This window comes from Pollachius pollachius (assembly GCF_949987615.1).
Source record: "Pollachius pollachius genome assembly, chromosome: 10".
In the NCBI taxonomy this organism is placed as follows: Eukaryota; Metazoa; Chordata; class Actinopteri; order Gadiformes; family Gadidae; genus Pollachius; species Pollachius pollachius.
This window is the reverse complement of record NC_136943.1, coordinates 10037711-10179761: the sequence shown is the minus strand read 5'-3', so window position 1 is coordinate 10179761 and position 142051 is coordinate 10037711. Positions and strand designations below refer to the sequence as shown.

The 142051-nt window shown below is 44.6% G+C and overlaps 11 protein-coding genes across 14 annotated transcripts in view; 9 read left to right on the top strand and 2 right to left on the bottom strand.

The window, feature by feature from the left end:
* Nucleotides 1-5812: 5812 nt before the first annotated feature.
* On the top strand, nt 5813-37522 carry gpc4 (glypican 4). Its single transcript, XM_079744932.1, has 9 exons — nt 5813-6506; nt 24670-24828; nt 31040-31437; nt 32241-32406; nt 33267-33397; nt 33511-33657; nt 33798-33922; nt 34043-34215; nt 34466-37522. Exons 1-9 carry the CDS (start codon nt 6350-6352, stop codon nt 34690-34692), a joined length of 1683 nt encoding a protein of 560 aa, XP_079601058.1. The 5' UTR covers nt 5813-6349; the 3' UTR covers nt 34693-37522.
* A 1070-nt stretch (nt 37523-38592) lies between these two features.
* Nucleotides 38593-41253, top strand: hs6st2 (heparan sulfate 6-O-sulfotransferase 2). The gene is made up of 2 exons (XM_079744501.1): nt 38593-39511; nt 39665-41253. Exons 1-2 carry the CDS (start codon nt 38937-38939, stop codon nt 40503-40505), a joined length of 1416 nt encoding a protein of 471 aa, XP_079600627.1. The 5' UTR covers nt 38593-38936; the 3' UTR covers nt 40506-41253.
* A 585-nt stretch (nt 41254-41838) lies between these two features.
* mbnl3 (muscleblind-like splicing regulator 3) lies at nt 41839-63688 on the top strand. 3 transcript variants are annotated; one of them, XM_079745161.1, is made up of 10 exons: nt 41839-42072; nt 48259-49623; nt 54246-54410; nt 54695-54898; nt 55320-55562; nt 58383-58533; nt 59868-59903; nt 60585-60695; nt 62460-62551; nt 63519-63688. In XM_079745161.1, the coding sequence occupies exons 2-10, from the start codon at nt 49450-49452 to the stop codon at nt 63519-63521; spliced, it is 1179 nt and encodes a 392-aa protein (XP_079601287.1). In that variant the 5' UTR covers nt 41839-42072; nt 48259-49449; the 3' UTR covers nt 63522-63688. The 3 variants fall into 3 exon arrangements, with proteins under 3 accessions (XP_079601287.1, XP_079601288.1, XP_079601289.1); XM_079745162.1 differs by lacking the exon at nt 59868-59903; XM_079745163.1 differs by lacking the exons at nt 59868-59903; nt 60585-60695.
* A 6243-nt stretch (nt 63689-69931) lies between these two features.
* Nucleotides 69932-73333, top strand: rap2c (RAP2C, member of RAS oncogene family). Its single transcript, XM_079745117.1, has 3 exons — nt 69932-70692; nt 70963-71250; nt 72012-73333. Exons 1-2 carry the CDS (start codon nt 70420-70422, stop codon nt 71239-71241), a joined length of 552 nt encoding a protein of 183 aa, XP_079601243.1. The 5' UTR covers nt 69932-70419; the 3' UTR covers nt 71242-71250; nt 72012-73333.
* A 412-nt stretch (nt 73334-73745) lies between these two features.
* On the top strand, nt 73746-75907 carry LOC307081788 (UDP-N-acetylglucosamine transferase subunit ALG13). Its single transcript, XM_079745120.1, has 4 exons — nt 73746-73942; nt 74434-74596; nt 74770-74908; nt 75051-75907. The coding sequence occupies exons 1-4, from the start codon at nt 73862-73864 to the stop codon at nt 75160-75162; spliced, it is 495 nt and encodes a 164-aa protein (XP_079601246.1). The 5' UTR covers nt 73746-73861; the 3' UTR covers nt 75163-75907.
* Nucleotides 75908-77070: 1163 nt separating this feature from the next.
* On the top strand, nt 77071-92429 carry sesn4 (sestrin 4). Of its 2 annotated transcripts, XM_079745107.1 has the most exons (10): nt 77071-77176; nt 77503-77622; nt 86391-86588; nt 87098-87280; nt 87594-87821; nt 88319-88433; nt 88886-89013; nt 89439-89605; nt 90091-90235; nt 90592-92429. In XM_079745107.1, exons 2-10 carry the CDS (start codon nt 77584-77586, stop codon nt 90679-90681), a joined length of 1293 nt encoding a protein of 430 aa, XP_079601233.1. In that variant the 5' UTR covers nt 77071-77176; nt 77503-77583; the 3' UTR covers nt 90682-92429. The 2 variants fall into 2 exon arrangements, with proteins under 2 accessions (XP_079601233.1, XP_079601232.1); XM_079745106.1 differs by lacking the exons at nt 77071-77176; nt 77503-77622 and adding an exon at nt 80429-80580.
* Nucleotides 92430-92568: 139 nt separating this feature from the next.
* foxo4 (forkhead box O4) lies at nt 92569-100269 on the bottom strand. The gene is made up of 3 exons (XM_079745103.1): nt 98296-100269; nt 96411-98013; nt 92569-96306 (listed from the first exon to the last, which is right to left on the bottom strand). Exons 1-2 carry the CDS (start codon nt 98725-98727, stop codon nt 96436-96438), a joined length of 2010 nt encoding a protein of 669 aa, XP_079601229.1. The 5' UTR covers nt 98728-100269; the 3' UTR covers nt 92569-96306; nt 96411-96435.
* Nucleotides 100270-102231: 1962 nt separating this feature from the next.
* Nucleotides 102232-106449, top strand: slc7a3b (solute carrier family 7 member 3b; the record flags this gene model as incomplete). Its single annotated transcript, XM_079745104.1, has 11 exons — nt 102232-102601; nt 102902-103063; nt 103473-103644; nt 103747-103865; nt 103950-104172; nt 104612-104751; nt 104895-104997; nt 105204-105406; nt 105708-105874; nt 106061-106169; nt 106310-106449. 11 exons carry the CDS (start codon nt 102232-102234, stop codon nt 106447-106449), a joined length of 1908 nt encoding a protein of 635 aa, XP_079601230.1.
* Nucleotides 106450-106933: 484 nt separating this feature from the next.
* On the top strand, nt 106934-115166 carry ubl3b (ubiquitin-like 3b). The gene is made up of 6 exons (XM_079745121.1): nt 106934-107168; nt 107527-107706; nt 109912-110020; nt 111805-111891; nt 112218-112295; nt 112491-115166. The coding sequence occupies exons 2-6, from the start codon at nt 107680-107682 to the stop codon at nt 112541-112543; spliced, it is 354 nt and encodes a 117-aa protein (XP_079601247.1). The 5' UTR covers nt 106934-107168; nt 107527-107679; the 3' UTR covers nt 112544-115166.
* A 17757-nt stretch (nt 115167-132923) lies between these two features.
* On the top strand, nt 132924-136539 carry prss23 (serine protease 23). The gene is made up of 2 exons (XM_079745110.1): nt 132924-133207; nt 134838-136539. Exon 2 carries the CDS (start codon nt 134852-134854, stop codon nt 136046-136048), a length of 1197 nt encoding a protein of 398 aa, XP_079601236.1. The 5' UTR covers nt 132924-133207; nt 134838-134851; the 3' UTR covers nt 136049-136539.
* Nucleotides 136540-136809: 270 nt separating this feature from the next.
* cfl1 (cofilin 1) overlaps nt 136810-142051 on the bottom strand; it is a 6587-nt gene continuing 1345 nt past the window's right edge. Inside the window, exons 2-4 of the mRNA XM_079745118.1 lie at nt 139582-139892; nt 139398-139474; nt 136810-137692 (exon numbers count right to left, since the gene is read on the bottom strand). Coding sequence (XP_079601244.1) covers nt 137580-137692; nt 139398-139474; nt 139582-139892 — 501 coding nt within the window. The 3' untranslated portion in view covers nt 136810-137579. The remainder of the gene's footprint in view (nt 137693-139397; nt 139475-139581; nt 139893-142051) is intronic.

Genomic DNA, 142051 nt, shown 5'->3' with positions numbered 1-142051 from the left:
TGCTGTTTGGGCTGGTCTTAATGTTTGGGGGGAAGATGGCTGGATTGTATTGGAATAAGGCTTGGCTGTGGCATCTAAACACTCACTGATTCTGAAAATGTTTGTTTTTAGAAGAACCCCATTGCAGAATGACCGTTGTACACAGCCAACAGTGAGCACACGCGGAGACAAAAGAGTTTGTGAGAATTCAACTGAAGTAAAGGTTTTAAACGTTTTCATGTTGAATATTATTGGCTGGCTTTCGAAATGTGTTTCTGATAAACATTGAGGCTAGGTATGATGATCCAGCTATTTCAACTTGCTTGAGTGTTGAAGCAGCCGTATTTACAAACATTGCCCAGACTGACATATTGTGACAGGCTTATTGACGATAAAGCTAACAAAGCTATTAAGCTAATTAGCCATTATCTATAATGCTATAGCTGTGCTATAGAAGTGTTTCCCTTCTCTTTGTTACATGTTTACAAATTATATCCCTTAAAAGGTATTAAACTATTTTCCTTGAAAATGTCAAGGTAGGAACAATACTTTTCAATTTCAAGGTTATTCTTTGCAATGTGCAGCAGAATATGAGTGTTCTTGTAAATATGTGTGAAGTTGTAATAGATTTTAATAGTGCTCAAGCCTTCTTAATGTCAGGTGTTCATTATGTAATTGTTCATTGTATGACTCATTAAAAACCTGGAGTCAGAGTTTGTGCTTGGTGAATCAGCTATGTGTCTTTCTTTTTTTAATAAATAATTAAGGCCAAAAAAATGAAATAAAGATATCTTGCACATACGCTGAACTCCCATATGTTTTCAATGATCCATGTTGGAAAAACCTATTTTGTGAAGACCTAATTCTTTAACTTATTTCTTGAGTGATTGTTTAAAGGAGACATACCACCAGGTGTGAGTGTGATTAGCCTTACAAGCCTTTTCGAAAATCTGCCCCATATGACATCACTAGTGGACGTGTCATCATTAAATCTAATTGAGGAACAGTAGGTGTTGGCTGACTATGCTAAGCGCTGACAAACAATCAGCCACACTCAGACATATGTATATTTTAATCAAATGTTGATTGGAAACTGTATTATTCAAAAGAATTGACACAATGTTTGATTATAGGGCTTGAGCTCTATTTAAAAGATGTGCTTCTTTGTATAAAAATAGTTTTTCTACAAAATAAGTTCCAGAATATTATACTGAAAATCATATCAAAGAATTTATTTTAGTCACAGCCCCATTTTATTTCTGTTGTTTGTTACATTTACATTTAGGGCATTTAGCAGACGCTTTTATCCAAAGCGACTTACAATAAGTGCATTTGTTACAATAAGTAGCATCCACAGAAACCTCTGAATCTTAAGAGGGGTCACATTCTATAGGGCAGTGGTTCCTAACCTATTTTGGTCTGTGACCCTACTTCTGGCTCTGAAAATGTTAGCTAGCCCAACTTACACTGTGCATCTGCTTCCGTACAAATTATTAATTAATAATTAACCCATTCAACATCTGCCGGTAATATCAGGTGCCAGTGAACGCAATCATATCGTTCTCCTCCAAACTCAGCTTTGAGTAGTAGTTTGCTCATGGCTGTAATTTGTGCAGCATGTTTGTATATACAGGAGGTTTATAAGGCCTTTTAAAACAAATAATAAAAGGTTTGCTAAAAAGACTTCAATATCGATAGCTTATTTAATTTTCTCCTGCTATATGCATATCAGGGGACCCCAAGTGGGGTCCCGACCCACAGGTTTGGAACCCCTGCTATAGGGTGTTGGTCTTTGGGGCCACTGCTGACTGAAGTACGTGTGTGTGTGTATGTGTGTGTGTGTGTGTGTGTGTGTGTGTGTGTGTGTGTGTGTGTGTGTGTGTGTGTGTGTGTGTGTGTGTGTGTGTGTGTGTGTGTGTGTGTGTTCGGGTGCGGTTGCGGGTGGGTGTTCTCATACATTGAGAATAACTCATTTCTGGTTAATGTTAGTTCCTTAAACTCAGAAACCCAGTATCATATTTTTTGGACATACTAGCATGCATTCACACAGCATACAACACAAACAATTCACAGCATTCAATAAAAAGAGGAAAAGAAAATCATTACTTGATTTAAGATGGTTATTCTGATCAACTCATATTCTGAGATCCCTTATTTCTTTGCAAGGCATCAGATAAGGCAACAAAAAAAACGGTTGCATCTGACAGATCTAAATTTGAATTTGAAAGGCTGTTTTACCATGGTAACTGTGCACAGTAGCACGATGAAAGTCAGAGAAACTTAACTCTTTTTGTGTGTTTTTTTTATGTTTGAAGTAGATTCCTACCTGACAAAGCTATTCTGTTCTGCTATGAAGTCGGTTGTGAATCCTCCTCTTGACATGGCTTGCTTTCTGTCTCTTCTGTCTCTTCAGGTTCTTTCAGCCTCCAAACCCAGAGCCTATATGTGAAATAGAGGAGAGTATTTTGGTGTATTGGTTTGACCTTGAATTGTGCTCTAGCATTTCTAATTACCATAAAGGTAGCCATACCACTATACAGGGATGAGCTTTCCAAAGCACTTCCCTGCTGCTTAATGGAGTTAACATTCAAACCCAGGTGATTTTGCACCTCCATTCACATGAACCAGGTGACAGACATGTCCTCCACAGCCCACAGCATTAATGAGATTCATTAGTGCTAATTGCATATTTTGAAACCCTGTGTGAAGTTGTTGTTTTTTTTTTATCAGGGCTTTGACCCCCATCTAACAAAAAGCAATCAATCAAAGCATGTCTGTCCCCGAAAGAAACTCCAAACCCAAACTTCTTCTTCGGCCATATCTTCTGCTGTAACTTTTCACACCAACCCAAGCAGACAACTGATAAGATGCCATCCAACCGAGCCTTTCTATCCGGCACTGAATTGCACCTTTTAAGATGGTAAAGAATGAGATGAGCAAACAGTGAGTATGGAGAAGCTAGGCAGCTGAGACAGAGCTATGGGTAATACTCTGCATGCTAATGCCATGCAGGAGAAAGGGCAAACAGGCCCATTGAGATGCAGAGCTCTTGTGTTTTCTTAGGGTAATATTGGGGCAACGTTGAAACAGCACACATTATGGGAGTAAAAGGTCAATTTGATGTTAGTCAGCAGGAACAGTGGGGGTAATTGACTTTCTGGAATGGGCCAGTCTCCCTGGGTGGCTGACGATGAATATTTTTTCTGGTCCTCAGGGACTCACGCCCAGGGATGGGTGAGGTTACCACATAAACCAATCATAAACCATCAAAATTCCAACGCAATTCATAACACGGAAAAACGTTTTAAAAGCAAACCCTTCTTTTCATCGCAAAGTTGGATGCTGAAAGTCCCTCATCAGAAAAAAACGAAGAAAGGAAAAGCCTTGAAACTTGTCATGTTGTCCAGCGCTCAATCACGTTTAATTACCATGGCAGTGGACCGTTTTCATACCTTTTGTTGGCCCATTGAGAAGAGAACCAGGCCCACGCTCTCCCATGCTCATAGCCCAGGCCTCCTCCTCTCCCCCCCCCCACCCCAACACACCCAACCACAGCAACCCCTGCAGCCGCCACAGTCACAGGGACTGAATGGAGCAGCCTTTGGAATGTGGACACAATGGATGGAATGTCATTTTGCTGAGTGCTACCCCCCCCCCCCCCCCCCCCCCCCCCCCCCCTAGCCCCCCCACAACCAAAGCAATGCACACATGCACTGGCAGACACACAGAGATATACAAGCGCATGCGTGGGCACATCGCACAGAGACATGCGCATGCGCAAACATGTGGCAGTGCGTACTAATGAGCGTCACCGCACGTGCACCAACGAGACACCCAGACATACATAATTGTGAGCGTGCACAAGCCCACGTGCACATGCCCATGCCCACTGCCTCACAACAAGCCCAGACATGTTTCACTGCACAGGGATCATGTCAAGACTGTTTTTCATCAATGGTCTTGATTTGGTTGAGTTTATGAACGAGATTATATATTAAATACAGATAAAAGTGCAATGTATCAAACCAATGGGATAAGGTGTAATGTTGTGGTTCATGTCTCTCATGGATCCCTCTGGTAAGGCCACCTTCACAGCTCGGGTTTACCCAGTCCTGTACCCTTAGGTTCCTGGGATGGCCCACCGGCACTTAGGATACTGATATTTACTTGGTACAGCCTGATCTTATCATCGGCCCCACTCCGACGGCTTTAAAGTATGTATATTACCCCCTTTGACACTTGCCTGGTTAAAACCTTATTCAGGCAAAAACAAACGTGAACTCCATGTAGGGTTAATCAGTTAAATTCATTATTATACCACAGGATATAAATAATAAGCAGGTAAACATAACACTGCAAGCGGATAAGCAATTTTTAATGATGAGTACTTAACAGATTATAATGTTGGTCAACAAGGCAAAGCGTATATAGAGTAGAAATCCAGCAAGCGGATAAAAAGCAATTTGTCCTTTATATATTTTAAGAAAACAGTATTCTTGACTAAAGGCCTGAAAGAATATTTATATTTTTATGTCTCTATTCCATGCAATGTATTCATTTCTGTCAAGGATGTGGCCTTTGTCGTGTTCTCTATGTCCCTGTGACATCTTGGTATGAGGAAGAATCCCATCAGTCAACGCATCAGGTTTTATAGAAGAGATATACTTTGTAAAAAATACTAATAAATGCCCATAAAACTGATGGGTTCATTAGGCTTATTTTGTAGGGTCATCCTTTTTCTAAAATAAACCTAATGAATCCCAATTAAACCGATCTGTCCATTAGGTAGACTTATTTACCCTTGTATGTTTAATCCTTTGAAATGTGAACTTCCCAGATAATTTGTTCATACCGTAATGTCATTAAAGAGTTACCTTCTTAATGAACCCTGAATGAATCCCCGTGGAACGGATGTGATCATAAGTTAAGTCATATTTTCCCCTTGCATAGTCCATATTACTTATAAGACCCAAGTTACTGTATGAAAGTTAACTTGGCCCCTCATTAAGATGGTTTTCTTATTACCTCCTTGTGATTCTTTCAGAGACAGGGTATTTATTCTTTATCTGGTATGGGGAAGTACAGCCCATACATGGGCTTTGTACATAACTTCTATCAAATATTTGATCAAAAACATCCCACCGAAACGGCAGACAATGAAAGGGAAACATCTTGCATGCTTAACGTTCATATGGGATACATTCTTGAACTGATACTGACGAGGTGTCTACCCTTCCGCAGGTCGTGGTGGATGGCCAATGAGAGGGGGACGGCCTCCAGTTCCTTTAATGTAGATGGGCCTGGTTGCACCAGGGCCAAGGGCTAACATGTCTGACTAAAGTGAATATATAAAAAGTTATGAATTCTCTCTCCCTCGCTTTCTTTATTTATAGATATTTATAGATATACAACAGTACATCATCTAGAATCTTTTTTAAACTTTTTGTGAACTTTATGTATTAATTCTTCTTTCATCCTGGTCCAACCGCTACTTAAATGACACAAAACATAAACATTAACTCCCTTGAAAAGAGTGAGGGTATAACATAGCCTTTGATTTTGAGTGTTTTAGAAATTCCCTAAATGGCTTCAATGAAAGATATATGATCCATTGATAATAAATAAAATACATGTTGGAAAATAGTTCCATGAAGTGTAACACAATTCCCCTTTTAAATCCAGTCCTGATTTTACAGCACCCATGCACTTGCATTAGAAAGACAGAGACCTGTCGAGGTCCAAATTTGAGCCGCCTGCTCCATGCTCCACCCCTGGAATTTTAAGTTGCCAAGTCTTTGTCCCCGGAACTCTCAGTGCTGGATATCCACCGGGATTTTGCTACACTCGCATCTGGATTTCAGTACGCAGGGAATACAGTTCAGTGTGCCGTCTGAAAAGAAAACGTGAAAACCGAAGATTTAAGAAAAGAAAAAAAAAACTTTTAAAGCAACTTTTTATCGGTACTGCTTCGGGGGTTCATCAAGATCCACAACCGTACGAGCGTAGTACTTTCAACTTGTCTGTATATCATTTTGTTCCCCAACTAATGTTGTGTTTCCCTTTTTTATCGTAACGAGTCTGGAACTCTTTACCAACTTTCGTTCAAGGATAACCTTTTTATAAACGAACAACTCTCCAAACGTGCGTATGTTTCTCCTCGACCTCTTGCAGCGCTTCCAAAGTGACCCGAGAAGAACCGTGTCCATGAAGTATCCCCGCTAACTCCGAGCCACTGCAGGGAATGATCGCGTTTGCGTGAGGAAACTCAACAACGTGGGAGTTTGTTGAAACGCCGTGCTAGTGAATAAGCGACGCGAAGCATAGCTGTTTTATTTGTTCCTCTCCTTCTACCCTGCTCGTTCCCCCCACCATGAAGAAGATGTTGGTGTTCTCCGCGTCGTACGCGTTAGTCGTGCTTTTTGTTTCCATCGCTGCGGAGCCAAAGACGAAAAACTGCAATGAAGTCCGGGCTGCTTACAGCTCCAAGGGCTTCAACGTCAACGATGTTCCCAACAAAGGGGTGCAAGGTGAGTGTGTGGACGATCACCAGCTACCCTGCTCAATTGCACTTACCTTGACGTTTCTTTCCCCCCATTCACTTATTGCCACTGTCAATTTGGCTAAAGTATTATTGGTGTTTCTGTGAGGGGCCTTGTGGTTAAGTTAAACATAGAACATGATTCTATATTTATTTTTCCTCGTTTTAGCTGCTGATGTTGGACTATCGCCCGGGTCGATTTGCAGTGATTGTTCAGTTTGAATGTCAAACCAAAAGGACTTATTGTAGGAAGTCTTCAGACAATTAAAAACAACACGAGCTAGTATAAATATACAAAGTATCTCCCTCACACAATTCACCTCGGCAATGTTTAGATCCCCATTTCCGCACTGGTTGATTTTGCACATGAAGTATCGGCTACCTGCAGTGATTTTGTAAACATTCCTGTGTAAACAAGAAACACACGCACAATAGTGTGTTTTCGGTCTGTTCAACGTCTGCTCAGGGCCCTGCTTTCTGTGGCCAACTCTAGAGAACATGATGCTGGGTGTTTAGCCATAAATGGTCTACCACACATTTCTGAACTATCGAGGCTATTTGTTTAATGTGATAGCGTGGACGAGAGATAAGAAGGCAAATCCATTTAGTTGATAATCAGTTAAACTCAGTAATGGAAACTTGGAAGGGGGGCTTTTTCAGTGAAGCCAAGGGGGAGGAGAAGGGGGATGGGGTTTGAAATTTCACTGTGCAATGCATGCTTTACATCTCCCCTTCTTGCCTTTCCTTTTTCATTTTGTTGTGTCAGTTTAAAATAATTTAATACTTAGATAAGATAATGCCTACTAAATACCAGTCTGCTTATTTTACGAACGTGGTTCAGTGTTATCTGATTTCGAGATGCATACTTCTGCAGTCAAATCATTTTTAATAAGATAAGGGCTCACCCATCTCAGATTATGCTGTCGTTTTTTGTTTAGACTTACTCACTTGCATTAGATTTGAAATGTCATTTTAGCTGTTTATCATTTCTATTGGTTTCAAAATATTATAAAATGGGCCACATAAGGCCTTAAAGTCATGATACAAGATGTTTTGGTATAAATCATCTTTAACAAAAATAATTGTTCAGGCTTAGTTACTGTAGTAGTGTTTTAAGAGTGATGTAAGTCACACCAACAGCCCCTCTAAAGCTGTGTGAATGTCTAAATGTTTAATCCACTTTAAAAGCATGAACATTCAGAGTTATTTTTTTAGTTTGCTATGCATAGTACATTTGTAAAGTCTTTTCCTCGGTTGTGCCACATAGGCTCATTAAAATGTAAGTCGGGAGGTAACTGTCAGAATGGCTGAGGACTTATTCCTGCATTTCACACAAGCCTATCACTTCTTTGTCTCCTGTCTGTATTGTCATTGTGATGCTAAGCGTTGTTGAGAGCACCCCAACATGTTGTATTTAATTGTGGCACATTTCTGGGGGTCTGAATAAGATCCCTGAATGAGGCCAGGTTTGTTGTGTGTGGGGTTTGTGTTGCTGTGCACACACGTGTGTCAGTCCCCGCTATGGATTGCTGGTGTATTCTTCTCCTTGGACCGGGTCGACCTCAAGCAGCAGCTCTCTGTCAATAGAGACTGAGATAATAGATCCATAGAGGGCCAGACAAGGTCTGCCGTTATCAAAGGCAAAACGAGACAAGCAAGAGATGGAAAGGCCTTTCACTGTGGGGAAACAATATTTCATGTTAGTCGGGGGAGAATCTTTGCTCTACTTCTTTGCTCTTTGGCATAGTTTGGCTCTTTTTTTCCCACCAGATTATCTGGTGACAGTTTTATTTGTATTGGAATTTTGGGATGTTACAGCGCATATCTGCACCCAGTGTTTCATATCCACATTATCTGTCAAAAAATGTGTTCATTTTCTTTGCAACCCCTCTTAACACGTTTCTTGTTTTCCGCTGGGACCATAAATCAGAAGGGTGGATTATTCGCAAGGCAGCGATCCAAACAGGCATCTCATCCCACAAACATCTTTTTATTATGATTGGCTGCGTGGAGTTAAATGTTACCATTTAGAATCAGATTAAAGCAAACCCATTTTAATGCAATCAAATTGTAATGGAAAACTTCAGTCCCGCAGCACAGCCGATATTAAGTTCTGTGAAAGAACAACAGAGACATTTGCGATCCTATGGTCCCAATCTGTTGCCTCATCGGTTCAAAACCTACTTTTAAATATTTCAGTCGGACGAGAATTTTCTCTTGGGTCTATGGTTGATCACATAGCCTTCATATTAACAGATGGATATTGTTACAATATATCAATCATAATCTCAATTCTACACAGCTACGTAAGCAGGTGCCAGATCTTTTTTTTATTTGGTATATCGGTCTCCGGCTTTGATGTGATGCCGCGGTACAGTAATCAACCAGTTCAATAAGTTGGTGCAGAGTGGTGAAGCGGGACAAGTGCTCTTCAAAAGAACCAGGGAACAGCAGTTAACACTGACCAGATTTATATCAGACATGTCAACAGCTCCTCATTCCAGGGCCTGTCCCTGCAGTGCATGCGCTACTCTTCTCGAAACTCATCAAGCACAAGATGTTTTAGTTATACCCCGGCCCGTCTAGATTGATGTCATGCCGCAGGTATGGGACAATGGCAAAAATCAAAGTAACAAAAAAAAGGAAGGCGGTTCCGATTTTTTTCGCCCGCTCTCTCCAGCTTGAGAAACAACCTTTTTATAATCAGTTCACTGCGTTATGGCTGAAACTCAAAGCATCCATGACCTCAGTATTTTGGCCTCCCTGTAAGCTCTGAACATCTCCCAGTACAGAACTTGGCTCTCCCTGAGCCCTGCAGCTGTGTGGGCCTTGCATATTTAAAGTTTGCTAAATGATGGGTTACGCTATTGCAGTGACACTCAGCCGATAAGATAAGCTGAGGGGACACTGGAGCAGAGGCAATCAGGCCAAGCTGGAAGGACAATATTTGAGTGCACTCCTCAGGTCCACTTCATACAGGACCACGGTGTTATCAGCTGTAATTATTAACTAATAAACCATTGGCCAGTTTATTAACTTTCCTTTCAAGGTCAGTGTCGTAAACCCTTGAAGAGCGTTCACTGTTGGATGTGTACTACTTATCGCAAACTCTGCAGGTTTTATCTGGTTGGCTAACGTTTATCACAGTTGTCACACTATCTTTTTTATTCATAGTAGCTACTAAAGATATGTGAATGTTAAATGCCAATTTCTACTTATTTTTTGTCTAATGCTCCTAAATCCCTCCTAAAGTAACATGTGTTTTTCACTAAAATAAGTTGGAACTTACTGTATTTGCTGCTGCTGTTTTTCTTCAGTTGATTGGCCATGGTCAGTCGCATGGCCACCATGACTGACTGTTACTAAATACAATAAGGTGGTAACAAATGTGTTATGCACAACTGTTATACTGTTACCACAATTCTCTACTACTCTGCTACTACAGTGCAAGGCTCACCATATGGCTGCCTTCACCTGTTGGCACTAGCCTAAACAACTTTCAGGGGGTAAAGCAGATAAAGCCTACAAATAGGCCACATGTAATTCATCTGCATAAGTTAAAGGCCCATACCACCAAGGTTCATAAGTTACTATTCTAACATGCCACTATAATCTTTAACAAAGCCAACTCTGCACCCTTGTACGGCTTGTCCATTTCAGTAGCAGCTGCAATCTTACCTTAAGAATCTCTCCTACAAACACCTCACCACTAATTCGGGAGCTATGTAATCCACCAGTGTTTATGCCACGTACAGTATTTAATGTCTGTCCATGATCCTCTGTATGCTGTTATAACGACATTGCTTGAGCAGCGCATGGCGCCCTTTGTTTCAACTGCAGTCAGGGCTCAAGGCTAATTGAGTGGAGCTATCATGAGGCTAAGGTCTTGTGAATCCAGGGGGATGCTAGCAGCTAGCTGTGGCTTAGGGCCGCTGGCGACTAGTGTCCGTCCCACGCGGTGGGGGGAGAGAGCAAGCGAGCGAGCGCACGTGCCTGCCATTGCTTGTGTTTGCTCCACCGCCTTATCAGCTCTTCCTGTAAGATGCAGGGCGGCCGTTTCAGCGTGCAGGGGTCCCGGTCGGCATCCTGTGGGTGAGGAACAGCTGCCCTATCACCCCCACCAGCCCCCTGTGTTAAAACAAATAGCCTTATCAGAGCCTTCATGGGAAAACGAGCAATGTGAGTGTAGTGCAGCACTGGGACCCGGCACTACATTCACATTCCTACTTTACCTTTGGACTTAGGGTAGACTTCATTCAAACTCTTTTCCAGTTTTGCTAGATCTATTGTTGCATGTTAAGCAGGCATACAATGTTACATTTAGGCTTGGAATGTGTCTTTGCTCCCATATACTTGAAAGCATTTGGTGTGTGTGTGTGTGCGCGCGTGCGTTTGTGTGTGTGTCTGCAAGGCCATGTGACTGCATCTTTTGCGCCGTAGACCCCCCCCCCCCCCCCCCCCCCCCCCATGGCTGAGTGAGCGACAGATCAGTGGGGGGTGGATGTTGTGTGTGGGAACAATTGAGCACCCCCCCTTGAGGCCAGTCTGCCCCCCCCTCCCCTCCTCATGACATTCCACACCGGACCACCTAGACCCACACACAGGGAGCCCTGTAGCTGGGAACACAGGGCAACAAAGAGCGGGATGGAGCGGCCCACAGCGGCCTATGGAGAATAAGAAGGGGATTTGACGGCTGGCAGAAAAAAGAAGAGCAAAGGGGTTTCTCAGAGGGGACAACCCACCCCACCCTCCCCTCCTCATCCCCTTACCCCCCAACCCCTTACATGGCAGGAGAAATGATTTGTCTTTTGAGTTTGTGTTGAGTGTGTGTGTGTGTGTGTGTGTGTGTGTGTGGAGGTTCCCTCAGTGCTTGGGGCTAGACACATGGCATGGTGACATGTCTGGAGTCAGTGTCACGCCCGCGTGCCCATAGCTCCTCTCGCTCACGCCTTGCTCCTAGCCAACACTAAATGTCGGCCTATTATAGTTTACCTTACGTCATGTTTCACCAACACACATATGCGCACGCGCACACACACCATTTCTACCCACAGTAGCATTTAGCGTGTACATTTTTAGCACTGGGGCGGCTACTAGCCTGGCTGTTTGTGTCAGCGTGTGTGCCTGTGTTGTGAATATCTGTTCGCCGCTGCATGCGTCTGCCCCTGGATAACTGTGACAGTTCTGGGTTTGTGGTTCTCTGCATGTCGAGAGGAGGGCTGGGGGGAATGAGGTTCTTGTTAACACGTCCTGTTTGCATGCTGTGAAGTCCGTGGCCTGTATCTCCCTCACCGGCTGACAAATCAGTTCCCCTCCCCTCGGCCTGTCCCGCTCTGACACAAGTCTGCTGGGCGGTTTGGGTTCACTCTTCATCTTTCCTTCCTTCCTTCTGCTTCCCATGATAACCCCCCCCCTTCTCTCTCTCTCTCTCTCCATAGTGGTTTACCCTCCAACCGCATGTACCCTACTTCTGTTGGTCAGCATCTTTTTTGTCTCTTTATCTCCGGGTCCTCCCCTCCCCTCCCTCTCTTTCCGTCAGGTCCCCCCCCCCCCCCCATCTGGCGAGGCTTCCAGATGATTGTCCTGTCAGGCCAGATAGCGCTCAGTCATCTTGCAAACGCTGCTCCCTGGGACTTTTCTGTCCACCCTCCATCTACCGATGAGTTGTTGTTGAACATGTCGCAGATCACACCACTCGCTCTGCCAAGGCCTCTCATCATCTCCCATTCTGCCCACAGCCACCTCTACTCCCCCACACTGTACACCACCCTCCCAGAGCTGGGCTTCTCTGGTGGCTGACACACTACTCCTTCCCTGTGGGAAGATCGGGGCCTGGTGTTGTTGGTGTGTGTGTATTTCTCTCCCCCCCCCCCCTCTGTGATATTTGAGCCGCTGTATGACTCCTTTTTGTGTGGGATCACATCGGGGCTTGTGTCACTCAGCCAGCTGTGAGCAGTGTGGCGGAGGCCTGCCTCCTATGATACCAAATGGGGAGGGGGGGGGGAGCCAGACACCCCAACCCTCCCCCACTGCCTGGCGCAACTTGGTTTTCACACTCTCTGAGGTGCTCGCACGGCATGTTGGCCAGCTAGTGGTTATGGTTGTGATGCAGGTGTGATCCAGCAAAGATGTTGGCTTTTTAGGCCAAGAGTTATGAAATAAGTGCGTAGGAGGTGTGAGACCTGCAGGCATGTCAATGGTCCGTGTTGCTGAGCTAGAGCCTAAAGGAGGCTGGCTTTGTTTAGATGTCCTGAGGGCCTGAAATCCAGCGACAAGCCTGGAAGTTTGGGCTGGATCCTTGATGTCTGAGCTGTAAAATCTGCTAATTACTCCCAGGGCCTCCATCAGGGCTTTTTCAATCGCTTTTTCCAAAGCGTTGAAAGTCTGATAGTGCTCCAGTTTCATTGGTAATATTTCCCTCAATTTCTTCAGTTTTAAAGACCTAATTTAAACCATTGTCTTAGACGAAAAAGCCGCCAGTTACGGTGCACACTCCCCGCCAAAGGGCTGAACGCGGCGCGATTGACGCACGTCTGTCTGGCTGGTTCGCGTTGGGTGTAGGAATTTGTCTCATGCGGCGGGGCCATGCTGTAAGACTGCATCATTAAAAAAGCGATATAATAAAACCCAGGGGACCCGACATGGCCTAGATCCTCCTGGCTCAGGGTCAACTAGGGGGAGAAAAAGAAGAAACACTCGGAAAGATCAAATACTGTCCCAAAGAAGGCTCCCCAAAGCTGCAAATCATTTGGCCGGGGCTCCGTCAGGGTGGTTCCAGCTAGGAGAAGAAGAAAAACGAGGCCTCAAGCGGGGAATGTGAGGGGACCCTGCTAGGAGATGAAATATTGGACATGGCCAGAACGGCAAGCGCGATAACATGACATAAGAACTCTGATTTATTGACGCGCTTCCCTGAGAATCGCCGCCAAACACGCCGGGACTTCAATGGGCGACGTCCCATCAAAGCGGTTTTGTGCCGTCATGTTTAGACGTTCCCAGCCCTTTGACGCGTAGGGCTGTGACTGTCTCTCCCCACCGCCCACGCTGGTGTCCCCTTACTACAAGGCTCTACAGGTATATCACAGTCATTGTTGCCCTTTTTTGTAGCTTTGAGGTCCCAGAAACCTGATCTTGTACCTGACCTCATTCCGCCTTGGGGTCTCTGCCGGGCCCCATCCTGCCCCAACATCTGGTTGGCTTCAGCTGCTTTCTGCATGTCTGTTGTAAACATTGTCAAAGAGCTCCCTGTCCCTAGGAGAGGCTGGCTGGCTTCTACTGGCAATGATGAAATGTATTGTTTGTGTGTTAAATCTTTTAAAAGCTCTCGTTTGTTTCAACACGGTTGGATTCTTTTTTTTCTTTTCTTTTCCCAGCGAGGGGGCAGACTTATGTTTTAAGTCCACGAGAGGAAGTGACACAGAAGAAGGTTTTAATGTACAATGACTTTTGAGGGGGCTCTTGTCCAGGGGCATTTTTGCACGGCATGAAACGTATCTGGGAGAGCCCTAATTTGTAGGCTTAAGAGAAGTCCATTTCAGGGCCAACACACAATGCTGTTTGCATTGGTTCCCTTAGTAAAGCACTCGGCTCTAAGTAACAAGTGTGTTTCTACAACTCTTTTCTAAAAGTCTGTTTTCATTTGTCGGCCATGAGTCAGTGGAAGCGAAGGATGACTGCTGGAGAGGAACAAGCCGGAAGAGGGGCCTTTTGTGCCGCCCTCTTCTCCTCCCCGCTTCCCCTGTGATAATCACACTGTGCTTTGACTTATCTCCTTCATTTGTCAGCTAAACCGTAGCCTGTCATTGCACATCATGCAGATAATATGCGCCCCCCCCACCCCTCTCTCTAGCTCTTTCCCTTTTTCCTCTTTACTATCTGTCTGTCTGTGTCGCTCTCCAACTATGTTGCGCTCCCTCTCTCTCACTCACTCACTCTCTCACTAGCTTAACAAGCTCTCTCTCCCTCACCTGCTTGCGGTACACATGCACCCTGCCAGACGTTCACGGTTCGGTTCCACGACAAAGGGCTCCAGATCAAACGCTGGATGGCGGTGCCCAATAAACGGTGCATACCTGAGATAAAGTTACGGTTGGGGGCTAGGGGAGGGAGGTTCGATCGATTGTTAATGTGAGCCACCACCTCCAAACTCCAGACAGATGGAGCAGATGTTTTGAGAAAGTGTTGTGCTTGCGTGCCCCTGCCCCCCCTGCAAAATAGCGGTGAGGCCCTTGGAAACTAAAATACTATGCTTGGTTCAAATGTTAATGACCTGCTCTTTCTCCCTATAAAGAATGGCCTGGAGAATGTGTGTGACATGAGTGTTTCTAGTCTACTGGTAACAGGTCCTGGCTTTAACAATAGACCTCCCAGCTGAATGAATGAATGATTGAGATACATTTGAATGGCAGTCGTTAAATGGCCAATCACTAATAATAGCGGCTGTTTGAGAATGCTGGGCACGCCACAAAGGTATCTCACAATGAATTGAATACAAAGACAACAACACAACCAGCTTAATGGGAGTGGTTGAATGATGTCAGCACACACACACACACACACAGGACACACACACACCAACCTCAGCACAAATGTTCCCCTTACTACGGCTTGCATGATTCACACACCACAACTCCCTAACACTTCTAGAAGCGATATGGGACTTGGAACCCATTGTTATTATGATCTCATCTCATGGCCGCTGTGTTTGTGTATTTCTGACCCCTGGCAGACCTCGGGAGTCTGCTTGGGACAGATATCTTCAGCTGTCCGGTGCCGTCTGCTGGTTGTGTGGATGTCTTTTGTGGCCCACCAGGGAAACGACTGCCCACTCTTCCTCAGTGACAAATGAACTGGGCAGCCAAACTGGCTTAACTCGTCTGGGATGCTGACCTTAGAGTTCCTGTGCCCTTTCCTACTTCTTCTTTTTCCCTCACTCTCGCACACACACACACCTTCCTCTCTCTTTGTCCTTATCTCTTGATTCAGTTGTTTTTCTCTCAATTCCTTTTATTTTCTTAAATCTCCGGTCTAGACTCTTAACTCTCTCTTAACTCTCTTCCTCTTGCTCTCTCTTACGCCCGCTCTCTGATTCTCTCCGGGTTTGTTTGTCGTGTGCTTTTACTTTCATTACCTAATTGTTGAGGTTTGGTAACCAAGGCTTTAAGTGAAACCACCTGAGCGCTGTGCGGGCCTGCTTCCAACACCCTGCAAATGCTCTTGTTGACGTCTGTAGGCTCTTAATTAGCTACCAAAAGACCTCACTAAAAAGGCTATCCCGCCCGCAGGTACGACACACAGACGATGAAGCTATCTGCACCTCACACTAGTACAGATCCCCCACATTCAATCTCCAACCCTACCTCTAAATCTTCCTAACGGGAATCACTGAAAGACATTCAGTGGTATTCCAAGGGTAGACTCCTGAAGTACTTAAGCCCCCATGGTGGGTGTTTGCTGCTGACTTTCTCAATGTAGTCGGGGAGCAGGAGCAAGTAAGACCATTGAGAAAGCAGTGACCTGGGAAGTGATGTAGGCAGGGAGCTTTTGTACTGGGAGACAAAGACTGAGACGCAGGGATGGGGAGAGAGAGAGGGAAACGGAGAGCGAGCGAGAGGCCAGGGCCATGTTGTGGAATCTCCCAGGGGCTTCTGGGTAAATGTTCATGGATGACAGCATTTTGGAATGTTCACAAATGGCGAATTTTAATTGGCCTCAGGCCCTCGACTTGTTTAACAGTTTTGAGCCGGACGGTGGTGACGGAAAGGCTGGATTAATGAGTCTGTGTCTATACGTGTGTTTAGGGTAATAATTAACCCCTTGCCATGCAGCGTTTCGTAAATGTTTAGGTGTTTGCCCCGAGAACTATTTTTCTTATCTGGCTGACCCCGCATACAGACCTATGGCTCTGGCCTCCAGTGCTAATGGAAGTAGCAGAGCAGACGTCAAGGGGGCCTGCCGTTCCTAATGAGACCCAGGGCGCCTGGGTCTGCCTCCCAACAGCGGGCCTGCCTTCCTTCGTCTTCGCTGTCTTGCCATCTTTAACGGCACATTTTGGGCAGTCGGGTGTTTAAACAGCTGTGTTTTGGAAGGGAGTTGAACCTCCCGATGTATTTAAGGAAACATCTTTTCAGAACTGTAGACAATCTTCCAAGGGTTTGCGGCTGTCTGTGTTGGTGTTAAATATTAACTCCTAAGGAAATTCTCCTTAAGACCCAAACCGCTGCTTCATCTTGGGGGCCGTGTTGAGCGCGAGTGTGTTCTCCAGATGAATGACTTGTTGTGTGTAGGTTATCCGTGCTTATGTTCGGCCAAGCTTTCTACCAGTCCTTGACTGCATTGTATTTAGGGCTGGCTGTAGTCAACCAAAGATAATCTTTCGGTCAGCTGAAATTTGATCTGAGGCTCAACCAATTGATGCGTTTGGGGGTAAGAAATCTGCAAGTATCTCTAGATTAAATAATCTGCCCCAGTAGACAGAGTGCACTCTACCTGGTATCTTAAATATCACTTAATGCTGTCTGAAGAAAGTGCGTGGGTTACACATCCACTCTTGTTCTGAGTACGACGTAAGTTTGTTAACTTCCTTTGACCCACCAAACGGGGCAGCCCTCTTTGTGATACAAGGGGTGGTGATATTAATTAACCATTTTTATGGTTGTCTAGGGTATGGCTTTTTCTTTATTTAACAATTCCTTTAAATTCTGGTGAGTCATCAGGCAAAGGCGGTGATGGCATGGCTCATTATGTTAGGCTTGTTAGGCGACTCCATGGTTATGTTCACTGTAGCTTTCCTGGTAAATTGGTATTATTGAAGGCAGAAGTAATTATGTTTGATAGTAACTACCAACTAGTGATTTCTTTCGCTTGCGTCATTTTTTTTTCTGCTGTTTTGATGCTACAGTCCACGAAGTATATTTCAATTGTGACACAATGTTTTTGGTTACTGTGTTAAATCACTAATTTCTATATGCCCAGGTGTTTTCATGCTTATTTCGCACTGGCACAAACGGCATTCCACACCCACACCATTCACAGCCTAGAACAATTACTGTAACACATTTTTACAACTGTCTAGCATTGAAATCCATTGCCTGTTCACAGGTCACAGCCTTTATAGCAGGTCACAGAAACAGAATAGTGTAGTCATAAGTTGGCCGGAGCACTCGTGTGCTGAAAACCATTTCCTGGTTGCTTGTGGAGGTCAGAATATCTGTGCAGCGATGGATATCCTGCTCGTTAGCACTAGCTCGTTAACAACCACCTGCCCACCCTTTCCCACAGGGATATTGGTGGAATTAGCCCCTTACCCCAACGCTGGCCCTGTTAATCTCTCGCCACTAACTGTACATATACGGTAATTGTAGCGTTTCTTTCATACAAAGAAAACGAAAAACATGTTTTTACCATCACAATGTTTTTCAGCCGCTTAGTGATGAAATACTGGCATGCACCGTGTAGACCGAAACATCACAGCAGCATAGTAAGGTCTTACTGGTAAAGGCACCAGGACAAAAAAACCTCATTGCCTACCATTTTGTTTAAATAACCTTGTGTGATTCAGAGCTCCAATGCAATTCTATCCAGGCTCTCCCTTCTTTCTGCATTGTAAACTTGTCATTACTTTACTTTTGCAAAGTGGAAAAGCGCAGTGAGTGAGTAGGTGCAAGTTTGTCCCTGGCCTGATTATCTCCATATGAGCAGATCACTCTCTAATAATGGTTTCTGATTACAGTATAATGCTGTTGAAGATTTCCCTGCTTGCGGTGATGGTAGCCTAGCCGCGTGTGCGTGTGCGTGTGCGTGTGTGTGTGTGTGTGTGTGTGACCCAAAACCGCTGTCGATCTGATCCACAAAACGGCTTAGTATTAATAAACTCTGTAAATAGGCCAGGATAAACGTAACGCTCCACACACGAGCACGCACGTGTGTGGTTCCTCGACATGCTAACCAGAGCTAGAATCCACATTTTGGGGAGGGAGAGGAATAAGTGAATGCAACGATTGATTTCCACACTTCTGTGAATTACTTTATCTCTCACTTTTTTACCAACTGTTGTTTTTCGCAGTTCTTGCCATCTGACTCAGCCGCTCTACTTGACCGCTTCTTTGCAACTCATTTAGGATTTAACTGGTGTCACTTATGAGTTCAAGCACCTACGTCCTCCTACCTTGGGTTCTTCATGTATTTTAGATTAAGCATTTATGCTACTGTTCTTCATTTCTGCCATGAAAACTACTAGAGAGCCGGTAAATATGATGGTTTCCCATGTTGAATCTATTCTGTATTTTATTCGTGTTTTCAATGGGACATCAATAAGTCAATGCGAGCCCGTTGAACATGTTGATATTTTTGGACACTGTAAATGCAGCTCATGAATATAAAAAGAAAAGTCCTTGTCAAGATTATTTTTACCACGTATCAGGATTGCTTTTCAACAGCGCCGTCGCTCTACGCCCTTCCAGGCAAGCTAGGGGGGGAAAGGCATGGCCAGGCAAAATGAACAAGACACACTACACACTTATCCCACCCTGAACTGCTGGCATGGTGCCCTCGAGCCAGAGACTGTGGTTGCAACGAGCGCTGCCCTCCTGACGTGTATGAGTGTGATGTTGTTCTCTCATGCGCGCTGCGACGCTTCCCGTAGGTTGTAAATAAGAATGAGCTCTTAGTCAGCGGGCCTCATCTGAGGAATTTTTCATGCTGCGTGAGGGGGGAAAAGTATCATATTATGCTACAGTAATTCCCCGTACCCGTTCCCTATGTTTAACATGGCCGCCAGAAACCTCAAAGGACATCCACCCTCTGTTTAATCGGTTGCTAGGCTGGGACTTGAGTACACGGCTAGGGGGGGGGGCCCGCGGTTCATCTGCCTGTATATTAGCTCAGTCGTTGACTTCTGTGCATATTTGTGTGTTTTTCCCCCTTATTTTGGGGTTATGGGGTCTCTTATGGGAGAGTCCCTTCGCTGTAGCCTGCAGATTTAGTGAGAACCACGTCTGTCTCCACTTTTACTTGAAACCTAAATGAATGCGATGACCAACGGAAAAAAACAACCGTACTTGTGTACATGAACACTTCTGCCGACTTGCAACAGTTGATTCAACTGACGAAACAGATCTTCTTAATTTGCTGATTCCTGCGCTCTGTGACCTTTTCGCCGTCATTTTCCCTTTTGTTGAAAGTGGCAATTGCTTCAGAGGGAACAAAATCCCAGAGTTGGCCATGATCTAAACATTCATAACTCAAACATTCAAAAGTGACGGCTGGAATAAAAGGCTCCCACATTTGGGAATGAAAATATGCGAGGCTCTACATGGATTGATTGCAAATGTGATGGATGTGAAAAAGGAAATCCTTTCCATCCCTCCAAATGAAGACCAACACTAACACTGTTGGCAGACGGCGGACTACACAGAGCGAGGGGGAAAAAACAAAACAGGAAACGGGGACTGGGAGCAGAGGCAGACGTGCCACGACTTGACACACTGAGAAGTGGAAGGAAAAGTAATTGCTATCATCTGAGAATTGAAATAACAAGCAGTTTGCCTCTTTACTTTTGCATCTCGTCTTTCAATTGGGGCGTCAATTTATGCCACGGTAATTCATCTCCTCGAGACAGTTGACAAAACATTAAATTGTTACGCCGGACGAAATTTCTAGTGAAATCACACACCGGAAAGCATTGACCGGACCTCCACGGCAGAACTTTTGGCCTAGTGGCATCATGTATGTCTGGGGATGACATGGTTTAGGACAAGACAGGTTCTGAGGGCTGGAAGTCTGCCCGCGCATCGCCCCCCAACCTAACAACAAACCCATATCCCTCCGCCTCCACCCCTGCCCTGAGGGGCAGACACACCACTGACTGAGCTGGGGCCGAGGGTTGTATCCTGGGCTTATCCTCCCAAGTTTATGTGGCTGCTGTCTGAGCCTCTGGGTGGGACTCAAAGGAGTAGACTCTTGATGGAGAGACGATTGCCTCATTGCAGTTGCCTCTCTTAATAAAGTTAATGATGTTATGTGTATGCCGTATGGTAGTTTCAGTAAAGTCAAGTGTATGTTTATAGCACCTTTCATTGATGACGAGTTATTATTTCAATTTATCGCAAATCAAGTATAACCAAAAACATCATACTGACGGGAGTTTACATTTGCGTAAACAGCCACATGAGCTTGCCATTATCAAATCATTATGTTTTATATCCTTGTTTTAAAAAATGGCTGGTTTATCCAAACCACTAGAACTTCTTTTGTTTTTTTTGATTCAAAGTAAATGTTCCAAGAAATGCTACCACGGCTCCAAAATCTCTGGTGCGGATTTTAAACATCTGCAACTTTGACTAGATTGAATACCTAACCGGTGTCGTTAATAAATACTCTCATCAATGTTTTCATTCCAAGGGTAGCAGTTAAATTCAACTTAGAAATAGGGAAATCATGTGATATACATACTTAGGTAATTCCATCCTTGGTTCTTAGGGAATAAAATATTCCCTTTCAATACAGTGAGTTAGTATCTGCTAATAAAAACTAATTATTTTCAATCTTGACAGCTAAATTCACTTGGCCTGCAGCCCAATCAATCAGTGGAGACATATTACTTACCACTTCCACAGGGTTTATATTCACTTCATTCCCAGTAGTGTTAGCGCTGTGCCTATCCATAACCTGTCCTCTCAACTACTTGAAGAGCTTATTTTAGTTTTCTAAATGCAAATTGCCTTGTGATTGGTTTGGGGAAGTGGTTCAATCAAAGACCACCAGGCCTTGTAGCTGCCTTCAATTATCGACTGGAGGAGGGAGCTGGCTGGGAGGCCCAGTCCGACCCCAAAGCTGCCTCCACAGCCCGCTCTCTGCACTTTTGGTGGTGACTTAACTTCCGCGGGCTACAGAAATACTTCTTCTGGGGTTTTTATGACGTGGTATTGGAGCGAGTTGGCTGTTAAAGTTTCTATTTAAGCGTGCTGTGTGTGTCCCCACATTTTTAGGGGCTCTTAATTGCCTCAGTGTGGTTTTTTTCTTTCAGGTGTGTGTGTGTGTGTGTGTGTGTGTGTGTGTGTGTGTGTGTGTGTGTGTGTGTGTGTGTGTGTGTGTGTGTGTGTGTGTGTGTGTGTGTGTGTGTGTGTGTGTGTGTGTGTGTTGGCATTGGGGTGGTTGAGGGCTGGGTCAGAGGACAGGACCTCGCTCAGAGTAGTGGCTGTTAACCTTTGACCCTGCTGGTTAAGCCTACAGGGTGTCTGTGGTGGAGGGGTGGCCCCAGCCCGGCCTGGTTCATGGGCACATGATGGCGGAGGGTGCGGCAAGGTTTTTGTCTGAGGCGTTTCCACCTCCCCCCCATCCTTCCTCTGGGAGTGAGGTTTGAGAGGCAAGCCAAGGCCAAAAGGGAAGTGACTTATTTTATGAGCCCTTTTAAAAGGGGCTGCTCGGTGTCCCACAAAGGAAAGCCAGAGAATCAGCAAACTGGCGATGAATGCCGTGACACACTGTCACATGTTTGTTAACAAGCTGTCGCTCCCTTGTCTTCACCGCCATAAAATAGCAGGGGCTTTTTCTCCTCTCTTGAGTGGACACTCCAACATCTCTGGTGCTCTGTAGGCCTATTAGGTCTTACAGTTATTGGGAAGCCTGGGCGCAAAGAGGCCAGTAAACAATTAAGAGCGGTTTCGACTCTCGCAACCAGCGCGCCAAGACTGTTTGTGCCAGCACAAGAAAGTGACGAGACTGCTAACACTTGAGACGAGATGCAGTAAGGACTTGTTGAGTAGCAATCCAATCTGCATACCCGTTCTGGGTCACTCCTAGCCCTGTCGTAGCTTACTCATAGCCCTGTTGTAGCTCACTCGTAGCCATGTTGTACCTCACTCCTAGCCCTGTCCTGTCTCTTCATAGGGCTGAACTTGTTCTTTCATAGCCCTGTTCTGGCTCACTCGTAGCCCTGTTCTACCGCCGTCTGTGCCATTTCATACTAGGAAGGGGGGGGGGGGGTTGAAGAAGAATTGGCTGCCAAGATGTTTTCATAAAGTGTGCATTAGCTAAGAATCCTGCGTTTTCGGGGAGCTAATCCCTGCGCGCTAACAACGTGACATTTGTGCAGACGCCGCTGTGAAATATTGACCATCTCACTTTTATTTGTGTACGTTGGTAGGAGGTGCCGCTGGTTTCCACGTGGACATAATCCACAGTACTGTGAGCCCTCACTGTGGGCCATGCATGGGGCGTGTGTGTGTGTGTTTCTGTGTGTGCATGTGCGTGTATTCGTGTTCACACTAGACTGCCTTAAGGTTATCCCCTCCCTCCAATTAGGCTGACACAAAGAGTTGTGTGTTGAGCGGCGATGCGATGTGTGAACGCATTTGAGCTGGTTCTGCCAAGTGTGTGTGCGCGGAAGTGAATGCACATCAGGCTATTTCAGTGTGTGCTTGAATATATACATGTACGTGTGTGTGTGTGTGTGTGTGTGTGTGTGTGTGTGTGTGTGTGTGTGTGTGTGTGGCGGGGGGTGTGTGTATATGTTGAGGGGAGGGAAGTTGAGGGAGACAGAGTGCAAGAGAGAGATGGATGGATCTGGGTGGGAAAGGTTGAGTGAAGAAAGAGGGACTTGAGCCTTATTTGGAATGCATCCCAGACCAAGGAGTCCAAGTTTGGCTGACGAGGGTTGGTCCTGGATCTGCTGCTTTGTAGCCCTGTTTAGGCAGTCCTGTCATACCACACTTGTAACTATAATGTCCCAGCGTCGCCCCAGGTCTGTCTACGTGCTGCAGCAGTTGTTTCGAAATTCCTTGTGTCTTTTTATATATATGGCGGTTATTGGTATTCGACGAGTAGTTCTAACATGAACTATGTGGTCAAACCTCCCTTTTTCCCAATGATAGTTATGTTTTATGCATCAGAAACCAACTCAATCAATCCACATTATTTGTGGTCTTTGAATTGAAGTCGGTTGGACTGAAACGAAAGGGCCCGTTAGGAGGCAGCATTCATAGGCGCAGGAGCCTTGTAAGAAGCCAGGGACCACCTCTGTCTGACTGGGGAGGTACAGGAGGCCCCAAACTGCCTCTCTCCGACTAGCGGGGGGAAAACCAAACAGGCAGTTGGTGCCTGGATGCAGTGAAAGGACCGCTATGTTCTGCCCAAATTCCTACAGACACATTCAAAACAAAACATTATTGCAGCTGCAACTTAGCATTTTGTCCGGCGCTGAATACTTCTCGACCTATCCCTCCTGTTAATTGGATGGTAATCTCACTTCTTTTTTTTTCTCTTCTCTATTTTGACCAAGCGGCACAGTAGTTTTGGGCCCTGAAGGCTTTGTGTTGTTTTTTTAATGATGCTTCGGATTCAAGCACCCCAATGGAAAGTTAAGATACGTTGTCTGTTGTTAGAAAAAGGTTTTATTTTATCTTTTGGCAAAGGCGTCCCATTCTTATCATCTGGAGTACAACTAGCCTATTATTCTTATTTTATGGACACTATAAACATTTATCTCTCATTGTCAATTTACATTTTTTTGTTTTGTTTTTTATTATTATTTGTTTGTGGTTTCTGGGATACAATCGATGCACATGCCACTCAACACTGATGTAGAGAAGGAAAATCCGGTTCTGCGTTCTTACGTTTCCTTTCATCAGTACTGCCAGGGAGACATACGTGTGGTGAGAGATGGCGGGAGCCAAATGCTTGTCTTGGCTGAAACTGTAAACTGCACTGAAGTAAACCCTTTGGATTCAGACTTTGGAGTTTGGACATGTTTGTACTTATAATCAGGATCATAGTGTCGGTCTGGCAAGATGGGCTGCAGCAGGAAATGGGATGTATTGACTGGATAGAAATTTAAAACAGGTAGCGTTTAAAGCCTTGTCAAACAATATCAGTGATTTCTGGTATGTGGCGCAACCTGTCTTCTTCACACATAAGCTCCTCAATTTATTCCCATTGTAAGCGGAGGAGAAAGTAGGGGCGCTCCACACTCCTATCAACATCGTTTATCTCAATTTGAAATGTTGTACATTGTAGTGTTTAAAGACATCATGATTTAAATCTGTTCGAGAATCGGCTGTTAAAATGGAAACGTGTTCCAAACTGAAAACGAGGAGTGCATTTATGGGAGGTCTGTCTCTATAACGTTGCCCCCCCTGTCCTTCTCCCGCTCCCAGGCGCCCCGCTGAAGGTGTGTCCCCAGGGCTTCTCCTGCTGCACCGTGGAGATGGAGGAGAAGCTCAGCCAGCAGAGCCACTCGGACCTGAAGGCCCCCATCTCCCAGCTCAGCACCAACCTGCAGAGCACCTTCAAGCAGAGGCACCAGCACTTTGACCGTACGTAGAGAGAGAGACAAACACACACACACACGCACACGCACACGCACGCCAGAGTCCATAATGAGAATCACACACATGCTTACCAACACGTACACGCGTACGCGCATGGTGATGGAAACTCATGAAGTGGCCCACGGCCCAATGCCGTGGCACACAGCAGACGGCCCCTCTGCTATGCTGCTCTGTCCCATGCGCTGCATGCAGTGTCAACCCCAACCCCCCCTCCAACACAACTTTTGCCTCAATTGGCGTTTTGACGGACACCCCCACCTGCCAGTTCGCTGGCTGCGGCGCAGACACTCAGTCTGTGTCTGTTGGCTCGTCCACCTGTCTCTCAGCGTCTCCCCCTCTCCTCGCCCCGCCCCCTCCTCCATCCGGCCTCAGAGTCACGTGCACGCGCCCAGATGGACCACACACATGACCTGTTGGTCCCAGCTTCCCCGCACTTCCTATTGGTGTGTGTGTGTGTGTGTATGTGCGACGAGGATCAGATTCCCTGTGCTGTGGGTGGGGGGTGGGAGGAGGGTGCATATGGGTGCTGCTGAGTCACCAGGGTCGCAGGACAGCCTGGAATACCAGCCGCCACCAGGGCCTGTCAAAGCTGTTCCCCCCCCCGCCTTGGTGGCACAGTTAGCTGGGTCGGGACAGCACCTTACCGCCCACTGTCTCCGGGTCCGTCCCCCGAAGCACGGACAATGTCCTCATTATTTAGTTTTATGGTGATTTGTTCCATTTTTTTTTTCGGTGAACGCATAGTCGTGGGGTCACAAGGGGGAAAAGTTATTTTGAGATGCCCGGAGATGTGGTTATGTGTGTGGGTGTAGTCGTGTTTGCTTGTTTGTATGTGTGCATGTGCTTGCCGAGAGAGAGAGAGAGAGAGAGAGAGAGAGAGAGAGAGAGAGAGAGAGAGAGAGAGAGAGAGAGAGAGAGAGAGAGAGAGAGAGAGAGAGAGAGAGAGAGAGAGAGAGAGAGAGAGAGAGAGAGAGAGAGAGAGAGAGAGAGAGAGAGAGAGAGAGAGAGAGAGAGAGAGAGAGAGAGAGAGAGAGAGAGAGAGAGAGAGAGAATTGCAGCCAGATGGAACAGGAATGTGACGTGTCGGAATGCGGTGGTTTCTTGAGCCTTTGCTCGCCCGTCTCACTCGCTCTCTCTCTTTCTTTCTCTGCTCACTTCTTTGTCCCCATCTCAGGCGTACCTCCTCCTCCCCTCCCCCCCCCCCCCCCCCCCCCCCCCCCCCCCCCCCCCCCCAAAGAAAATCCCCTTTCCTCCTCAATTCATCCCTTTTTTTAAACCGTTTATTATCGCGCTCTGTGCCCTGGACTACCCGGTATGTTGTATGTTGTCTTCCCCATATCCTCTTCCTTATCTACGACGGTCTTCACTCTGAAGCTTCTTACTTTCAGGATTGATCCTTTTCGTCTACCTTGCCATCACTCCCATACAATCAGCCAATCGGGCTACAGATTAAGGTTGGCGATGTTCACCGACTGAACCCAATCCACAAACGGACCGCAGGACACTGGAACCCGTTCTCTCACAGCGCACCGATCGCTCACCTCATCAACCAGAAGACGACGGAGAGATCAGCCCTCCGTCTCGGAAAACCGTTGGCTTCGCTTTCACTTAATCTCCTCTTCATTGTACCCCTCCCCCCCCCTAGCCCCCTCACATCTATCCCCCGTCCCACTACATACGGTGGTTTCTCTAACTCCTGAACCGTTAGAACCCAGGTACACACAGAGGCCTGCTGTACTCCCTCTTTCACCTGGGCCATTAAAGCAGACTCTCTTATTGAATAAGGTGACATGGCGGGGTGCTCATGTTGCCATTCTCCTGTGACTTCCTCCCTCTCGTCTCCCGGTGTCCAGACTCTCTGCCGTCCGGGACACGTCCGGGGTTGAGAGACAGGGCCGGGGAGAGAGCGTGGCCAAAAAGAGTCACCGTCAAAAACACTGCTGCGGTATATCGTTAAAAAAAAAGATAAGACGATAACAGCCAATGTTGATGAGTGGCGAAGAGTGTGAGTGTGTGTGTGTGTGTGTGTGTGTGCGTGTGGGTGGTTTAATCCTTATTTGTGACGTAAAGGCTGCCTATACATGCCGTTCTTAGAAGACCAACACGCATACATGCCCGATAACACTCCTGAGAAGATCTGTGGCTCGCCGTTACGCATGCTCTTGTCATGTGCCTGGAGGGGTCGAGAGTCACGGCCAATTAAGAGCAGGGGGCCAAGAATAGTCCATCATCCCCCCCCCCCCGCTTTCATCACTGCCCCCAGTGTTTATCCTGGCCCTGGGGTCCTTCTTTCTGTCCCTCTGTCCGTCCGTCTGTCTGTCCGTCTGTCCGTCTGTCCGTCTGTCTGTCTGTGTGAGTCTCAGTCTGTCTTGTTGCGCTGACTTCCAACAGAGCAGGGCTGTGTCTGGGATTTAAGCACGGAAGATTAAAGCACCTATTGCCTTCCTATATAAGAGGCCGCGCACACACACACACACACACACACACACACACACACACACACACACACACACACACACACACACACACACACACACACACACCCCCTTCCTTAGCTATGCAGGCTAGCAGCAGGGGGGTTGGAATCCCATAAGGGAAGGTAGAAGCACAGAGACTAATTGGCACAAATAGGATGCAATTACCGCCTGAAGTGGGAGGGGCAGCGGGTCTGGGGCCAAGGGTGGGGGGGGTGGGGGGGGGGGGGGGGGAGGAGGAGGAGGAGGAGGAGGAGGAGTCGGAGTCAGCCCCTCTCTCCAGCGCGGTACCAGGACTAGGGTGTATAGAGAGAGAGACTCTGAAGAGAGTTCAGTTTTTCGGGGGAACATTACTTTACATTTGTAACGAGTCGTGCCTTCTCCTGCGTAACCTTTCACCGACATTCGCACAGAGCGGTTGGCTAGTCGGCCAGGGACAGTTGTGTTTTCTTTCTTTTTTTATGGAAAAGTCTGGAGGCAGCTCTGGGCTCTGTGGCCGTTTGGCGGGCGGCAGTGTGTCATAAACGTTTTTTAATGACAATGCAAGATGCCTAATGCATAATGCTTCACATGCTTCAGCAGCAAATGTATGGGCCAGAGACCCCCCCCCCCCCCCCCACACACACACACACACACACACACACACACACACACACACACACACACACACACACACACACACACACACACACACACACACACACACACACACACACACACACCAGTCTAATTCTGTGAACCCAGAGAGGGTTTGGGAGTCTTTTTGGGGTTTATGTTTCCAACTAGTGGGTGTAATATAAAAAGGAAATGGAGGAAGTGTAGCCTTGTTCTGCCCTCTTCCCCTCCGCCTCACTCCCTTGTCTCCTTTCTTCGACCTTAAACTTGTGGCTACTGTGCGGGGTGGGGGTCCTTTGTTTTAATCTCTGTCAATGTGGTGTCAAACTTCGCTGTGTGTGTCGGGGGGGGCGGTTTAATGAAGGGGGGAGGGGAAGGTGAGTCCTGCAGTGTTTCCGGTATCCTTGGCGACACAGAAGGGATTTTGAGGAAGAAAAAAAAAATAAGCGCCACCAAGCGACTCCCGCCCATCCATCCCTTCCCTCATTTTCTCCCCCCCTCCTCTTCTCTTTGGTTTGTCAGTCTGAAGTGTAACTGACAGCGGCACTCTATACGTGTGTGTGTGTGTGTGTGTGTGTGTGTGTGTGTGTGTGTGTGTGTGTGTGTGTGTGTGTGTGCGTGAGCGCGTATGTGTGTGTGCGCATTCGTCCATCCTGGTGGCAGATTCAGAGTGGAAAGTACTGATCCACCCCCCAACTCTCCCTCCCTCTCCAAAGGGAGCATGGGAACTTAACATGTCAAAAGCAAGCAGAGGGCAGCTCCAGTGTGATGGGGGGGGGATCTCAGGGCCGCAGTGTGTTGGTGGGGACAGGAGGGGAGGTGCAATGAAAGGGCTGGTGGAACACCGGCATGTCGGCAGATTCTTTTTTTTTTGGAAGACTTTGGAATTCTGGAACTCTCATTTTGTTCAGATTAAGAAGGTGGAGGGAGGGGGGGGCAGCTAGTGGTGGTGGCTCATGGAAGAAGGGGCTGGATTATTGGGGGTATAGGAGATGGGTGGAGGTGGAAGGCGGGGGGGGCCGGAGGGTTGATGGGCATTCCTTAGGATGAAGTAGGTCATTGTTCCCTGCCTTCAGTGAAGAGAACCCTCTGAAGTGAGAGAGAGAGAGAGAGAGGGTGAGGGATGTGGGGCTAGCTGCTGTTGTGTTGCTGGTCTGGGACAGGTCCCTATTGGGGCAGGGTGCTTCATTATGCAGTAATCCTATTGAGAGAGCCTCTGAAGGACAGTCCAAGAGACGGCCGGGGAGAAAGGAAACGGAATGGAATGTGACAACAGAGAAATGCCATTGATGGCGGTCGACGGTCAGTGTTCGGTGGGCTGACACAGGCAGACACTTTCTGTTTGAAACAACGAGTGTGCGGGCGGGACGGAACGCCACTCTCCTCTAATGCCTCTCCGCCAGCGCTGCTCCTCTGTTTGATGGAGTTGCCCAGCTCCTCCTCCTCCTCCTCCTCTTCCTCTTCCTCTTCCTCTTCCTCCTCCTCCCCTCCTCACCCACTCTCCCCCCCAAACCACTTGTTATATCCTCTAGTCTAGTTGGCCCTGGCTGTCTCTCCCGTCCCAAAATAATTTCCTGGCCACATGTCCTTTTCCTTCCAAAGTGATTATCGTTATGGCTCTGACTGTATTTGCCCCGGCTGACTGGAGAAGTTGTCAAAATGTTGGCACGGGGGTCGCATGGAAAAGTCCTCAATCTGATTCAAAGCATGGCCTTTTAAAGCACGGCTGCAGATGCTTCTGTTGATCTGATCATGGAGCTCAAACCCATCCTTCCGCCGCTCCTTGATAGGATGCAGTTTAATACGGCCTGTGTTGGTCCTTATTTAGGTCTAGATCTAATGTTATTCAATTGTTGTATTATCATTAACATTATCATTATTATAGTATATTAACAAGAGTCAGTGTTGGGGTAGTTACTCAAAAAAAGTAATTAGTTACTTTACTAGTTACTGCATTTGAAAAGTAACTTCACTACTTATTACTTTACTTTCCTGTTTCTTACTTTACTGTAGATACATGGACAAACATTATAGCCCTATCATCACTTAGTGTTTATTGTATAAATCTATATATAAACCATATGAAAGAACAATATCCCTGTCTGCACAAAGAAATGCCTCACTGTAAAATCCACAAACAACCGGATAAAGTAGGCTATTCTGAGGTCAATCAGAACAAACAAGAACAAAACACGAGAACAAAAATTTTGTGGTCAATGAAAAATATTAAAAGGTCACTTTATCCCATACAATTAAAACAGAAATGCACTTAAGCGGCGGTGACACATTATTTTACTTTATGTGGTCCAAAGGCTAAATAAACCTCATCTATTTCGCAAGCTATCACATCGTAAGTGTGTCTTCCTTCCACCCTCTTGCAGGCAAGAGCAGCCTTCTCAAGTTTTAAAGTAATGCTGTCTATCCAGTGGATGACGGTGCACTGGATAGACCGCATTAAAAAAAAAAGAAAAGTTACTTAGGAATCCTTAGTAACTTTTGTTGTTGGCGGACACATGATCCAGGGAGGACTCGAAAACTATTTTGAGCTTCGATTCCATGTTGTCAGTATAACACTTGTTCAGGTTATGGGAAAATGTTTTCCCTTCGGATGTTGGCTTGCGAGTCACGGTTATTTTAACTAGTATTTTTCTAAATCTGGGCGATTCAATAGTCAACAGGGGAAGCATGTCTTCTACAATGAATGCTGCAACCAGCCTGTCTTTCTGTGTCAACTGACTTGAACACTCCTCCGCACAAGCAGCTACGTCACTCAAATCGATCGCTTTGGCAACGTGCCGAGGCAAGCAGGCGCTGCAGACACACAGGCAGCACGCATGCACGCACCACAACAGATCCGGACTTTACCCGCAGGCAAACACGGCTTGGATAACGCAGGAAAGCGCGTTACAATAGTCTAGTGAAGTAGTGTAGTTACCGATATTTTAAATGTAATGCGTTACTTTACTTTGTTACCCAAAAAAGTAATATTGTTACACCCAACACTGACAAGAGTAACTACATGCCATTCTGATAGTTATGGCTCCCTCACTCAAACTAATCATCCTCTCCTCCTCCTCCTCCTCTCCCCCCTTCTATCATCTCTCCAGAGTTCTTCCGTGAGCTGCTGGAGAACGCCGAGCGCTCGCTCAACAGCATGTTCGTGCGCACGTACGGCATGATGTACGTGCAGAACGCCGAGCTCTTCAAGAACTTCTTCACCTCGCTCAGGCGCTACTACCTGTCGGGCAGCGCCGCCGTCAACCTGGACGCCATGCTGTCGGAATTCTGGGCCGACCTGCTGGAGCGCATGCTGCGGCTGGTCAACGTGCAGTACGACTTCACGAGCTCCTACATGGAGTGCGTCAGCCGGCACACCGACCAGCTGCAGCCCTTCGGCGACGTGCCGCGCAAGCTCCGCCTCCAGCTGACGCGGGCCTTCGTGGCAGCACGCACCTTCACCCGCGGCCTGGAGCTCATGCCCGAGGTGGTCAACCGAGTGTCCACGGTAAGTGAGGAGGGAGTGGGTTGGGGGGGGGGGGGGGGGGGAAGTCTCTCTCTGTCTCTGTCTCTCTGTCTCTGTGTCTGTGTCTCTCTCTCTGTCTCTCTCTGTGTTTTCTCTCTGTGTCTGACTCTCTCTATCTCCCCCGTTGGCCTCCATTCAATGTTTGATCAAGGGGACGTCTGCCTTAAGAGTTATGGTACACCCCTGGCCTTGTCCTGTGCTCACTGTATGTAATGAGGGGTTGATCGCGAATTAGTGCAAGATAAAACCGTCGCCCTAGGCTGAATGTAGAATGCAAGGCTTTTGTCATACCCTGATTCGTCATCTCCGAGCGCAGGGATTTTTTTTGTGTGTTTGATGAGTTGAGAAGAACCAGTTTGACCGTGTGTCGGGGTATCATATGGCAACGTAGGAGGCAGAGGTGTGGGCTTTTCTGCTCCAGGTCTCGATTGAAATTCAATATCAATGTGTGCATGTGTGTGACACTGTATGTGTGTGCATGTACACATCAGCGTATATTTCTCTGATTACGTAAACTCCTTAGATGTGCAATTCAACACTAGCTCATGTTTAGTTTCACCATAACAGCAGTGGCTCATTCACTGGTTAGAGTTTCGGAGTTTCGGAACATGATAAAACAAATTCAGTCGTTTTTACTGTACCCCTCTTTTAATTAAAACAAAGTTGAGTCAAACGGCCCACAAGAGAGCCAGTGCATTCAGGGTCCAGATGTGACGCCCGGTGTGTCCAGTCCGGATGTGTTGTGTCAAGTGCTAACCGGGACACACCTCTGTCTCCCCCTCAAGGTCACAGCATCTCCCAGCTGCGTGCGGGCCTCCATGAAGATGCTGTACTGTCCCTACTGCTCGGGCCAGGTGGCCCTGAAGCCCTGCCAGAACTACTGCCTAAACGTGATGCGGGGCTGCCTGGCCAACCAGGCCGACCTGGACACCGAGTGGAACAACTTTGTCGGTGAGTCCCAACTCAACAAACGGTATTTAGTATCCGCCTATTAGTCAATTCTCCAACCACAAAGGTACCAGAGAAGAACCTTATGGTTCTTATGGTTCTTCTTCAGATGTGGTTCTTCTGGTTCTTCTTCTTCTACTAGTCAATTCTCCAACCAAAGGTACCAGAGAAGAACCAAAAGGTTATTTGGTTGGAGAATTGACTAGCATGCGGATGGGTTGGTTGACCAATAAGGGAATTGTTTGTGGAATTAAGTTCTTCTTTATTTCGTCGTAAGAGTGATATATTTGTTCTGACCGTTCATACATTTGGATGGAAGAAAGGAGAAGTTTAAGTCCAATATCCATTCACTTTCTGGCATCTACCTCAAATCTTTGCCCATGTAATGTTTATGGCTTCAGTACTTAACAGTATCATACATTATAGTACCGAATTATTCCCATGTATTCCGAAAATGTTTATGATTATCATCAAGTTTACTAAGATAAGATACTTGAAAACCGTATGATAATTCAGGCTCTTCAAGCGGCAAGATGTTTTTAGAGACGGAGAGTGGAACAAGGTGTTCAACCAGACGGTTATGTTCAGTTGGTGTGCTGACAGCAGGGCAGCCTGTGTGGCAGGCGGCCTCAGGTTTGTTCTGTGTGGCAGCTTCCCTGCGCCTGAAACAGAGCTCTGCATTCCTATCCCAGCTGCCCCACAGGCTCCATCTCAAGTCTGCTGTCTCTAGCACACAGCATAGTGCCTCCACCTAGTGTTTGTTACATGTAAGGGCAATCAAAAGCATTCTTCTTGAATGCAATTGCATCTATCTGCATGAATTAAATGTATTTTTGTTGTTGCTTTTTTGTGTTATTGTTCAGATGCCATGCTTAGTCTGGCGGACCGGCTAGAGGGGCCCTTCAACTTTGAGTCCGTCATGGACCCCATCGACGTGAAGATCTCCGATGCCATCATGAACATGCAGGAGAACAGCATGCAAGTGTCGCAGAAGGTCAGTTTTTCTTTCCTTCTGAAGAGGATAACATAAATAAATATACATAGCTCCATGTCGACACACACGCACCACCGGACGCCGCTGACCTATTCTCCGGTTGCCTTCTGCAGATCTTCCAGGGATGCGGTCAGCCCCGGCCATTGAAGGGCTTCCGGTCCAAGCGCTCTGCGAAAGAGACGGGTTTCACCGGTCGCTTCCGCCCCTACAGCCCTGACGCCAGGCCCACCACAGCGGCCGGAACCAGCCTGGACCGACTGGTACGCTCCCACCACAACACCGGCATAGCGATAAAGCAGTTTTACAGTGTGTATCTGTGGGACTTTCGGGTTTCGTTGTGTGCGATGTTTGCCTCACTATTTATGCTTATTTTATTTTATTTTTGTTACCTTTTCTTAAGACGGCCGATGTAAAAAAGAAGCTGAAGTTCGCCAAGAAGTTCTGGTCCACTCTGCCAGACACGGTGTGCGACGGGGAGAGAATAGCACCCGGTGATGAGTGCTGGAACGGAACCGCAAAAAGCAGGTATGGACACCGCCACGCCCACAAACCACAGTCCGTAGAAGTCGTTGCGCGGCGTGTCGGTTGTACACCCATGCCATGGCTCCGCTCTACATCTCACACCCTCCCCCCTTGTGCTTTTAGATATGACGCCGTCGTCATCGGCAATGGCCTAGCCAATCAGGTGTCGAACCCAGACGTGGAGGTGGACATCACGAGGCCAGATGTGGTCATTCGCAGTCAAATAGCCGTCCTGAAGGAAATGACCAGCTGGCTGAAGGCAGCACACAGCGGAAATGACATCTCCTTCGATACCGGTGAGGACCAAAAGACCGCACTATGTGCCTCCTGCCTTTGAAGTGATGATAATGAACTACATTTTATATATATTCATATTGTGCTTTTCTAAATACTCAAAGACATGCATAAGAATAAAATACACAAGTAAAAAGAAACAAGTAATAAGTACAAGTTTCTTCTGACCAATGCACTTATTGTAAGTGTAAATGTAATATAGAACAACGCCTTTTTAATTCTCAAACCTCGCGGTCCTCGTGATCCCTGCAGAGGAAGAGGCCAGCGGCACGGGGGAGAGCGGCAGCGGCTGCGACTTGCCGACCTGCGAGACGGACCGGGACATCTACTTCTCCACCCCGGCCAACCCGGTCGTGCCCAGCGTCAAAGAGGTGGTGGTGCAGATGGACACGTCCACGGCCCACCGCGCCACGCTGGGCAGCCGGGCGCTAGCGGCCTGCGGGCTGGCCCTGGCCCTGCTCGCTCCCCACTGGAGATAGAAGCAGACGGGAGGCCCAGAGGGAAACGAGAGCGCCAGGAAGAAGAAGAAGAAAACATACGGAACGAAGGGGACATCTGTCAGTGAACTTTTGAGAAAGAAAAGACTGCCTTCAGGACCTTGGTCTGTCCGCCCTTTGGTGTGTGGGGGGGGGGGGGGAAGACTCTTATTAATATTACAATATTACAATAACTTCAGTTTTAATTATTTGTTTATATATTTTTTGAGGACATCGATGTACAGCGATATGATTTCCAAAAAGAAAAAAAAGTAGTGTTTTCCAAGAACGCTTCGATGCTCGCAGCCCTTGAGAGCTCTGAACACGCGACGATTGGACATGGTATAGGATTGTTTCAATTAGCATTTTAATCTAAAATGATCATTTATCTGAACCTAAACCATTGTGGCCTGAGCAATCTAAATAGGAAGCAACTGAACAACTGCTCGGTTCTTTTTTTGAAACAATGGAATTGTGTGGTATTTCCCAAATATCAAACACAAACAGCCCCTCTATCTACGTTTAGCAGGTATAATTCTGTGTGCCTATGAAATGGAAAACTATTGCTTCCAATTCAGATATCAGCCAGTCGGTACTTGTAGGCTAGTTTTGTTGTAAGAGTATTTAAAAATACGGAAAAAAGACCACCGTATCAGGTTTTTACTGTTGCTTTTGAGAGCTGCTTACTGCCTCTTCCAGAGCTACAGAAAGCAACATTACCAAACAAGCCTCCAACGGTTTTACCTAGAGATGCAATCATTCTTTGGGAAGGCATTCATGTGCCTTAATATGTATACAGTAGTTTCTAATACCAAGTTATTTCAACCTTAATGCCAGCTTTTATCTATCAACCTCTTTTTTAAGTAAATAGAAACCATTCTGGTAATTTAAAAATAATACCTCACCATCATTAAGCATCCATCAATGATCATGTTTTAGATGAAACAGCAAGCTTGGTGTTGGTGTTAGTGGCGTGCGTGTGAATTGCTTAGGAGGACTGGCCCTCCCAAGGCATTACCCTCCCTAAGGAGACTGAGTTCACTACACAGTTGCTGACTGCCCTTCGGTACCGTTGTATCAGTTGTACACTGACCTGATGCAATTTTGCGTGTCAAGAGAGACAAGAAAGAGGACATGAGTGGCATGTCCAATGATATCTGGGGTGGGGGTGGGGGAGGAACAACAGTTCATATGGCTCTGGAGGTTTTCATCAAAGTACAACAAAATGACTGTTTTTAATGCAGGGTTTGATGTGGAGAAAGTGTTGTAATTTCTAGATCTGTTTTGGAATGAAGATATATATTAGGTACTACAGTGACTTTTTAATGTTGGCTTTCTTTTTAGGAGCTGGTGGGACTGATTGTGCACAGATTTGGGGGCTCTTCTGCTTTGAAGGCGGTGTACACCGATTTTGCCTCTGCCCCCCTTTCCCATCCCCCGTATACACAAGTGTACCTCTGTACGTGATTTCAGTGTAAATTGACTCCTTTCTGAAAGCCTTTGGTGCTCACGTCATGCCATTCCAAATGAACATGTGGAACCGGTTGACGTTTAATCATGACTTCCACCAGAGCGGGTCCGATACAGGTGTCGGTGAGGTTGAAAAACCTTGGTACGTTGTCAACTAATTCTTAAAGGCTAAACAAACAAACAAAAAAAGAATGTAGGTTTTAATGACTAGTCAATGCAGTCTCTTGTATTTGTTATCTGCTTGATCACGCTTCAAGGTGTTTTTGTACTAGGTTGCACTTGTAGCCAAGTAGCAATGTAAGGTTTTTCTTTTAAATTGATATCCTGTCAGTTTCATTGCCCGGGTCTTTTCACCTCTCACATTACGTGGTGCCGAAAATAGCTTTTTGTGTACAGTAAGTTATGCATGTTTTGTTAAGCGATGCCTTTGCAAAAGTGCTTCCAGAAGGGACAATATTAGCTACAAATTACAGTATTCCACGTGCATACACCATTTAGATAAAAATTATATATGAAGATTGAAAAGTGCTGGCATAAGACATTTTGTTGGACATTTTAAATCAACACATTTTATTTAATGCAGGTCAAAATAATAGAGAAAATCTGTTTAGACTCTTAACGGTTTTATTCCATTGATCCCAACGGAAAGGGAGAGAATGTGAATGAAACCAGTTAAGGACAGGACCATCCAGCTGGGAGGGCTGGGAGAATTTAAAACAACCAAGCAGCAGAAACACCTATGCAACCCATCACAGAATGTCTTGATTTGACAGGTTGGTTTGGTGGTGGGCCCTCTCATTAGAACGTTTCAGTGCCTATGTTCCCATGACCCACCAACATTTCTGCAAGGGCATGTGCATATTGTAGTTGTTTGTGAGGGGGAGTCGGATCTGTAAGTAATGAAGCATGAATCTCTCCCAAAAGCGGCGAGGGGATGTTTTGGGTAGCGATAGTTAAATGTCTGTGCTTGCGGGCCAGGGCAGTCACATTTCCCCCAATGGATGTAAGTTAAGGTTTGACTTGTTCATGTGATCCAGCGGAGAGCTCCTGGGCTCTGGTCTGGCTGGGGGAAGCCTTCCGCCTGCCTGTGGCCCTCAAGGACAGAAAGTTGTACTTGTACACTGAGGAGCGGAGAGAATGGAGTGACTGAACAAGAGTTAAAGGAAAAAAAAACAATGTAAATATTGAGCAACCTTTTTAGAGGTCTCTTAAAGAGGCTATAACAGTTCATGAGATTTTTACTTGTCGGAGTACTTCCTAAATGTTGTGGGAAACAAGATGAGGTAGATGTTAAATTGTAAGAGAAAAGGTATATTAAGCATCATTTCCTAGTCTTGTTGAAATAAAGACTGTCAATATTTAAGCAACTGCCTTTTCATTTAATGACTTGCATGAATAATGTAAACTCAAGATTTGTTCCTTTTCTGTATATGTATTTGTGCCTCACGCCTAAAAGCTAAACTTCACATTCAAGACATTTGGGTTGAATGTGGATGGTTAGGTGATGATGTTTATTTTCGTGTCATGCAACACAAGTGACACAAGCCCATCCCACACAGGATAACAAGACACTGATATAACTAAACAAATTGTAGTACACAATCACAATATACCATACAATACTTCCGGAGTATGATGATCTAGGAGTGCAAACTAAATATAGCCTTTTCAAACTACTAGCTCAAATAAACAGCAATCAAAGTCAGCATCTTCCATAATTTGGTGATATGTTTCTGTCAACAAAACCCATATGATGGTGGGAGGTTGTATTCAAATAATATATACATGGCATTAGGCCGGAGGAGACAGACGTAATATAATTCATATAGTCATAATTTACTCTTAGATCACCATATTTTAATATATATATATGTGTGTGTGTATATAATCTTATTTTGTGTATAAATGCCGATGACATAATCTAGCTGGTCAAATTGTAATTATGTTTCCAGTACTTTACCCCACATTCCGGGTGTTCTTGATTATGTGTGCTGATATCAGACTGCTTGAACGGTTTTAGATTACCTTTTCCGTTTGAAGTTAGGCAGATTCTAAAATGGCACCTTTTTGTACAAGTGATGCTGGGAGCAGCCCGGCATTTAATCAAAGTTGAAGTATCTACAAAAGGTTCTGCCGAAACCCGGGATCGAACCAGGGACATTTAGATCTTCAGTCTAACGCTCTCCCAACTGAGCTATTTCGGCGCCTGCAAAATACGTAACCCCTTGGCAAAATACCAAATACATTCGCAGACGGCGATAACCGATGCAATTTGATTATAATTAAAATAATTGTTGTGTCTTTATTTTATAGATCATAAAAGTAACCGGAGTTTTCAATTATGGTAATAAAACACATTAACTCGTGACGTTGAGATTTCATGACGTAATTTCTACTCCCACTTTTAGCGCAGTGACTGCTGGGAAAGAAAGGTCAAGGATCGGGATCGGTAGCGGTGGGACACTGGGATACTTCCCAACAAATATTTTTTACGTGTTGCGTCAAGAAATAACACAGCGGTGTTTTAATTGTATTAAATTACAATCGTAACTGGAGATAATCGTACTTTAAACGTTTTCTTTGCTACTGCGCTTTCACTTTATGTTCTGGTTAGCAAATGGTAGTGAATTGTGTTAGCGATCTTATTGTTGTTGTTTTGGTGGCGACCATTGTAGCTAGCTGGAAGGGTCGCTAGCAAAACAAACTACATTTAGTTTCCCCAGCTCGGGCAGGGGATCTGACCGCTTGAGTAATGATTATCTGTTTTTCGCGAGAAGATGGATGAAAAGTCCAGCCACAGTCACCGCCTCTTGATCGTCTTGCTCATGTTAATGCTCTTCGGCGTCATAGTTCTTCAGTATGTTTGTCCGGGTACCTCTGATTGCCAGTTATTGCGCATTGGGTCAATTTTCAAGTCCAACAGTGCTAGTGATGCCATAACACACAGAAATGGTGACGGTAAAGACGGACCCCCAAAGGACCCGTATATCTCCGAGGACAATGCCCTGGTTCGCTTTGTCCCTCGCTTTAACTTTACAAAAGCCGACCTAAGTCGTGCTGTAGATTTCAACATTAAGGGGGACGACGTAATCGTTTTTCTGCACATCCAAAAAACTGGAGGAACCACGTTTGGGCGCCATTTGGTGCGAAACATCCAACTGGAGAGGCCATGCGAGTGTCACGCAGGTCAAAAGAAATGCACGTGCCTTCGGCCAGGTAAAAAGGAGACATGGCTCTTCTCCCGATTTTCCACCGGCTGGAGCTGCGGGCTCCATGCGGACTGGACCGAGCTCACTAACTGCGTTCCCACTCGGATGGATACACACGAGGCCCCCGAAACACCAATTCCAAGGTAAGATGTAAACAATATTTGAGTGATGATCCTAAATAGGAACTTCTGAAAAGTACTTTTGACTCTTTAATTGTTTTATGTACAGTTTGCTATGTTTTGCAAAAAATTGCCATACGAAACCGGACGCAAACATGTTGAATTGAAATATTCCAGGAGGAACTACTATTACATCACCATCTTGCGGGACCCGGTGTGGCGCTACCTCAGCGAGTGGCGCCACGTGCAGCGCGGAGCCACCTGGAAGGCCTCCCTGCATGTATGCGACGGCCACTCGCCCACCCTGTCGGAGCTGCCCAGCTGCTACCTGGGAGACGACTGGTCCGGCTGCACCCTGCAGGAGTTCATGGACTGCCCCTACAACCTGGCCAACAACCGGCAGACCCGCATGCTGGCCGACCTCAGCCTGGTGGGCTGCTATAACGTGTCGGCCATGAGCGACGAGGACCGCTCGGCCGTTCTCCTGGAGAGCGCCAAGCGTAACCTGCGGGGCATGGCCTTCTTCGGCCTCACCGAGTACCAGCGCAAGACCCAGTACCTGTTCGAGCGCACCTTCCACCTGGCCTTCATCGCTCCGTTCACACAGCTCAACGGAACCCGCGCCGCCAGCGTGGAGGTGGCCCTCGACACCCAGCGGCGCATCCGCCAGCTGAACCGCTGGGACGTGGAGCTGTACGAGTACGCCCGCGACCTCTTCCTGCAGCGCTTCCAGCGGGCCAGGCAGCTGGAGAGGAGGCAGGCACGGGAGAGGAGGCAGCAGGAGAGGAGGCGGCTCCGCGGCAAGCTCTCCGCCAGGCCGGGAAGGCCTCTGAGGCCCACCGAGGAAATCCCACCGCACCGGGTGGACATCCGCCCCGTCACCCAGAGCCAGCCGACCCAGGAGATGGTGGTGGGCGGCGGGGAGACCCTTGAGGCTGAGGGGCTGCTGCCCGACTGGTGGGACCTGGAGGAGAACGGCACCCTGGAGGACTACACGGACAATGTGGAGCAGTGGTAGTGGAGGAGTCGCTAGAGGCGTGGCGACATGAGGCATTATGTGTACGGCAAATTTAGGACTGTATTTAAAGATGGGTATGTTTTAGGTTAACCATGGTTGCAATGGTTTCAGTAAGAGGAGGTGGTTGTGTTTAGGTAAGGAGCTAGACTAGAGAAGCTAATCATGGAAAAGGCCTTTCGGGAAGGTTCAATGGAATGTTACTAAGTAGGATGTCTTAATCTTTATTTTTGTTAATTATTTTGCCATGTTTGCCTCATTAACCCCAGTGGTCACAAGTCTAAATGTAAGTTTATTTTTCTGTCTCAAAATAGTCAGTCCTTAATGATAACGCACATTTATTTATTGATCCAGATTGTATTTTTTTCTGTATTGTATTTTTTTCAAATAATTTTGCTAATCTTTGGAGGATTTGAAGGTATAATAAGGTTAACAATTACCCCAATTTAGACCTTTTTTAAGCCTTGCCTGAAGTTTATTGGCAATCATTGACCCGAATCATTTTAAGTAGCCAAATGGTACGCTAAAGAATGAAATGGTTACTTTCTTTTCAAAACGATAAATTGTATAATTGTTTTTTTACTGCATGTGTTGTAGGCTAAACTGACTTATCAATCATCCATGTGACCAATGACAAAAGCAGTTTTGCTTTTTTTTATACTTACCTCAATGCATAACATAACTATCGATGTTATGTGCATATTTAATGATTGTGTCCTAATATTATTTTATAAAAAAAATGGAAACAAAAGACTACTTACGCTGTGCTCATTCTGTTCCATATTCCAGCATGTGTAATACTTTATTGTACCAGCAGGGGCCGGTATATTACATTTTAAATCTATATAAATGACCCCAGCAGGTAAAGGAAGTTTGGTTAAAATAAAACCTCAGAAATATAACGATATCCATCCAAGGCATACGGTAATACTTGTTTCCAACCTAAATGTAAGAACAAATCGTGATCTCGTGCGTTTTCTTCCTCAAGCGTTATAAAACATTCCCACAGAAAAATGTTTTAATTGATCGACTAGGTAAAACCTGGTTGGAGTTACGGCTGCAGAAGGGTAAGTGAAGCATATAGATTGAAGCGTCTATCGTGAACTATATATTTGGAAATCAATTCAAAGACAACGGTACTGGTACTCGAAGGATCCACCTGGCTCCCCTTCCCACGTCCTTGCGACATGACAGACTCTAAACGGTGCGTCTTGCTCATACTACTGCTCTATCCTTGTCCAATTTTTTTCTCTCGAACTCCTCCCTCTCCATTTTGCCCTCCCTTAAATTTTGATTCTGTGTTGAATCTGTGACTACCGAGCAATCGGGGAACGGATCTCCCCCAGGCTCGCTCTCCGACTTTGATCTACGAGCGACTCCGTCGTGAGCCACGCGTCGATCTTGTTTTGATTATTTTTAAATATTAAATTTCACCGCAGAAAACGTCTAGCTGGTGGAATCGGTGTTGACGGAAATTACGATTTGACACAGCAGGCTAGTCAGTTATTAGACAGCCGCACACGAACGAGGAGACGTTGAAATTTGAATGTGATTTGTGTGACATGCCCAGGTAAGAACATGTCTGGCGCAGTTGACTTTTTTCAGCGAGCCTGGCGCACTTGCTTGCATGCGATGTTGTACTGTGGTATGCGTGACAACTCCTATCTATTTGTTACAAATGCAATTATTTTGTGATGTAATTTTTGGTATACAAGTGTTATAGTGCGCGGATATACAAAGATGCATAATTGTGTAGCCTGTTCAGAGAGCATTGCTATGCTGGTGTCATTAACGTTTCACGGGGGTTATCGAGGAGCGAGAGGCTAACATGGTCAATTGTTGCGCACTGAACTGATTCAGCAGCCAAGGGTGGATGTGCAGTGAGTGAGCTGTCTTTCATTTTTGCATGTGAATCATGCTTATGTTGGCCTGGCGTTTATAACTTTACGTGTACGAATAAATGGGTGCAAGCCCATAAGAGAAGTTGGAAGGCCAAACACAAAGCTAAAAAATAAGCAAATCATGGAGACGTCTTATATCGATTGATAACGCCGCACTATTGGGGTTTACTTCCTGTTTATCTATGATCTGGTCAAAGGAAAGGTCTATAAATATACAATTGCATTGCGACTGCCGCTAAGATCTTGATCAACAACAACACGGTGACAAACGGGTTAAGGGTCAGACGCCGTGATCAGTCCATTCAGGCTATATTGTCCTACCTCGTTTAACAGTAAACGTGTCTAGACTCGCTCATAAGCCCTTCAGGCTTTGGACCCTGCGGCAGTCTAGCTCGTTTTCTGTTACTAAATTAGAGCTGAATAACCAGCAATCCATAGGCGTGCACTGCGTGTCCACGTCGCCCCTCTCTCAGACAGTTTAATGGTCCTTGCTAATATAACTATATTGATATCGTTATGGGCCACAGCACAATAATTTGTGCACGGCTAATATATATTTTTTTTTGCACCCACACCCTATTATTTCTTTTCCTCTATTTGTTATATCTGTATGTTTAACCAAATAGGCTAGACAGGTGTCAACAGTGTTTTAGGGTGTTGCGCTACTTTAATGAGCTGATATGATAAACATAGCCTATACAGATTGACTTAACCTACTTACTTTACCCATCCATCCAGCCTGGGTTTGGCTTTGGTTTGGTTTCTATTCTGATCCGAATTTGATGGATTCCCCCTTCTACCATAAGACCTGTTGGTAATCCTGTTGCGTTTACCTCCCGTGTTTTTGTTTTATCGGGAGTATCAGCTATCGTAGTAAGCCAAATGCATACACTTTTCTACCGAAACTGCTCTCAAAAGGATTCACATTATAATACATTTGAAGCATTAGTCTTCAAGCAGACAGAAATGACCTAATCTTAAAATGACTAGGTCAAATAAAAAGCAATAATAAAAAAAAAGAATGCCCTGCCTGTTATAATTAGTACTTATGTTATTTATTTATTATACCACACAATGTGTTTTTTGCTCCATTTCAATACATATTTCTAAAATAATCCAATTGCCATCGGATTTATCTGAGCCTGTATCCATGTGATACATTGTTGGCTTCTGAGATTTTGCCAATAACAGGAATAAAGTAATAACGTGCATTACATCTTTTACTATCATTCCCTGCAAATGGAAGGTGTTTTGCCTTGTAAAACTACAGCCTAGGAATCAGCAGGTTAAGACAACCAAGAAAGCGACATAGTACAATGGATTTAAACTACAAACAAATGTAAAAATCCATCAAGGATGCTAAGTAGATCGCTAATGCGGCTTAATATGCACTTCTCACATAAAGCAATGTAAACACTAATAGGAGCTTTAGTTGTAGCCTATTGTGGAAATAGCAGTAAGGCATAGCTTTGTGCCATTAAGAAATATCCTTACCAGTACATATCTATAAATAATAGCTTTTAATTGTTTTGTAATATTTTTCCCCCACAAATGTTTAACATATTGTCATAATAGCCTAGCCGTTAATTCGTCAGAATACAAGTACAGCAACAAAGGGCTACCCTACCAATGATGGCACAGCGTGGGCTGTGGTCGGGATGTCTGCTCTGTCCTGTGTTTTACCATAGTGCGGACATCAGCCCTCCACTCCACTTGAAGGTTATACTGCTGGAGCCCAGAAGGGCTTGCTTACTATTGGCTGAGGGTCGCCGTGCGCCCTCATCAACGGCCACCGGGCCTCCATGTTCTGTCCTACATTCCCTCCGACCTCTACTGACCAGTGGGCTTTTAGCTCTTTGTCATAGCCAAATATTACCATTCTTTCATGATGATGAAATTAGTATGGAATGCCTAGCACAGTTACTCACCGCTAAGCAGACTGCATCCTTGGAGGATAACAGACAGTCAGTGCAAGTTGATGAGACACGTAGATACTGTATTTAGTTGGATGATGATATAACGAATGCATTCAAAGTTGTAGGAACAAATGTTCCTTAATGGCATGGCTATGGACAGCTTATTAGGCCATGATATTGCTCTACTGAACAACACTGTGTGTGTGTGTGTGTGTGTGTACACACACACACTTTCCCAGTTTTCAATGTAATAACCAAGGTGGCCTCGATAGTAATATCTCATTCCGTTTGTAATATCCCTTTTGAACCCTATCCTGACCTTGTGTTTGTGTTTCTTACACCTGCTCTCGTCCTCATGCTCTCGTTCATTGCGGAGCAACATTATGTTAAGCCAGGGTTACAACCCTGCCTGCAATAGTCCCCTTCCACTATAAGAACATGCCAAATGCATTTCCTTATGTCAAATATATAGCATTATAGCCCGGCACTAAGCACAATCAAACCCAAACATTAGCTAAAACATGTCTGTATCAAGAGACAATGCTACACGCCACCTAGAAGGCTTTTGTGGGCTCCTCCAGACACTGGACACAGGCTGGTGATGTTGGAAGCCGGTTTATTGTAGAGTTTGGAAGATAATGATTCATTGAGATGGTAATCCGTGCTTCCAGCCAGGAGAGCTTCCAGAGTGTGTGTGTGTGGTGGTGATAACCTGTGCACATTGATTGCTCAATGCACGACAGGTGTGCAGCCTCACTCAGCCCCAGAGTCCAATCAGTGTGACGCGGATCAGGTGAGGCTTCTTCAGCCAGCCAACCTCCACACGCACTCTGCATTGTCCATCCAGAACTATGGATGGATTTGAATTAGTGTTAACATGTTGTAAGGCAACATGTTACCCTATTCGAAAGAGAACAGTGTTTTACATGGCAATCAAATCTTCATAATTAGCCTTCTATGTTTATGTTTCAATAATGAAATAACTTATTTGTCTCGTCAGTTGTCCAACACTCTTACCCTTTACATTACTGCTTCTCCCTGCTGGAGCTGAATAATTCACAGAGAGAGCTAATTAATCTCATGGTGAGCCTCAATGGGGTAAAAAAAAAAACAGTCTTATCTGTAAATAATGTATTAGAAATAACGTAAAAAATAGATGTATGGCTAATAAGATAATTTACACCTTAGTGTTGTAAGTGAGTATTTTCTGCTAAGCCTGTTTGATTTGATTGAGTCGTTGCGTAGTTATATTTGGAGTAGCTTTCTCTCTTCTTCTATAACGACACAATCCCGAGGTTGTCTTGGAAAACATAAAAAACAAAGTGTAGAACAGAGTCCTTACTGAAACAATACGAAGTTCTTTCAATTCACAAAGAACTTACATTTGGTGAGTTGGAAGCATTATGCACTGTCAACCACACCTGGAGCTGCAGAAAACCTTCATTAGAAATGGAATAATTGCTATTATAATGATTATAATAATAAAACAATTTGATAATTCATCCACATGTGTGTTTCTGCTTCGATAGGCCAGCATAGATATTTAAGTGCAATTTAAGTAAAAACAAATATTACTTTAGTTCAGTAGAGGGTATCTATCGAAGAATTAACAGTAGAGTAGCGAGGCAGAGTAGAGAACATTAGAGAGATCAGTTGAAGGGTCATGGAGTGCCGTCTCTGTACTCTGAGCCAGTTGTAGAGTGCAAGAGTACACCCACCCACTGTATCTCCACACATTCTGGAGGAGGGCTGTCCCACCCTCCTGCTCCCTGGTTACATTCTAGGGAACGCGTCTCCTGGAACAATTGCACTAGCAAGCACAATGCTTACAAGCATTACGCTTGTAATGCTTACAAGCGCAGTGCAAGCGTAATTAAAGTGTAAAAGGAATTGCGCTACTGGCAAGCCCTGTGCTAGCATGCCCTGAGCTAGCAAGCATGGTTCTGCGGTGCCTGCAGTGTGTCTTGCAGCTCCCTCACTGGGCCTTTTGAAAGTGTGCGTACGCAAGGGCGTTGGGTGCCGTTGTGTGGATCTGAATACAGGATGGCTAGAGCCCCCCCCCCCCCCCCCCCTTCCCCCACACACACACATCACACACAACTGGAGGATGAGGGAGGGGGGGCAGGTGGGCTGGGGGGTTGCTTTTATATCGATCTATGGGCAGGATGGAAGGAGGGAGCATTAAGGAGTAAAAGATGAAGCATGGCAATCTCTCTCTCTCTGTCTCTTTGTCTTGGTGTGTGTGTGTGTGTGTGTCTGTGTGTGTGTGTTGTTTGTGGTTTTGCAAATGGCTGTATCAGTTTAATTCCACCCCCCTCTACTCACAATCTCTCTCTCCCTCCCTATGCTGCAGTGTTCTCCTTTGGGTTGTGCACATTAGCACACACACACTTGTTCCCTTGCCCCCCACTGCCTCCTCCGTCTGTGTCTGTCGCCACGAGACACAGGGGCCGATAGAATCTGCTCCAACCCATTCTCCCCTCCTCCTTGCAGTCCTCCTCTTCCTTTCGCACTGTCTGTCCTGCCGTTTGCTCTTTGTCTGTTTGTTTACCCTGTGTGTGAACACGTGAAACGTGGGTCGGTTGTCTCGTGTGGCAGGTCCTTCTCCTCTGTTGGAATATGTTGATATGTTGCAGTGCAGCCATAATTCCTGGGGCTTCTCTGCTTCCTGTGTGAACGCATTCCATGAACGGTTGTATTGTGCCGTCAGTCTCCCAGCGAGGGGTGTGTTCAACACACAATTAATCACATGAATCTGGTCCGCTGTTCTAAGGCCGCATGGAAAATTAACCTTTTTCATATATATATATATATATATGTGTGTGTGTGTGTGTGTGTGTGTGTATATATATATATATATATATATATATATATATATATATATATATATATATATATGTATGTATGTGTGTATATATATATATATATATATATATATATATATATATATATATATATATATATGTATGTATGTGTGTATATATATATATATATATATATGTATATAAATTGTTGCATATGTTGTGGTCGGTGAGCTACGTGGCTTGGGTCTGGGCATGGGACTCCATGGCACGGTTGTGCTACAGATAAGAGGCAGTGCAAACACAAGGTTTGCCCAGTGCAAGGGGAGCAGCCGTTGCGGTACCTCTCCCGTCATTGGTCGGTGACGTAGTTGCCTGCCTTTCAATGCTGCGTCTGATTGGCCGCAGCCTTGCCAGCAGCATAGCAGCTGCAGTTTTGAAGCAAGAGCTCCATTGCTCATCCTCATCCCGCCCCTCACTTCCTCTTTTTATTTTTTTCCATATTGTTAACTATTCGCTGTAGTTACGGATGAACGTGCCACATGTGCTGGGCCGAGCTTGTTCAAGGACACGGCAATCTGGAGCCCGCTCGCAATATGGTTCATGTCAAGTTTTTCAATTACTTCATGGTCTGCAGTGCAGGGGGAAGTAAAACCTACTCCTTTCTTATTGCCTGTGCTCCCCTCCCGCATCCTCTCTCTCTCCTGCTCTCTCTCTTTCTCTCATGCTCTCTCTCCCTTTTGTGCTTGCTCTCTCTCCTGCTCTCTTTTTCCTGCTCTCTCTCTCCAGCTATCTCTCTCTCTCTGTCTCTCTGTCCCGCTCTCTCCTGTATCACTTAATCAAGACATAGCTTGCCCTTTCCTGTTCATTGCAGCCTCCCTCGCTCCTTCCCGTATGCTCCTCTCCCCTATTTGTTTCTCATTTCGCTCTCTCTCTCTCTCCCTCTCTTCCCCTCTCCCTCCCTCTCTTATTCTTCTTCTCTCTTTCTGCCGCGTGGCTCTCTTCGCCCTCTCCAAAGCCATGACATTAGTTCTGAAACAAGGACCTGGATCTATCGCGTCATTGTTGTTTTTTTGGTTCCTCCTGTTGGTTTGACTTGTTTAACCTAATTTTGTATCCTATGTTTTTTTCCATGCAGCGTTGGCAATCCCATAACCCAGAGCGTGCGGTGTATTACCCCGCGAGGAGGATGAGGACAAGAGGATAACCGAGTCACCCTGACAGAGAACTACGGGAAGAGAGTAGGGATCAGGGAAAAGGGACGGAACAGAAACAGCAAAGCAAAAGGAGGAAGTGGGACGTCTCCGAGTGCCTCGCTGCTGCTGCAAGTTTTGCCCGAGAGCTCCCCCGCACCGCGTGGCTCTCATCGTACTGCGTTGCCGCCGCCACCATCCACACTCTGCGTCGCGCCCCCCCACCCCCCTCTCCCCCAGAAACGGTCCCCGGGGCTGGATGAGACCGAGGCGCTACACCTTGCAAGTTTGGCCTTGAATGGGGCTGTTTTTTTATTCCCACTGACAGCCGGAGAGAGATCGTTCCTCCCTCACTCATTCCCCTCCCGTACCCCCCCGGCCCCAGACCCCGCCTCCCTCCCACGACCTGGCCGCTGAGCTCGTCTCTGCCCCCCCCCCCCGGACACGCTGGCTCCCGGCGCAACAATACAAGGACGCCGCCGCTGCCTCCTCCTCCTGCTCCTGCCCTCCCAAGGTTTCCACGCCTGCTGATATTTATCTCCCCTAGACGTAACCAGCGCCAGCCGGGGCTATCACACGCACGCGGCCATGTTGTCATGAGCGGGGGTTCACGCCTTACTGTGTGTGTACAGGGATAGGTGGGGGGATCCTGAAGGGGGGAGCTCGGGGCTACTAGACAGACCAGACCAGTCATCCCAGTGCCTGCGTCACCAGGACAGTGCGGTGTCCTGATCCAGACACTACCTTTCCTAGCATGCCAGCGTGTCACCCCAGCGTTTGTTTTTACCTCCTATGAGTCAGAGCTGGCCTCGGTTCATAGCCAAGCCCCTGCCATCTAACTCAGCCCCACACGTCCGGTTCTTTAACCCCTGTGGAATCACCCAGGTCCCAGCATAGCCAATCCCCTCCCCTCGCCCCCCCCCCAAACATCCTAAAACCCAATTGACCCGCCTCCGTTTCGGTAAACAGAAGCCGTCCCTGTGTTGAAGTTTGCCGCTGCTGTTTATGTGGGATTAATATCACTTTTGAAATCACACGTAGCAAACGACCTTTTGCTGATTTCCCGAACCGCCACCGCCACCGCCACTGCCACCAGCGATCTTTGAACACCGCCAACTCCGGCTTTGCGGCTCGCCATGGCGGTCAACATGAGCATGGGCCGGGACACCAAGTGGCTGACCCTGGAGGTGTGCCGGGAGTTCCAGCGGGGCACCTGCTCGCGCTCGGACGCCGAGTGCAAGTTCGCCCACCCGGCGCGCAGCTGTCACGTGGAGAACGGCAGAGTCATCGCCTGCTTCGACTCGCTCAAGGTAAACGCACCGCCGTGGCGGACAACACGTCGCACACCACGACACAACGCAGCACGTCAGCCGGACAATACAGTGTTTACATTTGGTGGAGAGTTTCTGTATTAGAAGTTGTGACCACTGAAGGCTTTTAAACATGCTATAGAGTTGTACTGTTGGGGTTGATTTGCATGAGCTCTGTAAGCTCAATCGCTGACTTTCTGTCCCTCTAATGTGGCGGCCATGACGGTTGGAGTCCTGTGAACATATGCAGCTACTTCCTGTGCCTCTTCCCATTGTAGAGCCAGTGCACTACTGCTGCAGATGCTCACAGCCGAAGGTCCAATGCTCTCTGCAAGGAGTATTATGGCTTACACAGTTGAGCAAATGCAATGTCTGAAGCTAAACATGATTTACTTCTCTCAAATTAAGAATGGGCCATTACTTTTCAGTGTGTGTGTGTGTGTGTGTGTGTGTGTGTGTGTGTGTGTCAGTACATGTACCGGTATGGGTGTGTGTATGTGTACGTGCATGCTTCCCTGCAGCAAAAATGAGACCTCCAGACAAGGGACTCACTGTCTAGCTGCAGCTGCTGTCTCCCCGTTTATCGAGTTAGAATTTATTATTCGGCCATTTTTCTGGGTCCAAAGCAGCAGGGAGATAGGGAGGCTGAGAGTGCGTGAGACACCGGGGAAGAGAGAGAGGGAAAGAGAGAGATAGGGAGGGGGAGGGCCTAGCAACAGAACATGAGCACGTACCGATTGGCTAGCTTGATCTTCCTGAGTGGCATGGCTGTTTTTAGCACACAGCAACAGCCCAGCTCTGCGTTGGCTGAGTTGATAGGGGGGGACAGACGCAAGCTGCCTTTTTATCGACAGGGAACGGCCGAGCATTAAAGGCCATGTTTGGCCTTCCCGGAGCCTCAGGGTCACACATTTGCGCTGAGAACGTACCGACGTGAGGGAGCGCTGAAGGTCAATGGCGCGACTCTCTTTATCAGGAGCGACATTCTGGCGTCACACACACACACACACACACACACACACACACACACACACACACACACACACACACACACACACACACACACACACACACACACACACACCCAGGATGGACAGATATGCGCTCAGATGCAGCAGAGAGCCCCCACACCGCACATGCTGTGTCGATAACCCGCCACCGTACAACATGATTTGCAGGCGTGCCGTTCAGGCTGTGCTCGGGGCCATTACTCAACGGACAACATTTATTATTGCGGGGCTGACTGACACACCGAGTCACACACTCCGTCCTCCTGTATGGTCAACCTGCTCTACCGCGCTTCTCCCTCCCCTATCAGCCTCTTCTCTCGTCTTCTTCTCCCTCTCTCTCTCATGCCTCCTCTCTCCTCCTCTTTGCCCCATCTCCTTCCCAGTTTTATGGATTCATCTCATGCTAACAGCCCCTGTCTGTAGCGTCCTTCGGTCCCATAGATGTATAAGACTTCTTGTTCAGCTGCCCTTTACCTCTGCATGCTCGTAATGGGTCTGTAGGGGGAGGAGGAGGAAATGGACAAGAGATGAGGCACTCCACCTCCTTCTCTTCCTCCATCTCCTCCATCTCCTCCTCCTCTCCTTCTTCCTTCTCTATCTTGTTAGCCAGAGTGCGACTGTCATGTAAAGTGATGAATGTGGCAACTACATCTGCCTGCCTGCGTTCCCACATTGTTGAGCACCAAAAAGTCTGGGAACGTTTGACTTGGTGGCACCAGTCTCGACGGTGTGGACGAGGACAGAATGCATGATTTTTTCAAAGAAAGGGACGGTCTACTATCTATTAGGGGCGTTTTGTTTTAACAATGGCGGTGTGAGGTTAAGGATTTAGATGGTGCTTTGATTCCTGCAACCGCCCTGTGCCACTGCTTACTGCCAGGGTCAAGCACAATCGGATTCCTGACTCGAGGTTCTCTGGTCTGGTCAATAGAGATTGGGCCTTTTGTGAGCTGGCTCCTTCCGAGTTTAAACTGGTTTACTAGGCTGGGCCTGGGACAGGCACTCCTCATGATCCAAGACCTAGCCTCATACGCATCGCGCTAATGAAAAGCTCACTCCAAACTCCAGTGTTACGGGCTTAATAATAATAATAATAATTCATTTAATTTATAAGCGCCCAAGGTCACCTTACAGCACAGAGTTCAAAAGAAAAAAAGACTTGAAAAGGGGTCAAAATGACGGATGTCTTGTGGTAGGGCGTTCCAAAGGTGGTTTCCGGATGGCCTTACGTTTACGCCTTTTTCTGGCTGCCTCGTGTTTCCCCCGCGCACATTTTTCATTTTGCATCGGAGGTCACCTGACTCTCTCTCTCTCTCTCGCTCTCTCTCTGTCCTGGGGCCCTGCTGGCGATACACACTGCGGCTCTATCTCTTTTTCTACCTTCATCCAGTACCTCTTCTGCTTCCAGCGCTCTGCACGTCCACAGAGACAACCTCCCGGTGCCCTCGGCGTCCCCTGACTCCATCCATCACCGTCCATCGCCAGCGTCAGCGCACTGGTGCCCGGTGACATCACCAGCACCGATCCCATCTCACCTGCATGTCTTCGCTAACTTTAAAGCGTTGCAATTTTTTTAAAATATAAATCTGAATATAGCATCGGAATCTTTTGGCATGGCAATGTGCTAAGATGCTTTCAAGGACCCGTTTACCTTCCCGTCTTTGGCGCATCTGCTCTCGTCCGTCCAGAGAGATTGACCCCTGGTCAGCAGGGAGGTGTGGCCGCACCGATGAGCGCCTTTGACTGTGGGAGGGGGTGGTGGGGAGGTTAACCACCCATCTGCAGACGAAGGGGACCCAGCTGCCGTCACCCCAGGTGTTTAATGGCAGACTGCGGTTCCTCGAGAGGTCCCCGTGTGTTCATCTCTCCCCAGAGGAGCGAGAGCAGAGCCCTGGAGGAGGAGGAAGGTCACTGCTGATTGAGGCGGAGGGGTGGGGCGGGGGTGGGAATGAAACGCTTTAAGACAAATGGTTAGGAGGGGAGAAGGTAGGAGCAAAAGTGGTTTGTGAGTAGGCCCTGAAAAGAGCTTTCTTTTGAATTAACCGTTTAAAAAGGGTCCCTACACCAAGGGCTTTGGGTGGTAGACATAAACGCTAGGATGTAGACAGGTTGAACTTGTCAAAGTTCAGAGCAGATTGGATCACGCTAGGTTTAGCTTGGCGTTGTGCTATATGGTTTCCATTTGCTAGTAATTGATATTGCCATCTTATGCCAATAAGAGCTCATACTATTACGCACCGCATAACAAAAAAAGACAATTAGAATTATAAGCCAAGGGTGGAGATGATTGAACAAAGCTAATATATAACAAGTTTTCCCACAAAGGCTAAATGCAAACTGCAAACTCACATTTTATGTGGCAACGTCTTATCTCTGTTGTCGCTTTTGTTCCTACCTACCTAGACCAAAACAGTACATTCAGATCTCTGCATGTGTATGTAGGGTCAAGGAGACTATTTCTTAACCAAATTTGTCAGATATGAAATACCGTCCTGTTTTAAGTTTCTTTGTGGCGAATTCTCCAGAGATAAAACCCACATATCCATAAACAGTATGCCCTTATTAAAGTCACAAACACCTCAAGCCCTCCTTCTCTCTCCTCTCTGCCTCCCTGTCGGCCATGTTTGCTATCATCAGACCATGTGGCACTGTCACATACTCTGCTGAATCTGTTATTCCCGTTCCTGGGGGCTGGTGGTGTTTGTTGGACAACTGTCAAGGTGGTGATATAGAAGGGAGATATAGATTGATGGTGAGAACATAACACCTGTATCTCGGACCAGCTCCAGCTCTATCTTTGGCCTGGTTCAGCTATTAACCAACAACTTTGCAGTGTGTGGATGTCACGACTGCCTGACTCTATGGCGCCACCTGTGAACCGCAATGGGTGACTTCTGATTCTCTGAAGTGTTTACTATCCTACGCTTAATACATGACAAATATGAGGAAAACGCTCTGGTGGTACTTCATTTATTTTACATTCACTTTTTTAAATGTGATCCTCTTGAAGCAAATCATCATGTACTAAGTGCTGCTTTGAAGGAACGGTTGATGTTATTTTCCTGTTTCACTGTCCTTGATAATAGGACACGGCTCCCCAATTCAGCACATTTTAATGATTTAGACATCAGTACATGGCTGCAGATTCCTTCATGAATTATCCAGCGCACCATCTCCTGAGACGCCATTAATGGACCCATTCAATTAAAGCAGTAATTATCTATTTCTTAGATTAGCCGGGGAAAATTGGTTGGAATCTTTGGATATTTAGTCTGGCAGACGGCGAAGGCCTATTGTGTTGTTAAGCCGCTTCTTTTCTACTGAGGCGGCGAGCAGCAGATCAAGTGGTCCAATTAAATGGAAAAGCTTTTCATATTAAGTGATGAAGGGCTGCGCTGTTGTCTTTGGGGTTCTTTGTAAAGACTTGCCCCCCCTGATTTAATTATCCTTGAACACGTGTGGGTCTCCACGCTGCTGTTGGCACAGGGCCTTCCTCTCCCTGGGATCTAACCACTCAGAGCTGCTCTCAGAGAGCCTCTCAACCCCGCCCCCCGCCTGCCACAAGCCTCCACTTCTGACTGCGGCTGCCCCATGTTTGTTCTACTTTCAAAGGGGCGTTGCACCCGCGAAAACTGCAAGTACCTGCACCCCCCGCCACACCTGAAGACCCAGCTGGAGATCAACGGCAGGAACAACCTGATCCAGCAGAAGACGGCGGCGGCCATGTTGGCTCAACAGATGCAGTTCATGCTGCCGGGAGCCCAGTTGCAGCCCATAGTGAGTGTTTAACAAAACTGGACATCCGGCAACGCCAGCCTGATGCGCACGCACACACGCACCTGCACGAACGCACGCACACACATGCAAACAGTTCAAATGTATATGTTGTGTCGTTATTTCTCACATAGTAGATGCCTTTATCCAAAGCTAATTCCTAGTTAGGCTTATAACCATCAATACGGAGCAACCACACATTGAATTGCAGTAAGCCTATAACAAAAGCTCCTAATATCTGCCGTGACGTTTTATGTGATGTCCCGCCCTCTCTTCCCCCCTCTCAGACCACGTTCCCCGTCACGCCCTCCATGGCCACCAGTCCCAGCATGGCGTTCAGTCCTTACCTGAGCCACATGGCTCCAGGGATGGGCCTGATGCCCGAGCTGATGCCCAGCGCTCCGCTGCTGGTCCCCGGGAGCCCCACCAGCCTGACCGCCATGGGCAACGGCACCTCCACGCATAAATCCATCCGCACCGACAAGCTAGAGGTAGGCCTGCACCAGCGCTGGGCCGCACTGTCTCCGTTCAACTGTTCCATTACCATTATTGTTCATTCATTTATAGTTTTATTAAGCATTATTTTACAGTTTCAAAAAGGTAAAAAATAAAATAGATTTTTCTTTAGCATTTTTCTTCTTGATTTCCTAATGTTAAGTCGTTTTTCCTAAATGCCGTTACTGTAATGCAGAGAGGGTATCAACATTACCGCTCCGCCTCCATTAAATCGCCAACTGAATCACGCCCACATGATATCGAGCGTTGTGTCACGACATCCATACTGTACAGCTAGAGACACACAGCTCCATAGCACCCACACCACTCATTCTATCCGGTGTCACGTGTTGCCTCGCTGACCCCCCCCGCCCCCAAACCCTCCCCCACGACCTCTGACCTCTGACCTCCGAGCAGGTGTGCCGGGAGTTCCAGCGGGGCAACTGCACGCGCGGGGAGAACGACTGCCGCTACGCCCACCCGCTGGAGGCGGGCATGGTGGACTGCAGCGAGAACTCGGTCATCGTGTGCATGGACTACATCAAGGGCCGCTGCAGCCGGGACAAGTGCAAGTACTTCCACCCGCCGGCGCACCTGCAGGCCCGCATCAAGGCCGCGCAGCACCAGGCCGGCCAGAACGCCGCCTCCTCTGCATCCATGGTGAGCCCAGTCACCCTGCCGCTACCGCCACCGCATCCCCCTCCATCCCCCTCCGTCCATTCATCCACCCAACCCTCCTCCTCCTCCTCCTCCTCCTCCTCCTCCTCCTCCTCCATCCCCCGCCATCCTTTCATCCTCCTCCTCCTCCTCCTCCTCCTCCTCCTCCTCCTCCTCCATCCCCCTCCGTCCATTCATCCACCCAACCCTCCTCCTCCTCCTCCTCCTCCTCCTCCTCCTCCTCCTCCTCCTCCTCCATCCCCCGCCATCCTTTCATCCTCCTCCTCCTCCTCCTCCTCCTCCTCCTCCTCCTCCTCCATCCCCCTCCGTCCATTCATCCACCCAACCCTCCTCCTCCTCCTCCTCCTCCTCCTCCTCCTCCTCCTCCTCCATCCCCCGCCATCCTTTCATCCTCCTCCTCCTCCTCCTCCTCCTCCTCCTCCTCCTCCTCTTCCAGGCTTTCGGCCGGTAATCAGAACAAGTAGACACTCGCTTGCGGTGACTCATTCTGACACGGTTCAGTTTATGTATAGCATGGATGAGTTTATATAGAACGTGGTTGTAACATCATTGTTGTGTTTATAATTAACATGGTTGAATTTATATATATATATAGATAACGATCTGATACAAATCAGACCGTTGCTGAAAGACACTGAAATTGCTTTTGTATAAATGAACAGTTTGAGAGCAATAAGGGGTATATCTAACATACAGGCATGTAACCATATTCTAGTAATACCCCCAAATGCAATTGTGAAACCTAAAAAAGCCTGATATGGGATCTTTATGAATTGTTTTTATCATTCCCCTACAATGAGCCCTTAATGTCTTCATAGGGAGAGGGTCCTCTTTCACAGTGCCTTGTTGCACCACCATGTTTCTACAGTAGCCCAGAACGGACAATCAGTAGAGAGAAAAAAAAAAAAGAAGGCTTTTGGGGTCAGAGTTCTAGGAAGGATGTGTTATCCCCATGGCTACGACCTATTTGTGAAATTTTATACAGTCAGTAATTGTGCAGGAGCTTTAAGGTGAACGATGTTGTATATGAAATGCACCACACACCATGGTCTTATATTATTTGTACAAGAAGCTTAACCCTCTCTCGGACCGGGTCATCAAAGTCTACCGCTAGACCGAGCTCTACACACCCACACTAGCTTGGCGTTATACTATAGTGTTGAAGAAGCTTCACCCTCTTGGACACGCCTATTATAACCAGTGATGACGAGCATGCTCCATCATTACACCAGAATTTCCAATGTAGTTAGAGCCAGGATTAAATTATAATGGAGTTTCACTTTTTAATCCACGTGTAAAATAGTGTAGCGAATGGAAGTTCGCAAATGAAGGGATTATAAGTGGGTGTTCATTCTTTAATTCACTTACTCTGTGGAGAAGTTTTTGGGGCTGTTTCCATGTTCGTTAACTAAACTCTTTTGGAGAGAGTTGGTATCCAAAAGGAAGCAGTGCAATTACAACTGCATACGGTTATATTATCAAAATCCATCAGTGCCAGAAAACAATGGCTTGTAGCGCTTACTGCTATCGAGATTAATAATCGTTGCATCTCACGGATCATTTTAGGTCTATGAATGTAGTTTACGACTATAGATGCGATAGGAGGACTGTATGTGGAGAACCGTCAACAGGCTGTGACCTCTGCCCTGTCCCCCAATAAATAAAGGCCATTGACAAAGACACCGGATGGAGGACTGTGATTGGTTAGAGTTGGCTGCAATCTGCAACTCCACCGCTAGATGCTACTATTTTCTACACACTGGACCTTTTAATGTGTGTAAATGTAAATGGTAGCATATTTAGATGAAAAAAAATATATAAGACAGCTAATCACAGATTTTTCTTTTGTTTCATGTATGTATCCATAAATACATTAAGGCACATAAGATTGCCTATCATATAAGAACTGTATATCAAAATGGACAGGCTACCAGGGCTTGCGTTAAGAGTCCCTGTATGCTAAGCGCTACGCTGATCTGCAATGCAGATGTTGAAGCAACAAGAGAGAAGAGAGACGCTGGTTCTGGGAGAGGGAAGAGGCAGCGAGACCCACCGACACAAGGGCACCGTTTCCTTTTCATTCTGTTTAGTTCTGCTGTTGTTTACCCAAACCCCCGTGTTATGTCATCCTGGTTGCCGTGACTACTGTTGTTATAGCACAATGCTTCATGTTGTTATCAGTTTGTCCGTCCCTGCCTCTATGCTTTCTCTTTGGTGTAGGTATTGCAGCCATTTTCACTATCAAAGCAATACTATTATTTCCGTGTTCTTTAAGGAATTCCTTGTTTACTGCGTAATTTAACCAAGCTGGTCGATTCACAGTAAACACCCAGGTAGAGAACACACGGTTGGTAACCAACAGTGTCTGCGGGCACGGCTACCTTGTTAGAAAAGGACTCGTCACTGGCCCACTTTGCTCATGTCCTGACCTCTGGGCTGGCCTACATCTCAGTAGTGCTCACTACACGCCACAGTGCCCTCTTGTGGCGGTGCACCAAACTCCACTCCGTCTACAATGACGTTCAGGCTCAGACACTGCAGAGCTGGTTAGGATAACCTTCAACTATAAAATAATAATAAGCAGGGACAATACTGAAAAGATACTCTTGAACTGTTCAAGGGTAAGCTGCTTCAGTTATTTTGTCTGTTTGTTTCTTACCTTTTTCCTTCCTTCTTGATTTATTTGTCTTTCTTTCTTTCCGTTCTCTTCCTCCCACCTTCCCTCTTTTTCCCTTACTCCCTCTCTCACTCCCCTCCATCTTGACTCCCTCTCTGCCTCCCTCCCTCCCCTCCACCACCCAGCCGGTTCCCCAGGGAGCCATGCACCAACTACCAAAGAGGTCCCCCATGGAGAAGAGCAACGGAGCCCCCGCCACTGTCTTCAGCCCCAGCATGTTCCACTACCAGCAGGCCCTGGCCAACATGCAGCTGCAGCAGACCTTCATCCCCACCGGTCAGTCCCACATGCGCTCACCGGGTCCCCTCTGTGTTGAACACCACAAGGCCCTCTTGACGTATGAGGGGCAGACGTGAGGCAGGATAGGGTCGTGACTATAGGGTGTCGGACGACAGGTAGAGTCATGGTTCCACGTTGACGCAACGCAATGACCACGCAGTCGCTTTGACTCAGTCGTGAAGCTGTTTTGGTTCTGCGTAGGATTTACGTTGGGTTGACGTTAACGGACCAATCACAGCCCTTGATGCTGCGTCGCCTCGACGCAAGGTTACAAATCTTTTGAGGCACACGTCAGGCCCTTGAACGCAAAGAGGGTCCGCAAGGATGTAATGGGTCTGTCCCCTTGCGTTGCGTCGACATCCAACCATAACTTAGCCTAAAGAACTGAGTTTGATTCCCCCCTTCGTTAAAAACCAAAGAGGTATTGTATTAGTATGGAGGTCTAGTGTCGTGACTATGGTGTGGACTAAGTACTGGGTAACTGAACAAGATGCAGAACCCCTCCCTGCCCCTTATTGACTTCATTTCAGCTTCGGGGAAAATTGTCTGCTGAATGACAGAAATAATAAATATTACACAATCCAGTATTTTAAGACCCAGTGACTCGTATTGATAACGCAACAAATGGATTGTTGTTTTTTAATTGATTATTGGTTGAGTCGATGGTCTTGAGAGCTGTGGTGCAGTTCATGTGTGTGTTCTCTACATGCAGGGATTCCTTGTGCTTGTGAATGTTCCCTCCCTCGTTACACTCTGTGTTAGTGCCTCCCTCTCCTGTGTGACGGGTCGTCTGATGGCTTCATGTGCTTTATGTGTTCAATGTTCATTGCAAGCCCAGGAGCATATGGCAGCAGACATGACCTTGATTGAAGAAATGTGAACACACAGACTATAAATCAGCCTAAAGGGAAATTTGCGAGTGAATTGATCAGTAGAGCTGTCCAGTAGTGGAGTTGGAAGATGATAATGTCAAAGAGGATGCAGTTAATTTAAAAATTGTTATGTATGTAGAATATTTATATGGGGTCAAAGGTTACGCACCTGTGATGCCAGTTGCGTGCACATAATTGTTCTGTTTATTAAACAACACTTTTTTTTTTGGCCCCACCTTCTTCTGTCCATTTTCCCTCCTTTCTTTCTTTCTGTTCATCTTTATTCCCACTGCTCTATTCATCATTGTGTGTGTGTGTGTGTGTGTGTGTGTGTGTGTGTGTGTGTGCGTGCATGCGCTGTGTGTTTGTGTGTGTGTGTGCCTGCATTTGTGTGTGTGTGTGTGTGTGTGTGTGTGTGTGTGTGTGTGTGTGTGTGTGTGTGTGAATGGACGATATCAGGCTCCATCTTGTACATGGCCCCCTCAGGAGCCATAGGTAGGGCCGTTCTCTTAACTCCTGCGGAAGTGACATAGCTGTAGGCTGTTCACACATTAAGCTCCTCTTGCTATCGGAGGGAACGCTCCAGTTCCCCTCCTTATCTCTTCGTGGTCTCTTAATCTGCTCACGCCAATCTCTTAGCCTCCTCCACAACTCATGTGTTGCGTCTGAAGATTTTTGTACATTCCTGTACATGCCCTCGGTGTGTGTGTGTGTGTGTGTGGGATTATTTTTGTGTGTCTGTGTGTGCGTGCGTGTGTGAATATGTGCATGTGTGTGCTTGTCCACCTGTGTGTGTGTGTGTGTGTGTGTGTGTGTGTGTGTGTGTGGTTGTCTGCCTGTGTGTGTGTGTGTGGTTGTCTGCCTGTGTGTGTGTGTTTGTGTGTCTTCGTGTGTTTGTGTGTGTGTGCTTGTCCGCCTGTGTGTGTGTGTGTGTGTGTGTGTGTCTTCATGTGTGTGTGTGTGTGTGTGTTCATGGGGGTTTATGTGTGTGTGTGTGTATTTGTGTGTGTCTTCATGTGTGTCTGTGTGTGTCTGTGTGTGTGTGCTCGTGGGTGTTTCTGTGTGTGTTGGCGGGTATGCCGGCCCTCAGGTAGCCCCCTTAGCTCCCCACCAGAGGGTGTGTGAGCAGGCCTTGCTGGGGGTCCCCCAGTAAGCCTTCCTCCCTGTCTCCCGTAGGACTAATGAAAGCCGCGGCCCCGCTGGCAGCGGAGGGCCGCTGGGAGAGGCGGGACTGGAGCGGCTGCCGGCAGGGCCCTGGCCGCCTCCTGTCTATACCTGGATTCACTGGTGAGGGCTCCCCCGCTCTCCCCACCTCCTAGGGCCTTCCGTCCCCAGACCCCCGCTGTGGCAGCCCTCTGCCCCCTCGGCACCTCTAGCCTCCCGGCCACGGCTGTGCCGCGGGGGGCCGGGTAGTAGACGACAGTGGGGCGTCGGTCGCCGATGTTGGCGATGTTGTTGTAGTGCTAAACATTAATTCAAGTTGCCAATATAACTAGTGATGATATCTGGGCTGCAGTGCGATGATTGTTGAGGAAAGTGAGCAATGTAACACAACCTATAGCCCCGATGTTGCTTAATGCTGACCGAATCCTGAACACCTAGTTGCCGCTGAAACAGAGCTTTTTAAATACAATACATTGTTCATAGTATGCTATAATTTATTTGAGATGCAATAAGATATACGTATTAATATTATTTATACAATATTATGAAGGGAGAAACGTACGCTTAAGACTGAGACAGTATAAAGGCCAAAAGAATGTGTGTCGCATTTCAAACACAGTCATGCTTTCAAAATATAATCACTTTTATTGCAAAAGCATTTACAAGTGAGGAGTTACTGGATGGTTACGTCTTGTTAGGAACAGGCATGATGAATGAGAGCCAGTTTGCGCTGCCAGTGTGTGGGAATACAGATTATTTGGAACGAAAACGAAATTGTTTTTGCATAAAGTATGCAGAGAGAATGTTGTTGTGGCTTTGAGAACAGTTGAGGTAAAAAAACAAAACATTTCTGTTTTTTTATTTTAACCACCCGACTAGATTGTGGTAACATTAATTGTACCCGCCCTGTTGAGACAACCCATCTGAAATGAGTAACAACAAAACCCCATGAAACTCTGTCGATAAATATTTATATCTGAAGCTCATGTGTTGAATATACACACGGAAATTGAACTTTTCAGGATTTAATTGTGTGTGTATATGTTTGTGTGTGTGCGTGTGCGTGTGTGTGTGTGTGTGTGTGTGTGTGAGTGTTGACTTATTCATTTTTATCATTCATTGTTTTTAATTTATTCTGTTTTAGTTGCTTTGTTTATTTTTCGGTTTTCCGACACCTGTATTAAGATGCCAATTCCCCTGCCATATATATTTCTGTGAAATGATTGCATCTGACAGTGATTTACGTTTTTTTCAAAAGGTTAAGGTAAATCTGCTCAGTCTTTTATTTAAGTTGAGTTTGACGGCTCAATTTTACAACAACAGCTGACTCATCGTCATTTTTACCATTTCAATAATAGAATAGCTGTCTCATACTATTTCCAGTATGTTTCTATTCACATCACACAGAACCGTCCAAGAAGAAATATTGTTCCTAGAGTTGTACTTCTGTAACCTTCTTAAAATAAGCTTAATGTTTACATCTAACTGTATTCAACTGTTGCCCTTATTCACAGGTTTGACCTAACGCAATTATCTATGGTCAATGGTCTCAACAGATTGTACGACTTCATAGCCATGCTCTCCTGGGTGGGCCACCACTTGTGAACAATATTGAAACATGTATTCTTGTTTTGTAACTGGTCGGATCTCCAATTTAATCCATTTCAGTTTGTTTTTCATTTCTCCTATTTCATCTGCATGTTTCTCTTGATCCCCCTTCAAAATCCCATCCTAGCAATGTCCCTTGACTTGTTGCCATGAAGTTTGCGCCGCTACATTTCGCCATGGTAACCATATCATTCCTATTCCCTCCTCCTCCTACCCCCCCCCCCCCGCCCATTTCCTCGTCCCCTGTGTGTCTCGTCTGGCTCTCGCCTGAATAAAAAGTTCCCATGATGCACGGTGCCTCCTCCACTGTCTCTTCGGCCTCAACCCACGTCACCAATGTTCCTTTCGCTGAATCCGCCGCGTCCAATCAGGTTTGCTCTTTCATTTTGTGTTCATCTTTGTGTTTTTTTTAAGCCGTGGCTGATTGGCTCTTGTTTTAGCGAAAGGGACATGAGCCTCCATTACATTTTTCTCATGGAGATCCCATTGGTTACATTCCATCCTTGTTTGGTTTTTGGTTGTGCTTTTGTTTTTTGGTGTGACATGAACTGACACATTGTACAAATGTTATTTGAGACGAGCTTTGTGGTCCATGTGATCGACCACCATGTGATCTTTCACTAAAATATCCTCAGTTATACACATTTTAATTTATCATGGTAGGGCCTTAATTATTTAACTTTCAAATTCAGCAACAATATTTTGAGTTTTCCTCAAAACCCCCAACGAGTACTTTGAAATCAAGTGATTTTGAGAAGTGTTCCTTTGTCCCAGTGAACTTCAGGAGTCTGCATATGTTTAGCTGAGGTCTGATAAGCCTCTTGATCAAGGATCCAACCTTCATTAATAGTGCTCAGATGCCTAATACTAATGAAGTCTTACTCTATTATTAGACACATTTGCTATTTGTTCAAGGATGAAGAATTCTCACATTTTCATTATTGTTCAGAGCATCATGTTGATTTTTGATTGTACAAATGTACACCGTATTTTTAAGTTTAATTTGTGTTTTTTTCTTGCACATTGGCTGTATAACCGAAATTTAATCAGGATTATGGTTTGAATAAATGAGCAGTTCATTGTGGTGCGGCCCACTAGCTCACATGGGTAGCAGTCTGCATCAAATGTATTCATTAAATTACACATACATATATTATATATATTTTATGTACCTTAACCTCTGATTAAATTAACTCAACCAACCTGTTTAGCAACATGCTTATGTATTTTATGTTATGGCAAATAACATTTCCCCACTTTCCGGTTCTCTATATCTCTTTATTTCTCTTTTCAATCTCTCTCTCTCTCTCTCTCTCGCTCTCTCTCTCTCTCTCTCAGTAGACCCATCGGAGGTCATGAACGGTGACACAGTGGAGCTCCATTGCATCCCCATGGAGACCCACTTCTGTCCCGTCCCCAAGCTGCTGATGGCCGCTCCGGTGGGCCTCAACTCAGTGAGCCTGGCCCGCCACCCCAGTTAAGAAACCCCGCCCCCTCACCCTATCCACTCTACCACACCCATCCACCCACCCATCCCTTAAAGAGTAACTCGACTCTCAGAATGCAACAAAAATGTGCCTAATCCAAATGTGCACACTTACTGAGTGGCAGTGTGAACCTGAAGGTGGAGATGTTCTAGTGTGTAAAGGAAAGGCCCAAAATACCGGAGCTGGGCCGAGTGCCGCACTCTTTGGAGGGGGAGCCTCTTGAGCATTGGGGGAAGAACAGCCGCCATGATATGTATTGACTCTAGGCGGTGGCCCGACACTCCCATGCTCCCACAGCCATACATGCCCAGTGCCACACCTTCAAGAAATACACTCACTAAAACACGCAAACACACACACACAAACACACACATAAACAAGTTTTCGACAGCGAAAACCCTCATGGGTTCCAAGCCATCGTCTTGTACTGAAGAGCAAACGACATGACTGGGCGAATGCACCAAAGTATAAGAAAATATCAATAATACGGCAGAAATGCTAATTAAGGAATTCCACTCCAATAACTAACATGAATGCCAATGGTCACCATTATGTTTGGCACTGATGGCATTATGTTGGAAAGAGGGGGGGGTTTGTATTGTATGAAATCTAATTTATGTTTCATGATTTGTGTTTCAATATTTTATGTCTCAATTTTATTAGTACAATGCTGTCAAAAAACGTTTTGTGTTTTTTCAGGGTCAATCATCTCATTCTACCTGAGAAACAGAACATCCAGTTATTGTTAATTTGTCTGTGCCTTTAAATGATCTATTATGGCAGAAAATGTGACCTTATGTGACTGTCACTAAAGAAAACAATAATTTGGCTGTGAAAAAATGAAATATTTTTATTTTATTGAAATTTTGTAAACAGGGTTCTGTTCTGTATCATTTTCTTGAGGGTAAACAAAAACGATACAATTCATACTCTAAAAAGATTACAACTAATGGTGAACGGGGTTCATTTGGAGCAAATGGTAGTGCTCTTTCTTCAGCAACACACTGTCTTTATGGAGCACTGTGTAAGATGATAAAGGCTAGTACTAGTGTTTAGCTTAAACTCCATACCAGTTTAAGTTTACAATTAGGTCAAACTACAATATATTTATCATTCAGTAGCTAATATTGCCAATTAGATGTATTTCATTTATTTATGATAACCAAACAATGTCCAAAGTGCATCATAATTTATTGCTTTCAAATTTGTTTAATATTTTGCCATAAACTATTTAATGCTAGCCCTTGATGAAGATAAACAAATACTCCTATTCCAACCATCTTGGCCCAGGCATTTTCGGTTCTTTTAAATATGAATAACAGCATGAATCTTACACATTTCCCCTTTAAGCAGTGTTAATCCATGTAGATCAAAGTAGACCATTAAAAATATAAAAGCTACCATTATAAATCAGAATTGGTCTTCAGTGCAGTATATCTGAACAGTGAATGTTCTTTGACTGTAAAAGCTTTGAAATTACTCAAGCGCCACCTACTGTGGCTTTGTCAGTCTTTCTAAGATTATCCCAATTCCAAATTTGATTATGGGTCTCTGTGCAATGTTTGATGAATGACAATCTCTAAGCATAGTTGGGGCACTTGTTAAGTAAAACACAACGCCTATTACATCGTAGGCGCTTTAGAAAGAGTTAAAATAAGTCCTGGTCCCATGTCGGCTTGGACCTTATTTGAACCAAAATGATCACCTGGGGAACAAAGCTGAAACTGAACAATTTCTTAATTGGGAACTTTGAGCTTTGACAGCCGATGATAGAATGGTTGCACAGCATGAAAGCAGCATGTGCTTTCCTGTTTTTGTGCAAATTCACCAAAGTCTGTATTGGAAGAATAGTGGCCTACGAATGGAACATCCCTAGTCAATGCGATAACTGACAAAATTTGTGTTTCAGAAAATTGAAACACAAATGCTGTACCTGGTAGAAATTTATAAAAATTTACAAAACCGCAACGAGGGAATTGCTTTTAAATATAATTATATTTTTGGGGGTAAATTTCACCCCATTGTTTGGCTGTTGGAGTGACTCAGTGGCACTAAGATTGTTATTTAAATTGGCTCTTCAGGGAGAAAAAAAGAGAACTTGAATCTGTGTTGTCTGACTTAAAAAGCGTATTCTCTTTTCCTCTGATTCTGTTCATTCTTTAATAGTCGACAGACTCTAAATGCTAATACTGCTCTGGTCAGGGGAGGACTTAATTCCCACAAGGAGAAGCCAGAAAACAAAATATATGGGCCGGAGATATGAAAGGTGACCCAGATTTGATCCCACAGCGGGTATCAAATAATAAAAAAATTAATAAAAAACCGAATACACTGGCCGTCGAATTTTGGATCTAATACAATTAAGTGAAGGGAATATGTGCCTCTTTCCAGTCTCCTTAAGTGTTGATTGTTCATACACTGTTTAACAGATCGATAGGTATAGATGGATCTGTAGTTCATCGTTCATCATAACAGTAAGCTATATCTGTCTAGTTTCTTTGGGACAGCTGTGCTGTCTTGACATGAATAAGGTAAACGTAACCAATACTCTTAATTAGTTGTGTGCATATGTATCTATGTTAAAAGAGACGATGAATCCCATATTCCGTTAGCTGAAAAGGGTGACGCATTTTGTGGCATTTCCCACTGAAGAGGTGTCATGTTTAAGTCATGTTATTGTGTCGTGAATGTATTTAATGCAAAAAAATTAACCATGCCCATTTAAAAGAATGGCATGTGGAAATATAATGATTCACTACATATAGACTTTTTCAAAGGTAACATAAATATCATGTTGATACTGTGTTAGGACATTAAAGTATGTGTATTATTATATAGATTTATATTTAATGTTCATGGGTGGTGTGACTACTTAAAAAAAAAAAATAATATCCTTGAGCAAATTCTGTCCCGACCTTTGTTTCATGAATTTGATTTTAAAGGCAAATGTTTCTCTCTGACTTAATGAAGTGATGATAAGAATGTCCAGGCAAGTTATTTTGTCTAAACCTTAGAGCTTTGGAAGACATGTGTCCAGTCAAGAAAAAAAAGAAAAAAAATCTCTTCTGTCATGTCATTATGCCTTCACCAACTGCTATCCAGCTGGAATAACAAAATACTTGACAAATGAATGGTGCCACTCTTGGTGTATTTAATTTTAACTGAACGTTTACCATTGTTTGTCATGTTTAAAAGTGTCTATTCCTTGTACACTTGAACGTGTTTTTGTGTGAGTACATAGATGAGCTTTTTCTTTATAGTCTCTCACTCTTTTCCTTGACCCTCGGTTATCTACAGACCTGATGTTTAGTATCCACTGCAATTATTCTTGCCATCTTCATGAATTCATACCCTTTGACTGTGGAGAATATGCAACTCCTTTTTGTCATTGCATACCGTGAGATCAGATCTCAAAGCATGGGGACAGGTCATATTCGGTCCTACTGGAGGTTCTGATTGCCAGGACAGAGCCATGGGGCCTGTTTTCTTCATCACTGTATAAAGTCGTGATTGCAATGTAATGAAAGTAATTTAGTGGTAAGTTTAAACTTTTTTTTTATTATTTGACAAAATAAATCAATGCATGAAAATAAAAAATATTCATTTAAGTAAAATACTTTGTGTAGACTTATAACGAGTATGTATACCTAAATTGATAGATCCATTGTTAATTAGAAAATTTACTGTTGCTATGGCAACAAAATTACAATGTGGCTACCTTTGTATTAACCTAATTATTTTTCACATAAATTGAAATAACAATTTAGAGAATAAACCTAAAAGGGAATGTTTAGTTAGTTTAGAGTATGTTTTACGGAAACAAATAAGTCATTTTAATATTCTAAGTTCCTTTGGGGAGACTGGTCACGTGTAACTTTATTATGGTTTGTGTGTGTCTTAAATCTGCTTTGTTTTTATTGTTTTTCTTTCCTTTTTGTTGGTGTCAAACGTAAAAAAAATAGATTTTTGCTAACGTAAACATGTATCTTTTGGGAGGTGAAGAGGTTTTTGGCTTGAAAAATGAAACGATGGACACCACAACCTGCCCTCTCCCATTCATTATTTGGACCTTCCGTCCTCGGACTAGATGATTTTTCTCGACTAGAAGTGTTGTTCATCGGAAGTCTCTTTCCTCTCCGGCTAGCCCAGCTGTGCTGGCTGATGTCGATCCTCGCTGGGGTGTACGAATGTGTGATATTCACCTTGTTTGCACTTATGTACATAACTATGTCAAAAATATTCAAAAATTTATTTTGAATAAATATAGAGAAAACTGATAAAAACGAAATCACTGTATTGTTAAAAGCAATACAACCAGTATGCTGTTATAAGTTCTAGGAATTATGAGAAAGACGGTTTTGAATGATTTGTCCTGTTCTCTTTGCTAAAGCCCTACTGCTTGCTAAGCATGATATTGTTATGCTGTAAAAAAAAAGTATTAGCAATTTAGACAACCGTTTTATAGGTGCAGCAAGTATCTGATCTTAAAATTAAGTTTGAAAGATTAATTTAAAGATACCTTTATTGTCATTTTTAAAAGATTCCAAATGATTGCGTAATGCAGCAGTGATAAATCTTTCACAAATTACTGAATTAAATTTCAAATAATTATTCTCCTATTACCAAAACATTTCTTTAACAGTCTTTAAACCGAATATCTGGATGAGTGATACTTTTACATTTATTTCTTTGTAAGAAAATGATGTCATTTGTTTTTCTGCTCAATCACTAGGATTGCTCAATAATCAGTAAATCTGACTCACCTATTGAATTTCTATCAAAGATTGGACAGTGAAAAACATGTTCCAACAGAGCTTTTAATACAAAATACCCTTTAAACTATATACATCAAACCTGGTCATTTATCGCTTTATATATTGCTTGTGAAGCCAATGATTTTGTTGCCATGGCATCTGTCCTAGTGTTGGATTAACTCGAGAGTCATTCCGTTGTGGTGTTTCGAAGCCTTCAGGATGGGGGGGAAAAAAAGATTGTTTTTTGTTTTTTCTAACATTGTGTTAATGCCTAATGCTATACTTCTGTACTGTGTGTATATCAAACCCAGGAAATCAGCTTTGTGTCTGTTTTGCTCTGTATCCTGCAGACTTCTACTGCTATAGTATAGGGGAATGTACATGTGGACTACCATGTATGAAGTGGGCTCCACTGGCAGTAGATTTTTGTTTAATATCACTGCATTGTGCTTTTATTCCACTTTTGTTTCTATCACTTGACCACAGTTAAGTTTATCTGTGCCTTCATCATTAAGCGTGTATATTTTTGTTTTTCCTTTGTTTAACTCTAACATTATAATCAATTTCCATTTCACAATTCATCATACTTTGGATAGAGTTGGTGAACCATGGACGCGAGTAACAAAATAGCAACTAGAGGAAAAGCATGAGGGCCTGTTGAGGACTAAGCCATACGAATCTCTCTCTCTCTCTCTCTCTCTCTCTCTCTCTCGCTCTCTCTCTCTCTCTCTCTCTCTCTCTCTCTCTCTCTCTCTGCCTCTCTTGCACACTGAAACATCACAGCCCAGTTTCGTCGCTCTACCATATTGTTGCTTATCGTTATATTTTAGCTAATTGGGTTGCTATGTGCTACTGCTACATGGCAATTTATTTTGTGGTGTATGATTATCAAAATGTAGGTTAATTTGCCTATATGATGACCTTTTTCTATTTTTGTTTTGTTTTACCCTTTAATAAAGCCCTTACTGGTGATCATCACTGAATTGTTGTTATTTCCTTAATTGTTGATATAAAAGCTAAGATTTACATACTAATTGTCAAAAGGCCCTCTAGCTCTGCTATGGATCGATGCACTTCAAGTGTAAGTGGTATTGCATGTACAAAGAATATAATTAAAGTCAAGCCATGTTATTTGCTCGTCAACTCAAATGTATGGGGCAAGATGCTGCTGATCATAAACAGCATGTAACAGTAATATGTACTAATTGAATCCTAAAACATGTTGTCGAACGCAACTAGGCCTTTATGGAAGTTTGATAGTATTAAACAATGCGTACATCACTTCAGTAATCCAATGTGTATCTCGGTCTGGCTGTCTGTCTGGGGGGAGGTGAGCTTATGTGACTATAAAGTTGCATCAGTTTCTGTCTGTCTGTATAAATAATCATTAGTCGCTGTGTGTCTTTGAATTTGTGGTGCAATCATTAACCGGATATTCAAGAAAGCGACTTTTTGGACCAGTAGCACGAGCCCCAGCGGGCCCTGGCCGTCACAGCAGTGCGTTTTGCGACACTAGCAGGTTAGTTTTTTGTGTGTGTGTGTGTGTACACACACAGCAGCTTGACATGCGATCTAGAATTAGGGATACATCGGTAAGATTTAACTTGGTGCTTATTTGACTTGCTGGTAAGCTACTAGCCACACAGACAAATATAAAGGATTGTACTGCATTTCTTGTTCTGGTTAGCTTGCGGAGGCTTCTCTCTCAGAGCCAGTATGGAGCAGTGTGAAAACCGCATTAGCTAACATTAGTGGCTAACGTGAGCGGTGATCAACAACTTTGCATGCCAACTAACGCGAAGCTCGCTTTGTCGTTTAGTTGGATGCGGGAGTCGGGCTTCGGTTCATATACGAGGCCCGGTAAACCCATTAGCTTCAGTCGCTTGTTGGGTACATCTTTGGCTCGTCGTAGTTGTGATAAATGTTGTCACAACAGCTATAGCGGTCGTGCTAACTCGTTAGCTTGTAAAATAGCTTGGGTCAAAGTCGAGAACCCCAATGAAGGAATACAAAGTTGTTGTGTTGGGGAGCGGTGGCGTGGGCAAGTCTGCGCTGACTGTACAGTTTGTCACCGGCACTTTCATCGAAAAATATGACCCGACGATCGAAGACTTCTATCGGAAAGAGATCGAGGTGGATTCGTCGCCCTCTGTGCTGGAAATCCTCGACACAGCAGGCACGGAACAGTTCGCGTCCATGAGGGATCTCTACATCAAGAATGGACAGGGGTTCATACTTGTCTACAGCCTGGTCAATCAGCAGTCATTCCAGGTATCTCATGCTTATTGTTGATGATTATTGACTAGCGTAGATCACACTCCACTTGCTGGTCAACTGGTGCACTGGTATTATATTGATTATTTGTTTAGATGTTTTGGATAACTATCCATATATGCTACACTGCCGTTTGCAGAACTTGATTATACTTAATATTTACATTTAAATCTTAACATCTTACAACAAACGTTGTTGTTTTTTGTGTAGGGCAGCTTATACGTTATCCGTCATTCTAAGAATTGCACATCCTTTTCTGTCTTACAGGATATCAGACCGATGAGGGACCAAATAGTTCGTGTGAAACGGTTTGAGAAAGTACCATTGATCCTGGTTGGTAACAAAGTGGACCTGGAGTCTGAGCGCGAGGTGGCTGGGTCCGATGGCCGTGCCCTGGCCCAGGAGTGGGGGTGTCCCTTCATCGAAACCTCAGCTAAGAGCAAGACCATGGTGGACGAGCTGTTTGCTGAGATCGTGCGACAGATGAACTATTCTACATTGCCAGAGAAACAGGAACAGTGCTGCACTGCATGCGTTATACAGTGATCACAACAGGTATGTACCAAACTCGTCTCTCATCCAGTTCATTGTAATATGTAATGTACATATTATCCAAATTGCATACATTCCTTGTATGAGTGGCCCAAGTGGGAATCTAACCCCTAACCCAGGCAGTGTTAAGACCATGCTCTACAAGTCGAGCTAGACAGGAACAAGTTGAACTTGATCAGACCCATTCAATCTACCACCGCAGGAAGAGGGGGGGGGGGGTGATGCTGTACAATTTCAGCAACGTGCGGTCAAATATCAGTATTTCGATTCTTCATCAAGCTTTACACAAGAGTACTTTAACACAGTCGCTCTCGAATATATCATTTAGTATTATATAATGTCACATCTATTCCTCTGTGACGCACATTGTACTGGGTAGTGTAGAGTTCAAGCTTGTGAAAATCGGTTGAGATCTCGGCAGTTGGAAGTGAGAAGGATGTGTGGGTGTCGTCCTCTGGCAGCGCTGTTGGTTTAGACTGTTATCATACGATCATCGGAGGAATGTTGCATGAAGAAGGGCCTACAACAGAGAGGTGCTAGAGTGGTGGGAAAGGGGATAAAAACCACTGTAGCTCAGGAAGAGCCAAATAAACCAAGCTACCTGAGATCCAGCTAGTAGAAAAGGAAAAACAAATCTGTACTTGCCAGTTTCCTAACTGGTAATTCAGGATGACAATGAACATCGTCATTTGTAATTTGAGCCTCCCCTTATTAAACCAAATTTGTCCTTTCTTCTTGTTCTTGTTGTTTTTTCCTTTTTATAGAGGCATCATTTACTGAGGTTGGAGCAGCCATTTCCTGTTTGGATGACCCATGATCCTGGGGCCAACCTAAGTTGAGTTTAGCCCTGTTGTTGACTTCCTGCCGCTGGCAGTGTTCCTACTGAACGACCGGTTTGTGACTTTTCCGCCGTGAACCTCCTCAAAGGAGAAGCGTTCCTCCGGGGCCTTCTCTATTTTTACTATTGTGACTCCAGAAACACGGTCTGTGTGGAAACCCCATGGCCTTTGTTGCAAACCCGACACATAGCTTACAGCTACAGCCACAGCCGTCAACTTCAAGCTGGAAGGCGGCGGGTTCAAGCGGCCATATGGGACTTTTATTCTCTGATGTCTTTTGAGTTGGGTGTATTCCTGTGGTTTAAAAAAAACAAAACAGGAGTTGTTGTTTTACCGCAGCTCTTTTTCAAAGCTGCTTAATCATTATATCGTTGATATTTTAACTTGTATAAAAGTTTTGAATCTCAAATCAGTATTTTACTATAACGAAACAAACTTTACTTTTAAGCATGCATACTTCCCTGACCTTATGACTAATCCACAAGCAAATAATGTCCCGTACTATACATAGTCGTTATGGCTCACTTTGCTGTCTATTTTCAAGTTATAAAATCCTGCTTGTAGCACAGAAATTGCGGTGTTGTGGAAGCTAACATTGTTCTCTACTTGAATGTGGTTTTATTATTCTATCTTGGTTTTAACTGCTACACTTTTCTTTATCCAGTTGCAGTGGTCGATCGGGTTCGCCATTTAGTATCTACTACGTGTATCTGTTGATAGCCAAGCACATATGGAAGTATGTATGATAACAATGAACAGTTTTTTAAAAAAAATTACACATTACACAAATGAGCCACTTGACTTTCAGAGGCTTGAATAAAAACCAACCATGATGTGTGCAAGCACTGTCACTAATGGTCAAATATCTGGTGCTGTTCGCCGTTTATGATGAGGAGGGCTGGTTAATTCTGAGGGAGGGAGGTTTCCCTAGTGATGATAACCAAAGTTAGCTTACAAAAACAAAGTCCCTCTTTTGGACAAAATGGATTTACTTTGACCTCTAGCGATGACAGTTCTTGGTGACTCTATTGTGGTTTAGCTTGAATTCTAGCCCCTGTAACTGATCATGACGTATTTCTTCTTTTCTTTATTTTTTTTTTCTTTATCTATTTATTACAAACTAATGACATCGCTAGCCAATTTTTAACATCTCAAATTAGAGGCCTACTAGTTTTTTTTCTGCTTTTGTGACTTCGAGATATAGTCTATTGTTTTTGAAACTGAGAATTTAACAGAGCCTTAAAAACTTTCTGTTTCATTCCCGCCTCCGTGTGTTTCTTTATAGCTAGGGCTACCTGACTGGGTAGGTCAGGGTACCTGATCAGGATTCAGGAGCTACGTATTTGGGTGTCATTTTCTTACATTCTATTTAAATTTTTGGGACGTTACCATTACAAATTTATTCAATGCCAATAATGTATTTTCTATTGATTATTTGGACTAAACCAATAGCTACAATCTTCATCATATATAGAATAAACTCTACTGAAACACTGCTTCTCAGTATACTGGTTTAGCCTTTTTTCTTTAAACGTAAAAAAACTGATTATTTTAATCAACATCTCTTAATAGGCAAATTACAAGTACATTAAAATATATATTTATGGTGTAATAAATGTAGTTTGTGGCGGTACAAGCTCCAATCCGCTAGGTGGCAGTGTGGTCCGTTATTCAGACAGCGATATCTGACCGAACAAGGAGGAAGGTAGCGACTCGTTCAATGCCTGTACACACACCAAATTCATGGTTTTGTTTTCATCGTAAAGTTGACAATAATGAAGACAGTATTTGTTACTGTGGGTACCACAAGTTTCGATGAGCTCATTCTAACGATAACGACTCCTGAAGCTGTTAAGGTGAGTAGTACGCTGTTTTAAAGTGTTATTAGCCGAAATGAGTGACCGCCATACAATATGTAAGGGATAATGCCCGACGAGGTGTCCATTATGTAATTATTAACCTTGTGCTAACCATTCCAATAAATAACGTGAGAAACAGAATCCACGAATTCAAACTATGGAAAAGAGTAGAATAATGTAGTGGCTACTAGACTGTGCAGGCAGCCCTGAGAAAGACGAATCAGCCACTTCCTCGCTTTGGAAAAAAAACGTATACAAAATGAGTAATAAAATGAGTCATGTATCCAGGATCCAGTCATGTATTTATTGTCCCAATGGATACTTTTCAATATGTATGTCCAAGGTTTAATGTTTGAGTGTTTCCGTTTCCTTAGGTTCTTAAATGGACAGTTCCAATAAATTAAAAAATGTCTTGCCCTCACCTAATCATTTAACTGTCAACATTGATTCATTCATCATACATTTATGCCCTTATTAATTTCCCACAGGCACTAAAGGCTCGTGGTTATGAGCGTTTGGTTCTACAGGTGGGAAGAGGCTCTGTCCTCCCTGGTCCAGAGAGTGGTCTAGATCTCTCACTGGAGGCCTTCCGTTTCAAAGACTCCATTTCTGAAGACATCGCTCGTACTGACCTTGTCATCAGCCATGCAGGTGTGTATATCAACCAAGGGCCGCATAATCATTCGGCACCCCCTAGTCACTGATTAACTAAATATGAAAAAGCAAGTAGAATCATGTTTATTTAGTCATTCTTGGGTTGATGTCGCTCAATAATTGGAGCTCCGTTTGTTAACATGAACTACAATCTGCCCTCTGCACCCCAGGGGCTGGGAGCTGTCTGGAGGCTCTGGGAGCGCGCAAGCCTCTTCTGGTGGTGGTCAACAACAAGCTGATGGACAACCATCAGCTGGAGCTAGCTCGACAGCTCCATAAAGAGTCTCACCTGCTCTACTGTACCTGCAGGTCTGTTCTGGTTCTTTTTACCTGCCAGAGTTGAAGAATCTAACAGAAAAGCAATTGTTTAAATATGTAACCTATATTTTTTGTCCCTTGCCTATGTCTAAGAAGAGTTGAAGGCAATAACAGTATGTCCTCTCTCTTTCAGTTCCCTTACGGACACCCTGAGAACAATGGACCTGTCTGTACTGGTGCCTTTTCCACCTGCACAGACAATGCATTTTGCCAACTTTCTGGACATAGCCCTTGGCGTACAGTGAATTTGTCTGTTGAGTAAATCAATCTGTAACCATATATATTTAATATCACTTGCTCATACGTTATTGCTGAGATTGTCCAATAGATTTGTTGATTTTCTTTCGCTTTTGTAAGGTCAGAAATGGGGTACCATTCGCTATTATGTATGTAAATGGTTGTATAAGATTGTATATTGTACATAATTGTATATTGTACATTTTATTATCATTATTCATCATTTCATTTAATTATTACTTTATATGTTAAAACATGAAGTAGATAGTCATCTTGATATTTGTTATATTAAGTTTCACTCTCATGGTTTTCAGTTTTGTATTTTTATTTAATTTTGTATAAAAAGACTTAAATGATTCAGACATGGGTCACCTGAGTCTAAATGGAGACAATCCAGGGAAGAGTTATCCTCTGTGATGAAAACAAACACCTCTTTGGGTTTGTCCAACACAACAAGCAGAGGACTAGATAGCCAATCAGACATTGAAAACCACTGAGCATGCTCCCTTCTCTTGCCTGGATTTAATAAAGAAAGAATTCTCTCCTCATACGATATTTTTCTTTTTCTAATTTGTTTTAAAACTTCAAGAGTGATGTTTGTTCATATTAAACATGGAGGTAAGCCACAAGCTTTTTAAAGATGTGCTGTTATAAATAACATTATTTTAGTTCAACAGACTTCTTGATTATATCTGTGCGTATTGTATTGCTGTGGCTCAGATGACCAGCAGTTTCTCGTCAACACCAGCTGTCGGGTGGATGTGCTTCTGCAGTACCTGAGGACTAAACTTCACATTCCTGATGCAGGTGGGAGAGGGTGCAGAGGAATACAGTTTTAACCATTAAAAGACAATTTATTATGAAACCTGGATCCCAAAATATTTTCAATGATTTACCAAGGTCTAAAAACCACTGAATCTCAAAAAACGTTTTCACTATTATAAAATTCCTAAATTTGTGTAGTGAGTTATAAATTATGAGATTATAATCCTTCTCGTTATGATTTCATGTTTGATATCTTGGTTTGGTCATCATGTAATGCTCATTAACAAATGTTGGACTCATGCAATGGATCACTGAAAGCAGACATTCAATATCTTACAGAGCTTATCCAAAGGTGTCCTGTTTCCTCAAGCATCTGTCCTCTGAGTAATTACAAAATTACTAAAATAACCACTCTGCTTAACTATTCAGACGTAGTGGTAGTGTACTGATAAAGTAATGTGGTCCAAAAACATCACTATTGACACACACACACACACACACACACACCATTTGTCTGCCAGGTTGTGAATTTTTGTGTGTTTTCAGGACTGGTTGATTTGTGTGATGATCAAGGCGGACTGAAACTGCTCTTTCTTTCTCAACACCATGAGTATGCGAACAGATTACTTCCTGCCAGATGCTTCTTCATTTCCTGCATTGTCAAACGTGAGCTTTTCCAAAAGTACTGACCAGAAATGGTCAAACTGATTAACTGGAACTTGAATTCATTTTCACAGATAATGTGACATGACAAGGTAACCATGACCTAAATCCAATTTCATTTCTCAGTATACGATATATACAGAACAGTATAGCCACATATCCGTCAACCATAAATAGATTTTTAAGATAGAGACATTTCTTTAAGAAAAAAATCTAATGGTTATATAGTTTTTCTCATCAGGAAGCCCAAAGGATGGGGCCTTTGTTTCCATCCTCCCATTGGTGGATAATCCAGACCATGATCTCCTCGGTAACTATTTACAACAGTTCAACGCACCATTTATTCAAAATCGTAGCCACTGGGTGTGTGTATGGTATTTTGCCTGTGTATTTGTATTTGAATTTCTTATCGCAATGTATTAATGTGTGTCTGTGCTTGCGTGTGGGTGTATGCCTATGCGTATGTGTGTGTGTGTTTCAGATAAATTGCAGTCTCATGCTACCAGACTAGAGAAGCGACGCCAGCAAGAGCTGTCTTCTCAGTTGGCCCACAGAGCCACAAAGATGCCCCCTGTGGCCCCGTCCACCCATTCTGTGAGTTTGTCTTTCTTTTGATGTTGGTATAGAACCTTGCTACTTTGTGATTGTTTGTTGGGACATAAACCTGATATACTGTTTCTGAGCACATATCTGTTTTATTTTTGCTCTTTAACTTGCTATAGTATGTTTGAGTCTGTTTGTTTTGTTGTTGTTACAGAACTGTGATATATTGTGATTGTGTAAATACCGGTTTCTTAGTGTATAGAACCCTGATATAATGTGTTTGTTTATTTGTTGGTATTGATGCATGCTGTATTGTGTAATGTCAAGCCGTACCTACATGTTAATATCAAAGGTTATCCTCATCCTCTCATATGCAGCAGACTAAAGGTCGGAGCCAAAAGCAGATCCACGCCCCTGAAACTCAGCGCCAAAAACGAAGAAAACCAAAGTGAGAACATATGGATCCTGTTTACCGCTGGTGTGACAGCAGGGCTGAGGTCTGTTCTCCTTTGGTATACCATTGCACCAGTATGATCCAACTTTGTATTAAGGTTATAAGCATACCTGCGCTTACCGAGGTCTGACATCAAATTGAAAACAATCCATGTAATCACTGCATTTCTTGTATCAAAGTTAATATCCCCTCCCTGATTGAAAAAGTTTGGACATTTTTTAAAATAATTTACATGACCTGAAAGGATTTACTTACAGGAAGGAGATACTATCCAAACATTTGTCTATATTACAATGTATAATGTATAGTGATGCACCTGGACAATATTTAAATATAGAGGTGTGTTCTAGTAAGATAAGAGTACATTTGTATAATTTATTCTTATTTGAATACCCTACATCTTCTCCCATCACAGATCTATTTAATGTAGTGTGGGAGAAGCAGCCTTCATAATTGACAATCTTTCGTGCATTAGAGTTACTTCTGTCTTAGTGTAGCCATTTTTCATAATTTGAGTGGATCTAGGCTCCTCTGTTGCCTACTCTACAACCGCTCCAGCTAACTGGTTAAGGTTACGGTTTAAAATAGACACTATATATAGACATTAAATATTAAATCCCAAATCATCGACACGTACTGTTAGTTATGCGTATTTAAACCCAATAAGAAGCAGCACACAATTTGACCTATTTTATTCTACTTCTGCCTTTGGCATAGCTTCCTGTTCAGATGGTATCAGTTATGTTCATTTACTAAGGCTATTCCACAAACATTATATCAACGATCATGCTTGCCAGTGCCGCAATATAACTGTTAATAAAAGCATCAACATGTACCAGATTAGCATAGAAGATAGATTAGCCTTTTTGTAATGCTGTCCTGTTTAATTTTTATTTTTTTATGTATATAAATAAGTGTGCTTATATTAGTTTAAAACATTGTCTGTGTGATAATATTTGGCCATTAATATTTTGTTTAGGCAAAGCAACATCGCAACATTTAGACCAAAATGTTTTGTAAAAGCAATACCTGATACCGTGTGATAGCAGTAGAAACACAAATTGTGTAGTTTGTTGTATCGATATCCATTCATAGCCAATTTTCCTATTTTATTAAAGTCAATATTTAACATTGCCCCTTTATGCCTTTTCAATCAAGAAAAAGTTAGCGTCTGCTTGCTTGATTATTCTAAATTGAACATAATGCTACCAAACCAGACATGAGACCTGAAATGGTCTCATAATTCTAATTCTAAAAATAATTGAATTATATTTATACGGTTACTTATTCTCTTAAGCAAAACCTGTATTAGGTAATTTCCTAATGTAAATATTGACAGTCCAACCATGTGAATATTGCTATATTCACATGGTTGCACTGTTGATACATCAGTAGAATTACATTAGATTAGCTAATTCCCTTACAAATAGTGGTTGATGTTAAAGACAAGTGGTGTATGTTTTAAACAAGTTAAGGGGAAATGAAGCCTGGTGTGAGGTAATCTTGACCAGTCCTGCTTGTCCGGACATGTCTGTATGTAAATCTAACAAAATATGGTTCTGGGAACTGGAATTGTGCAACTTTGATTATTACAGAGTTTCTATCAGTCATTACCTGTCTTATAAAGAGTGTTTGTATTATATCTTTCAATGGATGAGCAATGGGTGACAGTTGGGTGAATGTGATATTTAAACCTACAAAAATCTCCTTTACACAATGGTTTTATGGTGTGAAGAAGATTTTTTCATAGAAGTTATGAAATGTTTTGCAAACACAAATAACTGAATCAAAGAGGCGGATGGCTGCAAAATCCTAAAGGCTTTTCTGTGATCACAACCTTGTAATTCATTTCAACCATGCCTTTGCATGTAGCATGCATCCCCTCATCCCCTGAGTTCATACAACAAGATAGCAGGACAAGTTTAAGTACATTTAAGTTAAATTAGACGAGGGCCGTTTTGTCTGAGGTCAACATTCTGAGGTAGCCATAGTCATTTTCATTGCAGCAAGAAGTGTGCTGGACTACTGAAAAGTAACAACTAGCTAATAATAATAATAATAATCTTTATTTATACGGCGCTTTTCGAAACCGTTACAAAGTGCTTCACAGAAAAAAGAAAATAAGGCAAAACAACCAAACAAATAAATGTCTAATAACAATTGTAGCTAAGGGCAGAGGTTAAGTAAAGCGCAAACTCTATCCCGATTAAAGGGACAGTGGTAGACATCGCATGAAGGAGAGACAGACTGCGATCACTTTCTGGTGCCATATTTTAATCTTTAGCGACTTATGTTTTTTCACCAGAACTACCCCTGGTTCTTCTTTTCCACATTTGATCGATTTTCCACTGGCATCCATTAGTGTATTCACAATTCTGTCAACTGTATACTGGGCTCCAACTGCCTTTTAGTAGTTGCTTTTGATCAATATGACATCCTCTTTATGTCCCTATGATTCAGTTAATATTAGTCTGCTTTTGTAGACTACCACCTGAAATATATATATATGACTGACCTTCAAAAGGGGAACTAATCCTACTCTAAACCACTTGTCAACTTTCATAATAAGGCTATCCTTCAGAATCTCCCTAATCTGAAGCCTGTTGGCGACGGTGTTGACTTGCTTTGCTTCTGTAGTTCGGTCTGTTGTTTGCAGATGTTCATTAGCATTTAGATAACCCTCTGTCAAGTAGCTTCCGCCTCCTGTGCTCTGATTGGTCTTACTGCTACTGGAGCTGTCAAGTAGCTCCGCCTCCTGCATTGTGATTGGTCACACTGTTACTGGAGCTGTCACCACGGCTAGGAAGGTTTTCTGCTTTCTCCAGTAGATGCCCAGACAAGTTCTCAACGAAAGGGCAACTGTCTTTTGTTAGCCTGCTTGGGAGAGTCCAAGAAAGACAGAGCCGCATCCATGAACTAGAACACTTTTTGGAAAATGATCATCTGTGCGAATAAAATGGAGTACCCCCTCAGAAGCCAGGGCCAGCGAGTTCAAAAACAGGTACACTTGCCCGAGTTAAATGACTTCAACATAATGGTGCTAGTAGTAGCTAAGGCTAGTCGCTACAATAGAGGTCTATACTGGCGTTCATTCATTTACTTTGGCAAATGTTTCCTTTGCACTACAATACCATCATCTAAGCCTTTTCGTTGACGTGGGCTATTGTTTTCGTTGTCTAATAAAATATGAAAAAGGGACGATCCCCTTTGTTTTAACTTTTAAATATAATGCTAGCTACCAGGGTTTGCAGTAGCAAGTGAACAAGCCTAGCCTCCAGAAACTTTTCACCTATCCATCCTCACTTAGCTTACGGGTTATCGGACTTATTATTCTATCCAACATTTCTTTTCAATATACCAGAGAAATAGATCAATTGTAATTGTGTACGGCAGCAAAAATGCCTAGAAAATCCAATGTTTGCAAATTACTCAAGTGATTTTGTCATTCGAGTCCAAATCGGTACAAGCAACATTTAAATCATGTATGAATTCTGCCAGGTTTGATCTGGCAGTATATCTTCACTTGCAGTCTCACTGAAATGCAGTTTATCTGCATTTGCGGTTTTCTAACCGATAAGTCATCAGTCTTTGAATCAGCACACTTGTGCATGGTTCAATGATGTTTTGCATCAAAATAAATTGTGCATATTTTTTATTGTTTCTCTGATAACTAATGTGTATGTTGTTAGAATACAACTGGTAGGAATCTATTATTCACAGTGAATGTTACATTCTCAATGCTTAAACACAATAAGTAATGACATCATCCTTAGATTTGAACAGGGAAAGAAAAGTCTATCATGTAACATAACTACGAATTAATGCGGGTTTTCCTGGCTAGATGATATTCCTCTGGGATATTTATGACCAAGAGCTAACATACCTAATGGAGAGGCAAACGTTCGATGCATCCCTTCACCATTTCCTTCTATCTAAAAGATTCTATTGTGCTGTTATGTTGGGTGCATTGGACTGCCAATCAAACTTGTTTTTCTCTTCGGCAGTGCTATGTTTTTTGCAATAGACAGGGGGCGCCGTTCCAAGTGCAATCAAAGGCATGTTTGCTGCAGCTTAGAATCTAGAAATTGATCAACAAGAAAAATAATTTGAAAAGCCATGCATTCAAATACTGTCCAATGTCTTGATTGCATGCCTTTATCTGATTAGCATAGACCATATAACATGGATTATTGCATAAGGCTGGCCTACACGTGACAGTCAGGCTAAAATGGAGCATTTGTCCAGGTGCAAAATGAATATCACTGAGCAGGACCTTTTTAACATAATCTGCATGGAGAAACATGTGTACTGTTCATTTCCACAAACCCTACCTCACTTACAAAAAAATATGAATTTAGCATTCCTCTGGTGGAACAACCCATACAAAGTCCAATGTGCGTATATCTCAATATGGCCCTTTTTCTTCCTGCTCGGCCTGCTTTGTGTGCGATTCATGCATGCATGTGGATTTGCCTCGGTAGCTGGATCATGTTAGCCATTGCGACTTGTTTGTCTTGGTAGTGTCTGTTGTCCTACCCAGAAGCCATAAGCCCTCCCCCGTTTCTCTTTTGGATAGGAGGAAAAGGACGGGAGGGTGGTTATGGAGGTCTGGATTCTGCAGCGGGTTGTTTTGCGTTGGTCTCTCTTAGTTTGGTTTACGGGGCCCAGAAAGAGCAGGCCATGCTAAAGACGGATGCAATGGTTCAGACTACAGCCGCTAGGTTTCAGGCACATGATAAGCCCACTTCAGGCTCATTCGGAATGCAGATTGAATATCCTTGCTTTTATCTGCAGCCCACCAAAGCCTCCCCCTCCCCACCACCAGCTCCGCCTGCCTGCAGCCCCTGACACACCCCCTTCCAGCCCCTTACTCCCTCCACTCCCCCTCCCCTCACAGCTGACACATTCACCCTTGAAAGACTACTGGCATCATTTTTCCATTCTTTGTTCTCTATTTTGGATCGTAGTACTGTAGTGTGGGTATCTTATCAGTTTTGGGTGTGCACATGCACGTTAACAAAGCCCAGTTTTCACTTGTCCATACCACCCGCTCAGTAAAGCCTCTTTTTGTTGTTCTGTTTATTTTCCTAGATCTAAATACAAATGACCTTGTTGGTCTGTGTATGCCTTGTTTTGAATCTCAAATGATGCCACCTAGGAAACTCAAGTCCTCAGCCAGAGTTTTATGTTTTATTTGAAATAATTTCCAACCTGTACACAATAACGTATGTGTCCATTGGTCTCCCTATGACTCATGATAGCTGTATGCTAAAGGGACTATTTGCACATGCAGTACAAAGGAGTATTGTCCTGAAAAGACACCTGTGCAAGGTGGTGTCGTGGCTATTGATTGTATGTTGTTTTAGAAAGTGGTGTTGATTGGCTACCAGCCACCGGGACCTTGTGGCCAGATGCCCTGAAGGCTGCTTTAAGCAACTTGCCGTCTGTGTTGATTGGAGGCTGCTTACTCTGTCTCAGCCGCACTCTGGCAACACCTAGGATATCTAGTCTGGGGGCATACCAACTATTTCGGACAGGGCGGGGGTGGGGCTGTGGTCAGATACATGAGTCTGTTTATGTTGCTGCATTATATCACTCTGCTGTGGTTTTTGTTTTTTGTTCTTCCCTTTTTGGGCATGATTAAAACACTATTTTTTTCTGGCTTAACGGACTGCAATCGTAAAATCAATCCTTTTTTCATTTAGGTTGTTCATTGTCGATGATGGTTTAAAAGTATTTTGAATCATCTTTGGAGGAAGTAGGCAAATGCATGGATCTGTGATATTGATTTGCATGACCCATCCAGTGTGACGCATATGTGAGCTGTTATGTTGAATTGTCAGCAGATTTTTAAGACTGGGAGATGGTGTCATTTCCTGGGGCAGGGCTGCTGCATCTCACTGTAGTTCCTGTTTCAATTCTGGATTTTAACATCAGTTCTCGTGTCTAGACAATCCCCTGTGTGCTGAATTTGGCTTGCACGCTACAGGGAACTTTTTTTTCTTCCCCAACCAACTGTAGGTTCCAACAGTACTGTTGTTACCTGCGCTTTACTCCTAACAATATGCATTAGTAAAATGGTTAGTGTTGGGCTTGAATATGATTTTTTGTTGCTGAGTAACATGACAGCTGATTCGGAATCTGTCAAAGACAGCTGAATCTGTGGATGACTGTCAGACCAGCGTGGAATATGTTGAGTTGGACTCACCACACAACATCACCTTCCCTAGGCTGTAGGTCTGGCTCAATAGCACTGTAGAGATTGGAACCTCAGGGGATCTTCCCAAGGAATAAAATTAGTTTTAGCCAAGCTAACTTGTTCTTCTTATCCTAGATATCTTTGTTATATACGGGGAATGGGTTAACCTAGCAATTGTAAGTGCTTGTCACTTGTTTCTATGAACATCTTTACTCTAACAACCGATATATTGTTGTTTCTCTTTCTTCTGACAAATGTACTCCTTATAATTCGCTTTGGATAAAAGCGTCCGCTGAATTCCCTAAATGTAAATGTTATTGGCAGGCTTTGGCATCTCTACAAATTTCACTTTAATTAGTTATCTTTCATTTCACTATCGAAAATAAAATTGTAAGACAGCTAGGCTAACCGCAGTTACTATTTGCGTGAAGGGGTGTACACACCTGTGTGCTATAGGCCCTATCCGGAGCATTTGCCATGCTTGGGGGGGGGGGGAGAAAGTGGGTCACTCAAATACAGAGCCTCCCCTCACTCACACACACATGCATGCCCACCAAGTTGTTTTAGTTACCCTTGGAATGGAATGACATTTTGAGCCACAAGTAGGGCAATGGTCGCGTTTGTTTGTACATGATTCTGTTCTGGGTATCACCTCGGTTTGGTGGTGGACCCTGCGGCTCGTCCAGCGTGAGGGTCTGGATCTGCCATGGCCACAAGGGACGACATACCACATGGAAGCTAAGTCGGGCCGAGCGAGTAAACATGGCACTGGATGCCTCGTTGCTCCTCAGAGAGGGCTCTATAACCCCCTCGTATTGCCTTTTCATGCCAGCAAAATATGGATGTCCCTCTGGGACATAAAGGACCCCTGTTTGTAATGAGAGGCAGTTTAATAAACCTAGATAGCAGTGTGCGCGGCCAACAGAGAGAGAAGCCTTGCCAGCAGCTCAGAGGGTCCAAGCGACGGTCATCAGCTCAACGTCCAAGGGGCCCCGTCCTGGACGCTCAGGTTTCACTTAAAGGGAAACCTGGTTCCTGGTTCCGGGGCCCCTTGTTGGCCACGGCTGTTTTCTGCTGTCGCTCCCCAGCTCCTCCTCCAGGGCCTCTGTGTGCCGGAGTGAGAAGAAGAAGGCTAATAAATGGCTGTGTCTATGAGGGCAGACGGGCTTCCCTCTCTGCATAGGTCTCTGTTTCCCTTGGCCCCAGGCTCCTCGGAGGGCCCCTGCTGCCTCTCCTCTTGTTGGCCTGCCTCTCTCCCTCTTCGGGGCCTCCTCCTTTGCTTCCTCTCCTCCTTTCTGTTCTGTTTCTCTCCGCTGCACGGTTCCCCTCTGCATGTAAATCCCCTTCTCAAATGAGGAACCTGTTTGTTGCCATCGGTTTTGTCGCCGCGCGGTGTTATTTCAGTGCCAGCGATCGATCACTTCAGTTCTTTATTTTTTCATATTTTCGTAGCATAAAATGTTTGGCAACCCCCTACTAGAAGTTCCCAGCCCTGCTGCATACAGAAAGCAGCACAAAAAGCAATCAAAATTCCCCCAATTCTGTGTTTTTTGCTTGGGGAGAAAGAAATGTGAATGTATATTTTCTTGCGCCACCGCTATACACAGAGAAATTTCTCTCTCCTGTCTGCATATCTGCTTGTTGATCACAAGTGTTTCAATGATAATGGGACTTACACTTGAGTCAACTTTCGCAGTTGGCTGTATTGTTCACAGACCAGCAAATCCATTGTGTGTGTGTGTCTGTTACGCTTACAGGTCCTCCCCGCCACAAGGGGGAACTAGTGAGTAACTTTGAGTTCAGTGGCAAACGCTGTAACTTATTGGTTATGACGACTGCAGTATGTAGCTTCAGTAACTGGACATTTTATAAACATTTTACTACATGGGAAGGTTAAAACCAAGAGTGGATTTTAATTGCAACAACAATGTGGATGCTCCTTAAAGGGCAACCCTGGTAAATACTTCCCATGCTAGTCAGTCCGTGCTGCACCCAGTGTGAGTCGGGGCCGGGGTGCCAGGCAGGACCCCCTGCGGAGGCCCGTGTCCCCCCCCGCTGGGTAATAGGATCATGTGAGACATTCCTTCCAGCTCCACTCCCTCCTCTCCCTCCGCGTATCAAACACCCCCTCTCAACGGTTGAGTTGAAGACGCGAGAGACCCCTCTGGCCAGTGCAGACCGTCTGCACCGGAGTCAATGGGGGCGTTTTGAGGAGGGGACGTGCACAGTATTGAATCGGGGCTGAACTTTAGACACATGGTGTCAAATGGCTTCCATAGTTCATGGGTGCCAACGCGTGGAATGAACTAAGGTGGGTTTCCCCTGCGGACACCACAAGATTCTCCTGAATCTTTTCAGGCCTTGCTCTGTTATTAATATTGGCAAGTCCACAGTGTGTGCGTGGGTGGCTGGCTCCGGGCCAAACCGGGGCAGAGCTTGGGAGGTTTAGGCTGGCTTCACGAGGCTAGATCTTTTGTGACGTTTTAAAAAAAAAAACAACATTGTGTTTCTATGGGGTTCAACAGTGCAATGCATTCAAGACTTATCCTCCACCGACTTCTATGTTGATGACCGACCCTCCTCTCTCTGTCTCTCTCTCCTGGGCCCCTCAGGTGATGGTGAACACAGAGAAGGAGCGGGCTTCGCTGCTGTTCATGCAGGCTCTGATCAGCAGGGGCAGCGTGGACGCCGTGTCCCACCACATGGCCTCGCACCCGCAGTACCTGGAGAGCTTCCTGCGCTCGCAGCACTACATCCTGCACATGGACGGCCCGCTGCCGCTGCCCTGCCGCCACTACATCGCCATCATGGTGGGTGGAGCTTATGCACGCTCACACGGGGGGGGGGGGGGGGGGGATGTAGTCGTCCATGTTATGGCGTTGGGGGGGGGGGGGGGAAACTGCGTTGAGTGTTTTCATTTCGAACTGGTTTTAGAATTAGAAGTTATTTTTATTTTTTTCTGCCGTATGACTAGAATATTTCTATTATTCTATATGTACAGTATAGAGTCACCGATACAGAGTCCATCACGTCTGTCAATCACACATTTGTGTTTTTTGCTGTCGTTTCAAAAATCCAATGGCATCGATGATGATGGTCCAATTAGAATGAGGTTGTGATGTCATTAATTTCGTCCAGATTGTAATGGACTGTTAAAAGGGGCGCACCAGGCAACATTTCAACAACGACTTAATCAACTGCTCAGGGTTCCCGGCGCTGTTGTATGAACACGGGGCCTCTGCAGACCTCTTAACGTGCTATCGGTCCATATGTGTCTGTCCTAACACCCCCCCCTGACCGGGTTCTCTCTCCGTGGCAGGCGGCGGCACGGCACCACTGCAGCTACCTGGTGTCCCTCCACTCCGCCCACTTCCTGCGGGTGGGCGGGGACCCGGTCTGGCTGCAGGGCCTCGAGGCGGCGCCCCCCCAACTCCGACTGCTGGACCACATCAACAAGGTGCTGGCCCACCAGCCCTGGCTCGTCGCCTGCTCACACATCCAGGTACGCCCGCCCCCCCCCCCCCCCCCCGCCCCCCAATATGTCCATATTGGTCCTCTCGTCTCAATATTTGTTCAGTGAACTTGTACAGTGATGCAGGAATATTGCTAATACTGGCTTTAAACAATACATCTTTACTAGCTAGTCCTTATTCTGGAATCAACCTGGCAACATGTGGGTTCCTCAGTAGTGCGACCTATAGACCAGAGTCTGTAGGTACTTGGTACAGTGAGCAGACACACCGACCGAGAGACCCCTCCGGGCTCAGTGTCCAGGTGTTGACCGCGGCCCCCCCCCCCCTCTGCTGCCCTCTCAGACCCTGCTGAAGACGGGCGAGCAGTGCTGGTCCCTGGCTGAGCTGGTGCAGGCCGTGGTGCTGCTGGCCCACTGCCACTCCCTCTGCAGCTTCGTGTTCGGCTCGGGCACCGACGGCGTGTGCGACCTCTCCCCGCTGCCCAAGTCCCCCAACGGCACCCCGCCGGCCTCCTGCCCCTGTGACGTCGCCAACGGCAACGCCAACGTGCCCGACGTCACACAGCGACGGGTAACCCCCACTTTTCTTCACGCAGCCGGGGGCGCCGTATTCGTCCACGGTGGCCTTCTGGATTGAGAGCTGGAAGCGTTGTTGTCAAAGTGAATGAGTGGGTTGACTTAAAACAGGAAGGTTGCTAGTTCGACCGCCAGCTCCTCCTAGCTGAGTGTCCAGGGGTCCATGAGCAAGACACCTAGCCCTAACTGCTCCCGGCGAGCTGGCTGTCGCCTTGCATGGTTGACTCCGCCGTCCGTGTGTGAATGTGTGTAGTATGAACCGTTGTCGCTTGGATAAAAGCGGCTAAATGCCTGCAATGTAAATGTAAATTAATTGAGTCCAGCTACTTCATCTCTCAGTTCGTAAACTCTGTTTAGAAATTAGACATAAGAATGATTGGGAAGATGGTTAAAGAGGAAAGACTGGTGCAGAACAAGGTTTTATTTTGTGTGCATTTTACTGAATATCTCTTCCTCTTTCTGCATCTCTCTCTCTCGCTCTCCAAACCCCAGGCCCTGGACTCAAGCTGTGAGATGTTGTTTTTAAAGGAGAGGATTCAGAAGTCTCAGGAGGAGAGGGAGAAACGAGAGGAGCGCCTCCTGCATGCACAAACAATCCAACAAACAGGTACATACACTCTCTATCTCTCTCCTCTCTCCCTGTGTCTCTCTCCTCTCTCCCATCTCTCTATCTCTCTGAAACTGGCATGCACACATCCAGAAATTGTCCCTTTTCAAGGAACCCCTTGAAAAACGATATGGGACATCTCAAGGGGTTTTATCCTGAAATTAAAACTTTCAATAGCAAACATAATATAAACACATCCATCTATAAATTATAAATACATATGTATGTACCATCAAACACGTCCCCAGATGCATTTCAGACCAAGACATGTATACACACGCACAGACAGACAGACAGACAGACAGACAGACACCCGACGCCGGGGAACTATGCATGCATTCCGCTCGGCTATCTCCGACACACACCGGTCAGGCCCCCCCCCAGGGACCTCGATGTAGGTCAGCCTTGAGGGGTGTCTTCACCGTCCCTGTCCTCGGCCCGTGTGTCTGTAGAGCTGGAGGAGGAGGAGGAGGTGGCGGTGTACCTGGCGGAGCCCTCGCGCTTCATCAGCGACCCCGACTTCTGCTACCAGGAGTTCACCCGGCGAGACGAGGACCACTTCCAGGTGTTCAGAGTCCAGGTGAGGACGTACAGACGCGAGGACGTAGGGACAGGGGGGACGTAAGCACGTGGGCTGGTGGCCGCCGGCCAGGCAGCTGCTGTTGTCAGTATGTGTGTGTTTGTGTGTGTGTGTGTGTGTGTGTGTGTCTATGTATGGGTCGGGTGTCATATGTCCACCCATCCAAGTCCCCCCCTTCCTCCTCCTACTCCCAGAATGATTCAACCCTAAGCAGTGTTTTTTTACGGTGGCTTAAAGGCGTCATCACACAGGCTCCGTCATTTGGGCGGATCTCATTAGTTAAATTCTTAATCTTTTAAGATACAGCCTGTTCCTAATGAGCCCAGTGCAGTGCTCTGGTTGGGTATTACCCCTACTCTGTGTTGGTGAACGGTGTCTCTGGGACGATGGCCCTAACGCTGTGGGGTTGTCCCCGCCCCCTGCAGGACTACTCGTGGGAGGACCACGGCTTCTCATTGGTCAACCGGTTGTACTCGGACATCGGCCACCTGCTGGACGACCGGTTCCGCAGCGTGGCGGCCCTCCCCTCCTCTCACAGCCCCGACCTGAAGCGAGCCATCTGGAACCACATCCACTGCGTCCTGGGCATACGGTGAGGGCCGCGCCGCCGCCACACTCAGTGACCAATGTAGTCCTCATCACTGCTGGCTATTTATGTAGTAGGGACGAAACGAGACTTACGGAATACAGATGCATGTCATTATGGTGCGAGAAGGGGTTTAGGCGTCTGGCAAAAGGTAAACGCTGAGATATGATCCCACGTCGCCGCAACACAGTGACTACTCCGACACAGTCGTGAACCTGTTTTGGTTCTAAACCCCCTAGCGTTGCGTTAATGTGGGACCATAACTAAGCCTTTAGGCTATGGACATTGAACATTGGGAAAAGACCTCTGTACCTTTTGGCTGGGAGTCGGAACGCCCAGACGCACTCACTGTGAATTTTTATTCCTCTTTGAGGCATGCATCAGCCAATCGTATTCCTCAGTCTAATTGTGTGTGTGTGTGTGTGTGTGTGTGTGTGTGTGTGTGTGTGTGTGTGTGTGTGTGTGTGTGTGTGTGTGTGTGTGTGTCCCAGGTATGACGACTATGACTACGGGGAGGTGAACCAGCTGCTGGAGAGCGACATGCAGCTGTACATCAAGGCGGTGGCCTGTTTCCCCGACGACACCAAGGACCCCGTGTGCCCCCTGCCCTGGGCGCCCCTCAAACCCTCTGAACGAGTAAGCGCCCCCGCCGCCCGTCACACACGAATAGCTCTACAAGAGGGATCACTGTCCGATTGACAACAATAACGCTGAGGATGGCGCTAAATAGTAACATAATAATAGTGGTGGTAGTTCTGGTCCATCTCTGGTCCCCATATCCATGTTCACTATAATGGGTGTCATAATGGTGATAATAATAGTAACATTCTGGTCCATCTCTGATCCTCAGATACAAGTTCACTATAATGTGTATAATAATAGTGATAATAACAGTTTTCTGGTTGTGTCCCTGATCCTCAGATCCATGTTCACTATAATGGGTATCATAATGGTGATAATAACAGTTTTCTGGTTGTGTCCCTGATCCTCAGATACATGTGAACCTGCTCATCATGGAGGCCCGGCTGCAGGCGGAGCTCCTCTACGCACTGAGAGCCATCACTCAGTACATGATCGCCTAAGAGCACTCCGGCAGGCGGGGAGTCGAACCGGCCACACTGCGCAGAGAGACGTGGAGACTAGAGCCTTGGAGGAACGGAGGAAGGAGACGGCGGTCATGGAGGTCTCGAAGAGAACGTCAGGGGGTGTAGGGGCAGAGGGAAAGGATACTGAAGTATGTGAAGTCACTGTCCCCCGTGGACTGGGCGGTCCTTCGGGGCCCTGCAGTTTAAATGCTGTTTTTAAAAAATAGCAGGGAAGCTCCACGGCGTCCACTTTTTGCCAAAGCAAAGCGGAACATTGTTCTTAAGCCGCCCGCCCCCTCTCACTCCTCCCCAACGATGGGTACGGGATGTCCCATAGAGGACAGTCGGCTGTGGACCGCGTCAAACTCCCTCGTTTTCAAATGTCTCCGTTCTCAGAAAAAAAAAAAAAAAAAAAGGTTATGTGCAATTATAATGGATGGTAGTTTTAATTTTTACTCATATCTTCGTGTTCGAAACTTTGTGAAAGCGAAAAAGCGAAGTGTGATTAATTATATTTATAGCAATGGCCGATAGCCTCTTGTCTTTGGTTATCAACCCTTTTTTATGAACATTTTTCTTTTTTTTTCAAATGGAAAAAAAATAACTAAGCAAAAATGTCCACAACTTTCTGTATGAATCGATGAATGTCCAGAGACCTGGTTGGTTATGTTGACAATCCATGCCAGGGTCGCAGGTGGTACACAAAGGGTATATCCATACCCTTTTTTTTCGGCGACACAAATACTGGCCAGGAACAAATGCCAAAAGTGACACTGGTGAATGATATCACTTCACTATAGTTTCTTTAAATAAGCACTTTTTTAACTTTATATATTTATGATGAAATGAAACTGTAGAAACTACCCCCCTGGCTTGCGGTTTTCACAGCCATTCACTGTAAGATAATTGGTCGATTTTATCCTTCAAAAACAACTTGCAGTTCTCGTTCTGATTTATTAAACCACCAACTAAGCCCAGTTCAACCACTCGGCTGTTTTACACGGTACTGCACAATTTTACAGTACTATTTTCAAACGGAGAAGATTCCCTCTGTGGTATTGAGATGAATAAGATGAGCTATTAGAGTCTGTTGTAATGAAGTCACACTTGGGCAGTTTTGAAATGAAGGAGTATTTTGTCTCCATAGTGTTAAAAAGAAACTGCAACTCAACATCGAGTAAATCTCCGGTCATCACTGAATATACTTCTGTTAGAAAATAAAACATCTGCGTTGGTTACTACTAATTGACAACTTTTAAGCTGACAGCTATTGCAGACTTTGTATTTGGTGAGCTGTTTTTTATGAACAGTTTCTAATCAAATAATTCTCTACTTTTTTCCAAGCAGACTATGTGCAAACTAAAACTCAAAGTATTCTCATTGTTTTGTAGTTTTTCTTCTTTTTTTTCTTTTTTTTTTTTACAAATGTTGGAGTGACATACATGTTGGAATAGGATTGTTCTATTCTTTCCGGGTTTGCTGCTAAATCCTGCTTGTTTTGCTGAATCCTCACCTAGCATATCGAGAAATGCCAACGCGCTGCAACCTAGGTGCCTTCAGGCTAATCTGAAGTGGTGAGCGACAGAAGGATTTTGACCGCTTCAGGGGCCGGGCTTTTTCATCATACAACTGCCATCGCTGGTGGTTTACAAGGTACTGGAGCCACCACCTGGCACTACTGGTGGCACTGTCTTGATGGGAACTGCTTCCAAGAACCATAGACCTTGATGAATGTTGGAGGATGCCTTTTCCTAACATTGTTAAGACGGTATACACACGTTTGTGACAGACACTTACAATCTCCCAGTGACACAAAGAGCCTACGACACAGATGGATGTTACAGTTGTTCAGTAAATGAAACTTAAAGCAATGATGAACAAGTGAAAAGACAAAAAAAGTTTTTTATTTTAAACTTGACATGTTTTCTATAAAGATGTTATATGAAACAAATGTGTTTTATTCAAGTTATCTCTTCATACCTTTAAGAAAATTATTGAAAAACGATAAAAGTAAATTCCTGACAGTGAAAGTGAAAGTACCGTGTTGTTTAGACATTTTCTATGTATCCACTTTCATGACGATAACAGTTAATGGCTGATTTGATATTTGACTGACTGTGACCCACACGAAATGCAACACCACCTGCATCATTATTTAACAGCGCCCTCTAATGGCAGACAGGCGTAGCTGCTCTGTATCCACCCTCCTTAGTCCATGGCCCCTGCCATCATCAGATCAAACATGATGGATGTCAACTGGTAAGTCAACTAAAGTACAAACCAAAAATGCATTTGCCCAAATGGATTACAAAAATATTTATTTTCCAAAGGTCAGAGGTGTTAACTTAAATTGTATGAGGATAACAAAGTGAAAAGATAGTTTGGGGAGCAGAATAGAAAATCTATTTATAATAAACGTTGGCTTAAGCACAACCCAGGCCCAAAGTCCCCAATTGGAAAATATGAACCTGATCCAAATGCTAAAATACTGCATCAAATGGGGCGATTTCAGTTAATAAAACATACTAAGGGCTACAATATAACAAGGTTAAAAGTAAACCAAGGGAAAATAAACTTTAATTGGAGAGGGAATTACAAAGGAAAAACCACCATTGTTGGGGTTATAAGGAGTGAGCAGTGGGGTGAATTGCCTATAGTTTACCAAATACTGCTAATTCCAGATATTAATTCGATTTTTAATGGCTGCATTTTTATATATATACACAGTAGCTTATAACCGAAAACAACTGGTTCTTAAGAGCATGTATTTTAACTAGTCAAAAAATATTTTTATATATATATACCCTCTCCTTAACCAATCATTGATCATTGTGGGAATAGCCCATTTTCTTTTATATTTTGGTAATATACATATACAGAAAAAGCAATGTTTGATGTATGCTCACTTTCAGGGCAATACGGTCCTTGTATTATACACTGATTACGTAAAGGCCCTGATTAGATGTAAATATGCACCCAGTGAAACAATCAATGACCTCTAGCACCAGTTCAAAAAGAGTCAAGAGTTTGGTTAATGAAAAATTGATTCTAACATATTGACATAGCTACTGAAAATGTATGAATATAGAAATTGGATGAATATAGAAGGAAAAAGGGATTTCTGGTGAAAATTCAGATAAACAAACATAAAAAAACAAAGCAAACAAAGAGTTGACATGAAATGACCTTCACCGGTTATGCACAAGTTAAATACAAACGTTAAGGCTAACACAATGCACAAAGATTAGGTGGGGTAACAAAGAAATTATACAAATTAATCTTGCTAGCTACATGCTATAGTGTTCAATGTTGGCAGTCAAACATTAAGGGATAGTCTCTGTGTACATTGCTTAGTGAGCTCTTTGTATATCAAAATACAACTTCATAATCAAAAATTTATTTCAGATAAACTTTTTGTGTGTGTCAATTAAAAATCACATAGGGCCCCAGAAAGTGAGCAAAATAAGAGTGGTTGCTTTTCCAGTTGTTTGGAACATTTAAAAGTCCCACAATGTAAAATAAATACTTTAATAATCCTGTGATTATCTCTGAGCAGTCCAGTGCACAGGATTCGGTTCCTGAGAGTGAATCGTTGCATCGCGTCTCCGGTGAGATGACCATCTGACATAAGTTAAACTCTCGCCATATTTCTTTTGTTTTACTCGATTTAAGAAGTGGCAAGAGGCCGTGAACTATGAGGCATACAATTGATAACTAACGATGGCCAGGTAGGCCTATGTGTGATTTCATTTTAATTGTAAAGGTGACATTTGTTAAAGGAGGCGTAGCCTACTAAGCGAAGCCTGCCTTAGCTGAGGTTTACTGTGTCCCACTCCTGAACTGCCATGCACATGTTAGTGTTCCTTTGGTTAAAATCTACATGCATCTCAACATTTACAAAAATAAAAGTGTAGAAAATGACGTTAAAAATTATCTGAAATTGCTTTCTCCGAATATAAAAAACCTTTGCCTCTGATTAGTAATATATTCATATCATTTAATTAATTACGTCCATCTAAACTGTATATTAAAAACTATAGTGAAATATATTCTGTTTTTCATAGTTTTCACACATAGTATTAATTTATCCAAAAGGACTATTAGTACTGTTTAACAAAAGCTTAATATGTGAGATTATAATCTCACATTAAAAATCATCATCCCCGAAATAAAGGGATACAGACAATATGCCAGGAAAACTTAAAGATGACAACCCTTCAGGAAAATATCTTTTAAGCTTTCATTTGAGATCTTAATTAGTTCTCATTAATCTGCATACTGTGACATGTACAATGGCTACAAAACAAACCTAACCGCCTTTACACATTTTCTTAGAGTTGAACCTAACATAGAGCCCAAGTCACGCCCCGTCCACTGGCCCCCATGGGACCGCATTTCGGAAGAAATATGTGCTGTAGTCGACGGCCAAAGATTCATCATTGTCGGATCCTGTTTGAATTGTGCTATGAATTACACATGTTTGCTGATCTTTTGCAATTCGTAAAACGACAGAAGTACAAAATACGTGATGAGAAAGACTACACATCAAAAAGTAGTATTTGTGACGTCATAACGCCATTGACTGTAACATTTTTTCCAAAATAAGGTCAAATTGGGGTCAGTGGACTTAGGCTCTAAGTGGAACAGTCTGCTTGGGTCCCTGTGTACGAGTCACATGAAATACAGGAAATGTTAAGTGCTTAAAAAAAATGCACAAACTCTTGGAAAACAAATCTAAAACAAATCATAGGCCATTTTTAGACAAACATAACACCTTTTCTACCACTATGCTGCCAACATAGATTTACGCTTGAATGCCCCAGGTATGAGTTAAAAAACAACACATTTCTTCATTTTGTTAGTGAAACTGCGCCTCTGTGGTTTCTGCGTCACTTTGAACACACAATCAAGAAAGCCCAAACTGCAAATTCATCATATCCACTTGTTCAAATCACAACATTTTCAGTGAGAAAAAACAAATCAAAAGCAAGAATCACACGTTTCGTACCTCTCGGTGACCACAGAGTGCTCGTACGGGTGGGCCGAACTCAGCCGAAGGGCGCATGCTCGGCTTTCCAGAAAAGACTTTCCCCTTTTCAGAAAAAAAACGCAAGACAAAGGCCTCAAAGACCCCTCACAAGCCCTCCTCCCCTAGATTGGTTATTTTGAGGACAGCGTTTGCAGAAGTGCTCGCAATGTTTCCAAATCCTTATCCGTCATATTTAATTTATTTTCTATTTTCAATTTTTCAATGGCCCGGCATTTCACGTGAGAGAAATAGTTCTTGAAAGTGTGGTTCTGTGAGGTCAACTGGCCGTTTCTTTCAGGCTGCATGTGCGGCCTCCCGCCCTGAAAATATACATGCTTGGGTGTCACATCGTCAAAGAAGTACTGTCTGCAGGTTATATAATAAAAAGCTGTGCATAGAAGTCTAACTCCCCCTCCCCTCCCCCCCTTGTGTCTTGGCACATGATGTGGTTGAGGTCTGGTTTTTGTCTTTGCGTTCAAAATAAACAGCGACTTTTGAAAAACAGATCTGCATCTGCGTACATGGAGGGGAATGCACCACTTGAGTTTGTAGAGTTTTGTTTTGAGGTCATCTTTGTGATTGGGCTTCGTTCCCTGAGGAGGAAAGGACATTTCAGTTGCAGTGAAGAGAAAAGGATGTGTTCAAAGTTAAACACAGAAATGTTTGGGCAAAGCTGGCCAGAGAGAGAGAGCCGTACCTGGCTGTCAACGTGGGCGGGCCGCTTAGCTGGGCACCCATGTGTGGGAGGAGCTCTGCGTGGTGGCAGGGCCCCCGTAGCCCTGGCCCCCCGGCATGATGGGGTCAAAGTTGAAGTCGATGCCCTCCGCGTCCATGAGGTCGCTGTTGATGATGTAGTCCACGTCACAGTCCAGGTTCTCGGTGAACATCTCGATGTCCAGGTCGGTGGGCAGCCGGTCCTGGCTGGGCAGGAAGCAGGAGGGCGGGCCGAACTGACCGAACCCCTGCAGACCCAGGCCAGGGTTGGCCAGGGAGGACATGGTCCCTCCGTGGTGGGGTCCCCCGACGGGCCCCGGGCTGTGCTGCGCCTTTAGAGGGGAGAGCTGGGAAAGGTCCTGGCCCATGCCAGAGAGGATCATCCCCCGACCCATCTGAGAGAGAAGCTGCTGCTGCTGATGCTGGTGTTGTTGTTGTTGTTGTTGATGCTGTTGCTGCTGCTGCTGCTGCTGTTGTTGTTGTTGTTGCTGGTGTTGTTGTTGCTGTTGTTGCTGCTGCTGTGATTGTTGTTGTTGCTGGTGGATGTGGTGCTGAGGCTGTAGCTGGGCCTGCAGGCCCATAGGGCCCCCAGTGTTGGGCTCCAGGCCTTTGCCCAGGAGAAGCTGGTTGGGCTTGGGCCTGCCCAGACCCATCAGTCCCAGGCCCCCCGGCCCGGCCATGAGGGGGTCCACCTGGGTCATCAGGATGTCTGCGGGGGGAGGGGAGTCCGAGGTGAGCAGCGCCTCCAGGCTGGACGGCACGTGGGTCCCGTAGTGGCCCGACCCGCGGGACCCGGGGCTGGGCATGGGGTTGAAGAGGGAGTTGCCAAAGTTTGCGGGCTTGGTGCTGCCGGGCCCGCAGGGGGAGGGGGTGGCCTGTGCGGCACTGGTGCGGCCGGGGCTCTGTGGCAGCTGGCAGAAGGGGTGGAAGCTGGAGCCGCGGGGCAGCAGGGTGGAGGCCGAGGGCAGCGGGGTCGGGGCTGCGGCCGGCGCCGTGCTGGGGCTGGCCCCGCCCGCGTGGCTCGTCATCAGCGTCAGGCCATCGATCAGGTCCAGCTCCTCCATCAGGGTCTCGGCGAGGGTCTGGGGCAGGCCGCCGGTCGAGTACCCCCCCAGGAGCCCCTCCTCGGGCAGGTCGTCCTCCTCCTCCTGGCCCGGCGCGATGGGCGACAGCCGCCCGCTCAGCGTGCTGGCGTTGGAGCTGGTGCGCGGCCGGAAGCTGGTCCAGATGTCGGGGTCGTCCTGGCTGCCGCGGGACGACGGGCTGCCGCTGTTCACCCCCCACTTGCCGAACTGCTGGGAGGAGTTGGGGCTGTCGCCGCCCCCGGACCCCGCCGGGCCCTCGCCCTGCAGGGCCCCGGGTGCGCCCCCGAGGGCCGCCGCGCCCGCCAGCTTCTTGGTCTGCTTGGCGCGCATGCGGCTCTTCAGCAGCTTGCTGCTGTTGTCCATGGAGGCGGCGCGGCGGCGCGGCGCCTTGCCCATCTTCCCGCCCTCCGGGTTCAGCATCCACCAGGAGGACTTCCCCGTGGACTCGTTGTGGACCTTCAGAAACTTGTTGTGGAGGGAGAGGTTGTGGCGGATGGAGTTCTGGAGAGAGAGAAGACACAAACAGGGCGATGTTAAATTACTAGAGTCATCCGAGGGTATTTATTTTCCAACCACAGAATTTGGGGGTGCATCGATTACCAAACCAAAGGCATAAAGCTAAACCTTATCTAATTCTATTTATTTCTGACATTATCGCGGTCTGTGACTCACACAACCTAGGTTATATTGATACTAAGTGTTGAGCAGTACTTGAAACGGCTAAATATTTATTTCCACCAGAGACTTGATTTCTTAACAAAACAGTATATTTTATATACGCACCTTCCATCCTGCAGAACTGTTGCTGTCCCCTTTGTCTTTGAAGTAAGGCACAGTCTTCACCATCCAGTCGTAGATCTGTGCCAGGGTGAGCCGCTTCTCGGGGGAGTTTTCAATGGCCTGACTGATGAGGTCTGCGTACGACTGGTTGCCCCATGCATTGCGCCTGGATGAGCCTTTTCGGGGCATCGCCCCGCCCACTCCCGCCCCGACACCTCCCTCGGCGGCCGCAACTTTCTCGGGCTCGGATGTGGTTGGCTGGGACTCGTGTTTATCTTCCTCGGCGGGAGGGGTTCCAGCAGCAGACTCTGAGCCGTCTGCCCCCTCTGGCTTGACAGCTGAGATGTCGGGTCTCGGGAGCGGCCATGTGCATGACCTCGGTCTGCTCTTAGGTTCAAAATCTGGGTCAATGGGGGTTACCGATGAGTCCTCCATGGTGAAGAGTGAGCAATATAAGATAAATAAATATAGTTTAACTCTAATTGGCCAAATGCGATTGTTGCAAAGTCAACAACTTGTGAGTATTGAAACAATATGTTTCAAGCACTAGGGGGTAAACAGTAGGCCCAGAAAAGAGAAGCAATAATCTGGATACACCAATAGCCTCTGTTAATCCTGAGTTTGGAGATTAGGGAACCCAAATAATCTCCTTAATAGTAACTATCATAAACCTTCGGGTTTCATAGAGCTGAGATGAGAATTCCTTTGTCTGATTACAAGAACAAAGGAAAAGAGTTGTACCAAAACAATATAATTATGATAAAAATTTCACCTCTACCGTTAGATTATTTACGTTTACCAAAATGCTATATCTGAAATAATTTTATTTTAAAGTTTAAAATCTGTCACACCTGATTAACATGATCTACACATTTAATGCGTGGCGTTTGTCTTATTTATTTTTATTCTATGCTGATAATTTGTGTAAATAAAACTAATTGAAACACTTTCAAAACTATTCCGTACCACGTGTGGATATATTTAATTAATTATTATGATAAGTATTATTATGTATCGTAAGACACGTATTTAAACATATCCAGAAATACTTTTACTGTAAAGCAATGCAATCAACAAAGGTATCTCAACAGATCACCGTTAAAGAGGAGCGGAGATCCTCCGTCTCCAGTTGTAAACAACGTGATGTCTATGCGACACCCGCGCTAAAATCGCCTCTCGCTCCTGAAATGACACCAAAACCGAATCAAATCCACCAACACACCTTCTTAGAATATAAATGTCAGTAAGATGTTCACGTTTAAATGGGGTGTAATAGGTTTGTTCAATAATGCAGGGAACTGACTATTTACTAATAGTAAATGTACGGTGTTTGCCGCGTCTATGGCCTACATTCATCTGGGTCGCCAGATAAATAAGAGTTTTACAAACGCACAAGCTCAGTTAAATAACAAGGAAAGCATTCATAAAAGTTCCTTGCAAGTCCTACAAATACAAAAAAAAAACGATTGAGTAAAAATATGTGTGTAGTAAAGTCCGTAGTTTGCGGGTTCAGGTCTGCACGCTCCAACACATTGTGGGTAGGCGCATGTCACCATCTGCCATGTTGGTCGACGCTGCGACGCGGCACACGATGCTCACGGTACACGCCAATCCCCCGACCCGGCCCAACAATGCCAATTCTCGGAGCGCGGGACCGTTTAATAAACGCCAGGGTCGACTTCCTCAAGGTTTCCCGAGATTTTTACGTCCCAGGTCTTCTGTCGGCAAACTCGCCGCCCTTTGAAAACAGCCCGATAGCCACCTAGCTGGGAAGATCCGGCAGTTTCAGAGTTTATAATCCGTGAAAAAAGTCTGTAAAACGATCCGGTAAATCCTCTCTGGCACTCAGGTTCACTGAGGAGTGAGTTTTCAACGACTTCCTGTCATTTCCGATCTCCGAAGGCATATTCATCCAACATCTTTTTGATTTGTTTTGTTTTGTTTTGTTTTTACTCGAGGCGAAGACTCCCTTCTGACGTCTGTTTACCACTGTCAGATAAACTGATCTGCGCCTGCGCAACCTGGGCTGTTGGGAAATGAAGTCAGTCATGTGACTGTACGAGCGTAAACAGGTTGCCAGAGCTGTAATACATTATGTAACAGTTTTCTTTAGACACCCACCAACTTATCGCATTTTAAGTAAGGATAAGCTATTACCAATGCGTTTAACCTCATTTAAGATAAACAATGTTCACCATTGTGTTTTATTCCGTCTTTGGCTCAAATTGAGACACTGATACTTTATAATAATCTATTGGCCTGTTTCCAAAATATTTTACTGGCCTTGCGTGACTCGGTGTGCAGCTGTGTCTTTAACTGATGACGCGCTTGTCTTGAGTCGACGACACCTTTCTGTTGCTTCCTAATTGCTATAGCTTGCTCATTGAGAGCCGATTTCAGTTTAGTCTGGTTAGCACATTGAATACTTTTCCACACATATCTGAATATTAATATCAGCGATCAAATAGCGTAAAATATTGTCCAAAGATCAAGACTAATCTGAAGGAAATCTGTCCTATTGAATCAAGCAGTTTGGTTTTGCTAGAAAATATCATTAAATTAAAAGATAGCAATAAAGAGTATTTAACCTCCGATTTCATGATGTCATATGGGTCAATTTTTTATATTATCATTGACGATTATCTCGTTGTGGGCTACTTATTTAGCACAATACAAAAAAACGTAACACAAGATAACTGCCACACATTTCCTTATTTTAGATTCTAGTTTACGTTTTTATTTTTTTAAAGAGCTGGCCTTCCATTTCTAACGATTTGTACAAAAACCCTTGTAATGGGGGGGGGGGGGGTCATATGCTGTGACGTCTGAACCTCATCAGCCTTTCTGGAGGTGTGCTGGTTACATGTGGCTTGTCAGGCATCCACCACATCCTCAGCACAGACTATTGCTCATCCAGTCAAGGTATGCTATTGTGTGTGTGTGTGTGTGTGTGTGTGTGTGTGTGTGTGTGTGTGTGTGTGTGTGTGCGCGTGTGGTGAAATTACTGTCTTGTTTTGATTCTCTCAAGTTGACCTGTTAATGGTTAAATGTATACATTTGAGAGAAGCTTGGAAATGCATAGAGCCTTATCAAGTTAAATCAAATCAAACTTAGTTCGGGTGTACCCAAACTAAGTATAATGCCATACGTGATCATCTTATCGCCGGCAGACAAGTGTTTTGGAAAGATATAATTTACTATGTTATAGGAAAAGGGAGAGTAAATAGTTAACATGAATATGGCTATGAAATAGGATTATATGTTCAAGCTTTAGATGGAGGCTATACTTAATATATATTTGTTCTAAAATGTGACAATTTGGAAAGGCTTGAAGGATATAATCCAGTCAGGAACTGATCATCATTCTAATTCACACTGGCTTTCAATGACAGCAACTGACAAATAGCTAGCTACCAGATCCTGATGCATCAGATCGGGTCATTTAGAGAAGCTGAAGTGAGGTTACCATGGAGACAGCTCTTCTTGGCTCAAAAGCTGGAAAACAAATCATGCTCTTTCTTTCCTTAGCAAAGCGCATCTGCGTAGCCCCAAGGTGTTGGCTGATGCGTTTTCAGAATAAGGCTATAGCTTTCATGTCATTCACACATGGTATACCTTTTCACATAGTAACACTCATGTGATGTAAGACTTTTTTCCTTTCATTTATTTTAAAAGAAAAGCATTGAAGTCCCATAGTTGTCCTGTTTTCTTTCATCTATATCAAAGAAAGGGATAATTCTGAGCATTCCTGGGGAAAGCAAACTGACAGTAAACAGAGGATGTAGTTACCATTCACATTTTACACACACAGACACATATACATATTTATGTTTATCAACATAATGTGTGCTACGTAACGTCTCAGCCATTAGCATTCTATTCACGCTGCAAAGGTTCCTTTCATCTCAAAGGTGTAGAAGCGCCCCCCGTCCCTCAGTCATGACGGACAGCAGACTGGTGTGCTGGGGCAAGATGCTGCTGCGTCGAATCCCCCTGGACAACCGGCAGGTGGACTCCCAGTTTGCCCGGTGCCTGACCACCCTGGACCTCATCTCTCTCGGGGTGGGCGCCACCCTGGGCACAGGGGTCTACGTGCTCTGTGGAGAGGTGGCCAAAGACAAGGCAGGGCCGGCCATTGCGCTGTGCTTCTTGATAGCGGCCGTCTCTTCCATCCTGGCGGGCTTGTGTTACGCTGAGTTCGGTGCCCGTGTGCCCAGAGCTGGCTCAGCCTATGTGTATTGCTACGTGACCGTGGGGGAGATCTGGGCTTTCATCGTTGGCTGGGTCCTCATTTTGTCCTACATCATCGGTGAGTCACACACAAAGCCGGTGGCGTAGGGGAAATATTCAGAGAATTGGTATTTTACCGATGTTTCAGCCAGTTTAGAGCAGCTCCTCAAACACATAAAGTTCATGTTGCTTGAATAATGTTATGACATAGCTAAGAGACAACATTCAAATCCTAATACATAATGTATGACTTGTCCATTATATGATTGGAATAGCCTGATGAACATACATGAGTATGGGAAGGTGGTTAAATATGACCTCAGGAACTTCCTGTGTTATTTTTTTCATCTTTCATCTCTTTTCATGTTCCTCTCCCTAGCCACTGCCAGTGTTGCACGAGCCTGGAGCTTGACATTTGATAACCTGGTTGGCCTGGCTATCTCACAGTGGATCAAAAACTCCATTCCGATAAACCTTTCCGGGACTATGTTCTCTGAATACCCTGACATACTGGCTGTGCTGTTAATCGTTCTGGTCACAGGTAAGGCAAAACCTTGATTGATGTTATCGGGATATTCTTATTTGGAATACGCTAAACGGTATAGTGAGTTGATTCTGACATGTTGAGATGCTTAGATCACAGCAGGAGGCAGGATAGTGTAGTGGGTATGGGTTGTGTGATTGCCAACCAGAAGGTGATGGGTTCAATCCTCTCCCACTTCTCAAAGCACCTACCTGTTTGCATCCTTGAGCTAGATGTCTTACCCCTAGGTGCTCCTTAATGTAGCTGTATCTAAAATCACTCAAGTCGCTTTGGCTAAAAGTGTCTGCTAATAAATGACTAAGTACTGATGTAGTTAGTCATAGCATTGGCATTTATTTATGTGATGAATATCTCAGCAGAGCCAGAAGGTCTGTTTGGCTTTGTCTGAGTGTTAACACCCACGCAGCACTGCTGTCATTTGGCGTGAGCGAGTCGGCACTGATGGGCAAGATCTTCACGGGGATCAATGTGACGGTGCTGGGGTTGGTGTTCGTCGCGGGCTTGGTGAAGGGAGACCGAGCAAATTGGAGTCTTACTCTGGACGACTTCATCAATGCCACCAATGTTACAGACCCAGAGTGAGACAATACGGTCACTGAACAACAAAACTACTAAGTTGCAAGCTACCTGAATTTCACCAAATGCATTACATATGTGCTCTGTGTCAATACTAAATCTAGACTTATTGAGAAAGAATTCGGCCTTGGTGGTTTTGCTCCATTTGGCATCCGTGGAATCCTGTCCGGGGCGGCAACGTGCTTCTACGCCTTTGTTGGCTTCGACTGCATCGCTGCTTCAGGTGTGACGGTTCAACATCCTTTAAATTAGAAGTGCACTTCGGTGATTGCTCAGGCTAAAAGACGTGCTTTTCTTTTAACGACAGCTGAAGAGGCCCTGAACCCTAAGCAGTCCATCCCCATCAGCATCGTGGCTTCACTGCTCTGCTGTTTCGTGGCCTACTCTGGGGTGTCTACAGCCCTCACCCTGATGATGCCCTACTACCTACTAGACACGCAGACCCCCCTGCCCAAAGCCTTCGACTTTGTGGACCTGGCACAAGGCCGCTATGTGGTAGCTGTGGGCTCCCTATGCGCCCTTTCAACAAGGTACAAAGGCCAAGAAGACACAAGCAACCGACATTTTCTTAAGCCAGTGTCCACTCTAATCTCATTACACTTGTCAATGCACTAATCACAATTTAACAATTTAGCAGAGTTACCACTCTCTAGCTTTTGGGCATTCCACCAGTGGACTCTACTGTCCTTTCATTTTTTACTGTTGTCTAATGTTGCTGATAGATAGATAACCCGTTAAAAAGGTCCTCAGGCTGAACCTGGCTCACCCCTTTGCCTTCTCAGACACCCACTTCGCACATACATTATGAGAAACAAATGAGACCACATCTGCAGGTTAAGAAGTCATTTGTTTACATGAAGAGGGCGACTAATGGCCCATGTGAAGGGATAACTTTCTGTTTCTATAATACTAATCAGAGACCGAACTAGCTTCTGTTAATGGTTCAGTTTGTTTGATTCTGGTCCTCAGCTTGCTCGGATGCATGCTCCCCTTGCCACGTGTGATCCATGCTATGGCATCTGACGGCCTGATATTCAGCTTCCTCTCGCAAATTTGTGAGAAAACCAAGACGCCTTTGCTGGCCACAGTAATATCCGGTGTGGTGGCAGGTGAGAAGGGTTCAAGTTCTATGAACCAGGACGCTTCCTATGTATAATGTTTTTATTCGGCTCAAACCTTTGACCTCACATTACAAGTCGTGCAGAGCTCCAAACCCCAATGAATTGTGAGGGAGCTGTTTCTGCCCTTGCAGCTCCCATGGCGCTGCTCTTTGACCTGGATGTTCTGGTGGACCTGATGTCAATAGGGACTCTGCTAGCCTATACACTGGTGGCTCTTTGTGTGCTTGTTCTCAGGTTAGTCCTATGTTGTTTTCTATATATGAAGGTATATATATGTATTACCATATATCATGATGTTTGTAGTGGTAGTGTTTCTTAACATGAATCCCAAAGGTTCTTGGATGTAACCCAAAAGGTTTTAGGTTGTAACTCCAATGTCCACAGTGTGCAATAATAGCAAAATAGTAAAGTGGAGGTTCTCGTTGCTATTTTGGTTTCAGGTACCAGCCTAGTATTCTGGATGATGCCATCAAGACACGGACGTTGGCTGAGGCGGGCAGTGATCAAAAGATTCACCGTGAGGGGAACAAACCCGTTAAAGAGCTTGTGGAGGCATTCACACCAATGAGACTGCTGCGACCCAAGACGGACATCCCCACCAACCTATCAGGAAGCATTGCTTATAGCACCACTGCTGTCCTGTGTAAGGTTTCCTAGCCTCATATCCTTTTGTAGATCGTAGACCTAATCATTGGGTTGTCATAATCATGGTTCAGTCAAAATGATGACTGGACCACGGTTGAATTTTCGAGTTTAAATAAATAAATCAAAAATGACAGCTCCTGGATTTTGGATTACAGTGATACTAAGCAATAGCAGATTAGTGGTCTGTGAAAAATATTCATAATTGATTGGTTCAGTTCTATCATGATGATATAATAATCTTGTAAGATAAAGAAATAAGTACTCTTTCTAACATGTCCATATTTCCTTATTCCCTGTAGTAGTTCTGGTCCTCATTCTTTGCTCAGTTCTGGGTATATGCTGGAATGAGTTGGTGCTGGGCCAGTATTCAGTGGTTGCTAATTGTGCCATTCTGACCCTACTATTATTCCTGTGCCTGGTCATCATTTGGCGGCAGCCTCAGACCGTAGAGGTATACTCATTCAAGGTAGGCTTCAACTTCCTTGTCATTTTCCTTTTCATTCGCTTTTTACTGTTCATTACCAATTTCACCTCAACAAGCCATTTGTTTTTCTGTTGAACAAAATCAGATCTTTTGAGAAATTATTCTCTTCATTTATATTGAAATTATTTATTCTGTAAATCGTAATATTTGTGTGTGTTTTGCTGATAGGTACCACTGGTGCCGGTTTTGCCACTGATCAGCGTCTTCCTTAACGTCGGTCTCATGATGCAGCTGAGCCTGAACAGTTGGATTCCACTTGCAGTGTGGATTGCAGTTGGTTAGTGGGACTATGTTATTTGGTGCATCTATAATATATATGCTTTTGTGTTTCATTCTACTAAACAAGACAAAACATTTTTTTTTAAGAAATGAATCATTGTTATGGGTTTCCGCCCCTTGTCTCGGTTCATTCTCTAGGCTTTGCTATCTACTTCACCTATGGAATCAGGAACAGCTCAGCAAAGTTTGGAAGAGTTGGGACCTCAACGCCCCACTCAACTGAAGAAATGCAGAGGCAAGAGAAGAGCCAAGCAGAGAAACACAGAAAACCACCATAGAACTATAGGTTGTTTGTAGTTGTTTGTATAGACTCTTGATTGAGCATTACACACACACACACACGCACACGCGCACACACACACCCACACCCACACACACACACACACACACACACACACACACACACACACACACACGGTTGAAAATAGCCTACAACCTACAAGAAGATCTTAAAATGTATGTTCTCCCAAGATCCTAAAATGTATCCAAATATTAAACAAAGCTAGTTCTTTGAATGTATTGTGATATAGTACTGTTTTAATAAATATGCATTTGCCTAAAGGTTTCCATTTTAATTGTTGATGAATTCATGATTTTGAAAAATATATATATCATTAATATCAGTCATATTTGATAATGGGTAAGGATTTACGTATAGTTTATTCATTTTAATTAAATGAATGATGCATTGAGATTAGAACTGCATCTCCCAGATGCACTAGGGAGTAATTTGCTGTGTTTACTACCAGCTGACATCCGGCGTATTCTCGTCCATTAGCCTACGGTACCCACAGTTAGCTTCGCCTTATATATTCGATATTTGTGAATTAAGGACTCCCTTAGTCGATTGACCGTTAAACTAAATGCTATACTTCAGCCTTTCTTTTGGAAACCGGTTACGTCGAAAAACGGCATCGCAACTTCTAGTCGGACCTAACCGTAGTGAACCAGCTAACGTTTGTTAGCCTATGCGCTAGCTAATGTGGCTAATGTTAAAGTAAGCGTTCTGCTCTTTTACCCTCCTGTTTGCAAGATCATAGTGCTTAATCCAAAAAAAAATATGGGTTCGCTATTAACATATTTTGGGTTGACACATGCAATTCGTTAACGGGAATCCATTTGCTAAAGGTCCGCCAACATATTGACATTGCAGTGAAATTGTGCATTTTGGAAAACGTAAAGGTTGATGTTCGCTGCAGCAACATCCACCGTGCTGCTGTTATTTAGTCCATCTATTGAACCCCACACAGGTTCAATAGCTGGTTTAAGTCGTTTTATTAGCTGCTATGTTTCTGGAAAATCACATTTAGCTGTTATTATTAAGACCACTGTCAATTCTGATATTGTGTCAACAGTAGAACATAACCACCACACTCTGCATATGGTGCCAGGCTGTGGGAAGCGGTCTCAGAACTGTGCGTTGTTTGTGCCAGGGCACTGGCCCCATCTCCACCACTTCAAGCAAATCCCTTCTGTTTCAACATCTGAAGCCGCGATCCTCCTAAACCATGACCTCTCAAGTTGATCTCGATATGGTGAGTGTCATTTGTATTTAAGACAAATCGGACTTAGCTGTTCGCTACGTCCGATATTGCTTCCATGCTATGCAGGTGGACGGATGCATGAGGTTGATGATGATGATGATGATGATGTATGATTGGCATGGCGACCGTCATGCATATATTTATTTATTTTCTAATTATTTTTTGGGCGTTAAGAGTGGGTGGGGTGGACATGGATTAGCAATGTGCACAAATACTTAACTAGACCATGGATCGTTGTTTCTGCGAACACCATCTGTCTAATCCCAATTGAAACGTTGCCCTACTTTCCTTTCAAGGTGTTGGCACAATTGATTTGCACCCTGTTACCTTCTCCCCCCTGAGCTCTGATTCTCACCTACCTTGTGAATGGAGAGGGTTGTGTGAGATCTCCTGTGTTATTCTACTTAGTAGAATAACACAGAATATTGTGCTTTTTGAGCTACTACGGATGTGTTTTTATTAATCTTCACAAGTTATTGTTATCTTCATGAACTAACAATGGCAGCTGTAGTGGTATGCACTTTCATTGTTTAAGTCTCCATTGTGTCATTATTGAAATATGATATAAAAATGCGACAACATTTTGTCATACATTATAGTCATACATGTATGGAGAAGTAGGACTTATATGTAGTTGTAGTTCTATTATATATCTAGGACATGTAGTTATATTATCATCTATCATATCAAGTGGCGAAAGATGGTTTGATGATTTTGGATCACCACAAAGATAAAGCGGGGTGTTGTTGTTGTGGACATGTTGTCATGAAGGGGTCAGAAGAGTTTGAAGGGATTCAGATGCTTGTTGTCTTTCACTGGATTGGACCATGGTGGGGATAGTCCTCCTGACGTGTCATGTTACCATCAACAGTGTGGCAGATTTGAGTTGTTTTGTCCACTATGGGAGGGCTGTTAATGTGTGTATGTGGGGCATTTGTAACCCCCTATGGATGTAATGCAGTTCAGGACTGGGGGGAAGGGAGCCAGGGGGGGATTGTGTTTGTAAACTGATCAGAGTGTGGGGTGGTTGCCCAGGTCCTGACATCACCCCACATGGATCCTCTTTGTTCTCGCCCAGTGGATTATGAACAAGTTGGGAAAAAAATAGGGTCTAAAGGCCTGTAGCACGATCATAACCCATATTGTGTGTAACCAGCCCCGATTTATAAGGAATTTAAGGAACAGTTTGGTTACTTTATTTATCAACAATGATTTATTTGATAGATCCTACAGTACTTTTATTGATAACAAAATGGTCTTAATACAGAACACGTACTGCATTAACAGTTTTCCTTCTCTCTACCATCATGTTTCCTTTATCTAGAAGTTAGTTTACATTGAGGCATTTATCTTTAGTTGATGTGCACAGATGTGGGATGATGATGTGATATGTGAGACCCTTTACATTGTCACACGTCTCCTAATCTTTGTTGTATTGCCGATGCTCCTAGGCAAAATCCCAGTTGCTGAATTGTTTTGTTGTATACGTGAATATATCACCAAGGCCATAAGGAGAGATCTGCCAAGTAAGCAGCACTTGCCAGGTTTTCCATTTCTCTCTGTTAGAGGTTGTATTCAATGCTGTTATTTTGTTTTGAAAGAGATTTATTTGTCACAGCTGCTTAAAGAATAAGAGGATGTAAGCTCCCGCCTTTTATACACACACACACACACACACACACACACACACACACACACACACACACACACACACACACACACACACACACGCACACACTTGGGCAATGCGTTTGCCACTTAAATGTAATAACATGGCCCTGGGGCTGTCTAGGACACCTGCGGTTATCGCATTAAGCCAACAGCCCAGAGAGGAACCCCCTGGCCCCCAGGAATTGAAGGCCTGGTGCCCCCCCACCCCCATTCCTTCCTGCCTGAACCACACCCCTATCCTGGGCTGCCGCAAGCTGTAGGGGCTCACTTCAGAGTAGACCCTTGCTGAGGAAGCAACCCCATTCAAAGGGCAGGGAAGAGTCTCTGGGTTAATCTAATTAGGCAGGAATGCCTGTCTCTCCACAGCCCCATGAAGGTCTCCTCACTCTAATCGAGGTTAGCAGGAAACCGAGGGGACCCCTACTATTGAATGGAGTAGAACTCTTCTTTTTCAGTGCCGTCTGCGTGAAGTGCTTTTTTTGGTGGTTAATCGCGATGCCTTCCTCTTCCTCCTTTCTGTCCCAGGTGAACCTTCGCCTCATCCTTGTGAGTGGGAAGACGGAAGACTTCATCTTCTCGCCAAATGACTCAGCCACAGACATCGCCAAGCATGTGTTTGACAACTGGCCTGCCGGTAAGTTTACACCGATTTTGGGGTTAAGGGAAGTTGAAAGCCAGAGTAATCAATGTTTTCACATCACTGGTAATTTAAGACTGTTACTGGTCTTAATATTAGCAATACCTTCTTTAAATATCGTCCTATTTTATATTGTGGGGTTCATTTTACTAGTTACATTTCATACAGTACGACTTATTGCCATTTCTAGGGAACAGAATTATAGGTATGATACTATAAAAATCTGTGAGTGTGACATTATATTTTCAATAGCCTTTTGCAATTTAATTGAACTATTAATCCATCAAATATTGACTATATGCTCACTGTTTGTAAAGTATGTTTTATCAAAACCTTTCCATTTGGAAATGTTTGGGAAGAAAGCTAGACTTGCATTCTGAAGGGATTAGTCCCAATTCATATCACACCTTACCTCACCTTATCACACATTACCTCACCTTACCTCACCTTATCACACCTTATCACACCTTACCTCACCTTATCACACCTTACCTCACCGTATCACACCTTACCTCACTGTATCACACCTTACCTCACCTTGTCAAACCTTACCTCACCTTACCTCACCTTATCACACCTTATCACACCTTACCTCACCTTATCACACCTTACCTCACCGTATCACACCTTACCTCACTGTATCACACCTTACCTCACTGTATCACACCTTACCTCACCTTGTCAAACCTTACCTCACCTTACCTCACCGTATCACACCTTATCACACCTTACCTCACCTTACCTCACCTTACCTCACCTTACCTCCCCTTATCACACCTTACCTCCCCTTATCACACCTTACCTCACCGTATCACACTTTACCTCACCGTATCACACCTTACCTCACCTTATTACACCTTACCTCACCGTATCACACTTTACCTCACCGTATCACACCTTACCTCACCTTATTACACCTTACCTCACCGTATCACACTTAACCTCACCGTATCACACCTTACCTCACCTTATCACACCTGACCTCCCCTTATCACACCGTACCTCCCCTTATCACACCGTACCTCCCCTTATCACACCGTACCTCCCCTTATCACACCTTACCTCCCCTTATCACACCTGACCTCCCCTTATCACACCTGACCTCCCCTTATCACACCTTACCTCACCTTATCACACCTGACCTCCCCTTATCACACCTTACCTCACCTTATCACACCTTACCTCCCCTTATCACACCGTACCTCCCCTTATCACACCGTACCTCCCCTTATCCCACCTTACCTCCCCTTATCACACCTGACCTCCCCTTATCACACCTGACCTCCCCTTATCACACCTTACCTCACCTTATCACACCTTACCTCCCCTTATCTCAGCCATCCTTGGTTCACCTCATCTTATCCCGCCACACCTTACCTCATCTGACCTCATGTCATCTCTCATAACCTCACAGAACCTCACCTTTACAAGCGAGGCTAGAGTCACGCCTAGACCCTGTCCCGTTGTCCTGGTGTGCTAGAGTGCTCGCAGATTGAACGTCTTTGTTTATTCATTGGCTGCAGTCTATAACAGTGACCCAGCCAATCACCAACTCAGACACACTTGACGCTACCTTTCACCCCGCCAATGTTTTTTCTTTCTAATCTGTGTACTCCAGTCTCCAACCTTGATTTCTTCTGTCAAAGAAAAAAAAATAGAATTAACCTCACCTTTACCTAAACCGACTAGCCCATACTTAACCTCATAGTGAGATTGAAACCGCCTCAAAGGAGCGCTGTAGACGCTGGTGTAACCAGCGCTGTGAATACTGTGATTGGCAGGCTGGGAGGAGGAGCAGGTGAGCAGCCCCAGCATCCTGAGGCTCATTTTCCAAGGAAGGTTTCTCCATGGCAACGTGACTCTTGGAGGTACGATGCAGGCCCACCCACAAATACTGAACAACGTCCTATTTAGCATCTGATTTCAAGCTCCGTGTGTATGAACTTCATGATGATATATTTTTGAGAGTGGTTTCATTTGGGTTCAAAACAGGACTCAGTTTTGTTTGGTCAATTTATAAATAGGAGCACAAACAAATATAATATTTTCTTCAGACAGAAATAAGTTAAGTTACACTAGTTTGCAATTGTGTGTGTGTATGTGTAAGAAGGAAATACCTGAAACAATTCAACTTTGTACACAGGATATTGTATAAATATTAATAATAGTTATATTTCTGTTTGGTTTCAAAAAGCTCTGAAGCTACCCCCAGGACGAACAACTGTCATGCACTTGGTTGCTAGGGAAACTCTTCCGGAGCCCAACTCCCATGGTGAGATCTTTTCCTTTGGTTCTGATCCGCCCCTGGCCTGTTGGTTCCACCTCCCCGTCTCCTGCTATGGGCGGGGACTCCACCGCTCGCAACACTGACGGCATTTCGCCGCTTGTTCTGACATTTGTTGATTGAATCTTTTTCTGTTGCCGTTCTTTTCTCAAACGTTCCCTTTGTGCCGTCCTTTCCTGGCAGGCCAAAGGAACCGGGAGAAAACCACAGAGAGCAACTGCTGTCTCCTCCTGTAAGCGGAGCAGAGGGAGCCCGGTCTACCTGAGCTCCACCCTGCCCTCACTTCTCTTCCTCTGCCCGTCTTCCTGTCAGCCATGGTGGATCGGGCTTAAGTAACAGGAAGTCGCGTTGAGGAATGTCAGTGACTCCTCATCTGATACCTTCAATTTTCCTTCTCCTTTATTTTTTCCCTCTTCAGTGCCAATATGCCCTCCCAAAACCTACCAAACTCCAACTGAAACATTTACTGTTTCAAACTCTTGCTCTTTTCGTTCTTGAAGGAGTATGATACAGAAAATGAAAATCTTAAACTCGGCCCTCTCTACGATTAAACTGAAAGTGCAAGCTCGCAGATGGCCATTAGAATGTGTGGAAGGGGTTGGTAGCAAACTGATGAGAGTTAACTTCACCATAGATGTATAAATCATCATTTTAAGGTTTTTTTGTGAAATAGAATGGGATTTACAAAGCAAATCCATTAAAAAAATAAAAAAAACGATTGAAAAAAATAATTTATGGGGATGGAAAAACATGAGTTTAGGGTTCACTCCCCGTTCGTTGTTTTAGCTCGAAATATTCTAACATGAGGACTGTTGGACCTGGCCTGGACATGTTCTGTGGTGCCTGTGTAACCCAGTCACATTGACTCAAACAGACTCTGCAGCGTTCTGCCCAGCGATGGGAGTAGGAGTTGCGTTCAGGATGAATGGACTAATCCCTCAATACTTGTTGGATGCAGTTTCTTCTTTTTCTTCTTTGGGTCTTACAGCATGGTGTTAAACTTCTCATTGTACTTAACTGAGTTACTCTGAAGTGTGTGATGTATTTTTTTTCTTTCTGTATAGTCGTCATCTGATTTTCCCCTGTGCGCCATCGTTAATCCTTTTTTTAGAATATGTGCCATTCTTATCTATAGACCCAGCCGGTGTCCACCCTGATGAAATTGTGTCATTATTTTTTCCACGTCACAAGTCGTGTGTCTTTATCCGATTCATCACCTTAAACTGGCACCTGGCAGTTGACCGATGGAAAACTAACTTCACGTTTATGAGGACTGCCATTCAAATGGACCTGTTCCATATGAACATTGATGAGTTCCAGGAAAAGGGACCTGGACACTTTCAGGAGAACTGGAATGGAGACAAAGCTGTTGCTCCCGGGTTGAAGGAAATAGAGTTGCAATTCTGATTTCCTTCCCTTTGTTGTATTGCCTGTGAGTGATGCATGTTGGGGACCCCCCCCCCCCCCACAATTTAGAGAAGAGTAGACGTCAGCTATCAAGAGTATTGCAATGCCTAGCCAGGATGCTCTTAGAAGGGTAGGATGGCGGGCAGATTTATGAGGACTTTGCCTTTTTGGTATTTCGGACATGGCCTAGGCTTGTTGAATGGCCTTGTTTGTTGTTTATTTGTGCCATCATGTGAAGTGGTTTGCACTCACCTTGACTGTACAGACCAGACTGTGCTAGTCTGCCAAGCTGCAGCCATTCAAACATGCTGTTGACGCCAATGCAACAGCCTTCCTTTTAATGGAGGTGCTCATTGCAGTTGCAAAACTATTCTGGTTAATTGGTGGTCAATGGGTAAAGAAACAACCTCTAAACTGTCAGTGTTTGCCATATTCGGTAAGAGCCCCAAGAGATACATTTCCTCTATTGCAAAATGGTTAATGGTTAAAAAAAAGTACAACAAATATGAGAGGTTTAACACCTTTCACCATTTGTTTCTAGAACTGTTCAGTAGCTTGTGAAGCGAGTAACATGTTACTGCAGGCTAGAAATGTCCTCTGCCCAGCAGTTGGACACACCCCAAATTAGCCTTCCCATGATTTACTCCATTTGCTAAATTCCCCCCCAAGAAATCCCTCGTTCCCAGTATTCATTTTGATTCACATTTCCCGAGGTGACATAAATTGTAGGCCTCTCCTTCAAAACGTCCCATTTAGAAACCGAAGGGTGACGTCACAGGCGCTACGTCCAAGATTGAGTGCAGTCTTTGGTCCTCTGTCTTTTCCGCTCGGCAGGAGACCGTCCCTCGCCTCCCCCCCCCTGTCCAGAGGGAGACTCGAAGGAGCCTGATTGACGGTCCTGTTTAGCGCAGTGAAAAGTGTGACGATGACGTTATGCAGTATGAGGCCCTCTGCTGGACACTTGAGACGGGATCCCTCCCACTCATAGGAAAGAAGGACGACATTTTCTTGGTGTTGCGCCTTCTTGATTTGGATACCGTCTTTATATATTGTTTGCCTTTTATCGTGGAATACAGTAATGTCATTAATATTGAAATTTTAAAATATAAATTTGTATCTGGTCTATAGGTGAATATATATATTTGTTTGTGTGCGTGTGTGAGCGTGTGCGCCTGCTTATACATGTATGTGTTTGTGTACATGTGGGTAGGTGGGTGCATGTATTACAGAAGGAAATGGGACTTCGTCTTAGAGGCAGTATACTGGGAGTAGGCCTACAGACGTGAGTCCATGACGTTTGATTCCTTCCATCGAGTGTGTTTTGGTTTGTGTAAATGTCAACCAATGTTACTGCTATGAAATTTAGCTCAATATAAATACATGTAAAAAAATAAACAACTTAATGCAATGTGGTCTGCCTAAAACCCTGTATTATAAACGAATAAATCTTTAAATAAGGCAATTTCCTTCTCCTTTGTATTCTATTTGAAATCATAACATTTAAACAAGGTCTCTACGTGTGAACGCTGTTTTGTTTGGTGACCTGTAGGTGGCAGTGGGCTACTATACAGGTTAAGTCCATAGGTTTAGGTCATGCGATTTAGAATAATCTCCAGGTGATCTTGAGTCACGCATAAATTGTGAAACTGAAAATATCTGGTTCTTAAAGTACTCAAGCTGATGACACCACGTTTAGAAATAAACGAGGTAAGCCTCCAATGTTCTGTCTCGACATCATCGAAAGGGATGAGATGCGTTATATTTGATTCAGTAGCATTGGGTCTGGCACTTTTTCTTTAAGGGTAATGACGTGTAGTAGCATGCATTCCAGGTTTCCAGTTGACACTGGAAGTGTAAGCCTACCTTAGGAAAAACGTTTGGAAACGCACATTCCTAAGACCTACGGTGCATTATATCTAGCCTGCAATCTAAACAAAAACCTGCTTGACACTGCTTTTATTCCATCACTATTGTACAAATATTTAATTTGATTCATTTTTACCATAGCTTTGCAAGGGATTCATTACATTATGTAGTTATTTTTGTCTCTGGTTTAGTGTCAGAGAATGCTTAAGTGACATAGCATATGTCACTTATAGCACAGTGTCATAGCCTTCAAACCATAGCTGTCTTGTCTGATCAAGCTTGGTTAGGCTAGAGCGAAATGCGTAATCTGTGTTTAATGTACTGTTAACGCTGGCAGACTTTCTTTTCCACAAGACGAATGTAAGCTAATCAGTTTGGTCTCCAGCTATGTTGTATGTGGGTTGTAGCCATCCTCCTCTATCCAAAAGTTAGAGATAACCCAATCATCATAATAAAATTAGGCTACGTAGCCTACAAATTTGTAACAGCTGGTCAAATGTTCGTTTAAGATGAGAGGCATGGGACCAAAACAGAAAAAAAGAATGATGGAATTTTTTTTGCCTAAAGCTTTGAAATAAGATTAGAGGAACCTTTAATACATGGTAGGATTTGACCGGCGACCTTTTGAACAATTTCCGTAGGGGAAACATCTGAAACCATCATTACCTCTTCGCGGTCAACACAATGAGCGGCGCGCGTGCGGCGGGTCCAACGAGGGGTTGCTGCCAGAGTGCTACGCGGTCTCGAGGGCTGGTCCCCGGGGAGACGGAGCTCTCCGCCAGGCCGCAGGCAGGACGCAGCTGCTATGTCTGCCATTGGCTGTGGGCGGTGGACCTCAATAACAGGTCTACTGACTGTAGGTCTATTCAATTATAATAACGCTTTAACACCTTTCAGCTCTGCAATGAGTATTTATTATAGTCCCACAGGATAAAAGAGGCTATGGGAGCCAGAATATGTCAAATGCCAAAAAACAATCTTCCCACTGTCTGTTTATTGCTGGGGGGGGGGGGGGGGGGGGTGGGGGGGGACGTAGCCCATTCATATCTCCTCTGTTTTTCTGAAATATAGCAGCGAACTAACTCTTTATCTACTCATTTGTTACTGTAGGCCAGTCTCCCTCTTAAGAAACTCTGTATAATTACCAGCAGGTTACTTTAGTAGGTCTAGTAATACACTTAGACCTATTAAAGTAATAGGGTTAATAGGGTTAGAATAGCTCAATGGTGTCATTTCTGTATTGTGACCTATGAACGTTCTGTAATCTGGTTTGTTTTCAGACAAACAGTTCAATGTGTGCCTTTTATTTTTTGACCATTGCTTAAATTCCACCGGGCCAGCTGTGCAACTTCAAAGTACGAGGCATTAGTCTGGCCCATACGGTAGTCCTGACTTAGTGATACCACCGACCCTCTTCTATGAGCTCACAATTCAAGTTCAACTCTACGTTAATAACTGTGTGTTATGTTGCGTCGTACATTGCGTCTAACATTCCTTTTTGGTAGCATCCCCCCGACCCCCCTGCCTGAGTTTCAGCGGTGGGATGAGATGAAAGGCTTCAGTAGGCCAGTGTGAAAACATACACACTCACACCAAGCTTGAATTAACACAGCAGGAGCCATAGCGAATGAGTGGATCAGAGGCCAGGACCCAAGGCAGGCCCCCTCTCCCCCACATCCCCACTCGTCCTCACTGCGCCTAATTAGAAAAATGTCACACGACCACATGGCACACAACTAAAACATTTAAGGATGTGGACTTGGAACAAGATTTGTCTGTGTGTGTATGTCTGTGTGTGTGTGTGTGTGTGTGAGCATGTGTGTGATTGCGTGTAAACGTGTGTGTGTGTGATTGCGTGAAAATGTGTGTGTGTGTCTGCGTATGTGTCTGCTTGCGTGTAAACGTGTGTGTGTGTGTGTTTATGTGAGCTTGTGTGTTTTCACATATGTGTGTGTTCACATATATGTGTGTGTGGGTGTGTGTGTGTGTGTGTGTGTGTGTGTGAACATTTGTGTGAACATGTGTGTTTGAACTTGTGTGTTTTGTGTGTGTGTGTCTGTGAGAGAGATGTTGTTTTTCCACAGACAGAAACAGTGGCATGGTGTGTATGGGTTCATTCTTTCCACTGCCGGTCAGGCACAGTAGTGTCAGGGTGGAGTGTTGGGCTACAACTCATTTCATTCCACCAGACGTTCCTACGGGAGCCGTCATGGCGGTGTAAGAAGCCACGGGCACAACGCCACTGTAGACAAGAGTGACACAACGAAGAGTTTAAGTGCTCAGGTTTAATTTAAACACACCTTTTCTCCACGACAAAGTCTTTATTCTTCAAGATGGAACAGACGCCTGCAGACACAAAAATAATATTTTGTTCTGAAATGGTCGACCACAGCAGATGCCTGGAAGGAGAAACTGCACAAACTCTAAACCACAAGCATTTGTGTTTGTGTTTGAGGTTTAAATGAGCTTATAAGAGCACACAAGCACGAAAACTGTAGCCGACTAGCGTGATTAAGATACATTGTATGTATTGTCCATTGTATTAGGATGGTAAGACAAACCACCATTTATATTATACCATGTTCATATCACCGTTTATTTTCAATTCATAATAATATGACAGCTAATGGTGAACAACAGATTTAGGATGTCAAAACATACATAATGCTGATCCTTTAGATGGCAAAATCAAATATCCTGAGACCACCTTATCTGTTGAACATGTTTTTGTTTAGCAGCAAGTTCTGCCAGAAGGATTATTGAATAAGTTATTTGGCTTTTACGAGCCAATCCGTGTTGAGTCAGAAGGAATTCTTCTGTTGAAGTGACCAAGTTTGGATCGCTATCCAAGCTTTCCACGCGTTTATTTTAAAATGAAAAGCAGAAAATAAAATCCTTCTCAGGCAGTCAGCATTCAGTTTAGGTTGAAATGATAGAACATAACACAGTAAGTCCTTCTCTTGACAACAACGACAACTAGATATGCCATGTGATTCATGGTCTTTATGTTTGTGTTAGATTTTCAGTTTCCAAAAATGCTTTCAGAGACTCTGTAGGGCCTCAAGTAAATTAAAGCTGCACATTGCACACAGAGCTTATTTACTTTTAGTAAATTTATTACTTACTTTAAGGCTTTAATAAGGATTAATGTGTCATTCCATGGATCACACTTTCTGACATCTGTGTTTCCGGTCATTGATCGGAATGTTACATTCCTCTCTTGTTCTCGTTTAATATTTATGCAATCACTGCTTTATTCCTGTGTTCCTAATGTGACACTTTTATCTGATTGGGTTTCAGAATGTACATTAATTTCCCTCTCTCAGCCCTCAACCTATTGCTGTGCCATTACATCAGCGATCAAGGCACACGGAGCACAGCTTCAGGGGTTTTCTCTGTGTGTTTAAATGACTAATACCGTCACCACTTGAATAGCCTTGAATCCCCCCCCCCCCCCCCCTTCGTCTGTGCGGTCATAAGGTTAGAGGGGCCTGTCAATCTGTTCCCTAGTGCAGTGGTTCCCAACCTTTGACTTTAGGGGTACCACTGAATTCATAAAGTCATCAAGACATTAAGCGGATCACCTCATGCCAACGGTAAGAAACATGAATACACCCACAGTGGCTGAGCAGTGTGCCAAGGCCCCTGTATACACACCTCTTACTGTAAGACGGCCAGTGGGTAGCAGTGGAAAGAAAGTCAGAAACCCTGCTCACGCTCCTACTGTTTATATACGATGGAAATCATTACAATGGAAAGCACATGGTGGAATGCAAAAAGCAACCCTATTTTTGAAGTCATAACAAGCCATAATACTAACATAATAACCATACTTAGCTTGGAATCTTGTGCTTTTTATTTTCCATTTCTTAAGATATTTGTTTTACTCTTCCCTTTATTTGTTTGCAACCATTTTACATTTCTTAAATGGTATGCATGTTTACATTCTTTACTCCATTTACACTTTTGAAATTATTTGACACTTATTAAAACATAGCTTCAACCTCACTTTGCACTACAGCACTCACAGGATTTTCTGCAGGAAATGTATTTTCTAGTTTTGAATATTGTAAATGTTTCTATTTCATGATAAAATCCTTGTACCACCAGCAGTACCTGAAACCCACCGCTCTTATCAAAAGGGTCAGCGACTCCTCTTTAAGTGAACTGTGATGTCCCTAACGTCACTAGATTCAATTTAAAGATTTATAGTTTTAATTAATAGTTAGGGTAATATGATTAACGATATGGTACGTTAAATATTGTCTAGTGGTTTCTTATTGTGTAAATGTTGTATAGGTAATGCTGTACTCGATCCATTTTTGGTCACTCTAGATTGCACAATTGATCAATAATCAAAAACACTTTTATTCAGTAGGCCGACATCGAGTAGTTATTATGATCACATAATCCATATATATTTTTGGGTTCATAAAATAAAGTCAGAGAGCTCTCAACATAACACAATGCATGAATTATGCACGTACAGCAGAGTGAACTGCCATCAGAGTTCATAGCGGTTTGGCGTACATGTGCGCGCCTTTGTGCGCATTGTTCATCCAGAGATTAGTGTGCTCCTCACACTTCATTGCTCTTTTCTAGGCCTTGTGTCTGTCATTCCAGGGCTGAGATCAGGTGGAGGTCAGTGCTGGCAGGTGGGAGGTAACGCTGGCGGGGGGGATAGAGGCCTACCCTGGCTCCTCCCGACTTACATTACAGCTTCTGTCCTCTCTGATGGGATCTCTCGGCGGGGAATCCCCCGGGCGATCTGGAGATTAAGATACCTGGAGCGACTCCCGTGCACCACATCACTCTGTGGAAAAGGGCAAACATGCAGCACACAGGCTACGGTGAGCCAGCTGACTAATTTAAATGTGATCTTTCCCAGACCGTCAGGCTCCGTTCTGGTACGTGCTGCTGAGCACTGGACCGGCCGATGCATGGGTATCAAACGCATGTGTTGGTAGCCTGAAAACCAGGCGTCGACCTAGTTGAAGTTGACACCCGTGCGGTTGAATGGGAGACGATCAGGTGACGGCCGGGGGCCCGGGTACTCCGGTAGGAACGTTACAGACTTTTACGATGCTTGAATCCAAACACTGGTGTTGCATTATTGAAGGCTTTTAAGGGTTTCCTGGTGTCACGGGCAAATGAAAAACAGGAAAAGACAGCAGGAGTACAGAGGATGAATAAAGGTTTGTTTTAAGGAGCCACCGATTGAACTAGTCCCACTGGTCTTTTTTGTAGGCCTTTCAAAGAAGCCAGTTAAAGGATAGCAAAATAAATGGTGTTTAAGGGGTGAATGTGTAACAGCAAGCATAAAGTAAAATGATGTTTTGGGGAATATAACCAGAAGCATATAAGCTCTCAAAGTCTCCTGGTTTCATAGGGGCCCATCATTGGGCTCTGGTAAGTCTTCATTGTGTGAGTGTGCGTGAGCAACTCGTGTCTGGGTTGACTTCTGCTCAGCTTTAGCCTCATCTGTCTGTCACATGGCGACTGGGCCACACATGAAAAGAAGCGAGCCTCCTCCACAAAACCAAGCGCAGATGAGTGGAGCTCAGTCTCTCCTACCACACGGCCGCTGCCAGTGTCCTCGTGTCACCCGAGATGCTTGTCTCCCGTCTTGTTTACTTCCAAATAATTTACTGTGCTGTGTGATCTTCGGCACTCTTCGAGGGCTGTAGACGATGTTTACCCCGTCCTCCTCTGATGTGTATGACTCCCAACCGGATAATCAATATAGTAAACCGCAAGTTTGTTGCTGAGAGATGTGTTGTGAGAGGTGATTAATCTTTTGAATGCTGCTAGAGCTAAGAGACACCTGTGCCTCTAGAACCAGTGGTTGCTAATCGGTGGGTTGTGACCCCTATAAGTGGGTCACACTAGGGGACCAAGTGGGATTGCCCCAATCAAGATTTTTGTAAAAACGAAATCTAAACTATATATTCATGCTGTCTGTTTCATTTTACTGTCTTGTGTTTTAAGACTGAAAATGGGAATACTGTATAAATGACAATATACATAGAGAAATGTGAAGTATCTCAATTCCCTGACATGGTAATGAGAATGTATTGCTTTCCATTTTACAATACTACAAAAATATTTGGTCGTTCACGCGCCACGGCATGAAAAGGTCTTGAGAACCCCCCTGCTCTAAAACACTAGACGCCAGGAGGAGGAGGCCACCTGAAGGAGTGATGATCCCTGCTGGGTTGATGGAGTCTGGGGGAGAACCCGCAACCATAACCAGCACCGCTAGGAGGGAACAGCAGCAGCAGCAGCGGCGCTGGGAGCCCCCGTGCTGAGTGGAAGGTCAGTCCATTGTTTAAGAGCAGTCAGGGCTCTGATTTATCAACAGCAGGTTCACACTGTTGATGTTTCCTTGGTTTGAAAAAAGGCTCCTTCAGAGCAGGGATTTTTCTTTTACAGACATGGTCGGGCAAATGTTTGATTTAGGGGAGGGGGTTGGAGTAGATTAAAGAGAAACTCTTAAGTCTCGGTGAGTGCACACCGAGACCGAATGGTATGAGACATTGACAACAAGAGGAGACAGGCTGATACTGTAGCTCAGACATAGATCTGTTGTGGCTTCATGTGGTTTCATGTGGCCCGTGGCGTTTGCTGTGGGTGAATGAGAATGCTCAGTGGTTTGGGCAGATGACTCAAATTCGCCGTCTGGAACTGACAGTTATTCAACACCATGCCAAGGCACGGTCTTATAATTTGGTCCTGATTTCTTAAGCAACGACAGCAAGAATTAAGCATGTGTGACCGAGTACAAAAAAACAAATACAGTATCAGTGGATATTCATTGTGAAAGTAGCAAACTTTTGATGAGGAATTTAGTTTATTACACATCATTATTTTACAAGAGTGATTTCCAGAGGTTCATGTACGCTAGATGAATCACTACAACAGTGGATTGTTTCTTGTTCCTCCGGGTAAATGTTGCGTGAAGACAGATGGTTGTCTTTTGTAACTTTCCAACAGGTTAAACTTAATAAGGGCAAAGGGAAGCAAAGTCCATTTACTGGTAATGGAGAAGTACAGGAATTCCCTCTCTGTGCCAGGTAGCTAAGATAATCGGCCGAGATCATTAAGAATTCCGTATTTGGAATGCTAATTCAGAATAAGAGTTGTTACAGATCAAAGAAAAGCTGAAATAAAGGTCATCATTTATTTGGCTTTGGAAAATCATCCCCATGTTACCCAAGACTAGCTGGAAAAACAGATGGATGAAAAGACGGATGGATAAAGACAAAATACAAAATGTGCTCAGAAACCCAACTTAAGATGACACTCCATATCCAAGTGTGATTCCATCCAAGTGTGAGCTGGCGCAGGCTCCTCTGTTGAATTACAATAAAGCTCAGATATTGATCTGCCAAGGAGTGTGGAGGGAAGTTGAAGACAAGGACACACAGCTGCAGGCCAGTCTGTGTCTGTGCCGTGCTGCAGCCTGGTTCCGTTCACTGGTAAAAACCATCACAGAGGATTGTTTCCATCGCCATACTGTGTTTGTCTTCTGTCAGCAGACCCTGTCGCAGCCTGCATTAACTGGCCGTGTATTCGGCACGTTCAGAACAGTAGCTAACTCGATGGCACGCGTTGACATTAACACACATTTTACTAACGGACCGGATCAATTATCTCTGTTGTTGTTGCAGTGACCAGAGCTTCCTTGGTTGTATTATCCCCTAAATGTCCCCTAAATGTTTCCACATGTTAATGAAATGGTCCTAAGATCAAGGTAAGACAGACGTACACCAGGGTCCTAATAAAAGCCCAATGCCAAACGTCTTTTCCTCGTAAACTTTTTTTTCTTCTCTTAAACAAAAACATCTTCTGAAAAATATGAAGGATTAATGATTAATGCTCAAACATCTGCGGACAAACAAGCATATGTCGCAGCGCAGTTTTAACAGCCATGTTTACTCGAATATATACTCCGTGTTTATCTCTTGGCTACAAGTAAATCTAGGCAAACACCAGGGTTATGTGGGTTGCTGAACACATCACTGAAACTTGTGCCACCTTGTTCCCCTCCTTCCCTGCTCGTGGATCAATCCTCTTTTTGTTTTTCTAAGCTTCCTCCCCATGGATTCCTGGAGTCAGGCACATGGCTGGCGTTTTCTCAGAGTTTTCTTTGGCTCTCTGCGAGGTTCTTGGAGAATCTATAGAGTATAACGAACAGACAGGGATCGGCCCCAGTCTGACACAGGCGCTGATAACACCAGGGAGCACGGTCGGCTGGGCCATGCGTAGCCTTCAGATGGATTTGCAATTAAACAGTTGCCGATGGAATGTTTGGTCACTTGGGGGAGGGGGATGTGTGCTGAGTGTAAATCTTTGAGCCTATGCTTTGTCCATTCAATTTATAGTCCGCAATTAGACACAAATTGCTGGTCAGAAGAAAGGGGGAAAAAAGCATGGTTGATCTTCTCTACGAACTAGAGAAAGGGGAGAAAAGGGAGAATGTCTCCAGCAGGGCCAAGCAGAGAGTCTGAGCTGCGTGCCTATCTACATGTGGAGTATTATACTCCATAAATAAGCACCACAGCTTTCAACACCTTTCCCACTCTGAGAGGGACTGTTTATGGTCTCGTCAGTAGAACAATGAAGTGCTGTCTTTATTTTGGTCCTTTCTTTGTTTCTCTGTGGTGACGCAGTGCTTGGTAAAGACTGGACCGCGCTCTGCAGTCGTGGCGGTCCCCCTTTAGTCAGTCCTAGAACGCACTGAAAGTGTGCTATAACAATCTACAGTCGTTACACTTCTTGAGTCGGCACAAGTTCCAGAACACAGGAGAGGGGGTTCCGGAACAGTCGGTTCTCCAGTCGCCTGCAGTGAGGAAGACGTGCAGAGCGACCTTGTCGTTCTCCAGCACGTAGGAGGAGGAAGAAGAAGAGGGGCCTAATGGAGACAGCGAGTGTGCAGCCAAACCTCAGTGAATTCCTGATGAAGGAAAGAATGCAGCCTGAGGAGCCACGTTGCCTTCCTTTCTTCCTTGTTGTTGTCTCTAGAATCGGGAAAAGCTCCCGCCGACCCCCTCCCCGACCAACTCTGAACAGCTCGTAATGCATCTGACAGAACCGTTGTCATAAAAATCCCAAAAGGCAGAAGGCCATCTCTGATGGAAGGAGGAGAGGGTTGTAGAGGTTCTCATATTTTTTAAACTAAGCTTGACTCCTGGTGGATTAATAATTCAGCCATTGTTATGATTCCTTTTCTTTGTTTTCGTTGACATTGCAGAGGTGAGAGATTAGAGGTCCATAACATGGGTGTGTCTAAGAGGCTCAACAGAGTGGGTTTGGCGGGGAATAGAAAGTTGCATGCGTTCATAGGCCGGAGATTTAAAAACACTGTGAAAATAGCACAACATCAAGTGCAACCAATTGTTTTTTGATGGTGAACAACGTTGGATAATAGCTTTAGTAAGCTATTAAGCTTACTTAAGCTATTAGCTTTAGTAAGCTTTAATAAGAACTGTAGTTCTTATTAAAGCTAATAGAGCAGCGACCTGGCAGCACACACACATCCTATATGTGTGTGTCTGTGTGTGTGTTTATGTGTGTGTGTAAGAGAGAGCGAGAGAGAGAGAGAGAGAGAGAGAGAGAGAGACAGCCTTAGCTTGCCTCTACCTGGTTCCTAATGTACACCAAGCAGGAATGCACTTTTGACAAATTGACAACCTTTTGACAAATCTGTTAGATTTATAAAACATAAATGACTAATCCTGTGTACAAAGTACACACACACACACACACACACACACAAACGCAAACACACACACGCACAAACACATTCCAGTGGATGCATGGTTTTACAATCTGAATGCTGTTGTTTGGTCACCAAACCACAGCCTGCCGGTTATCAAGGCAGTGGGGTTTCCTAGCAACAGCATTGTCCCTGTGGAAGGAACTAAAGGCATGGCACTCTGGTGATTCTAGAACATTCCATCCACGACTCAGATGCCATCTTGGCCTTACTACTAGTTGTATATGCATGAGTGTGTGTGTGTGTGTCCGTGTGTGTCCGTGTGTGTCCGTGTGTGCATGCCTGCACGTGTGTGTGTCTGTGTGTGTTAGTGGGCATGTGGCATGGACAGTGTCTGACATACTTCCCCATACGGTTTGAAAATTCCTTCATGGCTGCACCCATTCAGTCAACATGGTCTGGCCTGCTGACTTACACCGACACCTCTCACACATACTTATTAAGAGCAGAGTCAGGCATGGGGTTAACACCAACAGCAGACCCTGTTCACTGACATCAGCTTTCATTAAACTCACCTGTGGGCATCCGCCTGACAACACAAGGGAAATACCCACTCAGAACTGCATCTCGAAGAATGTTCCCTCTTAAAGCCTGCTGTAAATGTTTGGCCGTTTAAAGAGGCTTTTACTGCGGATTTCAGTCTCCCCACTCATTGACTCGGTTGCTTCCTATTGCTTCCAGTTGGACTCAATCTTTAGAGGCTTGCTCTGAGATTTTCACAACATCCACTCCTCATAGTTGTGAAGAGAGATAAGGGTGTGAGGTGGAATGGTCTTGTACTCAAGGCTCACATGTTTGACACTTTAACCTCTTTCTAGAAATGTTTTTCCACCAAACGCCCTCACTCAAGCATCAAATGGGTCGTTTGACGTGCAAGCGCTAATGCTGAAACAGGTTATCCCTCAATCCCTCCATTTACATTTATATTTACATTTAGGGCATTTAGCAGACGCTTTTATCCAAAGCGACTTACAATAAGTGCATTTGTTACAATAAGTACATTTGTCATAAGAAGTGAAACAATATATCGCTGTCGGTACAGTAAAGACGTTCATAGAACCAAGTGCAAGTATTACAATCGCTAGGCTAACCCATTTCCCGTGTAAAGCAGCGATAGCAGCTACTGTAGATGCTACACAATTAAGTACCTTAAATAAGTGCAATGTACAAGTGCCAGGACGTAAAACATTCAATGGTGGCTGTGCATTGGTTTCTATGCAGAGTCGAGATGAACTCTGAACAGGTGAGTTTTGAGTCTTTTGCGGAAGCTGGTGAGCGACCCTGCGGTCCTGACATCGGTAGGGAGCTCGTTCCACCACTGAGGTCCCAAAACAGAGAAAAGTTGTGACTTTGCTGATCGACCTTTGCTTGCTCTTAGCGATGGCGGTACCAGACGTCCAGCTGAGGTAGTTGAGCGGAGGGATCGAGCTGGGGTGTGTGGCTTTACTAATGCTTGGAGGTAGGCAGGGGCAGTTCCATCGACTGCCTTGTATGCCAGTACCATCATCTTGAATCTGATGCGAGCTATTACAGGGAGCCAGTGGAGGTCTCGGAAGAGGGGGGTTACATGTGAGAACTTTGGTAGGTTGAACACGAGGCGCGCTGCCGCATTCTGGATGCGCTGCAAGGGTTTAATCGCAGAGGCAGGGAGTCCAGCCAGGAGCGAGTTGCAGTAGTCGAGGCGGGAGATGACCAGTGATTGGACTAGAAGCTGAGCTGCTTCCCTTGTGAGGAAGGGCCAGATCCTGCGGATGTTGTAAAGTGCAAATCTGCAGGACCGGGCCACCGCAGTGATGTTTGCGGTGCAGCACAACTGATTGTCCAACACTACACCAAGGTTTTTGGCAGTTGGAGAAGGAGATACAGTGATGTTCTCAACAGTGACCAGTAAGTCCATGTGTGGGCAATCTTTCCCTGGTATTAGGAGGAGCTCAGTCTTGTTGAGGTTAAGCCTCAGGTGATGGGCAGTTGTCCAGGTGCTGACTTCTGCCAGACATTCAGATATGCGTGTTGCAGTCAGGGCTTTGTCAGATGAGGGAAAGGAGAGAAATAGCTGAGTGTCGTCAGCATAGCAGTGATAGGAAAAGCCGTGGGATGTAATTACAGAGCCCAGAGATCTGGTGTAGAGGGAGAACAGAAAGGAAAGGACCGAGCATCTCCCTAAAACAATTTATGTTTTGCATTTGTGGTTGTTATTAACAGAATAAACTCAAAATGATAATACTGACAACATAATTGAAACATACCTTCTCCTGTCATCACAAAATGATAAACAAAGCTTCCTCCCAGAAAATATGTCTTATCAGAGAAGCAGATGTATTTTCCCTCCTGTTTTAAATTTATTCTTTATCACTGTGCCTTATTTTCCTTACTTTCGAAATATGCTTCAAGTTTTTATGACCTATCTCTATCTTCTAAACTAGCCCACATAATTGATGGTCTACTCCACATCCGTGTGTAAACCTCCTTGCTGTTAAAATCTCCTAAGTGACTCTACACGGACCACTGCGTTTCATTGCCTGCAGAGGCCGGTGTTTCTGTTGTCGCTGTCCACACCCTTTCATTTGTCCAGCAGATTACCTTCTTGTTTCCACAGCCTGGGGCCAAGAACGAGCCTCTGAGGCCGTTACGGCATACTTGATTTTGGAGTGAAGGGACTCCGTTAGGCCGGCCTGCTCTTCTGCCAGGAATCCCTCCATAACCCCTGAGCTCTGCCTGGACTGGCAAAGAATGCAAGGAGACGCGCTCTCCCTCGGTCCTTTCCTTTTACAGAGTTGATCGCTAGTCAGACGGCGTGCATTTCTTATTGCAGGGTTTTCTTTTTTTGTTATTTCTTTCCTCTTCCCTCCAACTGGTGCTTGCTGCCAAATTTAGATGACCTCATGCTAAGGGGAAGCAGGCCTGTGAGAGCACCCAGCTGGGGCCTGGAGGGGAACCAGGGACCAAGGGACCCAGGGTACAGAACATGTCTACCCCCAGCACTAAAGCCAGGGACCAATAGCACAAAGCCTGGTTAACCAGCACTAGGAGGTGGCACGGTGCATGTTGGCCCAATGTTTCTTCAGAGTTGGAAAGTATAATGTGTCAACATTATTTATGCCACGGATGCGGGTGGCAGCAGCACTGAAAAGAAATTAAAGGAGAGGGAGGGAGGGAAGGAGGGAGGGAGGGTGAGGGTTCGATAAAAAGAGAGAGGAGGTGCAGAGAAGGACAGGGGGAGAGAGAGAGAGAAACAGAGCCGAGAAGGGGATGAAGAGATGGAGGTAAAGAAAGAGTAAGAGAGTGAAGAGAGAAGGGAGGTGATAGAGAGGGAGACAGAGAACAGGGGAGCAAGAGAGTGAGACAGAGAGAACGGGAGATAGGAAGAGAGTAATGAGAGGGGGAGGGAGAAAGAACGGATGGGCTGGGTGGACTCGGATGAGAAAGGACGGCATTCAAAACTAATAAATAAATCGAAGCGAACAAAAGGTAATAAAATACTGAGGAACAGTCCAGGGACCATAAAAAAGGACATTCTTCCGAGCACGAAACATAATTCTTCCAAAAAGAGACCCTCTTAAAAGGCCCCCTAGATACGAAGGACGTTGAGGTTACCAAGTGATAGAAGCTTCTGGCATCAGCAGGTCAAGAGCCTGGCCGGTCCAGCGAGACATCCATTTTAATATAGCGAGGCCCCTTATCCCCAGTCGGGACCTGAAGCCAATTATCGGATTAAAAACAACAGAGAAATCCCTGTGATCCTGTTAAGAATCCCCCCGCTTGCTTGCAGAACTGTCGCAGGCCGCTACCGCATGTCAGCTGAATGCTTGTACAAGTCACAGCCCCGCCACGGTGGCCTTATAATGAGCGGAGCGGGAATATCTACCACGTGTTGCTACACATCTACCCTGAGAGTCAACCCTAGACGTGTTTGTTTTTCCAATGCCTTTCCTCTGTTTCTCATTCCAGCTCGGCATTTGAGAATACCTCCGCTGTGAGGGGCTCTATTACAATACGGGGCTGCTTATTATGGGCTGCTTACTTCCAGGGCTACGAAGCGCAGCGGATGAGTTCCATGGAACTGTAAGGCCTCAGTCCCCCCCCCCCCCCCAATCTTGAATGTCTCTGGTATGGTCTGCTCAAGGTCAATTATATGGGAATTCTTGTCGAATGCTATGTGAACGTTATTAGAAAAATCAGGAAGTCCAAGGGCCCATATTGTTGATGCTGTTCATGGGTACTCATTTACTCACTGCATATTCTGCATTGGTCTGTTTTATGGTCACATTGTTTAACTTGCTTCCTTAAAAGGGATTTGAACATGAATGACGACAGCCTAGAAATGATGGAACATCAAGCCCTCCACTGCCCAAGACTGGATACAGAGATAAACAGACTTGTGTTATTAAAACACACACACACACACACACACACACACACACACACACACACACACACACACACACACACACACACTCACTAAATATATCAGTTACGTTATCAAGTCACAACAATGAGTTATCCACAGGATATGAGCAAATGTGACATGGGAAAAGTGGGGGAAAGAAAGACAACAGAATCAGAGAAGTAAGGGAAATCAAGGTTTTGCCAAACCAATCACATCTTATTTTCCTCCTCTCACACAAACACGCCACACAACCACGCACACAGACACACACAGAGACACACACGACCCACAATCACACACACCCACACAACACACATAGACTCGATTTTCTTTCCCAGAGTTTCCTGGGATAGAGCGGTAGGTTTCAGTTGGTGTGTTCTTTGGTGTGACATTCACGATCAGCACAACAGCTCTCACATTGTGTCGGAGGGCCTGACTTGAGTCCTCCACGGGAGATTCCACACAGGACTCCAGCAAACACCGTTCCTGTGACTAAGGACTCTGTGTTAACCCCAGGCCCACCCCGCCCACCCACACCCCAAACCTCCCTCTTTGAAACTGTACTCCTTGAGAGAGGCAGTGTGAGGCTTCCCAAATTCCACAGGTTTTTCCGAGAGACCCTCAGTAACAGATGAAAGACCTGTTGGAGATCAAGGCCAGCGGACCAGTGAGCGACCTACAACAGAGCAGTCGAGGCGTGGGGATAAGCAGCTATGCCAACGTGCCCCAACAAGGGAGGAAATTCTTTCTTTGCCCTTTGGACACAATCCCTTGGGTGAACTTTTTTCCCCAATCTATGTGCTTTTATCTTTACATGCTGAGGGCACAATCTGCAAAGAAACAAGTATTTTCTTGCTAGTTATTGGCTAGTGGGTTTGTTTCGCTCATTCAAATGTAAGTTTGATTCATATTGCTTTTTTCTTGCATATTGTTTTTAATTTTAGATTCTGTAATGACCCTACCAATAAACACATGAACAAATAAATTACTAAAAGATTCCAACTTGACCTCGTCACATTAGCTCTCCATGGTGGGATTTGGCCCGAGTCTCCAGAGCTCAAAGTCACCAGCGCACTCCGGGGCACCACCAACGCAAATCGACAGAGTCAGAGGTTATAGTCAGAGGTAATCGAGAAACCCTAGAAAGAAGGAGAACCAAACAACAAGCTTGTTAAGAACAGCAAATAGGGAAAAAATACAAAATGAGCTAATTGAAAATCTAGAAAGAGGAGAGCAAAAGATGGGTAGATAGAGATAATTTAATGATCTAGAAGAGAACGAGTTATCAAAAAGATGGAGACACCGAGATAGTCAAGACAAAGTGAAGTCTCTACTGGTCTCTCCATCTCTTTGATTTAATGTTCTCTCCAGCTCTTCCTCTCTCTTTTAGATTTTTCAATCATATTTGTAATACACTTTAATAAATAATAAAGTTATTTATCAATTTGTTTATTTCCTCTAAATGATTCTACACAATTAATCAATCCATTTCAGAGTGGCCTGAGACCTTGAAAGGGACATCGAGGACATACCACGGGCAAGGAGTTTAGTATTGATCACTCAAAGGATGCTAAGGCATGGTATCAATTTTGAGATTGTGCATTTTCTGAAGAAAATGCCTGTGGTTGCAAAAGCTAACATGTCATATGCACAATATTCAGTGAGCATGCTAACATGCTAATGCTAGCAAGGCTAATGAGCAAGCACGTCAAGTTTCAAGGCCCTGGGTGAAATTGAAGCAGACTTGTGATTGGTTCAACAATGGGGCGGGGCTGATTATTTTGTTTGATTGCGAGTTATCGGGCCCCCTGTCTCTCAGAGTTGTCAAAATTGGTATATAATTAAACCGTACGCAAGCAGGCCTCCAAAGAGAACCTCTTTGGAGACCTGCTTGCGTGCGGTTAAATCATATACCAACTTTGACAACTCTGAGTTGTTCACCTTCGAAATGGTCAAAAAAAATGATAAACACCTGGTGAGCAACTGCAACAGTGGCCACTTGAAATGGACACTGCGACGTAATTCTTTAACTATCGACACAAAACTTTCCACATACCCCAACTGGAAAGTCCTTGATGGGCCCACTAAGTTATGGGTCCCTGGGCTTCTCTAAAGGGGACTATTGAATAATGGCAGCTTAATAATTTGCAAAATCGTTTTGTTATTTGCGCATAACATGTCCATTTTAACAGAATCAAAGAAAATAATAATTACTTATGGTCTGGCATGATTAAGGAGCATGTGTAGGCCTACCACATTTTGGGTCATCGATTTTACGGTTCAGTTTTCAAGATGTTTTCAAGGTATCCCAAAACGTTCAAGTTACAGCAAAAATGTATCTAGACGGTCCTTGAGGCAAAAAGATGCATGTACATTAAGGCCCAGATACTAAGTTCGGAATTGTTTGCCACACACGGTGAAGAGCTTGGCCGTTTAGGTTAGTTCACAAATTATAGCGCCCCCTTTGGTCACACGGGACCACAGGGACCTTTTCTCCCGTTTACATATGCTTTTTTAATTTGTATGCAAATATGCCATTTTTGTTCTCTAAAAGTAGACGCGCACTGCACTGATATATTCAAAATGTTGCTATTCTTTTTTGCCATTGGTTTGAATTGTTTTCTCTCCAAAGCTAACTTTAGTCACTAAAATATGTGCAGGTAGCAGTCCGAGATACACATGCAATCGACCAACCAGTACCTAGGCCTTTTTTTTCTTTCAGAAAATGCCCACCCCTAGTTTATTTTGGTGAGGTTATTTTGGTCTTTCTGTTAACGACACTCAAGGTTCATTAAATTCAAGTGCGAATTTTAACAAAGAAACAGACAATACGTTATTTAACGGCAGCAGGCCGTTAAATAACGCACTTTAAATGCGCTCTCCGCACTTTCGAATGCTGGAGAGGGCCTTATCTGCCCTCGCTCATCTCCAGCCAGCCAGGCTGATTGTTTAGAGAGTCACCGTTTCAGTAGCCAGGCGAAGGCGGGGCACCAGCATTAGGAGGGAGGGAGGGAGGGAGGGAGAGAGAGAGAGAGAGAGAGAAAGAGGGAGGGAGAGAGAGAGAGAGAGAGAGAGAGAGAGAGAGAGAGAGAGAGAGAGAGAGAGAGAGAGAGAGAGAGAGAGAGAGAGAGAGAGAGAGAGAGAGAGAGAGAGAGGGAGAGAGAGAGAGAGAGGAAAGTCTTTTCAGACAGATATTTATTTGCGCCTCTCAACTGAACAGGTTTCGGGGGACCCGAATCGGGATAGGCACGTTAATTACACCCCGGCATCTGGCTTTCTTTTAGCTACGGACTACTAGAGGTGTGATTTGTCATTCGTTTGGACAAATGTATAGACGACGGGAATAGTTATCCGTCACACAGTAGACATGTTGAAAACCTGGCAAATTCTGATTCAAAGTGCATTTGTGTGGAAAGTTGACGCGACTGGGATGTGAACACCGGCTTTCATCGCTGTTTAGAGGTAATGTATAAAATACAGCAACTGTTTGTTTACTCCTTACTTGTTGTTAGGCTAAATGTAGCTTATTTGGTCTGTAGTATAATTGCGTGGCTTGAGGTGCGCTGCTTGGAAATCACGTCTATAGGCATTCTGCATCACATTAGAGGCAGAGAAACGTAAACACTGTATGTTGTCTTTAGGAACGGTAAACTCAGAAGACAGTGACCAGTGTTACATATACACGTAGTTGATACCTCAGTTGGTGCTCAGGAGGGCTCTAACATCGTTTCATTCATAGCACAGGATTACTTTAGATTTAATAATTACAATTATCTAATGGATTGGGAAACACTGCTCTGAATGTATTTGCGAATAGCAAGTTACAGGGGATCTGTACATTCACACCTGGTCTATGATTCACCCGCACACATAACTAGATAGACCTATGTTCCTCAGTCAATGCTTATAGACTCATTAGTTAAGAGACCAATTAAATCAATGAAGTTAATATGAATGAAACAGACTTGCTTACTTTCAACTTTGTTTGAAACCTTTAAGCATCACATTTGCTCACTTACAGCCTGATTCTAAGAATGATCCCTGTAACCAACACAACAACTCTATACAGTATCTCTGTAATAGCATAATATGCTGATTATATGTCAACATATTTCATTAATAAAAGAGGGGCCATCTGCTTGCCAGAGTAATGACAACGACATTGAAACCTGGTGATATCAGGGTCACATATTTCCCAGGCTCATGCGACAGTGTACACTTGGTGCTCCAGCGACTTCGCATTGCTTTCCTCTTCAACCACAACTTTAATTTTGTTTTGCTGACATTCCAGTGCTGAGATTTATGAGGAATGATTGGAGATATGTCCTCCAAAATCCACCCTTCTGAATTATGACCATGCAAGAAACTTGGAAGCTCTCAACAAAACATTAAAGCCCTTCATTTCTTTATGGTTCACCCCAGTTTGATGAAGGCAGTTCTGCACATTGTTTGACTCTTCAATGACTGGAGCCATATAAAAGGCCCCACCTTGTCTTTGTACATCTAATGCTCTCTTCTGCTGCCTTGCCTTGACTTGCTTTAACCCCCTTTTTCACTCCCAAACACCTGCTCTGTTGGTGCCAAAGTCCCTCAGGGTACATATTCTTCCAGACAGGATCAAATATCACCATAGAACTTATCTCTATTAAGAGAAAGCCGATTCAGTTCATAGTGGCATACAGTCAAACATTGCTTTGTTTGACTGTAACTCTTACAACTTGGATTATAGTTTTTATTTGTATTCAACCGATTTTATAGAATATGTATACATTCTATTATATGGCCCAAATGTGTATTATTGTACACAACCAATATTCAAATCCATTGGGTAAAGTCCTATTTACCAGACAATCCTTACCCCAGACCACAAGAGAACCATTGTTTCCAGATTTAATGAGACGGCATTACATCATAAAACATTGAGTGCTGCTGGTGTTAATCGCAAACTCTATAAAATCAACCAAGCATGTAAAAATTATCAATGTGAAGCGGTTCAAGGGGCCATCAGTAATGCAATCCAATGTGTTTTGCTACATAGATCCATGACCTTTCAAGTGACGTATGTTTTCCGCTCTCCTTACTGTGTTTCCAGTGTCTTCCGTCATCATGGTGAAACCCCATCCCGCCTCTCCCCTGGCTCACCTCTTCACCTGGCTGCTGACGCTACAGCTCTGCCTCCCCCTCTCGCAGGCGGCCCTGCCCCCCACCAACCCCCACCCGGCCCACGTCCCCTCGCTGGTGCCCCACTCGCCCACGCGGCTCACCCGCTCCCGCTTCAGCGCCCAGACCCAGTTGGACTTCAGCACCCACTGCAACGCCAGCTGCTTCCACCGGGCGGAGCAGGAGGCCCAGCCAGAGGACCTCAGCCTGAAGCTGGCCTTCGAGACGCTCTACTCGGACGGCTCTCGCACCCTCACCGCCGTGGACGTGGACGGCGACGGAGAGGACGAGGAGGAGGGCCTCGTCCGCCTCTTCCCCCGCACGCCGCCAAAGCAGCGGCTGAGGCGTCAGGTGGGGTCCGGGCGTCACAAACGCATGAGGCGGCAGATCTACGGCGCCGACGGGCGCTTCAACATCCGCGGGGAGAACTTCCTGCTGGACTACCCTTTCTCCACGGCGGTGCGCATCTCCACCGGCTGCACGGGCGTGCTGGTGTCCCAGCGCCACGTGCTGACCGCCGCCCACTGCGTCCACGACGGGAAGGACTACGTCAAGGGAGCGCGTAAGCTCAGGGTCGGGTTCCTGACCCCGCCTTACATCAACGGTACTAGGCCGGGGAGGAACCAATCGGATCCCAGGAAACCCTTGGTGCGCTGGGTCAGGGTGAAGCGCACCCGTGTACCCAAGGGCTGGATCCAGGGTCCCCAGGAGGTCAGCATGGACTTTGACTACGCCCTGCTGGAGCTACGCTGGCCCCATCGGAGGCCCTTCATGCGTCTGGCCGTGACCCCCTCGTCCGACGACCTGGCAGGGAAACGTATTCACTTCTCCGGGTTCGACAGCGACCGGCCTGGAGAGTTGGTCTACAGGTTTTGCCCCGTGGAGGATGAATCCAACGACCTCATCTACCAGCATTGCGACGCCCGACCGGGAGCCAGTGGCTCGGGGGTGTACGGACGGGTGTGGGACAGTACCCTGGAGAGGTGGGAAAGGAAAGTGATTGGGATCTTCTCGGGACACCAGTGGCTGGAGATCGACGGGGAGAACCGGGATTACAATGTGGCTGTGAGATTCACGCCGCTCAAGTTTGCTCAGATCTGCTACTGGGTGCACGGGAACCAGCTGGACTGCAGTCACGACTGAGTACTCAATGGATTGTATGGACTCAGTGGAATGTGGATTTCTGATGTTGAGTAAAAACAGTGGACCCTCGGGTTGTGTTATTTAACATGTCTGCTAATGAAGTCTTAACAGCCATTTTCCTTACTGGCGGATTAACAAAACTGTCAGAATTTCCACCTTATTAAACAGTACCACTTTCTAGAAGGAAAATGTAGAACAATGCTTCTTTTCTTCTGCCCAAACCGATCCACGTCCACATGGCTTTTTTTCCCCAAATATGGTTGCAGAAATTGCAGGCGGTCAGCCTTACAAATTTAACTGTTGCTCCTTAAATGTGTTCATTGGGGTGGTCATTCATTTTATATTTTAGGTATGTATGGAGTCGACACAGAAAAATGTGTTTGGAATTGGCTATCCATATGGGCCTTACTGCCAAGAGTTTCTAGTGAGATGGTTAAATTTTATTTGTAAAGGCTTATAGATATATTTTAATAAAAACGTTAATCATTGTATGTATTTGGCTGCAAGTGCTTCAATTCAGGTTTCTGGAATTGTGTAGGGCGACACCGTGTGGTCACCAACTGTTTTACAACCACTCAAATCCAGAGAATATCAGGCACATTCTATACAACTCTTAAGAGCAAGCACACAAAACGAATTACTATTGCAAGTACTCAATTACTCAATTAATGATTTGATGTAACTTAACATTTCCCTCTGCGGAAATGTTGAATTAAAGAATGAAATGGAAGAAGGGCACAAAAGTACAAGACAAAAAGGTATTTGTTTAGTGCTTTTTTTTTAATTAGAGATAAGGAGACGATACAAAACATCCTTCAATATTCAATCTGAACACATGCCCTTCATATCCGTCGCTTCCCATCTGACCGTCAGAACACCACTGAGACTTTCAAACCACTCAGTTGAACAAGTAAATGGAATGGGTCTTGTTTACTACACGAAATGCCTTCTATTTTTAAACTGGGAATTGCAAATAAAAATGGAATCACTCGAGTGTTTTTGGAATTTGCATGGTTCGAAAAGAAAACAAAATATATATATAGAATTCAGCTGTTCCCCATAACAGTTTGATACTTTTGTGCAATTAAAAAAAGATAAAATTGGATTGTTCTACATCTAGCCTCAACTAAACACATGTAAAACTTAACTAGAAGTTTGGCAAAAAAGGTAGTTGGAACAGTTAATTTTCAGGGATTAATAGTTGGACTTTTAACAGTTGTTCGTCCCTTCAAACATTTAAACCATGTGTATATTTTTAAGTCATCATCCTTCACTTGAATTACTTTTTTTTTCCTCACATATTTTGTTCATCTTCATTATGTTGTGTGAACTGGAATGACAGCCTGCCATTGTGGATTTATTTAGTCATTTTTTTAAACTGTCACTTCAACCCTCTCCCACCCAAACTATCCCTCCCCAAAAGCCCCCCCTCCTCCCAAGATGATCCCTGATCTGCTTTTGCCCCTGCGCCAACTATACTGGAATGAACAGCTAAACCCATCAGACGTGTGCCCTCGGTGGAAGCCAGGATTTATAGCGGGCTTCCCTCTAGGGTTATTACTGCGGACCCTCCGAGCTTCTCAGCCAGTGTGCGCCGATCCTTGATCTCCTCCAGAAAGTTTGCCTGCAACTCATGCTTGATACCTGAAAAGAGGCAAACGAAGAGTCATGTTACAATAGGCATTTTTGGATCAGGCGGGTCTTTTCTTCAACCCCTCATTTGATATGATGAGTGCTTAAAGTTTTAGCGTGGAGCAGTTTCACAGTGCTCCCATTGGAAATAAGAGGTTTCAGATGTAAAGAATATGGTGGGTCATTGGACAGTAGTCCAGTGTGCGACCCCATTTAGAGCAGATTACGACATCAACACTGAGCAGTTAAGATTGAGTTGTTGCTAGGCAACAGAAACATAGTCAACAGATGTATGACCAATATATTTAAGCATATTATTGTTTCAGTCATAGTCATTGTCAGCCATTGTTTCAGCCATTTCCGATTCTGGGTATTAATGTAATAACAGTACTGCTCAAAATAATCAGAATGTTCCATCAAATGCTCTGGCTGAATCGAAGAGCAATTACATAAATAAGTGAATGAAGAAAGCCATAGCGTCGTTTAGCTTTAAAAACAGGAAGCCCCTCTTCCCCTAAACTATACGTGGAACACCAACAGCCCATATGACGTTTCCCTTTATAGGAGGGTTTCACATGTGATGTGTCGAAATGATTATTTTCTTGCAAAAGGTCTGGGATTTGTCGTCACCGGTTGCTCAGACCGACGTGTGCACGGACCAATCAGAGGTGGCTGTTGTTCAAGAAGGAGGGTTCTAATGTTGTTTTTTTAACGAATGAATGATTTTTTTGGAGTCACATGTGAGGCAACAGGCAAAATGCAATGGCCTTTTTCATAGACTGGCCCGTTTAGCCTCAGCTTTAGACCACTTAGTGCACAGATTTTATATAACATGGGATTATTATAGAGCCTGTGGACAAGTAGACTCCAGCACAGTTCATGCTACATTTAAAAGGTGTTTTGTATGGTGTGGGGGTACTGCACTCCTTTTATACATATGACACAATAACATATCCAGTATAAGACTAGGCCTGTTTGAGCAATAGACCAGAGATGAAATTTGATATCAATAAGCTTGCCAACTTTGTGTGAGCAGGATAAACTAGATTTATAAGCCGAAAGGAATAATTAAAAATCAGCATTTTATCCGGGTATCGTTTGCCTACACAGGGTGATCTTGACTAGGACATTCACCAGGAGAAGCGAAAATGGCCAGATTGAGAACATAGGCATTGCATCTCAGCATTTCTCCTCCGTATTCTGCATGGAACCAGCTCTGGTTTGGGAGGGACATCAATTGACCTTGCCTATTCACGCTCATCTTGCAACGCAAGTCCTCCAACTTTCATCTTATTCTACTCTTAATGTCTGCAACCGCAATAACATCCCACTGATGGGCTGACATCAGATCAGATTCTCTAGCCTCAAATGAAAGGAGTGGGCATGTAAGAAATGGAACATGCATTGGACATTTCGAGATGGTATTAATACACACTCCTTATTTTATACGACAGTGATACAGTTCTATCCAAGAATGGCCCAACTTTAATGTTGCACTGTTGGATTTTTATCAAATGAAAAGACGTGAGCACACTTTATTTGGAATCTGAAAGAGATGCATCAGCTTAATCCGTTGGTGTCAGTACGAGATTCGGATTGGCTGAAGATGGCTTTGGTAATGGCGCGGCTTCATATCAACTTTTCAAAGCAAAAGGCCAGACTCCTATAATGCGGCCTTTAAAAAAAAAAATATATATATATATTTTTCCTTAATTACCTGAAAACTTCTTCTTGATGGCCTCTTTTGAGCTGGCGTAGATCATCTTGCTCTTCATGGAGGCAGTTTCTGGGGCCCTATGGAAGTTAAAGAAATGTGATACAACGGTTAACACAGGTGAAGACAAAACCATGAATGAATGTGATCCAAACGAAAGCCCTGGTGTATAGACCCATGTTCTCACCAGAAAATAAAGACCAGGTCTTCTTTCTTGGTCTCCTTGGTTTCATAAGTGGCGTCGTAGAGGGCGTAGCGACAGTCGTCACTGGGCAGCATCTTTACAAACTCCAGGTAGGGGTCCTTGACCGCGGTGCCGACGTCCCCGCAGAGGATCTCCTTGCCCTCCTCCAGAATGATGTTCTGTTTATCGGGGCTTATGCAGAACAGGACGGCCTTCTTCCTCTTCTTCTTGTCCTCCTCGTTCGCCTGTGCCTTGCGCACCTTCATGTCATTGAAGACTGCGATAACGTCATCTGTGACTGTGACACCGGAGGCCTGTATGGAGGTAAAGCCTTCATTATTACACAGTACAATACTGGGCCCTTCATGTTGAAGTGGAACAGCTAGTGTATATGAAATTATAGTCAAACCAAAATGTTGGCCTGCATTTTCTTGGGTTTTACTGCCAAACCTCATCCCATAATTTTTACAACCTGTAGTCAGTTAATATTTAACAGGTTTGCATACAACCTACAGTAATAAAAACAACAGACAATGAAAAGCGTCATTCATAAATAATTTAATCGGTTGGGTGGGTGGGGACACATCACTGGGGTGAATGCATTTTGGGGCTTAAATTGATTTGTTAGGCTAAGGCGGTAGTCAACTAACCAAGTTTGCTTACATGTTAATCAATTTTATTCTAAATTTCACCCTTCCATTTCATATTTTACCGTTAGTCTAAGATTACATGGCCTATTTTATGATCTGGCAGCCAAAACATTATGGAAATTGCTTCACTGCTGGCATTTGACTAAAGGGATACAAAAAAAAAATTGGATATCAACTAACCAGAAGTAGTTGAAAAAGTCAAACCAGGAAATTGGACAAGGGCCTGAGGAAAACATGTGACCTAATCTCACAGCTCCTGACAAGAATTGATATGCATAATTGAAGTTGCAGCTCACAATATTTAAAATAGTGTTCACTTCAGATGTCAACATTGTGCATGTTATATGAATAATAACAGTACAAACTAATATGTACCAATCCCAATTATAGCTACATAGCTGACTATACACTTGTAAAATTTCCCCCAAAGTAGTAATCTGTCTGTCCACTTATCAGTGCCAAAGTCCATATGCAATATTGGTACGTAATAGAAAAACCGAAATGGGTGTGTCTGTATGATGATAAGAACACCAGACAGGTAGAAAGAGTCTTATTAAATAACATTATCCACATTCAAGTGAACATTGAAATGTCACGCGACATTGCAGCCATTAGGAAGCGCCTCTGGGCGTAGCTGCGGCTAGGCATTAGTTTGAGAATGCAGGACTAACTGACAATTGGGCATTGTTGAAACGTAACTAAAGTCACATTCCTAAAGTCACATCTACCCAATGAGATGACTCACCATTACCCTTTGGGGACATTTAAACATAAACCCTGCCAGTATTGAGACAGGGCGGACAATTTCTGAGGCTGCAAAGTCCATCAACAGATTCACACCATGTTTCTTAAGGGCCGAGTCTCAACCAAACACTAGATTTCCCACCAAGCTGGAAATGGTGTGCATGGGGGAAACTACAGTCATCCCAAGAAATAGTTGGGAGCGTAGGTCAACACTGGCATCCTACAGAAAGGCTGAAAATCAATAGAGCATTCAAGAAAAGTGCTGCGTGTCATCGAGTGACATGCATTTACCAACTGACCTACTTTGGTGGAAGGCCTACAGAAGGTGTGGGCTGGTACAACATGTTTGCTCAAGGTGGCTTGATTAAAGATTACAGTTATGACGGAATAAAGAATTACATATTAAGCTGTAGATACTACTACTTTTGGTGAAGGCCTAAAAATACTACAGAATTAAAAGATGAATAATGCTGTATTTGAGAGGAAAACTAAAAAAACGGAGGTGGGCGTCGTGTAGGTTGCAGTTAAAAAAAACGTGTCGAGTCACTATGCATGCAAATTAGCTACATCTCAGTTAAAAAGAAAATCAGTTGTCGAGACCGATTAATGATCCTTACTACAGAGACAGCCTATTGCAACCATTATGCACGTGACTTTAATAAAGGGTTAGTTAGATTTAATTCAATTGTCAATATGTTGACCTTACACAAACAGCAATACTGCTTGGATTCTAGAGAACTAAAAATCATAATAGGCCATCTAAAACCAAAATAGACAAGGCCATTTTAATATTAATCTAATTAAAACTTTTGTACTGCAAAAGACTTCCGTCAGTCACGAAGATTAAACCTCAAACAATCGACATTGTAGCAAAACGATTCAAATTAGAAGGTGAAGAGACGGAACGGAAATAAGTGACATTGACGTCCACAATGCACAAAAGCGTTTAATAAATTGCACCAGAAGGAGTCAATAAAATGCTAACCAAAACGGTATACTTTACATGTATACTCGCATCACTTAATGTATTTCTGTCACAACGATGACAAAAAAAAAAAGACAATTGCTTCTGTAAAGGA

Coding starts and splice junctions, on each gene's coding strand:
- gpc4 (XM_079744932.1), top strand. CDS start 6,350: ATGAAGAAGATGTTGGTGTTCTCCGCGTCGTACGCGTTAGTCGTGCTT. Junction 6,507..24,669: donor TCCCAACAAAGGGGTGCAAG/GTGAGTGTGTGG, acceptor TCCCGCTCCCAG/GCGCCCCGCTGAAGGTGTGT. Junction 32,407..33,266: donor CGAGTGGAACAACTTTGTCG/GTGAGTCCCAAC, acceptor GTTATTGTTCAG/ATGCCATGCTTAGTCTGGCG.
- hs6st2 (XM_079744501.1), top strand. CDS start 38,937: ATGGATGAAAAGTCCAGCCACAGTCACCGCCTCTTGATCGTCTTGCTC. Junction 39,512..39,664: donor CCCGAAACACCAATTCCAAG/GTAAGATGTAAA, acceptor GAAATATTCCAG/GAGGAACTACTATTACATCA.
- mbnl3 (XM_079745161.1), top strand. CDS start 49,450: ATGGCGGTCAACATGAGCATGGGCCGGGACACCAAGTGGCTGACCCTG. Junction 54,411..54,694: donor GAGCCCAGTTGCAGCCCATA/GTGAGTGTTTAA, acceptor CCCCCCTCTCAG/ACCACGTTCCCCGTCACGCC. Junction 60,696..62,459: donor GTCTATACCTGGATTCACTG/GTGAGGGCTCCC, acceptor CTGAATAAAAAG/TTCCCATGATGCACGGTGCC.
- rap2c (XM_079745117.1), top strand. CDS start 70,420: ATGAAGGAATACAAAGTTGTTGTGTTGGGGAGCGGTGGCGTGGGCAAG. Junction 70,693..70,962: donor TCAATCAGCAGTCATTCCAG/GTATCTCATGCT, acceptor TCTGTCTTACAG/GATATCAGACCGATGAGGGA.
- LOC307081788 (XM_079745120.1), top strand. CDS start 73,862: ATGAAGACAGTATTTGTTACTGTGGGTACCACAAGTTTCGATGAGCTC. Junction 73,943..74,433: donor CGACTCCTGAAGCTGTTAAG/GTGAGTAGTACG, acceptor AATTTCCCACAG/GCACTAAAGGCTCGTGGTTA. Junction 74,597..74,769: donor CCTTGTCATCAGCCATGCAG/GTGTGTATATCA, acceptor TCTGCACCCCAG/GGGCTGGGAGCTGTCTGGAG.
- sesn4 (XM_079745106.1), top strand. CDS start 80,515: ATGATCATCTGTGCGAATAAAATGGAGTACCCCCTCAGAAGCCAGGGC. Junction 80,581..86,390: donor GCCAGCGAGTTCAAAAACAG/GTACACTTGCCC, acceptor TGGGCCCCTCAG/GTGATGGTGAACACAGAGAA. Junction 88,434..88,885: donor ACAAACAATCCAACAAACAG/GTACATACACTC, acceptor GTGTGTCTGTAG/AGCTGGAGGAGGAGGAGGAG.
- foxo4 (XM_079745103.1), bottom strand. CDS start 98,727: ATGGAGGACTCATCGGTAACCCCCATTGACCCAGATTTTGAACCTAAG. Junction 98,014..98,295: donor ACAGTTCTGCAGGATGGAAG/GTGCGTATATAA, acceptor CTCTCTCTCCAG/AACTCCATCCGCCACAACCT.
- ubl3b (XM_079745121.1), top strand. CDS start 107,680: ATGACCTCTCAAGTTGATCTCGATATG. Junction 107,707..109,911: donor CTCAAGTTGATCTCGATATG/GTGAGTGTCATT, acceptor TTTCTGTCCCAG/GTGAACCTTCGCCTCATCCT. Junction 110,021..111,804: donor GTTTGACAACTGGCCTGCCG/GTAAGTTTACAC, acceptor TGTGATTGGCAG/GCTGGGAGGAGGAGCAGGTG.
- prss23 (XM_079745110.1), top strand. CDS start 134,852: ATGGTGAAACCCCATCCCGCCTCTCCCCTGGCTCACCTCTTCACCTGG.